Source organism: Pollachius pollachius, assembly GCF_949987615.1.
Source record: "Pollachius pollachius genome assembly, chromosome: 15".
Taxonomy (NCBI): Eukaryota; Metazoa; Chordata; class Actinopteri; order Gadiformes; family Gadidae; genus Pollachius; species Pollachius pollachius.
The window spans coordinates 14259709-14385077 of record NC_136948.1 but is presented as its reverse complement, the minus strand read 5'-3'; the positions used below and the strand labels follow the sequence as shown (position 1 = coordinate 14385077).

The 125369-nt window shown below is 45.3% G+C and overlaps 12 protein-coding genes across 14 annotated transcripts; 7 read left to right on the top strand and 5 right to left on the bottom strand.

Annotated features, from left to right (window-relative positions):
* Positions 1–6769: 6769 nt before the first annotated feature.
* On the bottom strand, positions 6770–24765 carry top2a (DNA topoisomerase II alpha). The gene is made up of 34 exons (XM_079752921.1): positions 24633–24765; positions 23955–24101; positions 23022–23112; positions 22811–22874; positions 22400–22545; positions 22182–22279; positions 21874–22086; positions 21465–21638; positions 21226–21327; positions 20827–20964; positions 19798–19936; positions 19536–19693; positions 19110–19235; positions 17728–17838; positions 17355–17460; positions 17116–17225; positions 16015–16107; positions 15794–15908; positions 15302–15423; positions 14991–15139; positions 14262–14493; positions 13680–13814; positions 12977–13177; positions 12278–12473; positions 12095–12183; positions 11621–11764; positions 11246–11329; positions 10493–10693; positions 9933–10032; positions 9617–9772; positions 8289–8459; positions 8001–8138; positions 7277–7518; positions 6770–7077 (listed from the first exon to the last, which is right to left on the bottom strand). Exons 1-34 carry the CDS (start codon positions 24654–24656, stop codon positions 6928–6930), a joined length of 4665 nt encoding a protein of 1554 aa, XP_079609047.1. The 5' UTR covers positions 24657–24765; the 3' UTR covers positions 6770–6927.
* A 2281-nt stretch (positions 24766–27046) lies between these two features.
* Positions 27047–52524, bottom strand: LOC307086548 (uncharacterized protein). Of its 2 annotated transcripts, none has more exons than XM_079751791.1 (8): positions 52290–52524; positions 43681–43997; positions 34228–34371; positions 33991–34034; positions 33737–33872; positions 33443–33553; positions 28427–33214; positions 27047–28245 (listed from the first exon to the last, which is right to left on the bottom strand). In XM_079751791.1, exons 1-7 carry the CDS (start codon positions 52304–52306, stop codon positions 28470–28472), a joined length of 5514 nt encoding a protein of 1837 aa, XP_079607917.1. In that variant the 5' UTR covers positions 52307–52524; the 3' UTR covers positions 27047–28245; positions 28427–28469. The 2 variants fall into 2 exon arrangements, with proteins under 2 accessions (XP_079607917.1, XP_079607918.1); XM_079751792.1 differs by lacking the exon at positions 52290–52524 and adding an exon at positions 48765–49770.
* Positions 52525–53342: 818 nt separating this feature from the next.
* sync (syncoilin, intermediate filament protein) lies at positions 53343–55334 on the top strand. The gene is made up of 5 exons (XM_079752004.1): positions 53343–53400; positions 53714–54219; positions 54506–54922; positions 54995–55119; positions 55200–55334. The coding sequence occupies exons 2-5, from the start codon at positions 53719–53721 to the stop codon at positions 55243–55245; spliced, it is 1089 nt and encodes a 362-aa protein (XP_079608130.1). The 5' UTR covers positions 53343–53400; positions 53714–53718; the 3' UTR covers positions 55246–55334.
* LOC307086701 (histone-binding protein RBBP4) lies at positions 55321–58778 on the bottom strand. The gene is made up of 11 exons (XM_079752002.1): positions 58666–58778; positions 58136–58283; positions 57902–58047; positions 57470–57643; positions 57247–57362; positions 56969–57129; positions 56728–56854; positions 56519–56596; positions 56203–56337; positions 55986–56096; positions 55321–55819 (listed from the first exon to the last, which is right to left on the bottom strand). Exons 1-11 carry the CDS (start codon positions 58679–58681, stop codon positions 55757–55759), a joined length of 1275 nt encoding a protein of 424 aa, XP_079608128.1. The 5' UTR covers positions 58682–58778; the 3' UTR covers positions 55321–55756.
* A 1090-nt stretch (positions 58779–59868) lies between these two features.
* Positions 59869–63128, top strand: zbtb8os (zinc finger and BTB domain containing 8 opposite strand). The gene is made up of 7 exons (XM_079752730.1): positions 59869–60060; positions 60261–60285; positions 60378–60499; positions 60624–60706; positions 61991–62043; positions 62217–62253; positions 62582–63128. The coding sequence occupies exons 1-7, from the start codon at positions 59979–59981 to the stop codon at positions 62666–62668; spliced, it is 489 nt and encodes a 162-aa protein (XP_079608856.1). The 5' UTR covers positions 59869–59978; the 3' UTR covers positions 62669–63128.
* An 883-nt stretch (positions 63129–64011) lies between these two features.
* On the top strand, positions 64012–70617 carry khdrbs1a (KH domain containing, RNA binding, signal transduction associated 1a). Its single transcript, XM_079752575.1, has 10 exons — positions 64012–64380; positions 65439–65566; positions 65667–65783; positions 65872–66018; positions 66347–66474; positions 67115–67388; positions 67521–67597; positions 67686–67747; positions 67913–69879; positions 70374–70617. Exons 1-9 carry the CDS (start codon positions 64221–64223, stop codon positions 68020–68022), a joined length of 1203 nt encoding a protein of 400 aa, XP_079608701.1. The 5' UTR covers positions 64012–64220; the 3' UTR covers positions 68023–69879; positions 70374–70617.
* Positions 70618–71302: 685 nt separating this feature from the next.
* On the top strand, positions 71303–76763 carry tmem39b (transmembrane protein 39B). Its single transcript, XM_079752950.1, has 9 exons — positions 71303–71462; positions 72032–72231; positions 73095–73314; positions 73530–73613; positions 73768–73922; positions 74171–74504; positions 74935–75122; positions 75787–75907; positions 76381–76763. The coding sequence occupies exons 2-9, from the start codon at positions 72101–72103 to the stop codon at positions 76612–76614; spliced, it is 1467 nt and encodes a 488-aa protein (XP_079609076.1). The 5' UTR covers positions 71303–71462; positions 72032–72100; the 3' UTR covers positions 76615–76763.
* A 398-nt stretch (positions 76764–77161) lies between these two features.
* Positions 77162–81429, top strand: ccdc28b (coiled-coil domain containing 28B). The gene is made up of 6 exons (XM_079752707.1): positions 77162–77286; positions 78026–78393; positions 78726–78895; positions 79355–79509; positions 79999–80021; positions 80172–81429. Exons 2-6 carry the CDS (start codon positions 78158–78160, stop codon positions 80224–80226), a joined length of 639 nt encoding a protein of 212 aa, XP_079608833.1. The 5' UTR covers positions 77162–77286; positions 78026–78157; the 3' UTR covers positions 80227–81429.
* Positions 81430–81609: 180 nt separating this feature from the next.
* Positions 81610–96603, bottom strand: togaram1 (TOG array regulator of axonemal microtubules 1). Of its 2 annotated transcripts, none has more exons than XM_079752705.1 (23): positions 96456–96603; positions 94594–95888; positions 92836–92902; positions 91289–91417; positions 90937–91200; positions 90558–90847; positions 89922–90154; positions 89625–89719; positions 89347–89517; positions 88983–89048; positions 88428–88600; positions 87904–88078; positions 87118–87348; positions 86358–86484; positions 86119–86224; positions 85524–85759; positions 84857–85015; positions 84637–84763; positions 84415–84551; positions 83889–84072; positions 83565–83784; positions 83380–83466; positions 81610–83205 (listed from the first exon to the last, which is right to left on the bottom strand). In XM_079752705.1, the coding sequence occupies exons 2-23, from the start codon at positions 95623–95625 to the stop codon at positions 82958–82960; spliced, it is 4557 nt and encodes a 1518-aa protein (XP_079608831.1). In that variant the 5' UTR covers positions 95626–95888; positions 96456–96603; the 3' UTR covers positions 81610–82957. The 2 variants fall into 2 exon arrangements, with proteins under 2 accessions (XP_079608831.1, XP_079608832.1); XM_079752706.1 differs by having other exon boundaries at positions 90558–90844.
* A 2715-nt stretch (positions 96604–99318) lies between these two features.
* On the top strand, positions 99319–104084 carry klhl28 (kelch like family member 28). Its single transcript, XM_079751992.1, has 6 exons — positions 99319–99421; positions 100277–100537; positions 100639–101276; positions 101647–102090; positions 103408–103616; positions 103846–104084. Exons 2-6 carry the CDS (start codon positions 100277–100279, stop codon positions 104007–104009), a joined length of 1716 nt encoding a protein of 571 aa, XP_079608118.1. The 5' UTR covers positions 99319–99421; the 3' UTR covers positions 104010–104084.
* Positions 104085–104177: 93 nt separating this feature from the next.
* dorip1 (dopamine receptor interacting protein 1) lies at positions 104178–110065 on the bottom strand. The gene is made up of 5 exons (XM_079752726.1): positions 109877–110065; positions 109057–109581; positions 108802–108891; positions 108587–108721; positions 104178–108241 (listed from the first exon to the last, which is right to left on the bottom strand). The coding sequence occupies exons 1-5, from the start codon at positions 109960–109962 to the stop codon at positions 108058–108060; spliced, it is 1020 nt and encodes a 339-aa protein (XP_079608852.1). The 5' UTR covers positions 109963–110065; the 3' UTR covers positions 104178–108057.
* Positions 110066–110583: 518 nt separating this feature from the next.
* On the top strand, positions 110584–124797 carry mthfd1b (methylenetetrahydrofolate dehydrogenase (NADP+ dependent) 1b). The gene is made up of 27 exons (XM_079752720.1): positions 110584–110714; positions 113222–113306; positions 113532–113591; positions 113792–113845; positions 113954–114090; positions 115263–115363; positions 115443–115579; positions 115783–115894; positions 116045–116172; positions 116669–116766; positions 116941–117114; positions 117461–117597; positions 117718–117764; positions 118146–118253; positions 118403–118477; positions 118609–118711; positions 118820–118896; positions 119286–119426; positions 119798–119866; positions 120128–120239; positions 121603–121742; positions 122681–122722; positions 122918–123018; positions 123112–123289; positions 123515–123622; positions 123779–123931; positions 124114–124797. The coding sequence occupies exons 1-27, from the start codon at positions 110677–110679 to the stop codon at positions 124201–124203; spliced, it is 2805 nt and encodes a 934-aa protein (XP_079608846.1). The 5' UTR covers positions 110584–110676; the 3' UTR covers positions 124204–124797.
* The last annotated feature ends 572 nt before the right edge of the window (positions 124798–125369 follow it).

The following is a 125369-nucleotide window of genomic DNA, read 5'->3' as shown; positions in this document are numbered from 1 at the left end:
TCTGTTTCTTTGCTGCTATTGCATAATATTGTTTATGCACAATTGGTCAATTGGTACATTGCATTTCTTCTGAGGTTTGTGCAGCGGTTGATTGGTTTCTAAGTTATACGAGTCTTCGTTATCCAATATGTGGATTATTTCAATTATGCATACACATAACGAAAGTCCTCAATAAACCAACATGAATACGGGTCTCGCTATTGGTTTGGTAAACAGTTCTATCCTACAGGGCAGCAGCGACAGACATAGCCTACTACAAATACTCCTAAAGAGTTGTATTTTATTCTGTATTTCTTTGCCGAGTAGTCCTACCTAGCCTACAGGGCAGGAGCGAAATAAATTAAAAATATCCTGCCTCAAGACATTTATATGATTAAACTACGTCAAGTTTCGAACTTTCCATCAACAAAATGTTGAACATATTCACATTCAAAGATGTAAACGAGAGTGGCTAACCAAATGGAAGCTAATAAAATACAACCAAACCATCTATCGGTGAACGGTGCGTGAGCGTATCGTTTCGCGCCACTAATTATCAGCACCTGTGATCGTTTGTCTGACGCACGCGCAAATCCACAGGGTCGTAGGAAATCACTCTTGCGATGAAAACAAAGTGGAATTTTTACATTTTATGGAGTGTATTTTCACTTTGTATAGGTAGCTATGTAGCAGGAAAATATGAGTCCCCGTCCACACGCCGTCCATCCAGACGGAAAACGATTTTCAAATCAAAAACGCAACCGACAGAGACCCCCGCACAGCCCGTACATGTGCTCACCACTCACAGCGAGACGGTCTCGTCGGGCACCGAGCTAGAGCTTATATCTAGATCGCAGGGTGCTGGGGGCCACGAGCCAAGGAGTCAACCTCACTTCGCGTACCTACCAGATGTTTCTGTGACCTGTTCTAATTCGGATTTCGTCGTGCGGGTCAAAAATGCATTTTACGGACATGGCGCAAACGCCGAGGAGCTGAGGTTGGGGAGAACGTGCAAGAGCAATGGCGCCCTCGGACCTTACGGCGTCCTTCTCTTCACCTACCGGATAACGGAGTGCGACGTCCAACGTGAGGTAATGTAGTAGCTTTTTTATTTTGCTTATTTAAGTTATCTTATTCAGTCTCAATATCAAGACTCATTATCCTTCCAACAGATGTCCCTGGAGTATATCGTGTATAAATACGTGCTCCGCTACATACCGTCTCCAAAGAGGCGCAAAGGCAGCACGCATTCATTCGCTGGGAACATCGAGTGTCGTTATCCAAGGTGAGACGGATTGGGGTTTTAACACTTTGCATGAGACGATTGGCTATTATTACGAGGGGTCAGGACAGCCAATTTTATGGTGATTAATACGCATAGTGAAGTTGTGTTGGAGCGTCCACTAGCCAACCTTTACCACAAGGTGACTGTTTAATTCGTTATTCCCTCGAAGTTCTACAGGTTGGTTAGTTGCAGTTTACTATCTATAAATTGTTTTCTTCGATTTCCCCCCCATTTTTCCACCTTACAAGGTTTTTGTGGACTTAGGTTATTATTATTAAAGTTTTTGTGGAATAGGTTATTAATTGAAATAGTAATTGAAATAATGGCATCATCACATATCTATCAGCTAATTCCGGCACTTAAAAAAAGCATAGAAAGAATGAATGTTAGCCTAAAGACAAATCACTTACCACGACATTCAAAACCTGCATTCTAATAAAATGGCACAATACAATTGGTGAATAAAAATAATATATACAAGTGTGTTGTATGACAAGAAATAAATAATTGCACTTGGAGTACATTGATAGCATGAGACGATGCTACGACAGACGATTGTCTATCAAATAATGTTTAAAAGCTTCTTTTTTTTTAAAATCAATAGGCCTTTAATGACCAACCTTGGGGTCGGAACCCTGCTTTGAGTTTCCTGTGTTGCATTGGGGTCACAGGAGAGTGCTGACACAGTCTATAGAATAGTATGACGTGTATGAGTTGGATTAAACATTTTTGTTAACCTTTAAAAATTAAATGTTTAAGGTCTTATAGATGGCCTGTTTATACAAACTGACTTCCTAATGATTCATAGCCACCAGCTAACTTCTACTAATCACTTCTGAAAGACTCAAATGAGGAACCTCCACAAGTGGGTCTTCAATGAGCAAGAGCATCGTGGTATTGGCAGTAATGACCCCTCATGATTACATTAACATAAATGTATCATAATAATTGTATATTATTTTACTAATTCTTGCCCAGGTACCACCACGTCTATCAGTTGGCTGTGCGCCCTACCTGGCAAACTGCTATTAGTCTTAAAAAGCTAAGGGGGCGCCTTGCCGAATTCCAAATCCAGTTAATGGACGGTATGCAGACGTGTATTGAATAACATTTGAATGAAGGGCTAACCGTTTTTTATGTTTGTGGGGAATTGGATTGGTATGCTACAATTGCTCTTTCATCCATTTCAGATACATGGAACATGCCAGCCAAGTCCAAGATCTACCTTCTTGGGCAGACGGTAAATCTCCAGGTGTCTGCTTCCCAGCTGCCAGCAGGCGGAAAGGTGTACATCAGCAGCTGCTTTGCCACGCCATACAGCTCTGCGTCTCCCCTCAGATACACTCTCATTGATAACTTTGGGTATGTATTTGGGAGGGACGTTGTTCTTCACAATGTTAGCACCTTTACCATGGACTCACGTATGTAGGGGGGGTCCCCGGGTTGGGCATCCTCAGGTGTATGTCGGGGAGCCAGAAAGACCCAGGGAGCTCTCAGTTTGTCTCCTCCCAGGACGACCAGACAGTTCGGTTCTCCTTCAGTGCCTTTCAGTTCACGGCTGACCCCAAAACTCAGGTAGGACCATCTGTTCTCAAAAGCCAAGAACGTTTCAATATCAGCTGTCTACAAAAGCCGACATCCTTTTACAAGTTGCATATCCTTGTTTCTTTGCTTTCTGTGGTGTTGTTTTTTTTAGATGGTTCCATTAACGTATGATTCATGGTGGCTAATGTTATATAGTTACATGGGATCTAAATTTATTATACTGTTGCTTTAATCCGCAATTCTATATCACTTTATTGTGACGCCAATAACCTTAGTCGTATTTTAACATGGGATTTTGCATTCAAACGAAGACATGAGACATTATGTTCACAATCCACCATGAACAACATCATGTTAATGACTTGTATATTGGCATGGTTATTGTTTCTCCATCCGACCTGGCACTAAGAACATGGATTTCTTCACTTTTAGGTGCAGATCCAGTGTGTATTACATGTGTCATCAGAAGGCTCAAGTGCTGTATACAAAGCTTGCACTTACGAAGACAACAGGTGTTTTTCTTTATATAGAAAAATACTCTACCAGTCTACCAGTGAGTAATGTTAATTTCAGCTTTTGCAAATGTGATGAGCACAAGTCTGTCTTAATAGGTGGAAAGCCCTCTCTGGTGATGACTACATATGTGATTGTTGTGAATCACAATGTCTGACATCTAAATCTAAACGGGCCATGTTGGAAGGTAAGCAATTTCTTATTGTCTTGTACTGCGGATTAATAATTTTCTCAATTATTTTTTTTTATTTTGAAAATAATTGACATTCATTTACAAGTAGTCCCCTTCTCGCATTGTGTTGCATATCTTTTTGTTTTATAATGTAATCAGTCATCTATGATCAGGCTTCTGGAACGAAACCAACAACAGTCAATCGTAAAGTCATTGAACACAGCTAGTCCTTGTGGTCTGATTGAAGTGCTTCCTTTCCCTTCTCACAATGAGCTTCACATTTGTAGTTGGAAGGTGTGGATGATATTGAGGCCAATAGCGTTGACATCCCTGCTGATCTAACCAATTTTCTTTAGGCTCCGCCAACAGTGGACCAATACGGGTCTCAACTCAGTCGCCCCGCTCAGAGGACCATTTTCCATCAGCCATTCCCCCTCTGATTAGACCTACTGCGGAGGGGGAGCTGGAAGACATGTTGGCCTTTGAGACCAAAATGAATCAACCAGTCAATGAGCAGGGGAATCCCCAAAATCTGCTCAATACCAGGGTTTCGTCTGAAACCAGTGGCAAAGAAGACCCGCGAAGCCCGGAGGATTATGAGTCAGACGACGAGCATGAGGGAGACGGTAGCGTGTGGGTTGACGGTGCCAAAGCCATCGGTCGGTTGAACCAACTGGGCGTTGGCTGGGGACTGATCACAAAGGATTGGGGTGGGGAAACGTCTGGCCTCTGGGATTTGGACGAGTTTGGGGAAGATGGAGTCCTGCCGTACGTTGACGAAGACCTACTAGAGACGGAGGCGAGCGACGAGTCGGGATCCATGGGTTGGTCAGTGATGAAGGAGGAAGATAAGGCAAACGAGTTCTCTGGTGATAGGCTGGGGCTCGGTCTGCTGAAGAAGAAGACGGTGGTGGACCCACATGTCACTGTGGCTCCGAGGGAGACGCCCTCTTCAGCGGAGAAGGGCACCACACCCTGGGCTGATGATGGACGTGAGGAGGAGGGGACGAGAGAGAGGCATGGAGAGAGACGTGAAGAGGTTGAAGGGTCCGGGTCAGACCTTGAACGGGGAAATGACAAAGCTGCACAGGGTGATGGATTGGTAGAGGTGGACGTTGGTAGGGATAAGGAAATTACTTGGTATTTCACATGGAAGTAGCGTTGGTAAATAATACTTCACTGTTATTTCGCTTCTACCAATCTATTTCAATAAAAGAATAAAACGCAAATGCAGTCATTTAACTTGTTTATGGCGTCACTTGAATGTCGGGCTTACAATCATATAAATCAAATAGGATAACCAGTAGCGGTGCCGAGATGATGCCTCATGAAACGTCGAAGCCTAGCAGCCAGGTGAACCACCAAAGTGGTTCGTGCTCGAAGCTTCAAATGAGTACGCTAGGGACATCTAGTGGTGAATGAAATTATGACAACCCAACCCAAAATGATTTGTTTCGTGTGCCGAAACATTAAATCTTGAGAATTGAAGTAATTTCAGTGATGTGTGCAATTCATAAATATCTCCAGAGCTCATGCTAGAAAATAAAACATTTGGCGAAAGAGTGTCTTATCAGCTACAGTACTAATAATACTCGAAGTGATTGATAGATCGAAGTTCTATCACACTGCATGATGACTGACAATGAGTGATTAATTCAATAGCCATTAAAGTGTTCTTGGAACTGGGTACTGTCTTTTTGTAAATTATGTGTTTAGGCAACAGGACAGTGAAAGTGCTTTGATGGTGTGCATTCAGCACACCATCTGCAATAAAGTGGCAGGTGACTACAAGGTAGGCCTCCATATTCATGGATGTCCACATATCAGATGTAAGACTGACTGCAGCAGCCTGCTGAACAAGGGCCTTGGCTGCCCTTTTGCCTTGGTGGTAGCGTTCCTTCACCATGGCCTTTAAAGCCTGAGAAAACAAGAACACTTTTTAGCATGACTTTTAAAGAGATATATAATGTAGGTTAATGAATGATAACATAATATATACCTGTCTGGTGGGCAGAACATATGAAGGGTCAAGTCATTTCACCAGCCCCCTGAATCCCTGGTCGTCGACCACAGTAAAAGGCTGGCAATCCTTCACCACCATGTCCACTAAGGCCTCGTCCAGTACCTTTTTCCTGGAAGCTGGGCGAAAGAGACAAAACAAGTGAACAAGCAGTAACCTAATGGTATAGCCCTCTTATAATGCATCATGCATAAAAAAGAAGCGACACCAAAACGCACCTTGCAAGTCCCAGCAGGTGCTGGGGTGCCTCCTCTTTCTCATGAAGGGCACGGTAATGCCTCAACATGGAAGATGTATTGTTATTATAACGAAGAAGATTGTTGCAGATTAGGCATTTCACCTATACAAACAAAAACAACCAATACAAAAGACAACATTAAAAAACATTACGCTACTACTTGCCAAACCATGCTTTAAAATGGATAGCAGCATCAAAATGCTCCCAAACAGGGGAAAACCTTTTTTTTTAGCAAACTCCATGATGACTAATGAACGTGATATGTTGCTTGATACTTCCGCAAATGCAATGATCAAACTGTCTCCAACTACTGACAATATCCCGCAAGTTTGTATTCTTGTACGGGACATCTTTATAGTCGAAATGTCCCGCCAATACTGAACCCATATTTCGAAGCAGCAGCCCGAGGCAAAGCCTCGAACGTCACACGCTACGTCATTTCGCCAATGTGAATCCTACTCGAAGCGGAGCTTCGCTGGGGGGGAGGAGCCGACATACTCGACACACGCCCCGATGCAAACCGTAACATCACTAATAACCAGTGCATTGGTTAAGGGAAGCTGTGATTAAAGTCTGCCCTTTAGTATTTAAATTTAACTTGTATCATAGTTATTTATTGAAGCCTTTCAATGCATGGCAAAGATAAGTGTTAAGATAAGGTAATGGTTGATTTGTTTTATAAGGGATACGTCCTGTTTTTCCTACCCAATAGTGTGGGGGAGCTTCACAAGGAGTGGACTGAGGCTGGAGTTACTGCATCAAGAGCCACCACACACAGGCCGATCCGGGACATAGGCTTGTCATATTCCTCTTGTCAAGCTGCTCTTGAACAACAAACAACGTCAGAACGGTCTTACCTAGGCTAAAGAAAAAAGGGACTAGTCTGTTGCTCAGTTGTCCAATGTCGTCTTTTCTAATGAGAGCAAATTTTGCAGGTCATTTGGAAACCAAGGTCCCACAGTCTGGAGGAAGAATGGAGAGGCACACACAATCCAAGATGCTTGAAGTCCAGTCCTAACCGTATAAATGAATTTATTGTGTAAAAAACAGACAACCACTGAAATATTTACAAGATCTAAACGGAAAACAATTAAGCCTTAAACTATATATGTAAGCGGGTCAAAACATTCACTCTGATTGCAGGCCATTTAACTTTTAAAAACTTGTATAAGAATTCAGAATCCCAATTCATCTGAGTCGGAGTCCAACTTGTATGAGAAGGGCTTCTTGGTGCGCGAAGGCTTGTCTCTCGCTGCCACGGCAACCGAAGCGGCATCCTCCTGGTCAGATACCATGAAGCTGTCATCATCCCACACCTTGGCTTTCTACAACAAAACCGGACATGCACGTTAGAGCAAAAGATTAGGCCTCCTAGTTCAGATTTGTTAGAGGAATATTTCTAAAAGCTTGGTAAAAAATAAAAATAAATTCTAAATGAACATATATTTGAGTGATGTACGATATCAATAACATCTCAACCAACCAGACGACAGCCTGGTACCAGTACTCTCTTCAAACGCTCACCTTAGTGGCTGCGGCGGTGGTGGTGGTCTTGCCGCGGATGCGCGCCATGAGGTTATCGGACTCGCTGTCCGAGTCGCTGTCTTTGATCTGCTTGCGTTTTGCCGGGGGCTTCACCTTGGTTACCAGGGCCTTGGGTGGGGCCTCATCGTCGCTGCAGTCGGACGACAGCTTAGCTTTGGCTGCGGTCTTGGAGGCCGTTTTGGGCTTGGTCAGGACGTCCAGGATAGAGGGCTGTTTTGCGTCTGTTGGGGAAAGAGATTCACAATGGACCCACAATTAATGATGAAGTTACACATTGTTAAACTCTTTATAAAGGATTATTCAGGTAATTTCACTCAAATTTCAAACATTTAAATTTTTTGTTTACTCAAAAACTGTTCCTGAACCTAGCTCATTGACAACCAAAAGGGCAACGGTGCACTAACCATCTGAGAATACCGCCTCAAATCCCAGTAGACTTAATATTTCACTTAAATTAACCAAACCCCCCCCCAACAGTGTTCATGTCAAATATCCATTCTGTTGAAGCTTTGCAGACTACAATATTGACCAGACGATAAAGTCTTCAGATAACGTTGACAAACATCGACATTGGCCTCTGAAGAACCGTTAACACTGGTAATGGTTTCCTCTGAGAACACTGCCTGAAAGTCAAGCGGGCTGAATAATTAAGAAATCTCCTTAAAACCCAGAGCAACAGCCAGTGAGGTATAGCAGGCGGTACCTGCAGTCTTCTTTCTGGACCCCGGGGCCTTCTTGGTGGCGGGGGCCTTCTTGGTGGCGGGGGCCTTCCTGGGAGCTGCCATCTTGGCCCTGGGCTTGGCTGGAGGCTTTGAGCTCACGGCGTCGATGTCAGACTGGGCTGGAAGGAGCATTCAATGAAAAGACTGATTAAAGGGGGTGTGAGCCAGCTGACTTTACCCTACATAGGGCAACCATAGCCGTTATGGTTACCTGCAGAGTAAGCAGTGGAACCATGTTTAAAACGTGTGCAGAAGAGTTTATCACTTACAGCTCGACTTGCCCGTGGCTTCCTTGACTGTCGTGGATTCGCTCAACGCCTTGCTGGGCTCGGGCAGGTAAGAGTCGTCGTCGCTCTCGAACACCCTAGGGTTGGGGGCGCTGGCCTTCTTCCAGTTGTCAAACTCGTCGTCACTGTCCGACCGGCTGTATTTGACGGCCGCTGGGGTCGAGCCACGTCGTGGGACAAACGGATCGTATTAATGACGTCTGCGTACAGGGATATCGTAAGACCACGCCAGACTGAGGCCTGCCCACATAAGGAATATAGTGTTTCCCCTAGGATGGAGATGCAGCAGCGGAGGTGAAACTTTTTTTTTTTTCGCCCGCAATGTTTTTGCGAGCGGAAAAAAAAACAAGAGATATATTTTTCAAAATTAAAGGTTGTATTAGGAACATAAAGGGGCCATACCTCTATGGAACAAGTTTTGGGGCTCTAGAGTCAATAATGGCGACGCTGTTGAAATCTTACCATTGTGGTCGTTTTCAGTTTTGCACTTTGCAGACGGTCTCTAAGCTCGTGGCTGAAAGCCAACAGCTCATAGAAGCCAAGGCAATTCACCGTTCGCTAAAGACCGCTCGTTTGGATGAAAACAATGTTGTAGCTGGTTCTCTAGGTTACTACACTCAATTTTGTCGCAACGATATTTCACTGATGATCTATTGAACCGCAAACTCAGAATCTGCCAATTTATTTCCAACTTTACGGAAGTTCCTCTCCGTTTATATGCTTTACTCACAGGTGTGTGAATTGACCTGGATATGAAGCGTCCGTAGCGCAAAATAATATAACATTCGTTCTTTAAAGAGATAAGAAGGAGCTCTCCTCTCGGTTTATATGCTTTACTCACAAGTGTGTGAATTGACCTGGATATGAAGCGCATATCCAGAGTCCGTAGCGCACGGAATGTTATATTATTTTACGTAGCGCAAAATAATATAACATTCGTTCTTTAAAGAGATAAGCTGAAGCTCTCCTCTCCTCGTTAAAAAAAAAGAAATTCAGCAGCGACGGTCATATTTCAGGTGATTGCTAGGTGCATATTTAACACTGGGATGGTCGTATTGGATATTCAGCGGATTGGACATACAGTGGCACAAAAAACCTGACCCACTGGACCACAACATACATAGTACAATATTTGACGGGAAAAAATTGAAACATGGGAGGCAAGTAGGGGTGCACCGATCAGGATAATCTGGGGCTGTTAGCCATCATGTATGTTTTTGGGGTGTGGGATCGAGAGATTATCATCTGTTGACCATAATAATAATTATTTTAAAAAAACATTAAAAACCAAAAAGGTTAGGGGGCCTCACCTTTGGTTTTCCGCTCAATCTTTTCCCTTGGGGCCACAAGCTCGTCCGTCTCTGCATACACCTCCATCTCGCTGCCGGACTCAGACGGCTCCTCACTGGATGAGGAGCCCTTCTTGGTGGTGGGGGCCTTGGTCTGCTTGCCAGTCTTGGACGCAGCTGAAGAGGGCAGATTGTGTTATTTAAATGTTATATCATTCAGAAGAGCAGGGCAGTGGTGGGATACATGGAGGCTTTTCTAAATGTAAATATATACAATAATGCTTGACCTTCTTAAATGAATAAAATGCATCCGGAGTAACACGGCAGTAATCCTCACCCTTCTCCTTGGCACTGGCCCGGACTCTTTTAGCCAGCGGAACAGACTCTAGTGTGTTCTCCTCCTCCCCGTCAAACTCTATCTTCATCGCCACTTCAGTCTGGAAACCAGAGCAAAGAAGAGACCAAGACAACACGTTTTACTCCATTGACTTGAATGCCAAATAAGAAAGAGAAAACTCCTGGACTAAAGAAGATGAGGTTGTATATATCATCATAATCAAATAACGTCCAAGCAGATTGCCTAGATGAGATGAAGGATGTGACGTTCCTCCACTCTCTAACCAACCAGTTAACTGAATGGATAGCAAATCAACAGCAAGGAAATCAACACCATCAATAGGCGCTACGTTTATTCAAGTCAAATATTCAGACCGCTTCAGGGGGCAGCTTCCAAGCCACAAGATACATAAAGACACGCTAGAAGCCAGACCACTACGTTCAATCTGAAATCAGTTTTGGTGAAGCGCTGAGGTCGCCCCAGACCCCGATGTGACCTTAGTACAGAGGTCTCCGGTCAGAGGAAGGACGGGGCGGGCCTGGGGGAGGACCAGTGCTTACTTTGACCTTGCGACCGCGCTTGGCTTCGCCGGCCTTGCGGCTGGCGTCAGCCCTGACGGCGGTGGTGATGCGCGGGATGACGCGGCGGCCCTGCGGCGTGGGCAACGTCTCCTGCTTCACCTTCAGCGGCTTGGCCCGGCCCATCTTGCCCTTCACCACCGGCACCGAGGCGCTCTCCTCCTTCTCCCGCTGCTCCACACGCTGGGAGAGGAGGTACACGCAGGTCGTCCAGTGGACCCCACACAAAAGGACATTCAGAGTGCTAGACATAGGCAATGATCCCATTGGATGAAAGGCCTTCAAAGGATGGGCCCGGCCTAAAGACCATCATTGAGATTCATTAGTAATTGATCTTCATCACTTGTAAAATGCCTTCACAAAAAAATGGTGCTATATAATTTTTATGTATTAAAACCTTAACCTGAATTCTACCAACTGGCCCAAACAGAACATGTTCCCTTTCCATACGGCAACAAGTTTCCTCGTTATTACAAGATACGATTAGTATCACATATTACCGTGAACGCTCTCATTATTAAGCGATTAACTCTACATTGTTCTTCACTTCCGTACCAATGCACACTACCAAACGTCCTGAGCCCCGATTTTAAAAGTATAAATAGTAGAATATTTAGCAGGCAGATAACAGGGATGTGCCAGTCACTTAAGCAAAAGGCCTTGTTCGAGATGATTTAAAGTCTGGGTTAACGATTCTTCTAGGAGGGTGGGTGGGTTCTTGGGACGGTTGGGTACCTCAAGTTCCTCCATGAAGGCAGCAAGGTCTTCTCTCCACAGATCAGTGGCAGTCTTCTTCTTGAGCGTGTTCAGCTCAGTCATCTGTAGGATACAACATTGAGGAGGTCAGAGACGCACCAGAGATGATGAAGCAAGAAAGCAATGGATCCAACCTTATTGGTGAAGAACAATTCTGATTGTTCTTATTATTCTGTTTCATTCATTTATGAAGTAAAAAGTAACAAACAATTGCTTCGTTTAGCTTGAAAAATTAGCTTGAAAACTTTCCAGTGTTTCAGATCATTTATCAATAATTTATTCACTTAAATGTAGGACCCTTAGCTCCACTCAAAAGGGCAGCAGCTCAACATCAGAGCCCTGAAGGACACAGACCTTGGCGTCTCTCTGCCTGCACAGCTCCTCCTTCTTCTCCTTGGTGAGGAACCACATGGGCATGCTCAGCAGGTAGTTGAAGTCCGGCCCAGTGGTGTCCTCCTTCTCCTCATCAACGGCTTCGCCCTCTATCTCTTGCTCAGACTGCCCACACAAGCACGGAATTAGCAAAACGATATGGCTCCATTCCAATTGTCACCTTGGAGGTATGGTGAAAGGCAGGAGGCTGCAGCACGACATGGTTTTGGAACGCACCCCATGATTCACGGGTGCCAAGCGTTTAGTGATTTAGGGAGTGAAAGACTATAGAATGGCCAGTGGACTTCAAACGATAGAGGCTCAATAACATTAAAAAAAAAAAAAAGTCATCATTTGTAACACACGCACACTTTCTATGCTGTGTGGACATTCTAACTTCTGGCTTGGGGTGTTTGATTTCTATCCCAGGGTGAGGGACAGTGGGAGGAGTCCTACCTTCTGAGCGCCCTTCCAGACCTTGACCGGGTCTGAGTCGTAGCCCATCTGCTCCAGCATGGAGATCAGCTCCTTCTTGGGCTTGTTCTCTGAAGGGCAAAACACAACCGAGTTCAAGAACAGCACCACCATAGCATGGTTCATAGGTATAGAAATGTGGACTGGGGGGCTAGGGCGACGCACCGATGACCAGGGTGCCCTGGATCTTCTCCAGGATGAAGCGGGCCTGGTTGCTGAGCTTGGAGCTCTCGGCGCCCAGCATGCCCAGCAGCCACTCCTTCCTCAGGCCGTAGTACTTCATCCTGAGCTTGAAGAACTCCTTCAGGATGTCCATCACCGATTCATACTTTTGCAAGCTGCCCGCGTAGTCAAACAGCACCTGGGAGCGCAGACATGGGTTGGGTTGGTTGAGAGAAGTACGTGAAGATGTGAGTCCAGGAAAGCTTCTCCAGAGAGGAGTTGACCGTGACACACTAGGGCCTACGCGAGCGTGTAGCCTTCTCTGAGTCCAGGACATTGGACAGTGAAGACACTGCAAGATTTGAATGATCTAGGCATCAAACGGGAAACCCCACAAGCCTGATCCCTTCCAGCAGAGTTGTAATCATCGGTTGAGGCCGTCCCAAAAAGCTCTCCCTTTACTCTCCTGTAGTTCCCAGCCATGACCTTTGAAAGGACAGCATCGCTGTAGTCTGTCTTGTGGCCGTCCACTACAAGTAATTTTACATTTGTGGACTAATTTAAGTCTACTTTAATACTCCTGTTGTAGGCCATGGCCTGAATAGTAGCATGAATAAAAGGCCAGATTCATAAGGGTCCTGGAAATACATTACAATGTTTGAGATGAGCTTCAGGGGGAGAGGGCGTGTGTGTCCTCCTCACCATGGAGTGGCAGGTGAGGGTGTTCTGGAGCTTGAACACCTTGTGGAGGCCGGCCGCCTCGGCCTCCAGCAGCTTCTCCTCCGCCATCTTGACCACGAAGCGCACGGTGGTGTCCGTGTGGTACTCCTTGTAGTCCGTGATCAGAGCGGGAATCTTTTCCGTGCCCATCAGCATGGCCTCGAGAACGTTCTCCTTGTAGGTCTGGGGAAAGGGAGGAGTGTGGTGGTGAGATACGCTCTGATCAAAAGGGACCCCTGAGTCATCGAGCCCGCATCCAAAGTGTCTTTGTGTTTTCTTCAATATCATTTTAATTATAAAAAAGGCGGAGGCTTGGCATTATGCTCAAGGATGCCTTCAGGTTGGCTGCAGACGTTGAGGTTTGACCACAGAACCTTACTGGGAGTCAAACATCCCAAATTGCATCTTATATGTTCTATATCTATATACATTTTTCATTAAATATCTGGGATATTAAATGATATAATTGTTGCATATTGGGTCAGATGATTGTGGACATACTCCTTCAGATAATTGTTATAATAATAACAAATAGCCAGTGTTGCTCCGTGTTCAGGGATTATTCTGCCTCTACCACTCAAATAATCGAATTGATCCTGTTACACAACACAGTTGTTTTTAGAAACAACTAAAACTAAACTAGGGCAGAAGTGCTGGCAGCAGAATAAGCGCCAGAAGGACTAACCTGCGTCCAGGTTTTGACTGGCAGCTCGGAGATCTCGATGGTCGTGGAGTCGAGGATGGCCACCTCTCCACTGATCAGGTACTGGTTGGCCTCCAGTTGATCGACAGCACCGCAGAACCCTTTGAAGCTGGGAAGCTGCCAATGCAAAACAATTGTGGTTTAGAAACTTGTTCCTTAAACATTAACCTAGGGCTGTACGGTATGGACTAAAATGTGTATCACAGTATGATTTGAGGCATAGACAGTAACAGTATTATATCATGGCATGTTAATATTGTCTTCTAATTTCGATATAAATGCTTCTGAAGGGTTAAAATAGTGGTTAGGCCGCAAAACTGCATAGAAAAAAATGCAAGATACGATTATTGAAGATACAAGTGTGTCGATTTGTTAAACCTTTGAACAAAATTTAACGATAAAATATTGACCAAGTTACAAAGTCTGAGGTAGTGTCAGAGAATGGGTGGTATTCTCTGACATGGGAGGTCAGAGAGGTATTCCTTAGCTACATATTAAAACAGCAGGTTGACCGGTAGATGTTTCCCACCGGACGACGTTCCCACGGGACCCAGGTCCGCTCACCATGGGCAGGGGTTCCTGGCCATCCAGCATGCGGTTCAGGTTGCTGACGACCTCGTGGACGTCGTAGTTGGGGATCTTACTGGCCCAGCCGGTGCCGATGCCCTCCGCGCCGTTCAGCAGCACCATGGGCAGGATGGGGATGTACCACTCGGGCTCCACCCGCTGGTTGTCGTCGTAGTTGTACTTGAGCAGGTTGTCGTCCACGGGGGGGAAGATCAGCCGGGTCAGAGGACTGCCGGCAGAAGGGAGGGATAGACGATTAGAAACAGGGTTTTATCCTGATGATGACCATGAAAATAAGTTTTAGAATAATATACAAATGTAATTCTAAGTTTATTTAAAAACACTCTTATACGACTTGACATGACGTTTTCACCCATAATAAATATAGATGCATGTTTAAAACAAAAAAATATTTCATTGATTGTTCATTTATCAAAGAGTTGCTCATTTATTAATTTGTGTAATAACCAGATTGTCCAGAACCTCTACACCAGGCTCATTATAATTACTAAGATAAAATAATGGACCTAGACTGGTGCGTTACTTGACTAAAACCAAATGTACATATTTCCAGTTTGATTTATAGTCGTCCTATTTTCACAGCCACGTTGTATGCAATAGTATGTAAAACAATGTTGGAGCAACAAAGAGGGCCTGTGATCTGTAGGTGCAGCCTTTCCAACTCTACTCCTGTGTGCTTCGATCCCTGATCCAATCGCCGCTGACCTGAGCATGGTGAAGATGTATCGAGGGCTGGCAGAGTCCTTGCCGCCGTTGAGCCGAGTGCCGAACTGACCCATAGGCTGCAGCAGATTCAAGTTGTTGCTCCCCACAAAGTTCTGAGCCAGGTTGATGATGGTCATCATCAGAGAGACCTGAAACGCACAACACCAACGTCGGCAATGGTAGAAACCTCAATGGCACAACGCTCACAAAAACTACTTTAATGTCGAATGGCAATTCAGGCATGTCTTTTCAAACATATTGTTTGACCATAACCGAGAACGGTAACAGATCTGAGGTCTGCTGGTGCTGACCTCTCCATGGTGATAGGCAGACATCTCTGCCACCGAGCCAGCCAGCTGGGCTACCTTCACCTCCCGCTTGTCGTTCCTCTTGATGCAGCTGAACAGCACCTTCCTCTGGCCCGGCTTAAAACCTGCACGGAAGAAATGCATAATATACAGGGTGAGCCTTTTACACCTTTATAGCTAGGACCTCTGGCTGCTGCAGAATCCATCGGCTACTAGAATAGCAGTAGAGGATAAACTCACCTCTTCTAGAGAGAACATCTCGCTACCATGTTGTTTTAGCTAGTCTTGGGAGATTACTTGGATGCACTATCTATTGGTAAAACCTTACTACCCCTAATTCTAGAGTAAAAAATAAATATAATAAGACTGACCTTTCCGATTGCTTTAGCTACCCTGCCTAGTTGTTCTTTTATAACTTGCACACGCAGTACTTATTGGCACTGACTTCCGTTTCTACCATTGGAAGCCTTGAGTGCGGTGACCACAGTGACTCACCGTCCACCAGGCAGGCGAGGGACCGCTCGTTGTCCGAGTTGGAGAACTGCACCAGCTCCTTGTTGACAAAATCGTTGTAGGACAGGGACTTGGTGGCCTTGCCGTAGAGGTACTCCTGCATGAGGGAGGGCCCAGGTTACTCAGGCAGAGAGGGGGCGGTATGCTTTATAATACTGACACACACAGACAGATGAAAGAAAGGAGGTTGGCTTGGGGACTACCTCAGGCAGGTTGTGTTCCCTGCGCTGACGCCGGTTCGTCATGAAGTTGGTGAGCCACACCTTGCGCTCATCCACCTTCTTCCTGCTAAAGGCCTGGGGGGCAGGAAAGGGATACAACGGTCAGATCTTCCACTACAAATTGAACAAATACTTGATACTCTGGGACACTGGATTGTGTTATTATCCAGCACACAGATGATCCAGTCTTGATGGAAAAAGAAACTGGCATCGGTCTATATTATTGGTCAAGCATCGACCCTGTCTCTGTTCAGTAGGTATGGGCATAACGGTTCTTTTCCGGGAATCAGTTCTTTCAGTTCCATTCACTATCACGATTCGTTTGTTTGATTCATTCGTTAAGTCTGATGGTCTGTTACGTCATTTGGTACGGAATCAGAAATTATGGAATAAATGTTTACCAACATGCATGTAGCCTACTACTTTCTAATGTTCTGGTGAAATTATCCAGGTTTAGTGTAAAAATTAAGCATATATAAAAAGCATAAATATCATTAATACATAATGGGGCGCAGTTAGAATTAAATGGCATCTTCCAAGAAGCCCTAATAAGCAGTGAAGCACCATTGTGCGAATTCCCTACTAGACCAAACGAGACTCGTAATGGTAGGTAAAAACAATACTTTATTAAAGCATGCAATTGTGATGTAGAACAAAATAAAAAGAAAACATAAAGTGCTTGCATGATATTGAAGTCTACAGCGATCGTTAGTTAACTTGTGTGGTGGTGCCTTACCCTTTGTTTACCCATGGGCCATGGCAACGTGATTGCTAACTGCTGTAGTACTCTCATTGGCTGAATCGTTGAGAACGTTTTAGACTCAATCAATATAAGGTCGCGGGGAGACGAAACTGTTCGTTTGAATATTTTATTCAGGTGACTATATTTTTGTTATACGTTTAAAAAAAAGAAGAAGAAAAAAAAGAATCAGTTCCCTTGATTTGGTAATCAGTTCTCGTCGTTCACCTTCGGGATTCGTTCGTTCTGACCGAAACGTTGGCGACCGACCCATCACTACTGTTCAGTCGCCTGAACAACAGAACATGACCATAGTGCTGTGGTGGTGGACGTGTCCTGCTCACCAGGGTAATGGCTTCGTCGTCTTCGGGGCCGCTGTACTTGAAGGTAACGCGATGTCTCTGCATGTCCGAGAAGTACTCCTTGGCTTCCTGCGACGTGCTGGTACCCAAACCTGGATACCCGCAGAACTACGTTAGGCAAACCTTTTCACACGCACACGGCAACGCTCTTTGGAAAGGTTCCGAGTGACCGGAGGGCTTACTTGTTGGGTCTTACTACCACACAGGGGTCTGGAACAAACCTTTGTAGTATTTCACTTTCCAAGATTTGTAGTTGGCCTGGTTTTCCTTCCACTCGTCAAACTCTGGGATACTGTAGAAAGACAGCACTGTCTTCTTCAGAGTGGCCTAAGAGGATAAATAGAAGGACTTAATATAGAAAGTGCCTCAAGATACACAGTAAAAAGATCTTATAGTTTAGATGAGTGTCCTGCCGCAGCACAATATGAAGTCAGAATGTAGTCAGTTCATTGTTTTACCAGCAGAAGGCAGTTTTATTCACCTACCCCGTGTTGGCTACACATTTGAATAACAGATCAAAAGGTTATTCAAAGTAAGAGTACTCACTGGGGCTAGGGGCTGTTATCAACAGAAGGTACATTTGTTGATCAGTACCTTGATGATGGGTGTGATGAACTCCTCCAAGAAGGGATGGTGCAGCAAAGAGGGCCAGTTGTGGTGGATGAAGTTGATGAGGAGGCCCTTGATGTGGGAGCCATCTTGATCCTGTCAGCAGAAGATCACAAAACATCAATCACTATGAGCTTTACAATCAAGCATTGAAAATGGTTGAACTAGAACACAAAAGTAATACATTTATTAGGTTCCGTAGCTAAAACATTTTAAGCCCAGTTCATAGGCCTACAATGCGCTTTACAAAGGAGAAAGGCGAGAATATAGCCTAGACCCAACCCTTTACAAACAAATTCTCAAAGGGGATCAATAAAAATAAACCAAGTTTTTGCCCATAGAAATCTCTACAAAGATTGGCGTAGGCACCCTGTTTCTGCCACTGAAGTAGGCCTACCCAACTGCGGCTCCATATTCTCAGCTTTCTAACTCGCCGTCTTCTCCTTTTCATTAGGCCTTTTTACATTGCCAAGCCGGTTCGATCGCAGCTTGGCACGCCCGGCGATTTCACCGTCTTATCAAGTTTCCTGGAGAAGGCGGGTTGCGCACGGAGTCTAGACCTCTTTAGAATAATTTGCATACTCCCGAATGCAAGAATGAGTATAGGCTACAAATGCGGTTAACTATTTAGTGCAAAAACGCCAACATATTCTTTATTTAGCTGACCACTTTTTTTTTAACCCGACAAGCCTCCTAAGGACAGTGTCTGGGAGGGTAAATTGGGGTGCTCGCTCAAGCAACCTTATCGCAAACCTAAGTTAGGCTACTTTTTAGCCTGATCCTGATACTGATGCGGCTCTCAGCTGTGCCAGAGCGTTCACAGTTGCTAGGGAAACCACCTGACGTTGCCGCCCGGTGCAGCAGTGTGAACTGCCCAGTTTTTAGAACGTTGCAGCCCGTCTCGTCGCAAGGAATTGCGAGTTGCGAGGCGAATCTTCGGTCTGAACTGGGCTTTAGACAAGCATTAGGTAAAAGCTTTTCTTTGTCTCAATACAAAGAACGTCTATGTCTTTTCTGATGGAAGGATAAGACAGTAGCCGTGCCTCACCCTCTGAGAGCAGTAGGAAACAGTAATAATTGCCGGCAGCACTTTTGGCACATTATAGAAAAAAGAAAACAACCACTCTTTGGTATACAGTATCTCAGTGCTATCAAATAGCACCATATATAGTTTCCATAAAACAAACATCAATGGAGCTTAAAGCGCATTTAAAAAAATATATATATATATATATATATATAAAAAAAACTCGGCTTGAAGCACATTTTACTAAACAGCTAAAGTAAGGCTGCATTCCCATTAGTTTCCAGATGCATTAGGGTTCCCTTATGCGGACTACAGTAGGAGGAGGAGGCCGTGTTCACACCTGATCTGTCATGATCATGAGCTTTCCGTAGCGCAGGCTCTTCAGGGACTCTGGGTCACTGTAGTTCTTCCTGTACTGCAGACCCAGGATCTTGATGATGTTGTTGATTTCAGCGTTCTCCATAATCTGGAGAGGGGGAGGGGGAGCCAGGTCAACATAACATGGTCGGACACAAGTGGCAAAGCTTTATATTTTGAACAACAGAGCATAAATAGGACTACTTCTATCATTAAAACAGTTATGTAGAGGAACGTGAATACAAATGACTGAATGTTGAAATGACTTAAATGTTATTCCTAAGAGGCCACAGAGCAAAAATGGCCAGAGATGCCACCACATCACGGTCAGGCTCCACGGGACATGAAAGGATGGTCAGCCGCCTTATAGGGAGTACATCAAGATGGGAACCAGGGTGGCGCTCCTCACCTGTTTGTGAGAGGCCTCCCGTACGTTGAGCATTTTTCCCCGGAGAGGGAAGACCCCGTAGCGGTCCCGGCCAACCACTCCCAGCCCGGACACGGCCAGCGTCTTGGCCGAGTCCCCCTCGGTGAGGATCAGCGTGCAGCCGGACGAGTTCTTCCCACCTACAGAGGGCGATGTCGGACATTCAGCTTCCATCCGCGTAAAGCTTTTTATCATTTTATTCCAACACAAGTCGACACAACAATATTGGGCCGTTCCAAATTACCGGCGTCGTTGGCATCGTCCAGCTTGGGCACACCCTTGATCTTGGAGTGCTTGACAGCGGAGCACTTCTTGTTGAGCTGCGTCTGGGCTTTGAACTTCACCCAGTTCATGATGCTCTCAACCACCCCGCATGCTGTCGCCTGAGGAGGGCGAATGGGAGATAATCACAACTCTAAAACCAGTTCAATTATAATAGTAATATATATTTTTTGTTATATTTTATTAAATTAACTTCTGCAATGACATGTATATAATTGTACATTCCTATTTAGGGCTGTACGGTATGGACTTAAATGTATATCACGGTATGATTTGAGGCATAGACGGTAACGGTATTATATCACGGTATGTTAATTTTATTTTCTAATTTCGATATAAAGGCTTCTGAAGAGGTATAATACTGGTTAGGCAGCAAAACTGCATAAAAAATTAAGAATGCAAAATCTTTTCTCAAGTTTCTTCCATCACTGAAAAACACTAATGTTTAATAGTATGGATTTTTTCTCCACTTGCTCGCGGACCTTGCCGTATAGTTTTGGCATCTCAATTTGGCAGAAGTATGTACAGGCAGGTAACGCGTACCTGGGATCGAGTGTTTTGACAATCTCTTTATTGCCCTATCGACATTTTGAAAGGGAACCATGTCCTAACACAGGTATACAGTGACGGCGTTTGTTATCGTGTTCCACCGCTGGCTTTTTTTGTCGTAAGGAATTGAAAAAGGAACTACGTTTCGTTACCATATTTTCAGTAGTTGCGCGTAACTTTACTCTTTACAAGAAAAATTTATCACGTTACTGTATTAACGCGTTACTTACTTTGTAACGTGTTACACGCAAAACTGTCATACCGGTCTCATGGTAACGAAAAATCCATACCGTAGCGCAAATTCACACCGGTGTACTTTCTATACCGTACACCCCTACTTATTATACTTAATTGTTCCTGTCCCATCTAGTAAAATGTGATTCCTGCCTAAGAAGAAGCATTCTGCATGGCCCATGTGCTTGACGGGTGCGGTTCTCCGTACCTGCTTGATGAACTTGTCGCTGAGGGAGCAGGTGGAGCCGAAGCTCTTCTGCTGCAGGGTCATGTTCTCCTTGGTCTGAGAGTCGAAGGTGGGGTTCTCGATCAGACAGTTGACAAACAGCCACAGGTGGTTCTTCACCTGGACATCGGGCACGGGGAGAAGGGTCGTTAGGTTGGAAATGACTTACAAGCTCAACTGATTGCCTTTTGAGATAGCTGGTAGTATCCATCCAGTGGGTGGACAGGACACCATTAAGAAAGTAAAAATCTAAATAAAAATGCAATTATATGAATAATTTTAATGCTAAACGTTATTTTTCTCCCTCATACTGCGTGTTCGTGGTGGACTGAAAGTAGAGGGCAATATAACGTAGCCTTAAGAGGTGAAAGGAGTCCTCACCTGGAAGGGCTTCACCACCACCCCTGCCTTGTTCTTCTTCTTCACCACCTCGATGAGCTTGGAGACCACCTGGTCGGCCACATGGTCGGTATGTCTCCCGCCCTGCATGGTAGAGGAAGAGGGATCAGGGTTCAGACCTATCCCATCTGGTTACAAATCAGCCGACCTCAGGGCCTGGTGCTGCTACGGTTGTGATTCTTCACGTCCACATTCAGTGTGGACGCCAGCAGCCGGCTCACCTTGGTGGTCGCGATGCTGTTGACGAAGCTGACCTGCTGGAAGCCCTTCTCGCTCATGGCGAGGCACACCTCCCAGCGGTCGTTCACCACCTCATGGACCACGGTGAGCGGCTGGCCCGTCTCGTCCATCTTGTCCTTCAGGTACATGTTCACGTAGCTGCGGAACCCGGTCACCTGGGGAAAAGGTAGTGTGACGTGAGGGTGATGTCACATATCTGGAGGGTTTGGTTGTGCTACGTTAGGATATAGTATGCAGACCCTGGTTCTATTTAAAAAATAAAATGTGAGTGAAATTTTGGGTTTATATTTCAAATAATTTAGTCATTACTTGGCAAAGGCTGTAGATCATGAAAAAGTTGCCACTGAGAGCCTGAGAAGACAGAAGGGTCATGTTTGGTGGTAAACTCACGGGCAGTTTCTTGCCATTGAGGATAACGTGGATGCCCTTAGAGGCGCCGGCGATGTCGTAGGCTCGCCTCGTCATGAGGGCCACCGTGTCTTTGTCCAGCGTGCTCATCTTAAACTTGGCCAGGTCAGGCTGGAAGGTGATGCAGGTGAACTCTTCGCCCTCAAAGGCCTTGATCTTGGAATCACTGGTCCGGCCCATGTTGTCGTACCAGGACTGGGGAGCAAAAACATTAATGCAGAGTTAGCTTGGGGACAATGGGTGATCAATGCAAAGTGATGCTTTCAATAAAGCAAGGGAATGTTCCATACCTGCTTGAAACTCTTTTTGGACTGCTTGCACGCAGTCTCCACCGTGAACTTGGTGCTGAAGATGTTGCAGAGCTTAGCGCCGTAACCATTACGTCCACCTAGAACAGCGGATGTAAAGAAGATAATGTGTTGCTTTTCCTTCTAGCCACTTGTGGTCCATGTCCTGAAACAAACTATATTTAATTTGTTAGAGAGTCTTTGATTGTTATTGACCGTACCGGTTACTTTCTTCTGGTCGTCGTCGTAGTTACTGGAGGTGAGCAGCTGTCCGAAGATAAGGGCTGGAACGAAGACCTTCTCTACCTTGTGCTGCACCACAGGGATCCCCTTCCCGTTGTTCCACACACTGATCAGGTTGTTCTCACTGGGAGACCAAAGAACAACATCTTAATATGACTACAACAAACAATAGTGTCAAGTCTGGAGCCAGATCTGCAACACCTACTTGCTCAAACATGGAGAAAAAATATTCAATAAATATTCTCTGCAAGCCACTTGCATAAAACAGCCTGCTGAATGACTTGAATGGGGGAATCTTTAAACAGTATAATTTGTGTGGTTTGTTATGATTTCCATTTGGTAAATCTCCAGAGGTAGTGTAGTTTCAAAGTTTCAGATTTCATACGTACGGGTCAATATTGATCTTGATGCAGGACATGCCCTTGTCTCGCTGCTTGTTGTCCGCGGCGTTCACTGTAAACGTAGGAAGAGCAAACAAGTGACCGTTGGATAAAAGACTAATGATACAGCTCCTTTGACACTGCAAGATGCAAACTTGACTGCAAAGGAGAAAATTAAGATATAGCTATAATGTAATTTCCAAAAAGGTCCTTTGCTCACCAAGTATCTCGTCAAAGATCTTGTACAGCCCCGGTACGAAGCAGACATCACGAGAGTTCAGTCCCTCATCTTCATCATACACCCACATTTGCTGAGAAAGAACAGAAAACTGCTTGAAACCTCCACAATGCAACTCTGGTGAAACTAAAGAATAAAACCCATTGACCCATGCATGCTGTTCATTTGTATTATTGCTATACTTTTGTGGTTTCATTAACTAAATATTAATTCCAAAAGGGTGTTGGCACTGAAAGCTTTAAAGACTGTGTTGCAGGATTCATTTTGGTATTCATTAATTGATTGCACTTTATATTTCTGTCATATTTTACACTTTTTACACCTTTAAGAGTCAGTTCTCCATTTATTAACATACACTGTACATATTTTATATATATTTTGTGTATTTGTACACACCTTTGACTTGTGTGTACTGTCTGTCAGGTAGCAACGCTGTGTTTTTGTTTTGTTTTTATGTTTGGACCTAACCTTGTCCTTTGTAAATACTTCTGCTCTATGTGCCTTCAAATGCCCCCCTGGGGACAAATAGTTCAAGTTTTTTTTAATTTGAATAGTTCTAGTACTAGGCTGAGGCTACCTTCCACCACGTCTGCCAACGTGACGTCATCACCGATTGTCGTTAGAAAACACCCGTTACTGCCAAAAACTACAAAAACTGGACCTTAACACCATTTTGGAGACATTTTATAAATGATATAATTATTTTGAGTGCTTTATTGTACCCATTAATCTAAACTTCCGGTTAACCTGCAACACGTCCATTAATGGTAGGCCGACAAGTGTAATACGTTAGTCCCAAGCTAAAAAAGGTAATGTAGTTTCAGAGGGAATCACGGTTGCTTGTACCACTTAACGGTTCATATCTGTTATAGGAGGCGACAACGAGGGGGGTACCAGATATTTCGTATCTTATACCTGCGTAACGGGCTCCACAGAGCCGATGTAGGAGTCAGGTCGGAGCAGGATGTGCTCAAGCTGGGTCTTCTTCTGGTAGATCCTCTCCACCGAGAGCCTATTTTCGTTCTTCTTAGACTTCTCCTTCTGCTTGTTATCGAACAAGCTCTGTGGCAAGGCGTACGAAATATTTTCATTTGATTGAATATCAAGGATATCAATTTCAGAATATCAATTTCACTTTGACAATAAGTTTTAGATTTGGACTAAAGTACTTTATATGTACAGTCAAATATGTACGGTTAAAGTACGCTCTGATATGTAAACAGTTATAGCTCGGTTACTGTGACACAGATTACCACCATTAACACCTTAAAACGAAATCTTATTTTCATCTTAACGGCGGATAAGAATAAAAACGTCCATAACGAAGTGGTGGGCCCTCAGACCGCATTGATAGCGCCGTAGGTACGAACAGGTAGTTAGCCTACAGCCGTTAAGGTTAAGGATGCAAATGCAAACAAACTTTGATTCTGAATGATTGACTTTGACGCACACAGTTTATGTACACAGTATATGGGACAGACTGCAAAGTATGCTCAGTTTAAGATGGTAACGGTAGGTCGACGACAACGTTAGCTGCTACCTCATGCTTCACATCAACAACATCCACGGAAATAATGATGAATTGATACTTGCCTTCAGTGGCTCCACTTCAGCCATTGTTACTTTTTGATTTGTACCGGACTGAAAAAGACGACCTGGAATCAAAACGATAAACAAGAACTTCGTAGCCACGAAACCCCTAACCCGCTATCACCGCTACCCTTGTACTAAATTTTAAACTATGAAATCCCGTCCGCGCCAATGTTCAACGAACCAATAGACAAAAGGCTATTCTTTTTTTCTCCAATTGAAATCCCAGAAATCAGTAATCCCGCCCATTTGTACAGAATAACAAATCACTGACGTCGGTTATTAGGTCCGCCCATTTACACTTTGTCCAATAAACGTACACAAGTGCTCTAGTCTTTACGTCCCGCCCATTTCTTATTATCTTCAAAGATAGGCTACATTACGCTTACTGTACATGAAGAGCAATGTGTTTGACGTATTTTACTGGGATAACACGTGTATCAGCCGCCGCATCTGCCGTGTATTTTTAATTCATGTTGTGATTACACATTTCGATTTAGAAAGATACATAGACCGACCAAAAACTAATCCACAAACGTATCTCCTTCTCTTCAACCTCACTCGCATCTCTTATTCTTATTTTCCTTCTTTTATTATTTTCCTATTCCTTGAGAAAAGTAGCCTTAAAGGGATACTTCACCGGTGGAGATATGAAAGTTATATGAAGTAAATAATTATATGTATTATAAATGTGCAAAAAAAACTAATGAAATCGGTTCATCCTAGCCTGAGAAAAGGCAGAAAGTGTCTCTGGCTCAAAAGTAAGAAATCCTCAAACTACTACCACGCTGCACCGCCCGTTTGGAGGGGGAAGGACCCATGGTCCTAGCGCGAATGGTAGCGCGAGCAAACTTTCCAATAGTATCCGTCTGCGTCCGATTAGGGTCTGTCTGCGTCAGGGGCGTAGGAATGAGTTTAACATTGGGGGGGACACATATTGGAAACCTGACAGATCCGTTAATGGTTTGAACAGAAATATGTCATAAATTAACTACAGTGAAAAAATTCACAAATATATTTTATTCTACTAAAAAGATACATTTGTCAATGTAAAGGAAAACAAATTATGAATGGCAGTAATGAACTCATAAATATCAAATCAATTCTTTAATTGCACGCTCAATCATCCAGTTTTTTAGAATAAGAAGCAGTGACAAGACGCTGTGTTGCGCTTTCAAAATAAAATAAAATATTTTTCTCCCCCGGGTATAATTTTTTGGTGGGACAAATGTGCCTGTCTCCAATATTGGAGGGGACACGTCCCCTCCGTCCCCCCCGGTTCCTACGCCCTTGGTCTGCGTCATGCAAAACGGAGGTGTAACTTGTAGTAGGCGTAACTCGTAGTAGGAGGAGGCGTGTCTTGTACCTTTCTAAATCACGGTCCACGCGAGATCTTCCTCTTTTCACGGTAAAAAAATCTTGTAGATCTGTAAGTTCTTTTCTTAAATGCATCTGAATGGGATGTCAGTTTCATGTAAGCCAGTAAGGCTATGATTAAACTAATCAAGAGCATTATTTTTAAATGAGCGGGTTGGGTGCATTATTTTTATATAAGGCCTAATATTTGAGGTCCGATTTGCGGTCATTTATGTACCCGCACACCACTGCTACATACTGATCACTTCCGCGATTTAGAAAAGTACTAGACAGTACTTATTTGGAGACTGTCAATATGCTTAATATATTGAGTAATATTCATGTTATCTCTCACTTACTTCAGCGAACGAAGGGCAGCTAATTTTTGAAAAAGGGCACGGTATTATTATATTCGAATTTAGCGAAAAGTAAATAAACCACGGCACGGCTTTAACATGAATATTACTCAATATATTAAGCATATTGACAGTCTCACTTACTTCAATGGTTGATCTTTGGTTTCTGATAGCGGTGTGTAAAAAAAGTTTTAAAAAATCACTTCCGTCGCACCAGAGTATTTCCGTAGCGCCTGGGTTGTTTTTGTCACGCCAGGGTGTTGTTCTCCGGGGCTGCAGCTGGACTCTACTCCTTCTAGCAGGCATGTAAAGTTCTCCCGAGATGACGCATCATTTGACGTCATCTCAGGAGAAAATTAGATCAGGAAAGCTGGGCCAAGGGAACACTGGGTTAGACTGAGGGAAAAACAACTTATTTTTTATGTTACAATAGCGATTTTATAATGATAGAACGCCGGTTCTGAATGGGTGATGTATCCCTTTAACTCAGTGATTACAAACCGGAGTCGATGACGTGGGCTACCTAAGGTTTAAACATGATAAAGTATAAACCAAGTAGCTTGTGTGATTTGGTGCACAAGAATACTTGTTTGTTAGAAATGTATTTGTATTGCTTTTTATATGGCATAGGCTTTGTATTACAGAACAACAAATTTACCCATTTATTTCCTTTTAATTGGTTTATTTGTCAATCATGTCACGGCTCTTACTATCAAATATAATAGACAAACCTCTGTTTCTAAGTTGGATACTGTTAGCTTTTGGTTTGGGTACCGTAATTTTGAATGCAGTGAATAAAAGCATTGAGAACGAAGAGGTTAGATTTCATTTGGACAGGACCCCCTGTTCCTCTCCCATGCCAGAGTTCTGGATCGGACCCCTGCGCTCCCCGCGTAAGAAGGTCCCCTTGCTGAGGTGATGTTCAGGTTATGGTCTGCAATCTATAGGATGTTATCATTAGAAGTGACCTAAAAATCACCCATTTTAAAGAAAAGGCAGTACAGGGATCAACTTAAACACCTAAATCATGGAAGATGAGTAATATCAGTCTGCAAGGTGGATTTGTATTAGCAGAAAGCAAAACAACTTAAAATCAACAGTAGTGTATTTCTATGTTTGATTAATTCTGTGCTGGCAACAGGCCGCATGAAATTGTACAAGGTAGGCTATTAAACTCTTTTATAATAATGACACATTTTCCAGGAAGAGAGGAAAAATAACTTATTTCAAACAATATATTTTGTAACACATACATGGGCACTTTCAACAATTTTGAAAATAGGCCAACATTTCAGGAGGAATATTATTTTCATAGTGCATATCAAAAAGGAATGGATATATTAAATAAAGACAATTCTGTAATATCACAGCAGAGCACCCCAGTTTCCCTATTGTAAGATGTAGTAACTAGAAGCATCCATCGATTTTCAATAAGTAGTGGTACATGTACATGTATTGTCTTTTATCGCCACTAGAGGGCAGCATATCCCCAGCTATAATTGCCATAACGTGCAAGCATTAGCAATGTATAATTGAGAAGCCCAACTGGCAAGTAAAATTAAACATTTCAGCATGTCATAAACTATAACATTTGATATGTTTTATTAATATTATACATAAAACAAATAGCTGAGAACAAGACCCATAGCACTAACATGAAATTAAAAATATCGCTCTCCTTTTTTCAAATTATCCATCAACAGAACTAAATCTTAAAATAACTCCCATCATCTCACGTCTCTTCTCTTGAATTACTTAAATTGTTGCATCTTTACAATGTGATTGTGTGTGTTGGTTGTTCGTCCTTCCAAAATCCAAGTATTTTCTATATTGTTTTTCTTTTGATTAGAGTTTGCCGTCCCCCATAAACATAGACTGTCGTCCTGTTGGTTTTTCTCGGGGACCTTTGGCAAAAGAACAGGGGAAATATTTAGTACTACTGAACAAAAAGAAGACCTAGACATACATCGATTCATTTATACAGTTTCCTCATACACAGTGATAAAATATGTGTATCAATCTTTCTTTATCACATTACCATGCATTACGTACTTAAAATGTAAACAATAGGAGATGACATCTCACCTCAGGTGCTCACTGGTAGTGCTTCCTGTCCTGCAGTAAGCATTTACTCTGTCCCCACATTGGTCCCCGTGTCTTTGGCCTGGGCTTTAGGTTTCCTAGCCACAGGCGGTGGCACCTTCACACCATGCTTCTTCTCCTCTAGATCATCTTCTTTGACTGGCTTTGATACAGCAGCAGGCTCAGCAGCTCTGTTCTTTTGCATTCTCAGCTGGGCCTCGGGCAAAGGTGCAGTCCCCATAATTCGGGTGTTTTTGGAGAAGATAAAGCTGGCCACGCTGGAGGGAGACTTGTGCATGTCTCCCCCATAAGGAGACTTTGGGCCACGTGGTGAGGTGGGGCTCTTTGCTCGGGCTGCGGTCCTCAGGCGAATAGCCTCCTGCATGTTCATGGAAGGGGCACTGTTCGTCGCGGGAGGAGACTTCTTCGTAGGGGAGGGGGGCAAGGCGGCAGAGATGTGCGTGACCTCGGCAGACGGGGATTTGGGGATGGTTTTCTGTGAGTCGACTACGACGGGAGGAGCTATGGTTGGAAGAGAGCTCATGATCAGTGACCTTCTGATTGGTTTTTGAGGAGCCTCCCCACTGGATGAGTGAGTTTGAATGTGGTTTTCAGGCTTCCGGGTCCTCATGGTAACCACTGGCTGTTCTTGTGTGCCCTGGTCGTTGGTAGCTTCGGGACTGCCATCCGTGGACTCCTGCTTGACTGGTTCTACAAGGGAGGGTGTGTCCGAAGAAGTGGTTCCCACTTCTTGAGCCGGTGGAGAGGTTGAATCCACGGTTTTGCCCTCTGTGGTTCCTGGTTGTGTAGCACTGGCAGGAACCTGTGGGGCTGGAGCTGACAGTGAGGGAACGTTCACGGGGTGTGAGGGAGCTTGTTCTGAGGCCACTGCCTCAGGTACATCTTGAGTAATGGGCTGCTGGGGCTCAATCACCACTTCTGGCTGTAGCAGGTCCTGGGCTTGGTCGATGTTCACAGGCTGGGGGGGAGTTTGCTGGGACTCCAGTACAACCTGACTTATGGGCTGCTGGGTCTCAACGACCAAATCCTGCAGAACCTGTTCTTGGGCCTTGCTAGGTGCAGGGCTGTTACTGACATCCACAGTAGCCTTCTGCTCTTTGCTTTGTTCCTCTGGTGTCTCTTTAGCCTGCTGGTGAGAAATATCTGTAGGGGTCTGGAGAGCAGGAGGTGAAGTTAAAGGCTGTGCATCGATGACCACTTCAGTCTGAACCAGTTCCGGTTCAGATTTGCTGATCATCATCAGCTGTGGAGGAGCTGGCTTGAGGACCATCGTCTGTGACTCAAGTGCACCCTGACTCAGGGGCTGCTGTTCCTCAGTGACCACCTCGGGCTGTACCAGGTCCAGGGCTCTGTTAGGTCCAGGGCTTTTATTGACAGACGGCACATTAACTGATGGCTGATCGTCAGTGGTGAATACGGACATTGAGACTCCTGCAACTGCGGCATTCTGCTCTTTGCTTTGGTTCTCCTTGGTCTCTTTGCAGGGCTGCTGTGAGCCATCAGTAGTCGCTTGGGAAGGAGACGATGAAGGTAAAGAGAGGGTAACCTTATGCTCTGGAGCAGGCTCCGTGGCCTTCGGTGGGGCCTCCTGGGGCTTTGGACCCAGGGTTACAATGTGAGTAAGATTAATAGGTGGTGATGGTAAAGAGGGTGTAACCTTATGCTCTGGAGCAGGCTCCGTGGCCTTCGGTGGGTCTTCCTGGGGCTTTGGAACCAGGGTTACAGTGGGAGTAGGATTAATAGGAGGTGATGGTAAAGAGGGGAGAACCTCAGGCTCCGGAGCAGGCTCAGTGGCCTTCAGTGGGGCTTTCTGGGGCTTTGGAACCAGGGTTACAATTGGAGTAGATGAAAGTAAAGAGGTGGTAACCTTAGGCTGCAGAGCAGTCTCCGTGGCCATAGGTGGGGCTTGCTGGGGCTTTGTAATCAGTGTAAGAACGCTAGTAGGAATAATAGGAGGTGAAGGTAAAGAGTGGGTAACCTCAGGTTCAGCAGCAGGCTTTGTGGCCACAGGTGGGGCTTCCAGTGGCTTTGTAATAGGGTTCAGAACAGGAGTAGGAGTAGGGAGTACCGGAGCTGCATGATGGCTTGTATCTATACAAAGGGCTGCCTTTTCAGGGGTTGGTAGAATCTTTTGGAGGGACGGTGGTGGTTGGGGGACACTCTCTGATGCAGACACAGTAGCCTTAGGCTGCGCAGGAGGCGGAATGCTTTTAGGTGGAGTAAGCCTTAGAGCTGAAGGAAGGAGGGTCGTCTGTGGGGGTTCGTGGGGTGGGCCGCCTAGCTGCTCCGTTGAAGTACTATCCGCTTCCACAAGCGTTGGAAGGTACCCTTCTGTGAGCAGTGGGTTCGCAGGCAGATTGACAGGCAGGGTTGGGGCTGAAAAGGGTGGTGGTGGAGGGATACTCTGAGGTGGAGGAGGGTATCCTTGGGGCGTGGGTAGTATTAATTTAATCTTCTGTGGACTTGGTTTGGGAGCAGTGGACCCTGGTTTATTGGTCTTCAGCGGTGGAGTCTCCGGTGTCTTCTTTGGGCTCACCAATGATGTGTGAACCGATGTGGCGTTCAGTGACCCTTGCACAATGGCTACATGGGGAACAGAAGTATCCAGCCGCACCTCAACTTGTGGCACATTGTCCAGTACTACAAGCCCCTCCTCACTCATCAATGGTGGCGGTGGGAGGGGGAAATCAGTCCCGTCTTGTCTGATGAGGAGGGTCTCAGCGGCTGGGTCGATTGGTGGTGGTGGTGGGGGCCAGAGAGATTCCAGCGGTGGGGATACAGCAGGTCGAGTTGTAGGGGGGTGGAATAGTAGGGATTGCGTCTCAACTGAAGTGTTCCCCGGCGTCATCGATGTTGGTTTGTGTGTTGCCGTATTTCTATCCCCTTGTGTTGCCGCAAGTCTCTCGTGAACCTTCTCTGTGACTTCCGCAGACCTTCCATTAACTAACACACTTCCACATGACAACTCTGCTTTTTCTGTCACATTGCTCTTGCCTTTCACTTTTTCACAATTCTCCACATACGTCAGTCTTTCCTTGTTTTCTTTCTGACACTGCTCACTTTCTTGCACTTTCTTCAATACCATTGAGGAGAGGACTCCATTGATCAACTCTGCGGAGATAAGGCCGCTCTTCTTCCCCCCCTCTGTGGATGCACTCTTGACAGATACGGAAGGTGACGGCCTCTGCTGTCTCCTGTCCTTGGGGTTCCTCTTAACAGCAGCATATGAGTCATCGGGGGCAGGGGGTCCCAGCAGTAACTCAAACGTACGCTTGTTGTGGGCCCACACCTCTGGTGGAGGAGGAGGAGGCGCATGGACCTTGGGTGGGGGGGGAATGTTGAACAGCTCTCTCAGGACCCTGACTGAGGGGCTTGCGCTGCCCGTTTCCCCCTTGGAGTCTGGCTGTGGATCAGAAGGCTTTGTGGGGTTCTTAGGTGGAGAGGACCCTGGAAATAAGCCCTGAAGCTTGGAAAGAAATCCTCTTTTGGGCTTGGGGGATGTGGCGAGAGGATGTTTAGAAAGGTGTGTAGGTGTGCCAGCCTGGCTTGAGTAGCCACTGGAAGGGGAGGCGGTTTTCTTCAACACGTTCTCCTGTTGTGGCTGCAGCTCGGATGTAGTGACTTTAGCAGGTGACTCCCCTTTCTTCACAGTGCCAACTTCCCCGGGTGCCTGGAGCTGGGATTTAATAGGGCTGACTGACGCAGAGCCATTGGAGTCGTCCAGAGAGCTGGTGTCCGCAGTGTACCCGGGGCTATCTAACACACCGGGGGACACTGGAGGGACTGCAGCCTCCTTTTTCTCACCAGACTTGCTCCTCACACTATTCTTCCCAGAGCACACTGAATTCTGGGGGGAAGTTTCCTTTGACGATGCCATTGGCTCCGTTAGGTCACGTGACTTCCGTTTCATCCTATTGTGAAGCGAATAGGACCGACTGGGCGGCAGGGGAGCCCTCTTGGACTTCATGATGGAGAGACTGCGTGCCATCGCTTCTGTCTTCCCGTTGGAGACCCTGCTGGCGGAGGAGTGAAGGCTGACTTTGTCCGCCGGGGGGGAGCCGTGGCGTGCCGCACGCCTTTCGTCCGCCGAGCTATGCTGCTGGGGAGTGGTGCTGCTGGAGATGGTGGAGGAATCTGACACCAGCGTCTCCGACGACTCGGACCGGCTCCACCCGGAGCTGTCGGACGTGTAGTTGGCTCTCTGTTGAGAGGCAGAGGACCGGCTCGACGCTCTGGAGGAGAAAGCTCGGGAGGGGGGCCCTCGACACGACGAAGCCCGCGAGGAGGCCCGCGAGCCGGTCGGGCTGGCCACCAGCAGGCTGCTCTTGCTGACTGTTTTCTGACTGTTACGGCTCCGTCCGCGCTGGATTTCCAGCACTTCGACGGAGGGAGGCATCACGGCGTTGGGAATTATTTTGGACATGTAGGCGGCGTGGGGGTTCATGGACATCACAGGGCTGGGGGGGCCGTGCGGGCCGTTGTGGGCGGTGGTCAGCCACGGGACTGCCAGGGAGCGCGGCCTGTGCGCCGACTCGTTGCTCAGGCGGTGAAGCAAGGCCAGGTCGTCCCTGTGGGAGGCATGAGCGCTGCTGGTGTGCAGGGTCTGAGACTTGGCCAGGGCCCTGTTGACCTGGGCGTTATGGAGGCTGACGCTGGGCTCAGTCAGCTGTGAGGGCCTGTCGACGGCGTCGCATGCTGCCTCACTGTTCATGTTCTCATCCAGCTCCTCATTCAGCACTGGGTTACTTTTCCACTCCATTCTATCCAGTCCTGTTGGAAAGAGGGAGGTAAAGGGAGGTTATATTCACGGGAATCATATTAGTAATCAATCATGTCCATGATCTCGCTAATCTATTACAGTGTTATGTCATAATCGGTCAATGCACTGGACTTCTGTCAAATTGAGGCAACTTTAGATTAAAAAGCTTTAAAAGCAACGCATCCATGTGATGTGTTTACTTCCATCGGGTATGAGGAAAACATGGGAAGGTAACAAACCGAGTTCCCTCTGGACATGCTGGGGAATTCCCATAACCGTCCTCCTGCTTCGTCTTCTGTGCTTCGCCTTCTCTGGTTTCTTGCCGGAGTTCAAGGGTCTGAAGGAGGATCCTGCACAGAGAAACACAAAATCCACCTTTAGCGTTGACACGATAAAATGTCCAAACTTTAAGAGCTCAGTGCCAGTACACTGCGATAAGAGAGTATAGATGGCAACTTGAGGTGGGAATAAGGTTACTAAGATATGAATAAAGTATCAATAAAGCAGCATTTAAACAGGCTCAGTTGAGTCACCTTGTCTGGTGATTCCTGAGCGAGAGGACATTGAAGAGACAGTGGACTGTGTAGAAACAATGGAGGAAGTGTCGGCCATCGTGCTGTCAGACAGAAAGCCCTGGCCATCATCCTCTGGCTGGGTGGTAACAGTTGACTGTGGAAATCCAAACATTTTAGGGTCTTTGCCTTGTTAATGCAAATACTGAGCTCAGATATATAGAAGGGGACATTGAAGAAAAAGAAGAAGAAGAAGTGACAAGAACAAGACTTACAATGCTGCTTAAATCATCACGGAATTCCACACCATTGCTCGTCTCTGTGAACAAAGAAACACATTGAAGCTTTATTCTTGTGATCATTTTATTGAATACATTTACCTTGGACGACATGACCATTAAACCTTTTCAATTAAATACATAGAAAGTGTGTTGTTACCGAGTCATTGCCTTAATCAGAACGATGTCAGCACACAATGAAAGGGTGTGTTGACTGGGTGGGAGGGGAAGTACCTTCCTGCTGGAACAGCTTCAGTCCCTCCTGGGCCTCGTTGTGGAGGTCCTCAATGTACTTGGGCCTGCTGGACTCGATGAAGACGTTCTCCTGGATCAGCGGAGGCGCTGGGGTCCTGTCCTCCTCCCCCTGTCTTGCAACAGCTAGTGAGAGAACAGAAAGGGGTTCGATGAGGCTCTATAGTCTTAGCTCTGCTCTGCATCGATCCAACGCCTGAGGGGGCCGGCCAATGAAATCGAGTCGTTAAAGGGATACTTCACCCATTCAGAACCGGCGTTCTATCATTATAAAATCGCTATTGTATTATAAAAAAAAAAAAAGAATTCCCTCAGTCTAACCAAGTCTTCCCTTGGCCCAGCTTTGCTGATCTAATTTTCTCCTGAGATGACGTCAAATGACGCGTTTGACGTCATTTGACGTTATCTCAGGAGAAAATTAGAGCTTGCCTGCTTGCCTGCTAGCAACTTTGCTTGCCTGCTAGAAGGGCCGAGGACTACAAATCACTGGTTCCGCTAATTTGTGAGCCCTCCAATAAGGAATGAGGGGGGGCGGGAGCTCGCATACGAGTTGTTAACACAATGTCCGCCATGATTCTTCACCGCTTAGCTAGAGAACAAATTTGCAATGTGAAACAGCCAAAGTGGATTTTGAAAATCTATTGTTGGATTCGGACATTCAGGGCTATTTGTACGAGCCAGAATACAGCCAGGAAGAATTGACACAAATAGAGGAGGAGGCTGCTGCGGCTGCAGCTGAACAAGCCATGCCTGTTGCCGAGGACGAGGAGCCGGAGCGCGCCGGTTTGGTCTGTTCGCCTCTAGACACATTATAGTGAGTGTCTATAGACAGAGTCCCTGTGCTGCAGCGAATTTCAGCGATGCCAGTTTCTTCTAGAATATATGGCTGAATCGGGTGAGGGTGGGGCCAAGTGTGAAACCTCTCACCCAGGCTTTACGCCTCAGCTGAACAGTTGGGTACTGGATACATATTTCCAGACCCAGAAAGTGAACTGGAAACGCCAGCCAAAGCCTGCCGCCAGGAGAAACAGACGTCTGAGCATAGAGTAAGTGTTTTTTTTACTAACAAACTACATACTACTTGGCTACAATAGTTATGAGTCCCGGAGAACGTGAAAATGTAGTTATCCGAAAGTAGCCGATCTTATTGGCAGAGCATAGGCTACGTTACATTAGCTTGAAGTGTTGTTCTATTTCTTTCTTAGATAGTGTCGGCTTCCTGTGTTGTCAAGGCCATCAGACCTAATTACCAAGCACAAGATGGGCAGTACCGTGGCTACCTGGGGACAGTAGATGCTCAAGATGAGTTGTGACTATTATGACTCTAGCAAACGCACCCTACACTTTTAATTTTTGTAAATAGTTCATATTTACATTTTTTTGTTTTTCAAACTTTCTGCCATTTCTCAGGCCAGGAGGAACCGATTTCAATTTTTTTTTTAAATTTATAATAAAGAGAATTACTTACTTCATATAACCTTCATATTTCCACCGGTGAAGTATCCCTTTAAGGTCTTAAAAACACATTTACTGAGCAACACCTTAAAGATTTACCAAAGAAGAAGCAAGTCCAAGGATGAGCACCCATGTTTAATGCCATTTTGACAGATAATTTTGTTATTAATATGGCCCCGCTGGCTCTTACTAGGGTGTTTATGAGAGGATTACATCTACATATGATCAAGTATCTAGGTCAGTTTACATCACACGAGTCAATAACAAAGAGGATCTGAATAGAATGGGAAAAATTCTGGATACAGAATACATCATTTGATTAATGTTCAATAAATATCCCTGTTATTAAAAACCTGACAGCTGTTTGAAGAATTGTTGTTGCAAGTTTGCAAGTATATATATCAGAAATATACGTAATAAACAATGTATAAAACAATGACATATACAAATGTCAAACAACCATTATGATACCCCTATTAGGGACTATATAAACATTATACCATAGAAAGTATAATTGTGTTAAGTACAATTGAATCTTATATCTTATTATCTTAGATATTATCACACACACACACACACACACACACACACACACACACACACACACACACACACACACACACAGACACAGACACAGACACACACACACCAGCCAACTATCAACCTGCTAATGCACTTGTATGTAATGTTGGGTATAGCAATTCCAGCAACCCATAATCTGAAGTTATCTACAGGGATAATTCCCTGATCATTTAGCCGTTAAATATCAGCATGTGTGGTATAGATTCACTAGAACAGAAAAAAACCTTGCATTACTATAGGCAAGTTATTCCTTTCATAAATAAATACTCACAGGAATTACTTAAATTATTCCCAGCAAATATTTGCAGTATTACCAGGGACCAAGTATATTAATCACCAATAACCTACAATTATAATCAAATAATAGAAAGACCCGAACATAAACCAAACATTCCTACTCACCATTCCTTTTGAAAATGACTGGGAAGCAGTTAACATTATCTACATTGTTATTCGTCACAAGCAGCACCATGGCTTGTGTTTTAAATCATAAACTACCTGGGAAAAAAAAACTAGTAAAAATATATGTCCAACTGACATAAAGGAAAGTGGAAATACACAAAGAAGCACAGACCGACGGTGGTCCAGTGTGGAGTATGTCACATCCCCTAAACACAAACAAAAGATCAACACGGATAATGTTCCGAATCCTTTCTGTGGCCGTTTGTTTTCGTCCGTTACCACTCAACGTGGAAGTGAGAAGGTTCCGGGCCACAAAGAAACAACAAGAGCTCGGACACTTATCCTTCGGAGAATAATTTCTGTCATCCTATTGGTCCATCACCAACCCCCCACCCCACAGACGTCAGATTTGTCAGTGAGTGTTTATGACCTCTATTGTGCAGGGTTGATGCATGTAAACACTAGTAGGACGAGGAAATGTGTTTGTTTGGGTCTTAATTGAGCGTGTTTGCCCAACTCTAAGTCCCTCCCCATGTCCTCATCCAGGAATGTGCATTACAACAACATAAAATCAAATGCTGTATGTTTCACTGTCAGAGATTGATGGATAAAGCCCTTTCATAAACCTTTGGAAAGAAAACACAGTTCTATGATAATTTCATCCACAAGGGGGAGTAACGTGATGCCACAAGATTAAAATCATGTTCAGGAAAATAAGTTGCGTTGCTGTGTGGTAAAGTTTGTGTAAAACCAAAACGTTTCTATTATTTTCAAACAAAGGGATCTCAGGAATCATCCAGTTACATAGGCATGCAGCAAACATAAAGATGTTTATTTCCTCGCAGATTTCTTCCTCTGAGATTATTTATCAAAAACAAAAAACACATGGTTTTGATCTTGGAAAACAATAGAACTCCTTTTTTTTCCCCCCCCCCTTTCGTTGAGAGAGAGAGCTCAGAACCTCTGTGGTACACGAGTTCTGTGCGCTTCCTGGTGTGCTGAGCAGACATGACATGGAATGTATGACATCTGAACAAATAGAAAGCGTTCCCATAATCATGAACTCACTGCCTGACTCAGACCAAAATCATACTACAGAGCGCAAATGAAACACACGTGTGGACAACGGGAGCCATAGACGCTGCCTAGCTTCGAACGGGACGCTGTGTCTGTTAGTCATTTTACCGATTGACAAACTCTCACTCGAGGGCACTTCATCACTTCCACAACGTCAGTACGCTGACGTCATGGCAGACACCTGAGTGAACAGGAGCACGTTAGCATATGGCTGGGGGCAGCCACATAGCCTGAGATAGCACATCCCAGCACATAGAGGAAGTGCGGCCCACTGCCTGAACACAGGCCTACGGTTCTGGGGCGTAGGGCTACAACGAAAGTAATTGATGTACAAAAAGGAAATATTTGCTACCTAATATTTGGTACATGGTTCGTTATAAAATGAATACTTTCATTTTCCTACACTGTTGAAAAATAAACAAGCACATTTAAGACATCACTTTGCACATCACTGTTACTTGTGATGGGCATTTGCCATTATTCAAGATATTTTATAGACTCAATTTTGCAAAAGTTTGAATAATCAACTACCGTTTGTTGATTTGTCGTTTACTAAGAAGTGCGTAAAGTGTAACTACTGACCCATTTTTGGCGGGACGTATCATTGAGCACACATCCGTCAGCCGTTTTTGCCGACTTGAAATCTGGATTATCACCTCCTCATACAGAGTGAGCGGCCTCCCACTCCCAGTACCGTTCAGTCCTAGGCTAGCCACGTCAACATCTGTTAGCAAACTGGAACAGGTCGGACAGGCTTCAAAGAGTTTGCTTCTGACACAAATCCTCTCTAGGGGTCAGCCGTGCCGAGGGTTCAGGAAGTTGGAGGTAGTACATGAGTACTTCATAAGAACAACCCAAGTGCACCAACCAATCGCACGCACACAGCTTAACTACTAATTAATTACTAATGAGACCTCCACCCAGGCCCCACACCATCACCTTCCCCTGCGCACATCATGGGTTCCTGCCCCGTCTCTCTCTCTCTCTCTCTCTCTCTCTCTCTCTCTCTCTCTCTCTCTCTCTCTCTCTCTCTCTCTCTCTCTCTCTCTCTCTCTCTCTCTCTCTCTCTCTCTCTCTCTCTCTCTCTCTCTCTCTCTCTCTCTCTCTCTCTCTCTCTCTCTCTCTCTCTCTCTGAGGGTGCAGTCAGGTGCCAGGTGCTTAAGCCCTTCAAAGCAGCAACAGCTAGAGAGATGACAGCGATGGGCAGACAGACAGACGTGCAGACAGACAGACAGCCGCCTGTCTGTCTGTCTGTCTGTCTGTCTGTCTGTCTGTCTGTCTGTCTGTCTGTCTGTCTGTCTGTCTGTCTGTCTGTCTGTCTGTCTGTCTGTCTGTCTGTCTGTCTGTCTGTCTGTCTGTCTGTCTGTCTGTCTGTCTGTCTGTCTGTCTGTCTGTCTGTCTGTCTGTCTGTCTGTCTGTCTGTCTGTCTGTCTGTCTGTCTGTCTGTCTGTCTGTCGGAGCGTGTTATGCATTAGTGCGCTTGTCCGGCTTGTGTGGCCGTTTGGGTTTCTCACACAGCTCCTGGTCATTAATGATTGGAACCTCAGTAAGGGAGGAAGGGAGGGAGGAAGGAAGGAAGCAAGGGGGTGGTGTGAGAATGAGGGGTTACCTGATGAAGCCTTGCCAAGCTGCTCTCGCATATAACAATGAAACGGTGCCCCGATGCCAGAAACACACACACACATGCACGCACACCAGTGAGCAGCAAACCCTTGAAAAGTTTGACCAACACAATGCTACACACAGTTTGTCGAGTGTGTATGTTTGTGTGAGGGCAACATGTGTGTAGCATTATTTCTGTTCTCCACAAGGAGAAGACACACACACACACACACACACACACACACACCTTAATTAGCAACAAGTCACACTTTAAGCCAGGCTAATTACGCTGATGAGGAGAGTTTTAAACCTGCCCATTGGGAGGTTCGGCTGACTCAATGTGAGAGGGAGAGAGCTGAACACTACTCCAACTCCAGCACCACTCTCTCTGGTAACAAACCATGCCTGCCTCTTGATAGGCACAGAGAAATCAGCCGCATTTAAAACCCAATTGGAAAGACATGTCATGCAATCAGCAGGCTAAGGCTTGCTCACACATGATAGATATTATTACATTTGAACTGATGCACCTGCAGTTCCACAGATCGAACTGGTGGTGGGGCAAAGACTACTCCAGTCAAGGAATAAAAGCAGCGCAAGATGTGAGATCAGAGGGTGTCTGATAAGAGGAACACGCCTTAGTACTGTAATTATAATAACACAAAAAACAGTGCTTTTAAATACTGTATGTTCTTCTATGAGACGCAGTCAGTTAAAACAATGACAAACCACCATTGCACGACACGGTAAAAAAGTGCGCGTGTCAAATGGGAAAATCCCATTTCATACAAGTACACACTTATCAAAACCATAGTCCTTGGATAAACACAGGTCACTGAGAACAGGGAAGTCTGTGGAAACTACAGGTCAGCTGGCTATGTTTGAATAGCCAGCTCAAATACAGCCCATGTTGGTGAGGTAGACCTTCATCTCCCTTCACAAAAAGCTTCTTCCCTGCCATGCGTGTTCTATATCCATTGAGAAAGTTTACAACTTTTAAGGCCCAGGTATCAACAACAAAAACTACTGTAACATATCTCCGTGTGCCGACTATAGACTGATGATTCATAAATAATAACCGCGGCCTGTGGCAGTCTTAGAGCAGCCCAGGCAGTGTTGTAATATGAAAGAAAGACAGTTGCAGTTTGTATGTAATTTAACCCGCACTATATTCTACATGCCAAGAGTCTCCACCCCACGACAAACAGAACACCATCCTCAAAGTGCTTTCAAGAGACTTTTTCACTCACAAGATTACAAATGCACAAATCAACCAAGTGCTTATCAATCTGGTACAGATTAATGTATTTTATATAATATATTTCAGAAATTAACCCCCCCCTTTCCCCGCTCTATCACGATACTAGTCTGCAAACTGACTGAAACATGACAAAGTATTGTTTGTGCTCACAGGCCCTACCATTTGCCTTGCGCTGACGGTTTGTTTGGCATCTTAAGGTGAGACAATATGTATAGAGTAAAAGCCTGTTGTCTTGCAATTATAAAAAATGCAATAATATAACAATGACAATGGGTATATTATCAATACATATTATACAGTCTGCTGCCTCACACAACTGTCAACCCCCACCTGGATTCTCAGCCCTTTGAGGACCACAACATGGACGACCATGCCCACTTCAGCCATTAAAGCCAGCGTTCCAGGAGACTCCTTGTTTCAAGTCGTCCTAAATCTAGCCGCTAGGAACTTCCGCTATGCAGTGACTGAGAGTAATTGTCATGATTGCTTCAGCAGGACAAACAAAACTTTATCAATGACCATGCCAAACCTGTTCCCCCTACCAATCATTTGATCATTCCTTCAAAGGTCAGTCGTCTATCTATTCGAAAAACCCTTCCTACACAAATACACACAACAATGTGAGAACCACTAGATTGTTTGCGGATTCAAAATATCAGAAACTGTACATTTGAAAATAATATGGATAGGTTAATTGTCCCAAACTATTCCATAAACTATCTCTCACACACACACACACACACACACACACACACACACACACACTTCCCGTCCCTTGCTTCCTCTTGTCTTCATGAAAGGAATGCGGGGAATCCACGTGGCGCAGACTAGGTGAAGGCTCAGGTAGAGCGGGCTGTGAGCAGAACACCAGCCAGTCTCCTTGACTTGTGTCACCTCACAGATCAGGAGCCCAACAGGGGCTAGGTCTACGCCTATGTCTAGGCGATATGTGTCGAAACAGTGCTGGGGGGCCCGGGAGGGTTTCACTCCACTGTAAAGGGCTGGAGGGGTTTATCTCCGAGACTAGCTACTGGGAACTTTGCTACTGCTCCACTTTTCAGGGGCAGAGATCGGAGCATGGGCTTGCTTGACGCATTCCCACTTGCATGAAAAGAACCATTGTCACGCTTCCCTGATATGGAAACACAAACACATGAGTAGATTATGCTTTTTTTTTTTATTCCAGTGTGTTGATAGCAACCGCAATGCTTTTTGTTGGGTATTTGACCAAGACACTAGATTGTATGCAAAGCTTGGGCGCTTGCACAACACACACACACACACACACACACACACACACACACACACACACGCACACACACGCACAGGGTTTGATCTGTGCCGAGTCACAGCTCTCATTTCTTTGAGGGGAGGTGCAGTTCGGACGGTATAGGGTCATAAATAAACAGAAATCCCTTGTTCCTCCTTAATAGACGGGCCCTGGCCAGGTCTGGCTGAGGGCCAGGCGCCCCTTCCAGGCCTGCCAGAGAGCCTCATGGCTGTTAACGCTCATCACATGAACGCCTGTCACTTAAAGGTCTGGAGGGGCAGTTAACATATAAATCACATTAACATAACGAGATGGGAATCTTACGCCAGATTATTCAATCTTAACCCCAAGGCATATGACATATTTCTTTTGGTTTTGTGCCTTGACAAAAAGGAGCTGGTTTTGATTCCTTTTCTGTTTGCACTCAGAGAAACCCTGAATCTTTTGCAGTGCGTGCGTGCGTGCGTGTGTGCGTGTGTGCGTGCGTGTATCTTATATCCTTAAACGACCCCTTACCCTAAAGATAAATTGCAGTGTGCGACAGACACACATGATTGCGTTATTTCGCATTACATTAGCGGTGAGAGGCAAACACAGAGGTAAGCACTGAAAATCCCCTGGAGGGAGGAAACATCAGTTGTACTGGAAGTACCAGGACTCAAACTTAATTTGGAGAAGAAAAAGGCAGGGCCTGATTGTCCATGCACAGAGAAATTACCCAGGCCAGCACAGTTACAGGCGTGGCAAATGGGGTCTCAAACTATGAAGGCTCCAGTATTTTAGCACCATTCTTCTCTGTAAACTACAAACAAACGTGTGATGTTTGTTTGGGACATGATGATGAAGAGGACCGATTGGGGCATGCTTTGTTTGACCAATAATAAGAATGTGCAGGATAAGCATGTTGTATAATCCTGACACCACAAAGGAAAGCATTTGGCATTTAAAAGTAGTTTATTTTGTTCTTACAATAGCCTTAGTCCAAAGCACACACCATCCCATCTGCGAAAAAAACAAGCCAAAGCATTTGCCTGCTAATGTGCAACATTCCGAGGTGTAAATGGGCATGTGCAAGATCTAACTTGAGCTACAAGGACCAAGATGGCGGGAAGTCTGAAATCGTAGTCTGCACCATTTTTCCAAGCTCAAGAATCTTAAGTTATTCATGTCGATTTAAACAAATGTATCATATTTCAGGATGTCAAGTATGACATAGAGAATGGCCCCAGATTTTATTTTAGCAAATGGCTGCTCAGAGGTCACATCAGTTCAAAGACCGCTGCAGTCAGCAAACATGTGCATGACGTTGACTACGTTCCCATTACTTCTGCTTCTTGTGGCAACCCCACAGGATGACTCATAAAACCAAGACTTCTCCAGAATTAATTTCGTGAATTATGACTCACTTCATATTCCATCAATTGTGAGATCCTTAACCATTTTGCTGTCCCCTGAACCACAGTGCAGCAACAACAAACAAACAACAAACAACAACACAAGCCGAAATTAACAAACCTACTCCAACCCTCTCCCATCATATGGGACCCTCTCCCATCATATGGGAAAGTACGTTTGTTAATTCTTAACATCCCAAAAGCGAGAGGAACATGTCCTTAATAAGCAGTGAGCAGGGGTTCAGCCACTTTTTCAAGGATGCCTCCAGGTAGACGGTGAACCTTTGGCTGTGATCCAAACCCCCAACCCCTAGAATACCCAGTGCACTCCGTGCTATAGCGCTGTGTTTCCTGTCACCTGCGGAGGGGGGTGAGGGGGGGAGGACTCTTACCACGGCTGCTGCCCGGAGAGTGGCCCGGCTTGCCGGTCTTCTGGCCCGTCGGAGGACCAGCAGGAGGTCCTTCTAGCGCCAGGTCCAGCCCTGGCCCCAGGCCCGGGCTCTGCCCGTTGGCATCGGCGTCTTTCCGCTTCTTGCCTTTGAACCAGTCGATGGCACGGCCCAGGGATTTACTGCGCTTCTTGCGCCGCCCTCCTTTAGACATCCTCTCCTGGGCAAAGACCTCGGCCACGTCCTGGGGGATCAGGTCCCCGAACCCCAGGGAGTCCCGGTTCGACATGCTGGCAGACACTGGAGCAACGTTCTGAAACCTGGGGGGAAATACAATGCTGTTTAGGTGAGGGCCTGTAGGGAGGCTTAGCTGTAATGTACGGTCTGAACTGTAAACAGAGAACATTGTGACATCGAACTTAAATAAAGAGTATTTATTGAGTGTTGCCAACTGTTATGTAAAGAGGGGGAGCTCTCTGTGTGTGTGTGTGTGTGTGTGTGTGTGTGTGTGTGTGTGTGTGTGTGTGTGTGTGTGTGTGTGTGTGTGTGTTCGTGTTATTTACAGAGCATATGTGCGTGTGGTCGTGTTCCTTCCTGCATGCACGGATAATAAGCTCAGCTCACTCACCTCCCCCAGCACCACCAGCACCACCTCTTCTCTGCCCTCCCTCCTCCTCCTCCTCCTCCTCCTCCACCACCACCACCACCACCACCACCACCACCACCACCACCACCACCACCACCTCTCCCCAGCCAGGCTGCTCTGCTCTCTAAAGAACTGGCACCGCTCCCTTCATTCCACAACATGGAGTCATAATTCAAAGCCCCACCCGTAGTCTCACACTCACACACAGACCTAGGCACAGGCACAAACACACAGGGCTAAGAGGCTAGCGGCGCATTAGGAGCTGCCTAAGGAGAACGCAAAACTCGACTCTGAACCATCTTTACCTGACATTTCAAACACACTGGGACCTCGTAAACAGTGCATTAATGCATATGTTACATACAATTACACATATCAGTGTACTTCATACATTTAAGTACGTTGATATGCGTTATATATTATGCAAATAACATTGACATACATTATCAAGAGAACATAAAGCAGACTTATACTAAAGTTTATTTATCCTTCTTATCCAACCTTTTCGGCACTTTGTTATTATGTTTTTCGGTGGGGTTTTGTTTTTAGGTTAGAGGAAGTTCAGAGCAGGGCACCTCCTGCTCCGCCTCCTCCACCTGGGCTAATACCTCCGCCCTGGGGCCGTTGTTCCGAAGCATAGCCGCAGGGGCTCTGAGGCGTCCCCCCAGCGCCTGGGCCTTTTCCAACTCGCAGACTTATCATTACACATCCGTCACATCTCAATAAAATGCTGCGTGCTGACGGAGGTTTGCAAATATGCGGATGAGAAGGGGAGCGCGGGGAAGACAGACATCGATTGAGGAGGAAGGAGGAGTGGGAGGACTCCTCCCCCAACATCTTGATAAGGAGTGTGATGTTTGCTTAAGGATGAAGGGATAGGAGAATTCCCATGGGGGTTTCACTCTTTTCGGACAGTACGATAGACGCATCCCGACTCTTGACAGAAGAATAAGACAGTTTTTAGTGCTGCCCAGGCACATTGCCAATTGATTAATGGTTGCCATCACACAGACCCTACAAACAGTTCCCTTGGCGGCTGGGCCGATCACATGCGACCACACAAACCCAACACGGGACCAACTCAGAAAACCCCAAATGAGTCGTCTTTCCCGGTTTCCCCGGCCTCAAAGCGCTACACTATTCCAGGCGGGGTGGGAGTTTGGGGTTGTGGATCCATCGGTTCTTTACAGGCAGATGTGTTGCAACTGGAGCCAGGCGCCTCCTTACCAAACATCATAAATTAACTTTCTTCTCCATTCCAGTCTTGGTTCGATAATGTCAGCGTTTCACCGCTGGAATTCGCTCCTCTTTGAGGGCATGTGTTCACGAAGCCTTCCTGAAGGTTGGGGTCAGAGGGAGCTTAGCATCACCGCTCACACAGTGACACAACCAAGGACAAAATTACTTCAGCTTCTGAAGCAAGGGCGGATATACTAGTATCCTATGAGGGAAGACATTGATGCTGACAAAACAGGGATGACACTTACAAAGTACCTAACCTAGCTGAGTGTGAGATAATAAAAATAATTGATTGCCTATTTATAGCGCTTTTCAAGGTTCCCAAAGTGCTTTACCTTTGTGTGTATGTGGATTTGACACCTCATCTACTACCAGTATGTTGAGATGCGAGTTTCCTCTGAAAATCAAAACTGGTTAAACTTCCAGCACATGTCATGGGGTGAGGTCACACGGACGGGGCAGGTGTAGCTAACCGCAGCTAAGCTAAAGAGTGAAAGGCCAGTCTTTAGGACCGGGGCAGCAATCCGCCCGGTAGGAAAAGTGAGGCAGCCCCCCTCATCTCCCAGCACCCTGATCTGTGTTTCTCCTGCAAATTACAGTCATTCAGGGAATGACTCAGCCGCATGCTTTCGCGACGGCCAGGGGCCGACAATACACAGACGCCCGTGTCTCCAGTGGAGGAATTCATGGCTTGTTTCATTTAGGTGGGAGCCAGTAAACTCCTGACAACCCCCTCCGTCTCCCAACCCCCACCCACGACTCAACTCCCCTCAAATCTTCTTGTGATCGCCCAAAGATGACTGCAGCCTCAGGCACCCGTGGGAGACAGTGGAGGACCACCCACTTGGCTGTTGTTGTCATGTCCAGTCAACGTGAGGTGACTCAGATCGTTGCCATAGTAGCCAAGAGACAACCTGTAATTTTGGGATTCGGAGATTGTTGACACAAATTCAACATCTGACGTAAACAAGACAGGGTAGCCCTTGGAAATGGCAGAGCCTGTAGAAGGGAGCATAACACAGTTCACTCCATACTCAAAAGGGTTGGTTTGTCCAAAGTAAGCTTTTCTTTTTCCAAAGAGATTAACTGAAGTCACTTCGGCCATTTTGGATATTATGATCGTAAACTATTAATGCCCCTGAGAAATGGTATTGGAAGCTTTTCACAAGTACCTTTCTCAGGAGGTAAATTACAGAGTTGCCATGTTTGCACACTACAGTAATTACTTTACTCCCTCACCACTCCTCTGAAATGTTGATTGTTGAGACTCAAACAATTCGCACACACACTTTGCAGAAACGCATCTTGCAGTCTGTCTCCTGGCGATCTCTCTAGGTAAGAACACACAGCGCTAGCAGGCACAACGCTGCCATGTATCAAAATGTGTGATTGTGTGTTTTCACAGCGCACACACACACACACACACACACACACAGACACACACACACACACACACACACACACACACACACACACACACACACACACACACACACACACACACACACACACACACACACACACACACAATTTCCCAGCCCAGCCCTGATCCTGCTGGAGCAGGCCTGTGTTCCAACAGGCTGTTTACTTACGCCTTACAAAAGAGGTGAGACTTTGACATTGGGTGGGAGGCACCAGTCTCCAGGGCAAACCTCAAGTCGCCGAGCGTCAACATATGCACCGCACACTAGCACCAGCTGAGGCCACTAGCTGGGACTGTATTCTAGTGTAGACCATATCCTTGAGCACAAAATGCATCCCACTCTCTCTAGATGACGGGGCAGGCTCTCTTTGGGTGTGTGGAGGCCGGGGCAGCTGGGCTCCACGGGGGCGAGGCTGGGAGCATATATTTTTTGAGGGAATCTCGACTAAATGCAGAGAGGCCTGCAGAGGTGCTGACAGGCTGGAGCAGGGACACCTGCCTGGCCTGCAGCGAGATGTGGGAGCTTACTGTATGAGTACAGTTAGGCCAAGGTTCAGAACCCGACTGAAACATACCGGAGAATCCCAGGTTATGCAACTTAGCTGTCTTTTTTTTTTTTACTTACAAGCTTCTGCCCATAACAGTAACAGGTTGAAGTGAATGGGATTTCTCACAACCTAACTTCAGCTGGCTAGAAGGAACTGAGGAATATGTTTGTGTTAAATCTGCTCCATAGTGGCCTTAGAGGATAAGACCTTATGACATAATCTCCCACAAATTACATCATTTTGTTAAATCTTTTCCATGTGTTTTGAGTGTGATAAAATAAAAAAATAAGAAAAAAGTACAAAAACTTTTTGACCACAGTCGTAGAAAGTTAACTAAGGCCCAGCTTGCCAAACACCTACCACAGTAACCTCTACGCAAAGTACAACTCAACACTCGTTCCCAACCAGCACCAGAGGAAACTCACACAATACACTTTTCCACACAAAGGTGCAATCACTTCCTTATCTACTTGGACAACTGAACAATGTGTATTTGCAGGTTGGTGGAGGGTTCACGGCCCAGGGCCATGAGTCACAGCACGCAGCCGACAGAGAGAACTCCAGTATTTATTCTAGTTTAGCCATGACTTCTCCCACCAGCCTGTAAAGATTATAGGGGCCAGGCTCAGCCGTTAGTAAGGAAGTAACGCTATGTATCGGTATGTGTACTACTGTGTACTAATTGTGAATCTCTGTCAAGGTTGAACAGCTTAAGAAATACAGTTAGTAACAGTTATATTTCCAACACAGAAGACCCTTGTAATATTACAGGATAGCCTCACAGTGAATACAGATAAAGGTAAATCAGGAGCCGTGAGGGAAGGCGGCTTTTTCAAAGATGGCGACAGGCAGGAAGTGGAGAACAGAGCACCTTTCCACTAGGAATCAGACACCCTTTATACACCCTATATGGCTCCAAGTCTTACAGTTGGTTAAAAATGCAGTCACCGTAGGCTTTTAAGTAAAAAAAGACGTCGATCTTGCTAACAGCCCACCTAACCCACTATTGCGTCTCTATATTGGCTTCCTGTATATTTCAGAACACACTACAGGATCCTGTAGTGTTTTTGTTTTTGGTTAAAGTTTGGTCTGTTTATCATTGAGCTATATTTTAGATTGTCATTTATAATTCTGTGCGTGTTTGCGTAGCACTTTGTAACTGTGCGTTTCAAAAAGTACTGTATAGATAAAGCTTTACTTAACTTACTTATAACCCTACGTTATTACTTACCATCAAGCCCTTGCGGTAGTTCTGGAATCTAAAGGTGAGCCGTCTGCTGTGCATGGATAAAGGGTCAGTCAGTATTGGTTATAAAGCTGGTTTGCTGCAAAGCACCTGTAGGCATCGGTATAGGGCGTTGCCGCTGTTCTCTTGGCATTGGCAAACAAAGGAGAGGACTGCTACTCAAGAGCGTACTTGGGAAACCATGTCTGGGCTAAACATTACTGTGAGATCTGTAATGGCCCTTTTTACCTCCAGGTGAGATCAGCAAGAGAAGGAACTTGAAAGATTTTGCTCAGCATTTGTTGAGGAGGATTGCCCAAGTCTCTCACCTCAACGCACCTGACGTCCAATCTTGAAGTTTCAAGATTATTTATAATCTGAATATATATTTCCCTCCTTTCTTCAAACAAGATTTTGAAGAAATGTTACAAGTCATTACCAATAACAGTTCACCGACTGCAACCAAAAGGCAACTTCATGTGCCACTGCCATCATGAATGGCTCATGAAGTTGTGCAAAGCGTTTCGGTTGAAAGACAATCTTTTGCTGACATTGTATTGAGCCCTTGCTTGTTATAGAAAGGATATGGTTTCAAGAAAGGTCTGAGAAGATAATGACACTTTAGAAAGTATTAAATGCCACATAAACCCCACGATACAATGCAAAACAACCATGTCCTAAATAAAAGCTAAATATTAGGTAATTCCGCAGTTTATTTATGTGTACAGAGGAAAAACTAATGGATGTGTTCATGTTTGCGTGTGTGTGTCCGTCCATGCATGTCTGTGTAAGTGAGTCTGTGTGTGAAATTGTGTGTGTGTGTCCATGTGTTTGTGTGTGGGTCCATATTTGTTTGCGTTTGTTAGGTCTGCCGTGTAGCTGTGGACAGCTCACTGCTAGTTTGCATGTCGCTGGGCCACTGTGGCCATGCAGCAGCTTGTCTAATAGGAGAAAAGCCTGCATTCCTGAGAGATTGATAATTACTGAGGAACTCTTCTCTCCAAATCTCCTTCTATCCCCTTTCCCCTGCTCTTGTTCTCCCTCCCTTAGACTTCCCTATGCCCCCCTCACTGTCACAGATTAATGAGCCTTTAAAAAAATTAGAATAAACATAATGGAAGGCACAAGACAGCCATTACCAGACTTCATTTTACTATGAAGTATTACATACTGCTCAGGTCTATTTCCAATTGTGTTTTCGTGTTTGGGTTCTATCTTCATTTTATTTTACCCATAATAGGTTATTCTCTTGCCCTCCTCCAGGATTAACTCTAACTGTGCTTCTAAAAAAAAAAGGTACAATTATCTTGTTTTCGAAGCTCTCCCTTCCAGGGAGAGTTTACGAGCCCGGCTACGGCCGGGCTGGTGAAAGAGATTCCTGCCTCGTTTGCGGGGCTTCCCAGAGGTTGCTAGGGGTCTATGCTTGAGTTTTCCCGTTTCTATGGCACTTAAGACTCGGCTCGCACCAAAGCCGTCTGTCAGAGCACACTGAGAAACCGTTAAGGCAAACACAGCTGGACAGGGGCTTTCTTCATGTTTTAAATACAACCTGGCATCTCAGAGCCTTGTGTTCAATCCCAATAGTCAAAACAAAACCTTGGCGCCCGGGGAAACGATGCGTCGAACCTGCATTCCCTGTCAGCATGAGTTCAAACCCCGAGAGCAGAGCAGGCAGGGGAAGCCAAGGGCTGGTAGACGGTTCTCAGTGGCGTGTTTGACTTTCTGATAAGGCTGCGAAGACAAGACCAACAACGACAAAAACTATTTGTCAAAGATTAACAAGAGGGCCGAATATTCCTCTTGATGTTTGAATAGTACACACACACACACCTCCTTTATTCAATAATGTCCCATTTCTTGTATCTATGATCAATATTTCCCCCTATATCAGCTCACTGATGAGTAACCAATCACTCCCCTGATTGAAAGCCCATTGTTTTCCAATCAATGGACAGCCATTGATTGACTGGCCATTGACAAACTGGCACACATTGATCACCAACTTCGATACCGTCCACCAAGTCTCATTAATCTGCTTTCAACACACAGTCCCCCCCTTGCAACCCAACTAACAACGAAGGCCTCCTTCATACATTACATTTCAACCGTTCATTTGACCACAGCGAACAACAAACATCTTTCCTACAGGCCCTCTTTAGTATAACAGGTGCCCCTCGGGATTGAGTCAGTAACCAGCTGCACCAACTGATGGGTGAGCCAATGTTACGTATAAAGACATCACACAAATAATAAAAGGAATAATTACAGCCCACCTGTGTTACTAAGCAGAACAACACAGACACACCATGTCATGTCTGTGTGAAACGGTTTCCACAAACCCTTATCATGATTCATATCCCTTATCTCTCTCTCTCTCTCTCTCTCTCTCTCTCTCTCTCTCTCTCTCTCTCTCTCTCTCTCTCTCTCTCTCTCTCTCTCTCTCTCTCTTCTCAACCTATGACTGTCTCCTTCTTCCTGTTCCTGTGCGGAAAAAGTCTCCATCTGTGTTGTGCGGTGTTTAGAGAACACACCTTTAATCTCCATGGGTACAAGCCCTGGCATGGTGGAGTTTAGCAGAAGCAGAGGAGGAGCAAGGAAGAACAGAATGCGACACACCCTTCCTAAACAAACACCAGCTTTCTTTTTCTTTCTACCTGAACTACCGGGGTGAGAGAAGCCAACCCTGTGGCAGGGAGTAAACAATAGCTGTGCAGACCAACATCCAAGTCCAAGTCATGGCTTGGACTTGGATTTCTACGACCGTCAAACCCTCTGACCCATCAGTTGAGCTCGGGGCTGAAGTGATTCCAGTGTGGATCGATGATATTTCTGCAATGTTTTTCCAAGTAGGGATTTAGCCCTGGTGCTGGTCCAGAGTCCACTGAAATATGGCAGAATAAACATACATCTCCCCCCGAAAACAGAGTTCTGCAACTAGAAGGTTATCTTCTGTATCGTGAATCAACAATCCATTAGACAGAAGCTCTGTTTAAAGTATGGTCAATGAACTGCAGAGTGTCTGCCTGTGTCATAGATGGCACCAAATGTCAGAAAGACTGCTAAGGAGTCCCACTTGCTAGGTCAATGGTGCAACAAAACACAAAAGCCTTCATTGTGAAAGGCTCCTAAATTGAGAAAGCAATACGTTGGTTTTGAATTACTTTTGCTTATGATCCCTCAAGGCCACGCAAAGCAAGACACCCACACCTATTTTTTTCCCAAGTGCATGCCACCGCACAAACTGGATCTCTTGAATTAGCATTACGACATAATTGTGGGAACGACAGCTTGTGATCATAATTTATTCCAGCTCTAGGGGTTCCAATAGAGCCATACAAATGGTTTCGGTCACTTTAAACACTTAACACAACCTAAAGAAAAACACTCGAATTAATTTACCCAACCCCAATTGATTCAATAAATGTTTGGGTTGAGCTTCAGTTTTTAAACAGGGGAACATCGTCCACAAACACAACAAAACACTCCGAAATGTCGGATACCAATAACAACTTAACCAACCCGTCTTCATACCTTGACTTTTTTCGCATGCGGCTCTTTATCCTCAGCCGCTGTCCATCAGAAACAAATCAGCGCATCTGTTTCTCCAAACTTCATGTTCACTGTCCAGAGTTAAACTTCAGGTGAACCATTTCCGCGCGGAACACTTCAGGAAGCACCAGAAGTGTTTCTGTTCAACGCGCCTCGGTAACTTATCCGTTTTGGCGCAGGCCGAGTTCCTCTCTCTCCGCGCGTATGTTGCGGAGGCTCTGACGGTTCACTGGAAATGATCTTTAAGCGAGCTGTCCGTGTCATACCTGTACCTCCGCGCGCCCAGGTGATGAGAGAAGCGACCATCCGCCGGCTGCGTTAAAGGTTGTGTCGCCACCTAGTGGTAGAAGAGGAGAATAACCGCTACACAAAGTAAGTGGATGTTAATGTTATCAATCTAACCATTCATGGGCTGTAAACGTGTGGTAATAAATGATTGAGTCAAATGTAAGAAGTCCTTAATGGTGGCTTTAATTCAATAATTTCTCCGTACATGTATGTCCAAATGCCGATGAGGATCTTTCTGTCCTGCAGCATTATTTAAGGTTTATAAAATGTAAATGGGGTCTACAAATAATGAGTTAGATGATTAACCATCGACACACAAACCTTGTAGCATACGTGGTTTGTATAAAAAAGTCCCATGCACAAACACAACGATTTCCAGTGGTTTGCTTGTTACCATCAGAACACACTCCAGTGAATGGTGTGTGTTCTGATGGTACTGGTGACCCACACATTCAAGATTTGACCCAAAACATAGGCCTACAGGCAAAATCGCTTCTTAAGAGACAAACAAAATATGTTTGTGTGTGTGTGTGTGTGTGTGTGTGTGTGTGTGTGTGTGTGTGTGTGTGTGTGTGTGTGTGTGTGTGTGTGTGTGTGTGTGTGTGTGTGTCGCTCAGAGCCAGGAGATAGTGTTTCGTGCCGCTGCCTGCCTCAGTGCCCTGATATTAATAAACACCGAACTCTCTGCTGCCCTGGATACAACACACACACACAAACGCACACGGGAACTGTTCTGTGATCCACCGTTTACCCTGCTGTTCTACCCGTTTGGGCAGAAGGCTTGGGCGTAATCTACAAAAAAAGCGTAAGTTTAAATTGTTGTGTTCGCTGTGATGTGATCTCATGATGTATGGGTGTTGGCCATAATTGATTAGGGGCTTCTTTGCAAGATAAAGGAGGCCTTGTTGATTTGTTTAACTTGCGTTTTATAAAACTTTTCTCACTTTGACATGAATGCAAACATTACATACGTTTGATATCCTATTTGATCAATTTACAAAGTCGAAAGAATGGGGAGTTTAAAGTACATTAGTATTAGTTGTTATTTTTTATCAATCAAGCTCGGCTCTCCTACTTCTTTCCCGAGGGCTCACTGGTTTTAGTTTGTCTCTTGGCAGGTGCAATGGAAACTCGTAGACTTGTCGAAGATTTCCCGCAAAGCATTGCATCAGATGACTCACACTCTGAAGATAGATTCGAGGGGTATGTCAATAGTCTCCAGAGACGCCCCATTGACTCGGAGACAACACACTCTGAACTCCTTAGCAGCGACCCAAGGCATCCAATGACTCAAGTTGGCCCACGTCCGCTCGACATGGACCACTTGGGTAGGCTTTTTGACCAATGCATCCAGGAGGTGCGTGGCCTCGAGGCGCAGAGGGACGAGCTCATACGGGAACTTCTCCGTTTGCACGCTCCCATGCTGCAAGCGGTGGCGCACTTGAGAAGAAAGGTTGAGGAGGCGCGCAAAACGCTCACCCTAGTGCAGCTGGATCATATTGGTGTTTGCGAGGACGTGCAACAGGTTAAGAAGAGGCTGTTAAGGGCGGCCAGAAGCTGCATCCAGAGCCAGGTCACACTAGCAGCACAGAAGTACGATGTGGCTCAGTCCTCAGTCACGCAAGTACGGTGATAACTCAACGGTCGACTTTTGAAGCGAGGCATTATCGTCTTCTTAGCCGAGAACTACAACACAAATGGTTTTCACATTACTAACTGGTGTGACACGGCTGTGTTCTTTGTTATAGCCTTTTTTTCTTGTTTGTCTTGTGTGACACACACACACACACACACACACACACACACACACACACACACACACACACCCACACACACACACACACACACCTCTCCTGTGTGTGTTTGGTTTCTTTCTCGCATGTTTTGGTCATTTACTTCTCCGCCAATAGGATGAACTCAAGGCCCAGATCCCACAGCTGACCCAGGAGCTGTCAGAGCTTCAGGAGGCTCACCGGCACAAGCTGAGCTGGCTGCGGGATGAGGCCAGAAAGCCTTCCCGTGGTCTGGCGCGGTCCCTCAGTGACGTCAGCCACTGCCGCCGGGCGTCTCTCAGCCTGCAGCGGCGGCTGAGCGGCAGCATGAGGTCGCTGGAGGGCTGGTACGAGCCTCGGCTCATGGCCTTGCTCCGTAGGAGGCAGGCTGGAGAGGACGCCCTGAGGAAGAGCAAAGAGCTGGGGCAGGATCTGAGGGTCCGGCTGGGGCCCCTGGAGCAGGCCATCCAGAGGCTGGAGCTGCAGAGAGCTTGTTTGGAGGACAGGATGGTCCTGATGGAGAGGGACAAGCGGGACTGCAAGGCTCAGTACGAGGTAAGCAGAAGAAAGGGTACCTTTCGTAAATGGTTCTAACATCCATCACTAATCGACCACAATAAACAACAGGAGACAGTGGACATGTTGGAGGAGACCCTGAGAGACCTGAAGGTCGAATTTGAGATTCAGAGAAAGTCGACCACACACCTACAGAATCTTAAGGACGGGCTTTTCAGAGAGCTGGCCGGCTTCAGGTATAACTTCAGCATGTCAACCAGTTTAAAAGTGCAGTAGCAACATTGTGTGACTCATTCTCTTCTTGTCATTATTATAGAGGCTGCAATGATGCCAGAGAATCGACGACAGAAGATGATGCATGAATGATTCCCTCCACTTACGGATTTGTGCTGAGAGACGGAGAGAATATTTGAAATATATTTTTATTATGAGAACACTTGGAAAGTTCATGATAGGACAAGACACTACATAGACAAAATGTGTAAAGCGAGCACTAACACTACACAAACAAGAAAAATATGAAAATGTATGTACACTTTTTTTTTTAGATAGAAAAGGTAAGGTGTCTGACATAAAACAGAAAGAATGTATATATTAAAAACCCTCGCATATCAAATCTTGGAACGTCTGTGTTGGCAAGCACACCAAACAATTCGGAGGAGTAAGACAATGTTTACAAGAGCAATATTGTAGACTTTGTAAAAATGCTAAAGAAAACGATTGACTTCATAAATATGCAATGCCATTATCCACAATACAAGACAATGGCAAAACAACCTTTAAAAATGACATGAAGTAGTCCCAATGTATCATTAACCAAATATCGATAGTCGACCAAAGTAGAAAGGGTTAGGGCGGGCAGAGGGGTTCCGCTCAGGGCTGGGGGTCCACGTCTGCCGCTCCTTCGGGGTCCTCGTCGTTGTAGATGTTCTCGGCCTGAGGAGCATACACATTGAAGATTATGCCGATCGCAATATCCATTCAGATCTATAGCGATGGTTGCAGTTACGACGGAAATTACAATAAAAGATTTGCTTATGTGCACATGTCTATGAAATTGTATGTGCATTTAAATAAATACAGTCGTAAAATAATGTCTTACCATCTGCCAGACTTGCATGATGTTGTCTTCTGAGACCGAGCAGATGACCCAGGGCTCGTTGGGGTTCCAGGAGAAGTCGGAGATCTTCGCCGTGTGTCCTCCGTGGATGAACTGGGGGTCAGAATGGAAAGGGAAGGGGGGGGGGGTTAGAATGAGCCTTTGTAGGACCAGGCTTTTTTCAGGTGACTAAACTAACAGTTACTCTTTGACAACTCACCAGAAGCTCTGGAGGACCGTCCTCGGCGTCTTCTGGCGACTGCTCTTCTCCGATCTTACTCAGGTCCCAGACGTTGAGGCGGCGGTCTGTGCCACTGGAGGCCAGGATGGTCTCGTTGTGGGGAGACCACTGGACCTGTACGGGGAAGAAGGAACCGGAACCACAGGGGACAAACTTTTATTTATAGTCCAAGCACTAAAGTACTTCACCGGTCAAAATATGGAAAGCAATATTAACTTGAATTACCAACATGAGATGAACAACAAAGTAGTCAAGTTAATGACCAAAGAAAATAAACAATCAATTGGCTTCTCACCTGGAAGATCTCGTCCTTGTGCGACTCAAACGAGTGCAGCTTCAGCTTGAGATTCCGAAGGTCCCAGAGAGCCACGGTCTGACAGGAAACTCACAAAATAAGACCACTGCGTACGCGCGAGGAAACAGATACAGCTACAGAGAAGAAGGGGGACAACCTTTCAGAACAGTAGTGCTGCGTTAAGCGCTGCGGGGACGGGGGATCCCTACCTTGTCTGCCGAGCCCGTGGCCAGGATGAACTCGCTGTAGGGGTTGAAGGACAGGCAGTTCACCTCGGCGGTGTGGGCGTCCACCGCGTGGCTGGGCTTGGACGTGTTGTTGGACCGCGTGTCCCAGCTGGAGACACACAAACACAGAGGCACCGTGGTCAACGGGGGACACAAGAGAGTTTAGTGGTGTGGAGGTTATTTTGTTTGGGGCAGGGGGGGTGGTGGAGCAGGAGCCGCCTACATCATGAGTTTCTGGTCGTCAGCCACGGAGCCGAAGAGGGACTCGTGCAGGAGGTGCCAGGACACGTCCTCCACCACCGCCGTGTGGCCTGTGAAGATGGTCTTGGCGTCCACAATCTTGCCCTCCTTGGGCACTGTGCTGATGTCCCATAGGCAGATTGTCTAGACAGAAAGGATGTGGACAGGGAACATGAGCAAAGGAGACTGGAAGGGAAGCGAGGGTACTGTAAAAATGACTGGCAAGAGTGGGTCTGAGGTGTGTGTTGGGGGGGGGCTCACATGGTCGTCTGACGCGCTGAGCAGACAACCACTCAGGTTGGGGTTCCACGAGAGGCCGTAGCCCTCCTTCTGGTGGCCCCTCAAACGCAGGTCAGGAGTGCACTCTCCAGAGGGGTCTGGAATCAAAACACAACAATGTTGAGCAGTGGGACGGCAGCTCAGAGTAGAACCACTGTTTACGTTATTTTCTTTAATGTCCACATCACGTTGGCTGTAATCTCACCTGGTTTAGAGGGGTGTTTCGTGTAATCGAACACCAGCACGTCGCTGGTGGGGGTCTTGGTGGCGATGATGCAGGGATTCTGGGGCATATAGCGGGCTCGGTTCACTTCTCCCTCGTGGTTGATCTTGATTTCAATCTCGATTTTACCACTGACTGAGCCGAATCCTCCAAACTCTGAAGCACAACGGATATTATGGTTATGGACGGTGTTCATATCAATGGCGTCCATTCTAGCATTGTGCTATTCCGATTAAAACCGCTGTCCCTTTTTTACCAAACTTATAATACACTTCAGTATGATTGTCTATTTACGATCTGAACAATCCCTTAAAAAACGATTTGATATGAGAAGAGATATGACTTAAATATGTAATAGGGTGTTAAGTAAACAAAATAAAAAGAGTAAAGACCAATGACCACATTAGCCCTCACCTCCTTTTTCACTGTCATAATGCGAAGCATCAAACTGGGCATCGTCATTTGGAAGTTGGACACTTGCTATCACAAGGTGATTCTGCTCGTCCGAAGTGTGTGTCCCAAGGACCAGCCGGTGCACACTGTAGTCCTTCCCCTCGGGTCTGCGAACAGGAGAAGAGAGTTTACCCCATGAGCAGCCAGGTGACAGGTATTTTACATAACCGAGGACTCTTTAACCCCGTGGCTAACCTGGTGACATCAGGTAACCACTGGGCGGTGAGACTGGGCCACTCCAGCGCATGGGTCATAACCAGGTCATAGAGAAAGGGGGTGTTCTTTTTCCAGATCTTGTACTCCTCATTGATCACCCTTTCCTCCACGGCATCGTCGAACGCGGCTGTACAAATAAAGAGTTATAATAATAGATGTTCAGTCATTCATTGTAATCACATAAAGCGCCATCTCGCAGCGTTTTCATTTAGGTCAGACTGGACATTGATGTGTCCACAGAGCAGTTTTTTGCTTGCTTGTTTGTTAAGCAGGAGCTTCGCGAGTCAAATGCGTTCAATCATCCATCTAAAGATGTTCTAAAACACATTGAAATGCAATTCTGCACATTAAAACGAGCTAGTTGGCGTTAGATTGCCGGTAAAATTGGATACTTTCTAACAATAAAGGTAGATGCATACTGGCGCGTAATCAACCGTAATCGTCTTAATGATCTTAGGTGACTAAATGTATACAAATGTTGATCTCAAATACGTATCATTGTTCCATACCTTCTTTATCAGCCATGATGTAGAAAAAAAGTGTATTATTGTAAGTAAGATAAATGTAGTACAGACTTCACATAGAAGACTGAAGCAACCTTACAATGGCGCCAACAGTCTAGGATGTGACCAGCCAATGAACAGCCAGCGTGGGCGTGGTTACGTCTTACGAGTCAAGATCCGGAAGTGTTATCGGACTTCGATCTTAGATTTTTTGGTAAAATTTAACGAATCCTGTCTTCAGGCCGAGCTCCAAGCTTGCCTCGGTTAAGATGAATATGTTTCCATGTTCACGCAATAATTCATGATGAGAGAGGATGGATATGGACATAAACTACTGATTAACACGATTTTACGTCTTATTTTTTTTTCGATTTTTTCAAAACATATATTTTGTAACTGATTCCCTCAAAACTCTAGCTGTCAAAAGGGATAGGGATAGCTGATTGCCTTCTATGTCTGCGAGATCACTGGGTTGCCTAGAAAACAGCCCAGACAATGATAGGAAACATATAACTGGTCAAATGTATGACAGATAAGGAGATGGATCAATCGATTACTGAGAAAGTATTCAGATGGTGTGCCAATGCCACAGATGTTGACCCTAATAGAAAAGGCAACAGGTTAGAAAAATGGGCAGAAAAGGGCTTCACAGCTCAATCCCTAATGATTTAGGACATATTTCTCAGGTCACAATTCAGACAAACTCCAAGTGAGGTCCTGACTGCAGACCTCCACTGTGAGGTCGCTTCCGGTGCAGGCTCCACTGTCAGTACAACTCCACTGTCAGGACAGGAAATGCACGGGATACATTTCAAAATAAAATCGCGAATGCACTTCCGGTTGAATCGCTTTCCTCACAAATGCATTAATAAGTAAACAAAATGACGTAAAATCTATCAATTCATTGTCTATAATATACATCGTTTTTATTTATATATATTATATTTTCTTTTGATTTAAATAAAACATTGACTAGCTGAATTCAATAGCGTCAAATAGTCCTACGGTTTTTATAATTTAATTTCTAAACATAGATACAATTTTGAATTCTCAAAGACTCAAGAGACTACAATGACAGAGCTACAAATATATGCTTCAGTTTGCCAGGGCGAAACTTAATCAAACGTAAGCCCAGAAGGAGGCGCTCACGAACACAGAGGTAGTTCATGTGCAAAACAAACGAACGAGAAAGAAGACTGTTGTTGGCAATGGCATGGTGGCTTCCTGTATTTCACGTTGTTCACTTCACGTTTAGTTTCACTCAGGTACAACATTTGAACTGCCGATAAGTTGGAACTTTTTTGAAGTATTACAACACCATGGGTGACCGAGAGCTGGATTTGACGGAGGCGCAGAAGGTCGTCAAGGCAAAATACCCACCGATTAACAAGAAGTACGAATGTGAGTCCAGTGTATGACGAACTCGCGTTTACTTTTTAACTCCAAAGTCCAATTAAATCCTCATGAATTAAGACAATAAAGAATGCTATTCTAATTGATTCCATTATATGATATGATATGATATACTACACTAATACTATTATATTATTACTATTCTTTGAATAGCTATCCTAATCACACTGGTGTACACTTTTTTCCAGATTTGGATCATACTGCAGATGTCCAGTGAGTATTTAGTAGTGTGTGTGCTATAGTCTTAGTCGGTTCTTTATCATTCCGTTATTATATTGTCATGGACATCTGCTTTTGAATTCAAGAATCCATTCATGGGGCAACACTCTGGAAGAAGCGTTTGAACAGTGCGCAATGGGCATGTTTGGCTACATGACGGACACAGAAACAGTGGAACCTACTGATACTGTCGACGTTGAGTCAGAGGGTGAGGCTCCATCTCCATTGAATGTGGTCCTACGTATTTGATCGTAAATCGGTTGCCCTTAACATGATCTATTTTCTAATAAATCATGCTGTGCCCTACTGTTTCCATCTTTGTTCCAAAAAAGGGCATGACATGGAATCTCTCCTTTTCCACTTTCTTGATGATTGGTTATTCAAGTTCAGTGCTGATCTTTTCTTTATCCCAAGGGTAAGTATTTCCTTCATGATCTAGCTTTGAGTTAATTATGGAATCAGTTTAATTTAATTCCACATTAAAGACAACTAGAAAATGCATTTCCTGCAGAAAATGCGGTGAGTGCTGCAGTGCAAAGTGAGGTCGAACATATCTTTTAATAAAGCTACATAGATTAAGACAAGAAACGTTAAATGGCTTAAATCAAGTGAAGGGATTTGAACAAAAGTCTAAATGGAGTAACCAATGAAAACATGCACACCATTTAAGAAAATGTAAATGGTTGGAAACAAATAAAGTTACCGCTGAACGAAAAGAGAAAAGCATTGCTAAAAATGCAGAAATGTAAAATTAATTGAACTGAAGAATCTTAAAGGTCAAATGTATTGCACTGCTGGTGTGTGTGTGTGTGTGTGTGTGTGTGTGTGTGTGTGTGTGTGTGTGTGTGTGTGTGTGTGTGTGTGTGTGTGTGTGTGTGTGTGTGTGTGTGTGTGTGTGTGTGTGTGTGTGTGTGTGGCGAGCGTGTGGCGAGCCGGTGCGTGATTAAAAGTAGCCCAATAGAGCAGGAAAACAGCCCAATCTGGCAACACTGCCTGAACGTCCTCCAAGAGTAGCCCAATCTGGCGGGCAAAACTGCCCAATCTAGCAACAATGCTGAACTTCCCTTACGCTCCAGCGTCAACGTAAATCAGTGAGACCAACTGAAAACGAAGCCGGAATAAAACTAAAACTGTGATTCTGTATAAAGTTTAAATGATATCGAAATTCCGTTTGGATATTATTGAAGATACAAGTGTAGATTTGTTAAATCGTTTGAACGAAGGTAAACGGTTGAGTTACGATGTCTTAAGAAGAAGGTGTGTCAGAATGGGCGTACATCTTCAATGACAACAGCTGAAAACACGCTCCGCCCTCCTCCCATACCCGTCCTCCCATACGGCTCCGCCGTCCTCCCATTGACTCCCATGTCTAAAAAAAGATCATATTTTAAAAGAAGAATATCTTAAAAAGTATAAAATATTTTAAAAATCTGAATAGAAGCGCGCGATTCCAAGCTATTCCAAGTCTCTAGGTGAAAAATTGAGGAAGGAGATAGGTCCCAAAGTTTGTAGAGAATAAGAAAGAAAGAATAAAACTTATGAAGAACAATAGTTGAGCGCTTCATGCAGCACTCACCTAATAACTTGTTGAGTCTCAAATTGCATTAACATACTGTATTGACTAACAAAAGATCATTTTGGGTGATTAAGTCGGTAATACAGAATTTCATTATTTCGCTGAACAATGTCTCCCTTGTAGGAAATCAAAGTTACGCACATTGATAGAATGCAATTCAAGATCCGATCAATTGGGTGAGTTTATCAAACACTGGCAGGTGAATTGTAAATGCCATCATTGATATGAGAGTAATGTGTTTTATTGTAAAGTAGGCCTACTCCCAGCATACATCCTATATCTATCCTAAATATAGGACATTGAGTACTGTGGTCACGTCTTAATACCTCTAATACCCTTTGTTTATTAGGTGGGGTGAGGAGTTCTGCCTAGACAAGCATCCACAGGTAGGTCATGCATTTTTCTTATAGCTGAAACAACAAAAACTTGTCCCAAATTGAATTTAAAATCAATTCATGCACAACAGCAATAGATGTGTGTAACAAGTAACACAACACAATGTGTACCAGATATTGGTACAATAATCAGAATCACAGAGATTATAGTGAAGAATCAAACAAATTAAATTGGACATTATCTGTTGGTAAACTATTTATTGTCCCTGTGATGCTACACTGAGCGAATACCTTTTTTTTCCCCCTATGAATTAAGAATGATTAAAGTATTTCATAGCAGCACAATAATTGAACTACAATGCTGTGTTGGTATCTCTAGGGAACTGAGGTGAAGGCCATCACATACTCTGCAATGCAAATCCATGATAAAGAGAAATCGGAGATTTTTGCCATTGTGGACATCTGAGGTGGACCCCAGGGGACCACCCCATGCTACATACCTACAGACAAGGACCACCTCAGACCTGTGGAAGGTCATCCGTCTTTTATATGCACTGAAAAGGAGCATTGAAGGTTGCTCGGAAAGCAAACTAATATTTATTGTGATTCTAAACTATGGCCTTTCAGAAGTCAGTTGGAAAGTCTTTCAACACATTTGGCCTTTAAGAGTCCCACTGATATACCGCTATCATACTAGTCTATTTTCAAATTATTATACTCCTTTCTAAACTATTATTTTACTCTAGCATTAAATTGTTAGTCATATTCTTAAACACAGTAATGGTAAGCAAGTACAGAAAGTGGAAGCTATTTTTAGAATAATTTAGTTACCATCAAGTAACTTTAATCATTTAATAATTTGGTTTATTGTTTACATTTTTTTTATTAAAAGGTAGTGATTGCCTATGATGCACACTTTTATTCAAATCTTGGTGTAATAAATAAAATGTTTAATAAATATTTATTTTTATTATATACCTTTTTAATATAATTTTATTATATATATTATGTGTACCGTTTAAAGCCTGCATCATTCAGATATTTTGTATGAAATATTGTCAGTAGTGCTGTGCATAGTTCTCTGAAGAGATTGGGTCGGAGCGACATTAGTGACCATAGGCTAAATTCCCATACAAATTACAATGCCACTCTGGGGGAGATGGCACTTAGAGCCTGGACCCGAAACCATCCGAAAGAGTGGCGATACGTCATGTATCTTGTTAGGTTAGTTATTATTGAGGTTATTAATCCAAAAAAAAAAATTCGGATATGTGAGACTTGAGTTTACCTATTATGCGCAAGACATTGATACAACTGACTTTTGTATTCAAACATTTGGTTCAATAGAAATGAACAATAATGTAGTAGCCTATATAAGCATAATGGGAAATATTTTACCATTAAAAACCGTGTTATGGTAGGAGAGGCTATGTCGCTTGCTCCAGACACTTCTCATGCTCACCGCAGTTGTGATCCATTCAAAGTTTATATAGATTCGTTATAAAGGATTCAAAATGTTGGTTATTAAAAAAAAATCGATTCTGCACTATTAATTCCAAAAATTGAGGCTTTTTCATGTACTCATTGTTTCGGCCTACTATTCAACATTACGGTTGGTTTTTATGCATAACGTATGTATATTCCACATATTAAGCTTCATTTACTAAATTATGAGGGCAACAAAGGCCGAAAATCATCAATGATCCTGTACATAATAGCTGCTCGTGTGTAGGATACAGAGCAGCGTTTGAACGTCCTCTCGATTCGGATTGGCCATGACGTCATCGCCGACTCCGGTATATACTCACTTTTGACCACTCAAACCATTATCGCAACCTCCAACGCTGCAACTGCGCCATTCATTTTTATTTTGAAAACACAACGGCCTACAAGTAAAAGGATACGAAACAAAGATTACCTATTCACCATATAAAAACACTCTTTTACAGCCGACGGATTATTTTTGCGAAGGAGACGACGCAGCTAACGGATACGCGTCCATTGTCTGAACGAGCAAGATGAGCACCAATGCTAAGATCAAAACGGATTCTGCCATGGCGTCGGGCCCAGCACAAAAGAAAGCCAAGATGGACGACAGCAAATATCTTCCAGAGCTACTAGCAGAAAAAGACAGTCTGGATTCGTCGTTCACACACGCTATGAAGCTGATATCCGCAGGTAGCGTATGAGCATGCTAATTTCTATGCTAACTCAGGCAGACGTGTGGCGGTAGTAGTATGGGGAGGCCCTGGTTCCGCTCCTCCAAGGGGCCGCCGCCACAGGCCTAACAATGGGCGCTATGGGAGTCTTGGGCTCGTACACACGTGGTGCTTCTTGGAAGTTGGGTCTGATTATATTCAAATTATGGGCCATTATGTCTCATATGATCAGGTTATCGCATGAATGTACTAGATGTAAATCTTGTCTGCTTGTTTGTGCATTTAGATAATGGTCGTCACTGCGAGATTTCGTGCAATGTGGTCCTTGTTCCTAAAAATATAATCTTCATATGAACAATGCGTTCTACGTTTTTCTCTTTTCCCTTTTATAAGTTATGATGAAAAACGTTTTAGATACTTTATTGTTGAATGTACTTTTTAACTCATCGATATTTTAATGGAGATTTACAACTGGGAAGCCACCAAAAGTGGGTATACTAGGTCGCACACCAACCATTGCATCAACGTTATCTATACAGAGTTATTTGCATCGCTCGAAACCGTTGATTAAACCTGACTTATTAATGTGATTAGAATTGCTTTCTTTGCGTCGGGTCGAAAGAACGAAATGTATTTCTCAAAAGCTGGCAACTGACTAAACACATTTGTTTACAATAACTTCATTACATACTGACCTGGCAAAACGTAAAGCCTCTTAAGGCTAAAAATAACTCATTAGTTGACCCAGCAGCACTCATTCAAACATTTCCACTACTTCCAACCAAGCAGCGTGCATTTAGCCAACTGAAGCATCCGGTCTCACAACAGCAGTTATAGGAGTAGCACAAGCAGTGATAATATGCATGAGACGATACTAAGTAGCCTGTGGTCAAGGCTTTGGGAATAAGTGAGTCGGGAAACATCGCACACAACTTTTTTTAAATAAATACATTTACTCGTCCCTGTAAAACGCATCCAAAGCCCAATTTGTACTGGAATTCTATTTACTTTTAGATCACATGGCAATTTTCTCATTGTTAACGACATAATAATGCAATATAACTATTCTGTCTGCAGAGATTGAAAGGGTTCAGAAAGGTGAGCCGCTGAAAGACTCAGAAAAGGAGACTTACCTGGACCTGTTTGCCACAAGAAATCTGAAACTCAAGGAGAGAGTATTAATCCCCACAAAGCTATATCCAAGGGTATGTATTCTTTAATGTATTTGTAGCCTGGGCACAGATGGTCTGAACACTGAACAAGCTGGGCCAGGTCATTTATCCCCCCCATGTGCTTTTGCATTAGGTCAACTTTGTCGGTAAGATTTTGGGCCCTCAAGGGAACACAATCAAGAGACTCCAGGAGGAGACCGGAGCGAAGATCTCCGTCCTAGGGAAGGGCTCCATGAGGGACAAGAATAAGGTGCAGTAACTCCCATGTTATAAAAAATGTGCTGGTTGAATCTGGTGTATTATGTATTGCTCACCGTTACCTGTGATGTGTCCTCCAGGAGGAAGAGCTAAGGAAGGGTGGTGAGGCTAAATATGCACACCTGTCCATGGAGCTGCACGTTTTCATCGAGGTGACCGCTCCCATTCCAGAGGCTTACCTGCGCATGGCTCACGCCATGGACGAAGTCAAGAAGTTCCTTATCCCAGTAAGTCCCCTGCATCTTATCTGAGTGAACTCACTCAGACTCACCAGAGAGCGCCGCTGGGCAATATTTGTTAACTTTTTTGAGAGTATCGTATTGTGGTGATTAACTAATCAAAATACCTAGTTTGGGGGTCTGATGCTATCTTGCATTTTCCATGTACTTTAATGTTTTTTTTATTCACATCTTTTATCGTATATTATAAGCCTGTGTGCTCATGCCAGTCAATGTGCATTGCATTCCCAAGTCATCGTCACAATGCAAGATGGTCTCTACCTCGTTCTCTGCTTGGTAGTCTGCGATTTATTAAACTCAGGGTGTTCTTCCACAGGAGCCCGGGGAGCAGGAGCAGTACATGGACCCCCACTACCTCAACGGAGCACAGGACGGCTCAGGTCGGGGCCGAGGGGGTCACCCAGGCCGGGGCCGGGGCGGACCACCCAATGCTTCAGGACCAAGGTTAGCACGTGTGATGTTGTTTATTTTGGAGCTGGCCTGTTTCCAGGATCCCCTTTTTGAATTTGGTTGTTTTTAAATGGGTAGAAGCAGTCAGGGTAGCCAATACTTTCAAGTGCACTATTAAGTAGGGCTGGGTATTGCCAGGTACCTCACAATTCTGATTTTTTTTAGGTCACGATTCGATCAATTTCGATATTGCTTTGATATTGGTTCAATAATACGTGCAGATGTATTGGTTTAGAACAGTGACCCCAAAATGAGATATTGTGCTTTATTCAGCAAAAAGGGAATGCAACATTGTTATTGGAATAAAACGTTGTATAGTATTGTTCTTGAGCTAAACTTGCTCATAATGTGCTTACTTTTAAAGTAGTGCAATTATAATTAGGTTTAGAAAGTGGCATCGTTTTTGGCAACCAAATAATTCACATTGGACTGCTGGCCATAATGAACGACCAGTAAAAATTATATACTAGCATTTAAATAAAATAACGGAAATAATCAATTAAAAAAAAAAAAAATCTGAATCGAGAACAAATAAATTGCAGTGCATTGATGAATCTATTTTTCACCCCGACCTACTATTAAGAACGATGCGTTCACTGCGGCGCGGTCCATTGCTCATGAGTGTGTCTCACAGGGGTCGAGGCATGCCCCGCGGGGCGCCCCGTGGCGGCACGCCGCGAGGCGGAGCTCACCGTGGCTCCCTGGGCAGGGGCGGCGCACCCAGGGGGGCGCCGGCCGGCAGGGGCGGCCCCCCCGCCCCGCCCAACCGAGGAGGCTCGGCTCCGCGCTCGCGGCCCCCTACGTCTGGGGCCCCCAGGATGCTCCCCGCCGCAGCCCTCTCGCACCAGCAGCACCAGCTCCCTCCCCAGCAAACGACGCAGCCTAAGTCGGAGTCCTACGAGGAATACGTGAGTCGGTTTTCCTTTGTACGCGTCCCCGCCCAAACCCCCGTCGCCCCTGACCTGTCCTACCTCAGCGCGGCTGAATTCGTCACCGGCCGATCGGTTCATTGAATTTTTCTTCCGTCTTTCCTTCTGCAGCAATCCTATGAGGAATCCTACACGGAACCCGCCTACGAGTCCTACGAAAACTATTACAACCAACAACCTGCACCGGCGTTAGTGAAACCTTGCATTGCATTGACATAGCGCTTCATTCTGGGGCTGGATTCAGAAGGGTGCTCACCTTTCTCTTCTCGTCCTCAGAGATACCGAGTACTATGACTACGGCCACGGAGAGCCCCAGGAGCCCACATACGATGCCTACAGTAAGCTGTCCATTGCCCTGTTTTGCGCGTGTGTGGTTTTGGAGTGACGTAATGACCCCGGAGCAAAATGTTGACGCTTATTTGGAATTAACACTATTCCCGATTGCATATTAAGTAATTCATGGCCAGTCATTATTTCTCCTGTGTCTTGTTGTGTCTCCACAGCTCAAGATGATTGGGAGGGGTCATGGCCCAATTCTGGATCCGGTGGGAAAGTCCCTCCCGCCAGGCAGTCAAAGGGAGGCTACAGGGAGCATCCCTATGGAAGATACTGAATGGCTGCTGGTAGAAAGTTGCTCCAGCAACGGTCTACAATTGTAACTCACTTTTAACTTTTCAAAAAGTAATTTCCTTCTTGTTGGTTCCCTTTTTTAAATGTTTATTTTACACCGACTTTATTTTTACTTCTACTAAACTGTAGGACTTGTGTTGGGTGCATTGCAGCGTGCCACATAAATCTTCAAATGCAGGACGTTTTGTTGTTTATGGCGTTTCATGAAATGTTTTAGTGTGGCTGGAGGTTTAGGTCTAGGATCCTGGTTACATTTAATATAATCAGATAAAGTCATGTTTAGGCATTTTGTTTAATGGTTATCATTTCACTTACTCCCAATAATATGTGTTTGTGGCGATTTAAGCAGTCTTATTAAGGCTGCATTTCAAATGTCGTCAATGAACCGACAAAAAAGGAATATTGCGAGTGTCCCAATGTAACTTAGTTAAATAGACTAGTTTAAGATGCAAATCCTAACGCAGTCTTTTTTGAGCTGTTATAATTAATCAAAACGTGTAGAGGTATGCTGTCCTGCATTTTTTTGTATATATAATTTTTATCTAAATCATTTGAATTCGGATCGACTCGTGAAATCGTATTCAAAACAATTACTTTTTACTCCATAAACATTAATTTGGCAACACTAGGAATTTGTGTTCTTTAACAATTTATTTTCAAAAATTGATCCGCAATCTATTTTTTGTTCTAAATTCAGTGAAGACTAAAAGGACCTGTTAATGGTTTAATAATCTGCTGCCAGTTCAATATTATGTGCATAATCCCAGGACATATGTTTATGTTCTTAAGTCGCATAGTTTCCAAAAGTATTGTGTGCTCTATGCTAAATAGGATACTAAATATATCAAACATTTGTGTTGCTGCATTGCGTTGTATCAATAAAGCCTAGTACATTCTTCTCATTCTAAAAATCGTATTTTGCATTTGTTGTATCAAAATATTATTATATATATTTTAGTTAAGCACTTTTTTTTTATGCTTTTGAACAAAAAAACGTCATTTTGTTTAACAAAGACCAAAAAGCAGCCCGTGCAAACCCTTTCAGTCCTGGGATTCTCCTCTACAGTGTTGTCATTACTATCCTCCAAAAATAAAAGGTTATTATTGTGGTATTGACAAAAAGCTGTTTGCCATTTGATAATATAGTGCTCTAACATGTATATTGTCGTCAACCTTTAGCTAGCATACCTCTTGGAGCTCCCAGAGAGCCACGTATCTTCAACCATTTGAAATGACTGAGTTTCATCAGTATTTCAAATCAAGCTTACAGGGATCTTACTTGACTGATGCAAAGTCATGCTGGATGTTTTTGTTATAAAAGAAAAAAATCGCAGAGGGGAGGATTCTAAAAGCCAAAAGATCGCCACAAGAAGGTAAAACCTAACCCCAACACTCATCTGTTAGATTTATGTTCTGTTTTCTGTTTTAAAATTCAAGTCATGCAAGTCACCCAAAACTGTTACCCTAAAAAAAAAAACGCTTAATTAAAAGCTGCTATTAGTAATGTATTCCGAGCAAAATTAGCTGTACAAAACAACCAGAAATGGTTGTAATGCAAGTCTTGCTCAAATAACAATGGTCCATTCATTTCACTGCAAAAAAAAAACTTGATTTCCTTTTTTATAGTGAAGAATACACTCAAATCGTGTGAACTCCTATTGGTCAAAAAAATCTTTCAGCTCAAGTTGCATGATCCTGTCATAGAATGTCGCTGTTGCATGCGTCAGGTCCAGTGTGGGGCTTGCATGGCCTAGGCTCATTTGGTTTTTCTCTTCCTAGGTGGTCGATTCGTACGGTGGACGTGGAATACTGTGTGCTTTACCTCAGTGAAAGAATCATGGTAATTGAAGAGTCACACTCATCACTTAATCATTGGTAAAAAGTCATGGGCAATAAATGCTCTTGTTGGGAAATTTGTGTCAGTCTAGGGTGGTTGTGTTGAAATGTGGACATTTCTGGAGTGCATTTTGATTCAAATGTCATTTTTTTATAACTCACTTCACTGTTATAACGTGTGTCTGAGGGAGACCTTAAGAGGCAAAAATATTAACTTTCTAAGTTCATACTTATGGGTGATCTTTCACGTGTGTCCAAATGCAAACCTAATGCATGCATAGAAATTGTATGCAAAGCTGGTGTGTGTACGATTTTCTTTTTTTGAGGTGATTGTTACTATTGATCATCTTTTACATAATGGATTAAGCACATTGCTGCTCTTAAGTATGCTTATTGGGGAGGATGGAATAATTTGTGATGGCATGTTTTTTTTGGAAGGAAATGGATCGATGAGCTTTGATTGGTCCCAATTGATTACATCATTTCCTCTGTCCTCAGGTCTTGAAAGGGCACAGGAGGTGCAAATGCAACTGTATTTCCGACAGTCACAGACTCGGCTATTTTCAGTTGCTCATTTGCTAATGACCTTTTTAACTTTAAACATTTTTATAACGTTTTTTTACTTATTACAATTGAGTACATCATTTTACTACTTTTTACATTTTTGCTACAAAAACAGGTTTAAATGTTTGTCTAAAGTTTGCTGCTCATTACAACTTGACATAAACTTTATCTTTCTGAATTTCTGTCTTGTTTCTAATTCTTACAAAACATGCTGAAACATTGAGATGTATTTTCGCATGAGTCTGAAAGGAGACAAGAGTGCCTCTAGAAATGGATTGAAGCCAATTGTTCGGAATGAAACTTAAGTGTGCACATTTATCTGCCCGGTCACGGCATAATATACCAGTATTTACCTCTTGGACTATACAAAGAGTTAACTGATAAGTGGATTTATTTAATTTTCTTTTAAAAGTTAAAATTGTTATATGTATATTTCGATGGCATTGAGGTCATTTAATTCTAATGTTATCAGTTAACATTACCGTTTAGTATAAACTAAATAGGAATACATGCACAACTCGCATGTTTTTCTTGTATTTAAACACTAGTCTATAAATAAACCTCGTCATACTTGTTATTTTGACCGCCGCCACGTGCCGTAGTGTCTCACAAACGCTCAACGGGGGAAAATAAATACAGTAGGGGAACGGAGGCGTGGACAACCCCAGTGTCTGCACGTCTGTCTGCTTTCACACGGATTCCTTGACTGTTGAGGTATTCCAGGGATCACTATTTCACTCAAGTTTGCGTTAAGGCTTAACACGAAGTTGAGTGAAGGGCTGGACCCTTGCTGTTTCTTCTCTGTGTTATTGTCTCTTTAAAACACTCCCCTCCCACGTGACCAAACCAATCCGCGCCCCCCCTCCAACACTGATAGCTTTTTCACATCAACAATGAGTATCCTCGTTAATTATAATGACATTCTCGCAGTTATTTCCACGTGGAACCGTAGAAATCCTTGTTTTTAATCCCGAACGCCTCACCGTATCGGAGCTCCTAACATAGACCACTACTTGGCACTGGGTAAGAATGATCTACTTGTGGTTTCCTCTGCTTTTGGTTTGGGGTTAGGCTAGCTAGCTAGCTAGCAAGGCCTCAGTCTTTTGTATTTTGTCGAGCATGCATGATCCCATCTTGGCGGAAAGATAGCAGTTGGTGGATTATTGTAGGAACACGTTTTGCATGCAGCCCCCCGCGGGGTTATACATCTCTCCACGTTTCCGAGGACCCAGGTTAGTCTGCAAATGATGCAACGAGCCACAGAGCTAGCAAAGTCAGCTTCCGCAAACTTAACCTTAATAAAAACAACATGAGGATGCTAATCTAAGTTTGGCAATGCTGATTATTAAATAATAATGGGGTTCAAGCAGGTGAGGTAATATTGCAATGGGTATGTTTTACTTTAGCTAGGGTTCAGTAAAAGCAAAATAAAGATGCAATTTAAAGAATGTTTAGGGTAATGGATTCCAAAATACACCACTGCATCTTGACTATCTCAAAGTATATATCAGTAATTGGATGGCAATGTTACAAAGGTTGTTGGGAGACATGGAAGAGGGTTCATGGGGTGTGCGGTATCTCTTCTTACCTAGGTATCAGCGCCTTCAAGTGAAGAAAACAACCAACCACAACAATAGACATTGAAGCGAGGGCTGTCTGCTATGGCTGGTGGAAGGAGAGGAGCAAACCGCACCGCTTACTGTAGGTCACCACTGAACAGTGAGCCAGGCTCCGTGAGCAATGGCAATCATTCCACGAGTTCCCCTGTAACGGGGGTCCGTTCACGAACAAGGTGAGAGGACTCGTGAATCCTGTGCGATCGAGGGGCTCAGCATTTGGAGCCAGCACACTAGGGGGTTTGGTCATAAGGAAGGATAATGTAATACGTGACCTCATGAAGTCCTTTATTTAGCAGTTGAGCAGAGACAAACACATTATATAATAGTATACACATGCTTAAAACCATAGTTGTGTATATAGCTTATAAGTATGTATCTTAGGGAATATATAGTATAACTCAAGTTTCTAGTAACACTGACATTGAGACCACCCTTAATGCCACAGGTCTTTTCTTACAGGCCAGGCCTTTAGACCCTTTTCACAGAGGTCTCATCACAGGACTAGTCTCGCTATAACAGACAACGGATATCTCCACCTACTGTGGTCAGGGGGTTTCTAAATGCAATTTACTGGTTTGAATGGTGGGGAGAACGGTCGCTTACAGACCACCAATTACATGTGACAGGAAATTACCCCTTCCATTGAAATCAGGCTCTCCCTCCTTCTCCTCCATACGGAGAAAACTGGAGATATAGCACAGAGCGCATTTTAAAATAGAAAATGGCAGTCTTTAGAGACTTAGAGTTATGATTCGTAATCGTAGGATAAACAAAGGAGTCACTAATTACACCAATGTGTTGTGTATGTGTTGTCTTCACTCGTTTAGTTTGCTACCCATGCTCTGCTACATCAAAGTAGCAGACCCCTAGTTAGCGTTATAAGCAAAACCTGTGTTTGTCCTACGATGAAAAAGGGTCTCTGGTCAGCAGGCCAATGCTGCCTCAAAACAGAATGACCTCTAGTCAGGCCCCGTCTGGGAAGTAGTCCTCCTGTATTCAGACAAGCTCTCGCCCCCCCCCCCCCCCCCCCCCCCAGGAACGGCTCCGGAGCGGGCATGTCCAGCCCCCCCCTGGCGACCCAGACCGTGGTGCCGCTGAAGCACTGCAAGATCCCCGAGCTGTCGCTGGACCGCAATGTGCTCTTCGAGCTCCACCTGTTCTTCTGCCACCTGGTCGCCCTGTTTGTCCACTACGTCAACATCTACAAGACGGTGTGGTGGTATCCTCCCTCGCACCCCCCCTCCCACACCTCGCTGGTGAGTTTCTCCGCCAGGTCGAGTCCAGCCGGCTGGTTCCGGTTCTTGGCCCCGTCTGGTTTGGGTGGGTGCTTGGGTGCAGTTGCTTTTGACATGGTCTGTCTTGATTTGCAGTAGTTGCTATTGCACCGTTATTGGTCTTGGCTTTTTCTGATGACTTTGAAAGGATGCAGTTGATTGCATGCTGAACGATTTTCTTCTTCTTTTACATGCAGAACTTTCACCTTATTGACTATAATATGCTGGTGTTCACAATCATAATACTGGCACGGAGGTTAATTGCAGCGATTGTGAAAGAGGTAAGTGTTTTACTTTGATTCATGCAGGTCACATATTTGTAAATGAATACCACGCTCAACCACATTAAAACAGCATTTTCACCAAAGTGGTTCTCCCAGTGTACTGTGCTTCCCCGTCACTCCGTCTCTGACCTCCTTCTGTCTTCTTCAAAAGGCGTCACAGAGTGGGAAGCTCTCCTTCCCTCACTCCATTTTTTTGGTGATGGCACGCTTCGCCGTGCTCACTCTGACGGGCTGGAGCCTGTGTCGGTCCCTCATATACCTCTTCAGGACCTACTCGGTCCTCAGCCTGCTCTTCCTCTGCTACCCGTAAGTCCCCGACAGCACTCAGATGGGTCAAATGTAAAACCCACTGCCATACTCAGATACATGGTGATGGCACCTCATTGAATAGAACAAGAAAGATTCACAAAGGTCCACATATCCGTGTTGCTGTGGTGTCCTGCAGATTAGCCCCACATGTCCTTTATGCAGAGTTGAGTGCTTGAAGTGCTTCTAAAGAATGCAGGATGCACAACTCTGTAAATTCTCTTCCCCCCTTCCTGCCCCTCTCTCAGTTTTGGGATGTACATTCCTTTTTTCCGGCTGACCTGCGACTTCCGGCGCGGGGGACCTCTCTCGCCCATAGCCAGCATCGGCTCCAAGGAGGTGGGCAGCGTGGGCAAGGGCAGGGACTACCTTACGGTGCTCAAGGAGACATGGAAGCAGCACACCAGCCAGCTGTACGGTGTCCAGGCCATGCCCACCCACGCCTGCTGCCTCTCGCCGGACCTCATCCGCAAGGAGGTGGAGTACCTGAAGATGGACTTTAACTGGCGCATGAAGGAGGTGCTGGTCAGCTCCATGCTCAGTGCCTACTACGTGGCCTTCGTGCCTGTCTGGTTTGTCAAGGTGAGCGGTCCAGAAGGGCGGGTTTTGGCAGGGTTGTTGACGTTCTGTTTGTTTGTGTCACGCCTGAAGTATTAGGGTGATATTGGCGCTCCCAGAGCTTTGGGCTTAAGGATTTAGTGGAGCGTGTTGATAAGCGTAGCATTTTAGAGTTATGTTATGCATGCAGTATTTCAGATTTTGTTTATGAATCGATCGTCTTCACCCTCCATAACTTTGATCTGGCTTAAGTATTATGGGGGGAGAGAGATGAGGGACTGGGACGAAGTGGGTTATGGATGTGGTGACAGGAAATCTCTGATTTTCAGGAAACAATTCTATTCTTTTATTATTTTTTTAAATAGCGACTTCAGGGTTTTTATTTTGTGTAAAACGTCGCCAATTGTATCCTGGAGTTTTGTTATAAAGTCTTGTCGTTGTGTGTCCCCGGCAGAGCACCCAGTACGTAGACAAGCGCTGGTCCTGTGAGCTCTTCATCCTGGTGTCCGTCAGCACGTCCGTCATCCTCATGAGACACCTGCTGCCGCCGCGCTACTGCGACCTTCTCCACAAAGCTGCCGCCCACCTGGGCTGCTGGCAGAAAGTAGACCCCTCGCTCTGCTCCAACGTCCTGCAGCACATGTACGTATACATGACGCACAAACCACGGGGAGGGTTCTTCTATGTGGCGGACGCTGGGATGAGCCCTGCTGGAATTAGAGTGTAATCCACTCCCAGTTTAAACCTTTTCGTTTGGACCGTTTGAGTGGCATAAGGATACAATCATCCATCCACCGTACAACACACCTTGGGAAGTGTGTTGTTGTAGAGAGGGAGTCTAGTAAAGGTAAGGGTGGATTGTCATCCAACTTGTTAGACTTCATGGAACGGTGTTGCTTCTATTATATCATTAAACACAAATCTACTATATAATTATTAATCTTAATTATAATTAAGATCAGGAGTGAAATGCAAACCGGTTCCGGTTGAGCAGGTTTAGCTCTTCAGCAGCGCAGGAGTTTATTCAGCCCCACCCTATCAAATGAACCCGTTCCACCAGATCTCTTCCAATGCCTTCCGGCTGCGGTTAAAACACAGATGGATGCTGATGTTTGTGTAGTCTTGGTGTCTGCTTATCAAGTCATTTGATCCTACTGGAGTTCCGCTCTCAGAAACATTTTCCACATACTTCAAAGCGATGCAAATGTCCCAAACAACAACATTTATGTTGTGCTTTCAATTGAACCATCGAAACGACTCCAACCGATTCTGGACTAACTGGTACTTTGTGCTCTGCGGGAACCAGATGGACAGTGGAGTACATGTGGCCTCAGGGCGTGTTGGTGAAACACAATAAGAACGTCTACAAGGCCATGGGTCACTACAACGTGGCGGTGCCCTCCGACGTGTCCCACTACCGCTTCTATGTGAGTATCACCAGACAACCCCCCCCAACACAACGGCAGACGCTTCAAGTGACTGCTGCGGCGGTATCTCAGGGGGAAAAGCGGGTTGACTTGTAACCGGAAGGTTGCTAGTTCGAGTGTCGAGTTGTCCCGGGGCAAGACACCTAACCCTAACTGCTCCAGACAGGCTGGCTGTCGCCCTGCATGGGTGACTGTCACCCTGCGTGGGTGACTGTCGCCCTGCGTGGGTGACTGTCGCCCTGCGTGGGTGACTGTCGTCTATGTGGGAATTTGTGTATGAATGGTTGCGAGTTGCTTTGGACAAAAGCCTCTGCCAAATTCCCTAAATCTAAATACAACAACAGACTCTGCTCTTTTTTGTCTGAAAAATCCATTAGTTGTATTAAAATCCTCCCCTAAAGCAGAGGGCTACACCGAGGAGACTGTTGGTGTTGTTAGATCGTTGACCTTTGATTCCTTCTTTTGGTTCGCAGTTCTTCTTCAACAAGCCACTGAGGATACTGAACATGCTCATCATACTGGAGGGTGCCATGATATTCTACCAACTGTACTCATTAATATGCTCAGAAAAGTGGCATCAGACGATATCACTGGCCCTGATTCTCTTCAGCAACTACTACGCCTTCTTCAAACTGCTCAGAGACAGAATAGTGCTCGGCAAAGCGTACTCGTACTCAAACAGTTCTTCTGACCAGAAGGTCAGTTAGAAGCAGTTAAATTATTGTGTTGCACATTTTACCATTGGTGTAAGAGAAACATACATGAGAGCTTTGTATCTTTTCTACAACTGCATTTTGTGTCACTGTTCGGGTTATGTTCTGATCTGCCATAATAAAAAGAAAATATTTTTGTATTACTTTAATGATGCTGTTTTTCTTTTTGGTTTGCCTATGTGTTTTTGCCAGCATTCTCCCTTGTCCAGAGTATTAACAAATGTCTATCCGGTCACAGAGTATTGGATTAAAGTATTTTGATTTATATTGGATGTAAAGTCATGGCAATGGATAGATTCGGGTCAGAGTGTTCTCAAAACAAGATCTATTTTGAGAACTAAATAGCTCTGCTCAGAACATCATCGATTGCAGTCGTCCAATGGGCCCCTGTAGATTGGCCGCTGAATAATTATTACATTTCCCCGCCCATATTCTGTGTGAAAACAAAGTACTGGCCCTTTAAGAGGGGGATCTAAACTGGCTCGGCTCTAGCAAGGGTATTGATGCGCGGCTCTATTTTATTTATTGTAAATAAAGGGTACAAATTGTTATTGTAAAAAAATCCATCACCGCTAATGCACAGCACTAACGATCGTTTACGTGTAAATGAATCAGAATTCGTGATCCAGTGTCCAGATGGTTTGGTCTTTCTCCGTAATTGACTCGGTAAGCCTAATTCTACTTTATTTGCGATCGTTTTTATGTATCTAAAGAGGTTTCCAGAGTTTTAACGTTATGGTATACTTATACATAACGATATTCCCTAACACAAATACACACTTGACCGTATAGTTATGCTATCGTGATGGTGTAATGTTTTTCGCATTGTGTAGTAGCCATCTTTGCACAGCGAACATCTGATTGTAGGCTACTTCTGCGGGCTGATGAGAGACGCTGGTCCTCATTGGACGAAGAGACAATTGAAGACCGCATCTCGGATTGCATAGCCACTGTGTCCTAGAATAGACAAAGAGGGATATTGGATGTGATAAGGTTGTCTCATTCAATAGATTCGTCCTTATGGTATTCTTCCCACAGATCCAGTTCAGATACCTGAGGCACTAAAGCACTTGGTTAAAGTTACTTGGAGCGTTGCTTCCTTGCGTTGGCTTGCTCAGTTAAAACATGATTAAAACGACGCCCATTTGTTTTACCTGGGACGCACCGTTTCCCACTATTGCAATACGTTTTAATAGGCTTTAATAGGCCTACATGATCTGTATAGACCTATCCCTAATAACTATTATAATATTAGCCCTACATACTCGTCTATATCTTTCCATTGTTTTTTTTTTTTTAAATATCCCTATTATTCATTTCGTAACTTCAATTGTACCCTTTAATAAGTATACGATGACGTCATTGTTGTTTCACAGATTACATAATTATTACTTTTTTTTTGCAGTCATCCATCCAGGCTCCTGATCAAGAAGTTTTTCAGGTGTTAGGTGTTCCGGCCTTCTTCAACATCCTGCCCGCCGTTCAATCCACGATTCCGCAAACAAACCAATAACCAGCCAGAACAAATCAGACCAGAATGGAGGACAAACGCAAGCGGAGGAGCCCCCAGGTGTCCCTCCCCCAGCCCCCGCCGCCTCCCATAAACCCCCGCAAGCTCCCCCCGCTGCCGGCCAGCAAAAGTGCCACCTTCTCTCTGGGTCTGCCTCAGCCGCCCTCCCCCAAGAACCGAGGGAAGTACAAGAGGTCCATCGGCGCGCCGGGACAGCCCAGAGAGGTTCTGGCCACGGTCGCAGCGCCCCCCAAAGTCACCCGGTGAGTCATGACAGCGGTTTGTGGTAAAGAGGAGTGCTGTAGCAGGAGGCCGTGTGTGGGCCAAAACGTCATCTCATCCCAGTATGGCCATGGGCCAACATCCATAAGCATGTCACACATCATCTGGAAATATAAATGTCTGGTTGCATCAATATTATTTTCTTAATGACCAACAGTTCTCCCCTTTAACCTGTATTCAGCATTTTTAAGAAGGGTTTTCTATATTCAGTTTTAGTACACATTTTTAGTGTCAATCAATCAATCAATCAATATTTTTATCTTGATACAACCGATTGTTTGAAAACTGATCCACCACTCCCTGTGTCCACCAGGCCCCCAAAGGAGAAGTCCCGGGCCCCCCAGCCGGCAGGGCCCAGCAAGGTGGTCCAGTCGTCCCCCCTGCAGCACTCGTTCCTCACAGACGTGTCGGACGTGCGGGAGATGGAGGGCGGGCTCCTGAACCTCCTCAACGACTTCCACTCAGGCAAACTGCAGGCCTTCGGTAAGCCCACCCCCCACCAGCCTGGCCACCAGGGGGCTATCCAGTTACTGGTCTGGTCTCAAGCCATGAAAGGAGAAACCAGTTCCAATAGGCTTGTGGTCACAACAATGAACTGCTGTCCACGGGATCAGCCCCAGATACCCTCATAATACACTTCATGCAATATGTATGGATGAGGATATTTGACAGGCCAATAAAGGGCAGACAAAGATGCATATATTCATTATTATAGAGTAGTCTAAATACTGTCAGAATTCTGCGTGGTAACACATTGATAGTAAGAAAAGACAACATTAACGCTTTATTAAAATACAACATTAATCAAAATACGAGACGATACAAACTCTCATATTGCGATTGAACGGCATTACACACTGCCTCTCTCTTTTATATTGGTTTAAAGTTTTTGCTCCCCTTCCTCAAGCCTCCTCCTCCCCTCTCTCTGCCCCCCGTGTCCAGGCAAGGTGTGCTCCTTTGAGCAGCTGGAGCACGTGCGTGAGATGCAGGAGAAGCTGGCGCGGCTGCACTTCAGCCTGGACAGCCACGTGGAGGAGCTGTCCGAGGACCAGAGGAAGAACGCCTCCGACAACAACCTGGAGCACCTGCTCTGCAACGTAAGCCCCCCCCCGCCGCTCAGAGAGAGGGGCAGGGACTGCCCGCAGTAGGATCCAAATCAATGCATTTGTAAAATCATTTATAATATTGATATTAATGCTTGAATTATTAATATATGTATAAATCATGTATTTCCTTATCTTTTTCGAATAAAGGTTTATAAAATACATTTGATATACTATATCTATAATATGTAATGATAGTATGAGATTATTGATATTATATTTATGTTATGTATATTTATATATATATATATTTTTTTGACTCTGGGAATGAACATAGGTCTTAAATTTATATTTAAGTCCTCCTTAAAAGCTATCCTTACCCTAACCCTAACCGCATAGCCACCATGGTTTGGGATATCCTCTGCTGTAAAACCACTGCTAGGGGGCAGTATACTAGCTAATATACAGAGTTACACATACAGCTGTTTGAACAAGGAACCCATTCAGGGGCGCTAATGGCACACCCCTCATTTGTTCCCACAGCTGGAAGAACTCAGCACATCAATGTATCCTTTTGTTGGGTCCGACCCACATAACGCCTCCACACAGGGCTGACCTGGAGCTCCAGGTGCTAAAAAATGAAACCACAATTGCTGTGTTTATTCTCTGGATGTCCTGTTTGTTTGTGTGAGAGCCCTTAACGGTTGTGTGTCCAGACAAAAGCTTCACCTGGCTGAGAACCAAGACCTGCCCAAGTCGTCTGGCCCCTGACCAACTCGGCGTTGACGATGTGCGACCCAGCACCCCTGTTCCTGCTGATGCGGTCAAACATCAAACCGGTGCTCCGTTGCTATGACGTTTGATGCCTCAGCAAACAAAGCAAAGCGCCGAAAAGCTAAAGGAAGCAGTATCTTCTATTGAACGGTAGATGATGAAAAAGGTATTGCATGTAGCAAAGCGTTAGAGGAAGTGTAAACCAAAAGCCTATATTCCATTTACAGCACAAAACCATTTTCATTTATTTCACTGGTGTGTAAGAAACTTATATTTAAAAAAGATGTATTTCTTTTATTTATTTGGTTATAATTTCTTCATATTATAACACCTATCAATGGACCCTTTTCTACAGTATCAGACCCATAGTTAGTGTTGTGAGCGTACAAGCTCTGTGTAAAGGGTTTAGTGGGTCATTGTAGTGAGGTAATTTTCGGGTAAAGCATTATTGGAAACACAATTCAATCATAGCAACTGAAAGTAGCAAAACGGTGTTCGTGTTGTTACAAAACAATAAAGGACATATCAGGATTTTTAAGGAATTTGGCCACTACTCTACCCTCCCCAATGAGGTTTTTTAAATATCTTGCTATAAATGTAACTGGTAGAGACCACACACGTTGACAAAAAGTTTGTTTGATTTTGAGAGGGATGTGCGAAACAGACATTAATATTGATGTATATTCAATGTGCATTGTTGCGACGGTATTTTTATTAGTTGGTTTTGATATGAATTACTGGAAAATTGTTTGTAGGCGATCTGTGAAACGCTTCAGGCTTCGCTAGAGCTTTGGTGGCAGAACCCCTTAAAGCACAAGCTATTCCACAACCTGTTACCGCAATGCTGCAAACCAACTACTGTTAACAGCCTTCACCAATGGGTTACTCACAGGGTGATTCTCCCTGATCCACATCTCCATCCAGACGCTGCCACTGTACACCGCAAGCGGGCATTCATCTGTCATTTTCAGTGTGGCAGCTATCTTGGGAAGTTTCTGTTTGAAATATATTCCACCTTTGTTCTTGGAAAAAGTAATGCACCATATAAGAGTAATAGGCATTCAAGAAAGACATTGAGTTGATAATGTTTGAACAGAACTGCAAGCAAAATCTTTCTGGCTATTTACACATCTCATATTATGGTGGTTTAGACCGCCTGCTAAGCCTACCTCTTCTTGCAGAGACCTGAGCCTGTGTACATGGTGACAGAAAAATAGATTTTGGATGGAATAAGCCTTTGATGATGCATTTTGCACCTGTGCACACAAAAATAAAAGGGAATAAAGCTCAAAATGTTTAATCGTATAACTTTTTTCCATGTTTTGGTATCTTTTACAAACTTTATTTGTAAAAGTATTGACCAAGTAGCTATAGCAGAAAAGGCCATGGAGTGAAGATTTTGATTGTTTAAATTTTGACAGAATTATTTTTCAATTAACAAGTACAAATGCACAGCCTAGTCAAAATACGCTGCTAGATACATTTTGATTCACCAATTTAGTCAGCATTCCATAATCAAACAAGTGGATTAATTGAATGGTAAGCTCAAACAGCAGAGATTTGAGTGCAAACATGACATCTCGAGCAAAGAGCGATTCTGCATTGGCTCTCTTTGTGAACTGCTACCCTGTATAGACACAAATTAAGAAACTCAGTGTTTTTTTTTTACAGAAATAAACACTATTTGTAGATCTATAAGGTTGTAGGTACCCCTTTGTTTGTTCACGGACAAGTTAAATATCAATTTACAACAGACTAGTGTAACGGTTACTTAAAGACTGGCACTACACTGAAACAGAATCACTAACTTGGGTTTTACTCTGTGTAAATAATGTTTTCTCCCAAACACATACACCCAGTAAAATAAGTTTAACTTTGAATCAGGCATCAGTGTACATATATATATATATCTATATCTATATATCCTTTAAACAAAAATATAAACATTGATTTGGATTTGACGACATGCAGAATAAGAACACAACCAACTCTGCATATCATAAACATATTTCATACCATAGGACTTTGAAAACCAAAACTATACAAGATAAATAATATATACTGCATTATCCTACCACATATGGTTAACAGATTAGGCTAATACTGTGCAATGACACGTTGGAACTGTACCAAAAAAGTTATTTTTCCCTGTATCCCAATCCATCTCTATCTTGTAAGACACATTGAAAAAATCTCCATAATTCACTTACAACAAATGGAACCACAACAAAATATAGACGTCCCTCGCTTATTATCATTTTCTGTGCATTTCCGCCTTACATTCTGCAACGGTGCGTTTTGATTGGTCTACAGTACATTACGTTAGATGTATGCTTTTCATTGATGAAACAAAAAAAACGAAATAGCAACAACGATCCAAGGATCGCATCCTTAAAATCCTGTCTTTGATAACGACGACAAGCTACCTGTTAAAGTGCAAAGAGAGCAGGTTGTGGAGGATTCGCGGGACCTGATGAAAACCAGCATGATGCAGGGCCGCCTTGTGCGGTCCGTGGCCCGGAGGACGTCTCGCTGAGATATAATGGGTCCAGAGTCGAGGAGCTCATGAGAAGTAAGACACTTTCTCTTTAACAGTATACAAAAAGTGCAGGCACTGATAGAAATGCAGAACATCTCTTTTTTTTTCAAGTAAAAGTCGTCGCGTAGCGTCCTCGTTCCCGTCTTTTCGGCGTTTGGTTGTGTTTGGAATTGTTTGAATGATTCGATTTCAGGACATGGTTCTGAGCAGCTCGTTGAGGTCCTTGTGGACGTTGGGGGGCTGGGAGCCAGCGCTCTCGACCAGGCCGGGACCCATCTGATCGTGGAGGGCTTGGCACAGGCTGGTGGTCGCCCGGCGCACGCTGCCGCCCCGGCCCTGCACGCTGCCGCTGGACGGGCCCAGCAGGTACCACAGCAGGGGCAGCGCCTTCTGCTCCACCAGCTGGGGCCGGCGGGGGTACAGCTCCGTCACCAGCTCTGGAGGGGGGGGGGGGGGGGGGAGATAGAGGAAGAGAAGGAGGAGGAAAGAGGAGGAGGAGGCGGTAAAGCAGAGTGTATCAGATGCCTCTTCATTGGCCACACAATAGTATACGTATGTTTGTTGCTGATCACTAACAAAAGAAAAAGGCAACATTTGATCCACTAACATACCTGCAACCTTCTGGATCAGATCGACCTTTGCTTGGCCGCTGAGAAACAGGGCCTTGGTGCAGAAGGGCTGCAGGAGGAGGCTGCTGTCTGGAGAGGGGGGAAGGAAAGAACGCATGAGGAACGACAAGGACAACGCCGCGGTCAGGCCGGACCGTGTTCCGGACAGCTCCCCACCGGGCCCTCACCGAGGTTCAGCACCAGCTCGCAGAGGGCCCCCGTGGCGGCCGAGTACACGGCGCGGTTCTTGGAGTTGAGGTGGTTGTCCACGATGGCGGGCACCAGGAGGTTGACCACCCCGGACAGGTCGTCCTTCAGCAGGCGCACCATCTTCTGCAGGGCCTCCAGGGCGTACAGGTTCACCTTACTGTTGGACTCCTGCAGGCGGGCTTTGAAGGCGTCAAACACCTGGGGGAGCGGGGAGACACGGGGAACAAGTCACCAAATGAACAGGAAGGGGGTAAGGGTGTGAAGGGGTGGGCGTCTACGAGCGGTGGGGGTGTTTTACGGACCGGGAACAGGCTGTGGATGACCATGCTGGGGTTGTCCTGGCAGTCGGCCACCAGCTGGTCGATGCCTTTGATGCGCTCCCTGAAGTCCCTGGACTCCAGCAGGGCGGTGAGCTGCTTGATGTACTCCGTCTTGTCTGCGATGCTGTGGCCCTGAGCTCTGGAGCTGGGCTGGCTGTTGGGCTCCCTGTAGGGCGTCACAAAATGGAATGGCGGGAAATTGCATACATACTTACTACACATATATACACAGTATATATGTTCTTGGAAATAAAATAAAATAATAAAAATATATAGTTTGTGCCGTTTGAGTTTACAAAGTTTTGGAAAATATTTTTAAAGTTTGCATGAGTTTTGAAAACGAACAAATGCATAAACAAATAAATATGGGAGAGACCTTCTAAACAAAACCCATCATGTGGGTTCGACAACGAAACCCCAAGAGAGGAGCTGACCTAATGTCACAAGTGAGTTTACTTTTACCAACATATTCCAGAGGTGGCTGTCACGTGTCTGGGAGGAGTCTCACCTGGGGGGGATGGTGGTGGCGGGGGTGGTCTGTTTGAGGGGCTCCCTGCTGAGCGATGAGGCCCTGATGGTGCCACTGCCGGGAAGCGAGCGTCTGCCCCGAGCGGAGGGCGGGTCCTGGGGCACCTCGCCCAGACCCTGACACCACAACAACAACAACAACAACGTTCACAAGACGCGTGGCCCAGCGGTAGGTTGGGGCGAGGGGGGGGGCGTTCCGCACCTTGATCTTGAGGACGCTGACTGAGTCGCGGACGGCGGCCAGGTCTTTGGCGGGGATGTACTTCTCCAGGATGGCGTCAAAGTCCCGGTGGGAGGACAGGAGGAGCAGCATCCGGCGGCCGTAGTACCTGAAGGGGGAGGAGGGAGAGCAGCACGTCAGCAAGCCGTTGGACAAGACGCCTTCGCCCAACACGGGGGGGGCCATCGGGGGCTCTACGTGCCTGGGCTCCTGGGAGGAGTCCTGGGCCAGCTTGACCACGGCCGGGAGGAGTCTGTCCGTCACGTCCTTCCCTCCGGACAGCAGGCGGGCCACGCCCACCCTCTCCAGCAGGTCGGCCAGGTGCTGGGCGCCGCACTTCCTCACCGCGGCGTTCAGGTGGCTGCAGACAACACACACACACACACACACACACACACAGGCTCAACATGAAGGACACACACAGAGATACACCAACGACAGAAATACACAACAGGAACAACAGGATAAGGAAACGTAGGCTAAACCTCTGGAGTATCCTACCCACCAGTCCAAAGCGGATTCAGGATTCTTTGAAACATTTTCTTCAACACTCATGGATGGAGAAGCTGTTCTTGTCTTATTACTCAAGGCGAAGATTTTAAAATGCAACCTGTACCTTTAAAGAATGTTTGAACTATCAATGCCCATACAAAGCGTTAGAAATGAGCTTTGGCTACACACATTCAAAACACATCGGACACTGCTTTTACAACTGCCGCTGATTCTTTGACTTAACAAATGTATTGTACAAAAATATGTTACCCAAGCAGATGCGCACTGGTGGTAGAAAAACCAGCAAACATAACAAGGCGGAATAGCGTGTGCGTGTCTACTTTGCGTGTGTGCGTGCGTGCGTGCAGCGCCCTGACCTCAAGCCCCCGACCAGGAGAGCGTTGATGCAGCGTGCCGGCGTGCAGTGGCGCGCCATGTGGCCCAGCGCCGCGTCCACGTCCTGCCGGATGAAGGCGTTGCTCTCGGCCGCCTTGTGCAGCAGCGCCCGGGCCGTGGCCTCAACCTCCTGGTCCATGGCCCGCTGCAGGTGGCAGTACAGGTCGCCCAGCGTGCACACCGCCACGCGGGACACGCCCGAACGCAGGTTCTTCACCTGAGAACCGCGCACAGACACGGGCACGGTTGAGGGTATTGAAAGGCGCTATATGGATGCAATGCATGCGTTACGTTATAGTGCGCTTCACACTCCTTTCAGGGCTGATTTTTGACACACTGGGTAATGTCGATTCAACCACTTGTTCTATGATGGAGAATTGTTTGGGATGGTTTTAAACACAGCATGGTGTATAGACTAGGCTGTAGACTGGATTGAGTTTGTTTTTACACTTGCAGAGACAGACTGGACACGCCCACGCCCAACCTCAATGACAGATCCTTGGCTCCAGGTTAAGCGGTAGAGAGAGAGAGCGAGAGAGAGCGCCATTGAGCAGGCCCACAGAGGGGGGGGGCTACCTCTTGAACGAGGGCGAGGCAGACATCGTGGAGCCTGGTCTGCAGCGTGTCCATGTGGTTCTGGGCCAGACTGCGCAGCACCATCAGCCCTTCGATCTTCTTCTCCCTGCGTTCAACCACAGCAGGTCAGTCCAACGAAACACAAGCTCAGACTGCTTGGGCAAATTCAGTGTGTGTGTGAGGATGACAGTGTGTGTCTGTGTGTGTGGACACATTCTGTGTGTGAGTGTGTGTCGCACCAGTCATCTGAGCTGATGAGTCTGAAGCTCTGTGTCATCGCCAGCTCAGGTTTGGAAAAGGGGCGGAGCTCGGGGGGCTCTGTGAGGTCTCGCTTGTGGCTGCTGAGGGTGCCCTGGGCCGGCTCATCTGCGCGCACGCACACGCGCACGCACACACACACACACACACACTCTCATGTTACACCTCTTGTCAACATGGAGACGGGCAGCGTGTGTTTAGGTGGCGGCAGGGCTGTCAAAACAGAGCTGGCAGGTGTGTGCTCAGCCATGCAGTGCGGCAGGCCCTGGTCTAATCAGGCCTAAGTGGCGCCCTGCGATGGAACACAGCACTGCTTCAGCCATCCATAATGCAGAGGGATTGTCGATGGACTGAGAGTGGACAAAGCACAAACACGCACGATGGGGAAAAACAGGGAACAGATTTGCCAAGCAGAAAGATCGCTCGGCTCCAGGATAAAATGATTCTTTATCGTTCCCTGCAGTGCGAAGCCCTTTGAGGTATTTCACTCTAGAAACATCACCTCCATTCCCGAGTACCGTTAGTGTTTCAACATCCCGTTGTACCATATATCATGAGGACGTTCTGGCTAGGTTTCTACTTTCACAACCCCGTAGCTCTGCGCTCTCGTTTGAGTATCCCAGTCAGCATAAATCAGCATTTCAAGACACAAAGCTTCAATATGTCCGGCCCCGGTTGACCCCCCTGTTCCCGCCCCTCATTGACCCTGCACTGCCCCTCCTGGCCGCTCTCGGTACTGACCTGAGCTGTGGGAGGGCGGGGGCCGGGTCCTGGTCAGGCTGGGGGCCCTCCTGACGCGGGCCGAGGTTTTAGGGTTGCTGGGGGGCACCGTCGGGGGGCTGGGCTGGTGAGGGGGGGTGAAGCACTTGAGGGGGCTCTGGGACCCCAGGGGACTGGCGGGGCTGAACCGGGCCCCTTTGGCGAGGGACCCGGCCGGGGTGGAGGCCAAGGTGTCGCCGGTCAGCTGTAGGTCTGACCCAGAGAGAAGAGGGAACGCCATGAGCACGTCTCAGGACAATGAGGGAGCGTCAAATTACCAGCATGAGAAGTTGAACGGCAAATCCATTCTTTCACCGTTAAAAGTTTAAAAAGTTAAAAAAGGGTTCTGATATTTAAGACGTTTAATATATTTAAACGTCTTATTAATGGGGAAAAAAAAACCAAATATGAACGGCTCCTTTTTTGGAAACAAAAAGTATTTTCTTCTAAATAGTAGTCAATAGTTTACACACCCAGAATGCATCAGTTGTGTGTGTTCTGCCGTGGATGGAACACCGTCAGACGGTATGTACCAGTGAGCAACAGACTAGGCTGAACCCACCAATAATGTAAACAAAACTGTCTCTTCCACTAACATCACATAACAGATGGGTTACGTCGAGTAACAAAGTCATCCCTGTCTGCATAACTTCATGATAAGTCATGACTATGTGTTACCACTAAATGTTTATGCAGGCTCAAACATTTAAAAAGAGAACATTACGTTACATTGAATTTATTTATTGGTGTAAGAGATGCCGTTCTTACCTCTGCTATCGAACAGCATCTCCTCCAGCTTGGGCTCATCGCCTAGGCTCTGGTTGGGGACGTGACGGCCCCCATTCTGCTGTCGCTTCCCAGAGAGCCCGGCCTCTTCCCCTGCCTGGTGGGGGGGCTGGCCCCGGAGCTTCTCCCGGTGGACCCTGCCGTTCCTCAGACGCTCCTGCGCAGGGGTTGATGAGACGTGGGGTACCGTGTTAATATCGAGGGAAATTATTAAGAGTCACGGGCGCTCGGCGCAAGATATAGGAATAAGAATTTAAATACAAAAGCAAGAAACATTAAAACACTTTAACACTAAACACTAAAACTATTGAGGCAATAGAACATAAAAATACGAAATATAGAAAAATATGCATAGATAAATATTTGTTGCCAAATTGATCGATCACCGATGCAACAACCAACTCAGATAATGGGACCAATGTACCAGTCTACAACCAATAGCAAAAGCGCCCGCCCAGTACGGTTCATCACGTTTTGGAGATTACGGTTATGTTTGCAGGACGAACCGTGCTGTCCACCGCAGTGTCCCTGGGGTCAGAGTTCGGTGTGCCGGTCAGGGATTGGCCCATGATGCCCTGCGCTGGGAGGTCCCCATTGGGCCTGGTCAGATAGTCCCCCAGCTCGGACGGGGACGTGGCCCCGATGGGGCGACCGGAGATCACACCCGAGCCAAACACACCTGAAAGGGGTGAGGAAGGGTAAGTCATGGGGGGGGGGGGGTATGTTTGTGTAGAAAAGCAGCAGGGAGTAGAAAGCTAATTACTAGCTGCTGTTATTCCTTCATTCCTGTAGCGGAATCCCAATATGTAATTTGTGGATTTCTTCACAGCATTAAAGGCTGTTTGCACAACACAAAGCGCATTATCAGTGGAACCAACCATGGGCTTACATTTCTCCTCCGCCTTTTCCCCACTCTATTTATAGCAGCGGGCCTGATTAAGTGCCTCTGTCAGTGTGTTGTCATAACAGCACACTGAGGAGGGCCCCGGGCCCCGCAGTGAGGCAGGGCTAATGGGGGCCTCTGGGCTGAGTGTGCGTGGGGACAGGGTGGGCGGACTGACCTCTCCCCACCACGCCTTCAGGGACGTCAGAGGCCAGAGAGCTCCTGTTGCCGTGGCTCTGAGAGCCTGGGATAAAACAAAGGAATTCAGGGATCTTTGATTGGTTCAAGCAATTGGGTATGCTGCTCAGGGTGATGGTGAACACTGTAATATGAGTCATAACATCATTTCCAACAGGAAATTGAATATAGCGGCGCAGGATGTATTCACAATAGATAATGGATGCTATTCGGTGGATACTTTTAAACATGCATCATAGATAATAAATATAGGATGCGGTTTGATGGATCCTTTTAAACGTGTACCGTAGGAATCAATTAACGACAAAAAATGTGTCTGTTTATTTCGGAAATCCTTGGCTGACCTTTTGCAGGCCTCATTGCTCTGATTGGTTCACGAAAGCTCGTTCTGACCAACGGTGGAGATGCCTCTATTGTGCGGTCGCCATCTTCAAACTCCATTGGTCCGTTAGAGAAGCTGAGCCTCTGGCCGATCACGCCCACTTCAGGGGAGGTTTTGTCTCTCTGGGACACGCCTGGAAAGGAAAGAAAGATCATTTTTTTAAAAAGGAAAGGAAGTGAGATGCACCACAGGGCACGGCGGCGGCGGCGGCGGCAGCACCATTATCCCCTCTGGCTGTACCTTGAAGACAGCTGAAATCCATAGACACCGAAGACCTCAGCCTGGGCGAGGCCACCCTGGCAGCGCGGGGGTGGGAAGGGCCAGAGTTCCTGGGGCTGTTGAGAAGCATGACAAGTGAGAGGAGGGTTGGGGGAAGACCTCTCTCGACCTCACATGCGCTAGGATAGGGTAACCCAGACTGCTTCTATATCTCTCACACACACACACACACACTCCTCATAATTCATAATCCTTTCATTAAAACCCAGACTGCGAGGGTGGGGTCCTCCAGCTCCCTGGGGGTCGTGGGGTCTGTACCTCACGTGGGCGCCGTTGTGCCCCATGGAGTTGGGTGGCGAGCACAGACTGGAGAGGCCGCTCTCGCTGGCCGGGCTGGTGACCGTGGGGGAGCCGCGGGACGGCGAGTCCAGGCCCAGCTCCAGCCTCACGGCCGAATCCGGGCTGTCCAGGTCCTGCTCCGAGCCGCTGAGGCTAACCTTGGCCCGCTTCTTGGCGGCGCTGTTGCGCAACGAGCGCAGGGAGTTCAGCATCTGCGGACGGAAGAGACACAGGGGGGGCGGGCGGGATGAGTGTCTGTGTCATGGGACGGAGAACAGCTGCTCCACAATCGGTCACAGCTCTGTTGGGGCGTGGATTATTTTTGGCCAACATAACGAGGCTCAAGGAATGTGGATCTTCTCACGTTTTGAAAATCAATAAATGATAACAAATGGATAATAAACGGAAAAAGGTTTTTGGGTTTGGGTTTTTTGGTCCAATAGAAAGCCTACAAATCTGCTTTTTCCAATTGCAACCGTGTCAAATAACAGACATACATTGGTATGGTTGCAATCAACCAGGCATGCATGCGAGAGGACCGTGTTCCCTTCACAGCAACACAATCACAGTCCTCCAATATGGAGTCCTGTGCTCTTCCAAGGGGAAGCGTCTGACCTCCTCCATGTCCAGGGACTCGTCATCCTGCGGCCCCCGCGCCGTGCCCAGACCCCCCAGCTCCAGATCCAGGTCCCTCTCTGCCGGCCGGCCCCGCGGGCTCCCTGGGGCCTGGGACCTCTGGCCGTTATAGGATTGCGAGCGCTCCATCCCAGGGAGGACCGCCTTCACGCCGCCCAGCGCCCGTCGGTAGGAGGCGGCGGCGGTGGCGGCGTGCAAGGACGATGCAGAGGAGCTGACCGGGCAGGCCCGCAGAGGCCTGGGGGAGCCCCTGCTGGATGTCTGGTCTGCTGGAGAGGGTGGGGAGGACACAGGGGGGGGTCAAGTGAGAACAGCTTACGGTCAGTGGGCCGGGTGGGGGATGGGGATCCACACTCACCCTTCCCCTTGCCTGCGGCGTCTCTCCGGGGGCCCGGCTCCGGATGCAGGGGGCTGCCCTCCCTCTTGTTGGGCCAGGTGTTGGACATGGAGAGGGAGGGGTCCGCCCGCCGCCGGGCCAGCGTGGGGGTGAGCAGGCCGCCGGGAAGCGCCGCCAGCGGGTAGGAGGGCAGCAGGAAGGAGCCGGGCGTGTTGGGGTTGGCGGGGAGGGAGAAGGTGCGCTCCACGCCGGGGTTCCCCGAGAAGACGCACGTCTTGGGCGCGACTGTCGGCGACAACACACAGGTCAGTCCGTCACCGTCGCTCTGGTTCATCGCGGCTATCGGTTTGCCGAACACTGAGGGATTCCTCACCACTGTGCGTCTCGCTGAAGCTGATGGACTTGAAGATCTCGGGGTCTAAGTCCAGGCTCCCGCTCCGACGGAGGCGAGCAGGGGACTCCCTCCTGCGGCCCGAATGCCGCTTATCCGCTATCTCTGAAGCTACATGGGAAGCACACTACGGGAGTTAGTGTATGTAGCCGGGCTTAGGGTACCAAAGCCATGCGTGCAGATTGCACTGAGGTGTGACCTGTATGACGAGCACACGGTCATGTAGAACCCATGACGCCTTTGAAATGTGTCCGAAATGGATGGAAGCTGTCGACTATTTACATGAAGGCCTTAGGTCATGGTGGAAGGATGGACACGGGGCAGATAGTCAATTTTCTATGTAAAAGATAAGACACATTCTTCAGGCTCTGTGACCAAAACTAGCCAAATCCATACTTGTTTGTTGGCTTCAGTGAACATTGTACACTTGAGGGTCGTCTAGCTTGGCAATTGCGGTTTTGCAAGACTAGCAGGTGCAATAAGAAAAACTCCATCCACTAAAATCCTCCACTGGTTTTAAAGTGATTATTAACTATTAAATAACTAACAACACAAAAATGGTATATGGTGCAGTTGATGTACTCTTTATCTATTTTTAAGGATTACCACCTTAACTTTTAGAAGTGACATGAGATGGATTGTAGCAGAAGACCAATTTTGGCAAAACTCATAGCCGTTAGGGCTGTGAAGCCCTATGAACCCGCGCAAGCTTTTGCCTCCATCAAACAGCAATGATTTTATGTACGATAACAACAAAGTGAAAAAAACGACAACATGATTCATAAGACAACTTCAAGGTGGCCACCACCATGAAGATTGGTCTAGGATTCCACTATCCACCATAATTCCACCGTTCTAGTCTCTACTTTTAGGAGGCTTAGATCCTAGTCTCTGCCCGTAGGAAACTGCATTTTTGGATAGCGGAACATAACAACAGGGTTGGATCCTTCAGTCAGCTCATTTCTGATTAAGAAATGCTGATTTGTCGACACGGAATTGAAAACAAGAGATGGAACAAGTGGATTAGCTTGAAAGGCGGCGTGCAGAGGCGGCCGCTGTAGAAGTAGAAAGTGAATAGTTCAACAACAGCACACCTTCCATACCTTCTTTTGGCTCAACAGACCCGGGTTGACAGCACACTTTGGTGCAGGTGCATGTTTAAGCACTAATCCATTCCCTTCTATCCACTATCAACCAGTAGGCAAGAGGTGTGTCACCACTGCACCGCGACCTAGCAACACGCTAATGTCAGAGCTTTTTGTGACGCGCAAAGCAGAGGCTTCTTTGATCAGCACGGTAATCCAACTCAAAGCTGCTCTAATTTGGAGTTGGGCTTGACTTTGAACGCAACTCTAGTCAACTCATGAGAATCTCGGGACAAGAGCAGATACAAGGTGTGTGTGTGTGTGTGTGTGTGTGTGTGTGTGTGTGTGTGTGTGTGTGTGTGTGTGTGTGTGTGTGTGTGTGTGTGTGTGTGTGTGTGTGTGTGGGGGGGGGGGGGGGGGGGGGGGTTGGAGAGAGATACTTACCAAAACTAGGGACGTAGGTTTCTTGACTTAACCTCCTGGAGATGGACAGGTATTCTTCACTGGCAATCTAACATGGCGTACAATGTAACACAGGGAAAATCATTGCAGTAATTCATATGGTGAAATTGCAATTGTCTAGCTGTACTGAGTTTATCAAATTAACATAGATGTAATTAACGCAGTTGGTATTGGTAAAGACGCCCTGAGGCTATTTCCATCCACAACACAAAAAGAGCAAAGGAGGGAATTCAGATCAGCGCAAAGCAAGAAACACAAGAGGCCTTCAGTTGGACCCCATCTAATATAAAGACATTGATATTATTACCATGCACATGCCACTGGTGAGGATGGAGTCAGGGCAACCTGACTCCATCCTCACACACACACACAATCACACACCCTTGGAATAGAGTTTAGGAGCTATGTTTTCACAGCCCCAGTGCTGCGATATCACCAATTATGTTTCCCGTCCCCCTCTGACAAGTGTGCTGGAGTCTAAAAGTGTTGCTTGGAGACACGCATAATGCAGTTAACACCGGGTTTTGCAGCAGAAGACGCTAAAGTTGTTTACGGTCCACAGGGTAATAGGTATTTTTGATTAAAGTGAACGCAACATAATTGGCAGAGGGAAAACAATAGGCTTTGAACTGTATGGGGTTAACAATGATCCTGGCTAGTTCAATTTTAAAACAGTTCAAAGTGTTTATGCAACCTGTCAGTTATTTTTATTTCTAAATTACGAAACTCTCCTTGGGTACAATAACGAATAGTACCGTTATCCCTCTGGTTAGATTTGTGTTATTGTTCACCTCAGAGGTTAACTGCACTTCAATGAGAAAGGGACATACAATCTAGGTAGATTCCCATCATATGCATCATGTAAATGGGCATCTTATTGTGAAGGGAACGAGGGAGGAACTAAATGATGACTGAATCCCAGTGATTGCTCTGACACAACAGAGCTATATTAAGAAGAAATCAACACCAACCCCATCTCCCCATTGGCCTGCCGCTCTCTGTAGATTCACCTCAATGAGAGGTGTAACACGAACCAATCTAAATCTGGGAAAACATCCTTTCAACGCCATCTCAAGTTCTTTCTAGGCCGTCTAGATTCATACGTATTGTAATTTGTCTTTAGTAAATAATCAGCACAAACACTGCTAGTTTCGGCGGAAAATTGTCAATAGGAATTGATTGAATAATACAAAATTGGACCAAAAACATCATAATCGTCGAATTGATTGAAATTGACGTGATTACAGCTGCGATATGCTGGACTCAAAAGCACGAGGACACGTTTCTCAAATAAAGATAAATCATGTCCCTCTGTTCCTAAGCAATAACCACTCTTGCAGCTCTGAGTGATTGCAGAAGGAGACCCACCAATCAGTCCAATCACAGGGCACTTGAGAGGCTAGAGGATGTTAAGGTGCCTTTGTTGCTCCAAAAACCAAGAAGCCAATGAATTCACTGTTGCACTGTTGTTTCGTGCTGGTTCACCCACCACTTTCATATGCAATACTCGGAAACAGCCAAGAATGTAAAGCCTTCTAGACACAATGTGCATGTCGTATTATTGTAGTGTTACACAGGGGATTCTGTCTAAGGAAGCATTGTTACATAGCTAAACTGCAACGGTACCGTTCTGACCTTGCACTGAAAGCAGCAGCGCAACACAAAATCTGCCTAGATGCTTCAATTGACACGGTGCTAAACCAGAGAGCCTTAGTGGAGAGCGTGAGTGTTTGCCCACACCTTCTCAGAGGACTTTCCATTGGGGAGACTGTGCGGCTGGTCGTTCTCACAGGATGACAGGCTGGACATCTCCCACGGCAGCTTGCTCTTGCCTTTGCCTGCACTGGCGATCCTCCTCTGGAGGGGCAGGTCGTCGGTGAGGGAGCCCAGGCTGCCGTAGCCAAACAGCCGGTCCGAGTCGGGCTCGCTCCTGTAGCTCCTGGCGCTGCCCACCCGTCCTCCGTGGAGGACCCACTCCAGGTCGGCTGCCAGGCTCAACTGCGGGGAGCAGCGTTGCCCCGGCTTGGGCACGACCAGGGCGTACTCCACCATCCACTCAGAGGAGAGGCGGGGGAGGATGTGCCTCGCTCGTCTGGCCTGCACAGCTGCCATCAGCCCCTCAACGTCCTCGTTGAGCTCCACCGTGTCTACAGCTTTGGTCAGGGGCTGCTTCTTGCCCGTCTCCAGGCAATGGTCAAACACTGCAAACAGCTCGAGGGTCGCTTGGCGGACCTTCCGCTTGCCGTCGGCCAGACACGGCGCGACTTCGGAACAGAGCTGAGGGATGTTGAACTCCCTCCTGGGATGGGTGAGCATGGCTGCAGTGATGATGTTGAGCACATCTTCTCGCACCCTGGAGTTCTTATGGCTGAGGCTTCCAACTAGGACGTCGAGCACTCTCTGGGGTCCTGCAGTCCCTATCAACTGGCGGAACAAGTTCATGTACTCGGTTCTGGTGACGGTGCGCGTGTCCCCTAGAGCCTTCACAGCCACGAGAGCTATCTGTCTGAAATATTGGTCCACATTGGAATCTAACTTATGAATGAGCACATTAATGACTTGTAAGGTGCCATACAAAACTTTAAAATTACTGTCGTCCAGAAGACGACAAAGGAATCGTATGAACTCCTCAATACTGTCCGATTGAACCGTCCTCAAATCAAGCTCTGTAAGAATGTGCTTAAGTTCTTCCACTCCATTGGTTCGGTTTTGGTAGTTGGTTAGATCCAGAAGCTGCTCGTGTAACTCCTGGGAGATCAATCCAAGTATCATAATTGATGATCTTATAGATGTGGTTAGATTTAAGAATTTAACTCGGCTGAAACCCCATCAGCAGAACAACATTCCTCTTGTTGTGTTTCCATTGCGTGTAACTCCTGGGAGATCCATCCAAGTATCATAATTGATGATCTTGTAGATTTGGTTAGATTTAAGATTTTAACTCTGCTGAAACCCCATCAGCAGAACAACATTCCTCTTGTTGTGTTTCCATTGCGTGTTCTCAAAGTGTTCGATGACAACGACAGATGGTTGTGCTGTAAATACAAAATACAGGCCATTAGGATGACACACGAGAACGAACAGACTAGAGTTATGTCGCAAGTATTTGACGACAATAACATTTCATTTGATTTCAGGTTTCTGGAGTAAATAAAAATCCTCATCCCAGAGGCAAAGTGAGATACACGCCTAGGATCCGGATCACACAACCACTTGTGGCTGTCCGCATCACTCTTATCTGTGTAACCGTTACGTGTTTCACATTTCAAGGGGCGTTCAGCTTCGCCTCAGAATAGGATCGATGTTGACATAGCCTGGCTTTAAAGTGCAGAGTTGTTGACTCAAAACCTAAGCCCACCAAACGGATATATTAGTGCAAGTTACCGTTACATCCTTCAACAGGACGATGGTCCGATAGTTTAGATCATGCATTATCATCGTACACGGCAAAAACATTGTGAGGCATTGTGCTTGGCCATCGCAAAGCTATCCAATGTGGGTGGTGCGTTTAAGGTGGTATCGTTACTAGTTGATAAGGCTACGCTAGCAAAGTTTAAAAAACAACACCATATTAGACCCCGTTTTCCCTACTAAGTACTCACTCGGCGACGTTCACAGGCAGAAAACCACGCGGTCCGATTGTCCTCGCCCTGGCCAGACCTTTAAATGTATCAAATCCATTTATTTACATCCGTATGTTCTTGGGTTATTGGGTTGGAAGCTCCCGAGGCGTTCAAACAAGCCCACACATCCAGGGAGCAAAATGGCGAATACAAGTCGCAAACCTAGCGCTTCCATGGTGACAAGAGCTCGGCTCCGGAGCGGCGAGAAGACCCGAGCGCAGTCACGTGTGCACGGCGTCTAAAAAAAACAAAAAACCGCTTCAAATCACTTCACAAGAACGTATAACGAACACACCGACCAATCGAGACAATAATAATAAAGAAAAATACAATATCATAGAAATCATTTGCCTTTCTATTTAAAAGTGTTGTGATTTACAGTGTACACGCCCAACAGGGACTTCACGACGACTCCGAATGGGTCTACTTTGCAGGGCCTTGCTGTGTGCCGCTCCTCACAGGCTTCCGTCGCAGCTGCACCAGGCGCGGCGCGGGGACTTCTGCAACTTGAGAAGGTGGATTGATGAATCAACATAGGCCTACCCAACGTAGCACTAATACAATACATATTTTACTTTTATTTGTATCATATATTCTATATCAACATATTTTTCAAAATGTAGAGCTAATTTCCTCTAAAGCTCCTACAAAACTCTCTAACTTTCCATTAATCTAAGGGAAGTTAAGGTTCGCTGTGGTAAGCGATCAAGTTCCTTGGCAGCAGTCATCGACCACTTGACTTTCGCGGGTGCTGGTAAACGTTTCCATGGTAACAGCAAGTTCCACCAATCAAAGACGTCGTGTTACACTTTAGGACTATGGGTAGTGTAGTTATTTCAATGAAATTGCAAATAAAAAATGTTTTTCTAAAAACTAGAAGTTCATGGCTTCTACAGGAGCATATACCATTGTTTCACAATATAACGGCGCGTGGAAAGAATACTTTGGATGATTACGACATTATGGCTTTTAATCAAAACCTCTATGGAGAAAATGAATGGGATTTTCACTTCCAGAACAACACTGTTGAGCTCTATACACGTTGTGTTGAAAGTGATAGACAGCAAAAAGAGAAAGGACAAAGGAGAAATAATTAAACGGATATACCCTGGATGGTAACACTTTATAATAAGGTGCCATAATAAATAGCAAACTAGTCATTAGCTAACCTTTTGTTAATATTTGTTAATTGTTACTAAAATATCTATTTGGCACAAGTTAATCGTTTTTTCATCATTAATTCAATATTAGTTGTTTGCATAACCCTAACCCAACCCTAACACACGACCCTAACCCTAACACACGGCCCTAACCTTAACCCTAACCAGCGACACTGTGGTCAGTGAAAAAAAACTATTAACTTGTGCCAAATAGATATTTTAGTAACAATTAACAAATATTGACAAAGGGTTAGGCAATTACTAGTTTGCTATTTATTATGGCACCTTATTATAAAGCGTTACCCACTGGAGGAGAGAATGCAGCAAAATGTTAGAAAATAACAGATAGATTCAGATTCAGATCATCGAGTAAAGACGCGGCAGGTGAAATGCTTGGAGTTAAAGAAGGGGAGCTTGGAATTTAGAATTAGTTGCCAATATGTGTAAAGTGTAATGATAACATCACATTTCAAATAAAAGCTTTCCCCAGTATGTATGTTATCAGCTGGCCAGCTTGGTCCGAGCGATAGATATATCTCTCTCTATGGCTCTGGCTTGGCCATCGCGCTTTAACAAATAAATGGAAGTAGGCAATGAAGAAGATGAAAATGGGCAGATTGAGAAAAAGTATCTAGCTAACTATCAGTTCAGTATGATTCATCAGTACAAATGTTGTATGGTCGTAGCATGTATTTAGCCACAGAATATATATTTTTGCAGCTAAAGAACTGAGTCAGCCCGGTGATGCTGATGAGACAGGGCTAGGAGGGAGCAGAGAACACGGGTGTGCACACTGCTGAATGTTATGAGTGCAGCAACGGATAGGTTGCAGTTTCTAGTTGCAAGTTGTAATAATGCAGGAAATTACACGATCAATTTATAACAATATATGGAGAAATACAGGAAAAGATATGCTATAATATGTAGGCCTCATAGTCCACTTGTGATTTAAAGTTATTTTTCCAAAAACTAGAATGGGTTCTCAAGCACCCCCACCTGCTCCCCCCAATTGGGGTGGGCCTGAAAGTGAGACCCACTCCGGCCCTGGTGGACATCATTGACTGTAATCGATTGAACAAGTGCTCAGGGGTAGGTAGAATAACTATTGGTCAAACAAGTGTTTATGTCTGGTGTATGAATATAATCAGGTATTTTTGAATGTGGTAAATGAATGAAGTAACTTTCTCTTTCTCTATAATTCACATTATAGAGAAAGTAGTGTTGAATATAAATAAGCATGCATAATCAAATACTTAAATGGATTAATTAACTAACATAATTGAACATAATTATACATACGACTACACATTTAAAATATTAACTAAAATGTCACATTTCCTTTGTTATATTTATTATATATATAGTATATAGGCTATGAAAAAAAATATATAGTTCATTCATTAACAGTGAGCTAGATTGATGTGTATTACATGTAACTACCATTTCCAATTTCATTGATAATATATCTATATATATAGTTCATTCATAAACAGCTAGCAAGACATTTTCTCGTAGACATGATAACACATCCATCCTCAAAATCTGAAAACAGCCACGTTCTCTACATGTGCTTTTACTTCGAAGGCGCGGCGAGTGGATCCGCCGCTCTCAGTTCTCGGGAAGCTCCGCGCTCCGTTATAAAACCCCTGTGGTCGCCGCGCGCAGACGACGCTACGCTCGCCTACGTTGTTTTCCTCATCGCCGGGGTTCCACAGATTGCCGCTGAACTACGCTACTGCGAAGTCGGTATTGACAGCGGCACAACAGACGCGGAATAAGTTACAGGTTTGTGTTTTTTATTGGGTGTCGTTTCGTGTGAATTTCGTCATAGGACTGGTTCACTGTTACACAGCCGTTTTGTATTTTTCAGCCTTGTTTCTGTAGGCTATATCAATCAATGATGCAGCTAGGCACAGCACCCGTGTTTATTTTTAGCTGCTAACCTGCGCTGACTGCAGTGCAACGAATGGTGGAAATCGGTATTGAGTTTTTGCTGGAATCGAGTATACCAGTATTACTAAGGGTATGCTATCGCGGAAATGTCGATTCTGCAAACATCAAGGCTGCTATTTACTATTTCTCTACATGGTATCTAAATAATGCATTGTGGAAGGAGACGTTTGAATAGCTCTGCAGCGTCTGATGTGCACTCTGTCAGAATCGGGGCAAGGCCCCTGTCAACAAGATGGCTAGCTTAGTGGATGCATCCAAACACGTCTCACAGCGACAGTACACTCTCGCTGGCTCAGTCGTTTAACATTGGGATAAGAGTATGACATGCAACGCCATTCCGATTTTGTTTTAACCAGTGCGTTTCACCTCCCCGCGTTAACGCTTGAATAAATACATTTAATGTTATGCTATTTAGCCAACATTAGCAACTGGCCTTGGGCTGAGGGGAAGCTACGTTCAGCCAGGAAAGCCAACGCGTCCGACTCGAGTAATCTATCGATGGTTCTCAGACAAATACAAGGCATCACATGCATACGTTTTATATATTTAAACTTTGGTTACAAAAATGTCAAGCTAATTTTGTTTTTGCAAACCCATCTCTGATTAAATGGCTTATTGTAATGCTCATCATAAATGTCATGGTTTTTGCGGTGTTGTCAACATTGTATTGATCTGTTCTGCTCTCAGATGGACCAGCAGGCCCAGTCCTATATGCTTGCCAGTTTAACACGGCCTCACTCGGAGCAGTTGCTGCAGGGCCTACAGCTTCTGCGGCAGGATCATGAACTGTGTGACATTGTACTGCGTGTGGGTGATGCTAAGATCCATGCCCATAAAGTAGTGCTGGCCAGCATCAGCCCCTACTTCAAGGCCATGTTCACTGGGAACCTGTCCGAAAAGGAAACGTCGGAAGTGGAATTCCAGTGTATCGACGAGGCTGCGCTTCAGGTAGGTTTGCAGAAAAAGATTTGCTGATGTTCTGCACAAATGTGTTGTGTAGGCCAGTATTTATTTAGTCACGTTAACTTCTCATCCTCTTTGTCTCACAGGCCATCGTGGAGTATGCTTACACGGGCACAGTATTCATCTCCCAGGAGACGGTGGAGTCGCTCCTGCCTGCCGCCAACCTGCTCCAGGTGAAACTTGTGCTCAAGGAGTGCTGCTCCTTCCTTGAGAGCCAGCTGGACGCCGGGAACTGCATCGGCATCTCCCGCTTTGCCGAGACGTACGGCTGCCACGACCTGTGTTTGGCCGCCACCAAATTCATCTGTCAGAACTTTGAGGAAGTGTGCAAAACGGAAGAGTTTTTCGAGCTGACGCGGGCCGAGCTGGACGAGATCGTGTCCAACGACTGTCTGAAGGTGGTCACGGAGGAGTCAGTGTTCTTCGCGCTGGAGTCCTGGATCAAGTACGACGTGGCCGAGAGGCAGCAGCATCTGGCCCAGCTGCTGCACTGCGTGCGCTTGCCTCTCCTCAGTGTCAAATTCCTCACGCGCCTTTACGAAGCCAACCACCTTATACGTGACGACCACGCATGCAAGCACTTACTCAACGAGGCCCTTAAATATCACTTCATGCCAGAGCACCGGCTCTCCTACCAGACGGTGCTGTCCACCAGACCCCGATGTGCCCCCAAGGTGCTGCTCGCGGTTGGGGGCAAGGCGGGTCTTTTTGCCACGCTAGAAAGGTACATCTCACGTCTCTCACTTCTTCTTTCACTTCGATCGGAAAAATTCAAGTCATTAAGAGCATCTCTTTCTATAAATATATTCTATTGCTGAATAAATAAATAAATGTATTCTATTGAAAAGTATGAGTCTGGATTTTTAAGTTATGGTTAATGTCAGACTCCTGTCATTGAACGCATTTTATATGCGTGCATGAAAATAATGTACACCCACATCTTACCGCACAACTAACAAATTGGTCATGCAGTGTTTGAGTTTGATCATTTATTTTTCGGTACTTCCAATTTCGACTGATTTTGAATGCTTTAATTGTTCAGAGCCTCACTTTGTTATGGAAATAGGAACCTAAACCTCATCTCCCTTCTCCAGCATGGAGATGTACTTCCCACAGACGGACTCGTGGATAGGGCTGGCCCCACTCAGCGTGCCTCGATACGAGTTTGGCGTGGCGGTGCTGGACCAGAAGGTGTACGTGGTGGGGGGGATCGCCACGCACATGAGGCAAGGCATCAGCTACCGGAGACTAGAGAGCACCGTGGAGTGCTGGGACCCCGACAGCAACACCTGGTCCTCGGTGGAGCGCATGGCCGAGTGCCGCAGCACCCTCGGGGTGGTGGTCTTGGCCGGGGAGCTCTACGCACTGGGCGGCTACGACGGCCAGTACTACCTCCAGTCGGTGGAGAAATACGTCCCCAAATTGAAGGAGTGGCAACCCGTGGCACCCATGAGCAAGTCCCGTAGCTGCTTTGCCACTGCCGTGCTGGATGGCATGGTGTATGCCATCGGGGGCTACGGCCCGGCGCATATGAACAGGTACTTCTTCTGCTTTTTACCATAAACCTGTTTCACAAGTCTTGATACACATTGTGCTTCATATGAATAACAAATGAAATGCCATTTTGGATTTCGAGGATAGTGGCTGGCTTTATTAGACTCTTAACTTATTTGATAATAGTCTTACAGTCAAATCCTCCTGAATCTTCATTGGTGTACATGGGCCATACAACTTTTGTTAATGTTAGCTTCAATGCACGGAAATGTTTCCAGCTGCCTTCTGTAATGTATATGCTCCTAAGGGCCAGGCTCCGCACGCTATAGTCCTACACAGGCACACGCAGCCCCCTACCCTGGCGGTTATCTTGGACACATGACAGACCAGCGAGAGATGTTAAGTGTTTCCAAGAAAACGGCCCGTAGCTCCCTAATGGCCACAGTGGAAAAAGATAGAAAAGATAGAAATAGTGAAAGCCTCTATCGGATATGTTTGGAACGTGGCCCGTATGTTTCCTGCTCCAGGTTGGCTCTCTCAGGCTGATGGGGCTCCAGAGTGTAGAGTCTGTTGCTACGTCTCCTTGACTCCTCAAAGCCCTCAGGAAAATGTGTTTTGGATTGAACTAATTCTTTAGGGACTCCTTCTTCTCCCCAGCTGCCCTTCTGTCCTTTTAGATATAGTGAGACATTAAAGAGTTTCATCACCTTGGCAGTGCTAAGCTAATAAAGGGGCCTCATGTATTTTTCTGCCTTATGCAATCAGTATGTGTGTCCCTTTTGTGTCTTCGCAACAGTAAATCAGTTAATGCTACTAGAGGAAGGAACTCTTTGAACAAATTTTATTGATTGATTGATTGTTTATTGAAGTCAATATTTGTTGAATACGCATTGCATTTAAATACCGGTCACTCGCGGTAAGATTTGAATGTTGGATGCAGTTGCTAAATGGTAATAGTGTATTTATATGCATTAACATTTAGGGCATTAAGCAGACACTTTTATCAAAAGCAACTTACAATAAGTATATTTGTCAGAAGAAAGACAACAATATATTGCTGTCGGTACAGTAAGGATGTTCATAGAAACAAGCACATACAACGCTAGGTTAACCCATTCCCTGTATACAACAAAGATAGTTAGGATAAGATGCGGCCAACGCAACACAATGCTACCTGCTGCGCCAGGACGTACAACATACAACAGGTGTGTAATGTAAATGCATATTCTATTTTGCCAAAACAATGGCAGGAGGTAATGGGCTAGCGTATTCTTCTGAGGTGTTAACCAGAGGCTGCCTCAGGTTGCACACTAATACCTGGCGTGTTATTAACCCTTTAACCTGTGTCTGGCGCTGCGCAGTGTGGAGCGTTACGACCCCAGTAAGGATGCCTGGGAAATGGTAGCCCCCATGGCAGACAAGAGGATCAACTTTGGGGTCGGAGTCATGTTGGGATTCATCTTTGTGGTGGGCGGACACAACGGTGTGTCCCACCTCTCCAGCATCGAGCGCTACGACCCGCACCAAAACCAATGGACCGCCTGTCGACCAATGAATGAACCGCGAACTGGTGGGTCATTGTTTTTTTCCTTCATTCTCATGAAAATCAGTCACAGACCAAAACAATGTTTTAAATGAGTGAATTGTAAGTGTACTCTATCTCTATCTACCTATTCTATCTGTCTGCCTAAATTCACTACTCCACCCAAACTACAAATGCATATCGTAATGTTAATCTAGTTTTGGTGTGTTATTTTTATTTTTGTTATTTACTCACTATGTTATTATTGACATTGTAGGTGTCGGCTCCGCCATCGTGGACAACTACCTCTATGTGGTGGGGGGCCACTCCGGGTCGTCCTACCTGAACACTGTCCAGCGCTATGACCCCATTTCAGACAGCTGGCTGGACTCCAGTGGCATGATGTACTGCCGCTGTAACTTTGGCCTGACTGCCCTTTGACCCATGGCCCAGCTGGCCAGGACTCCGTAAGAGAAGACTCGGGACGAAAAGGCTGTTCTTTTTGTTTCTCTTTCCTCTTCCTCCCCACCTCCCCCCCCCCCCCCCCCCCCCCCCCCCCCCCCCCCCCCCCCCCCCCCCCCCCCCCCCCCCCCCCCTCCCCCGCGCTCAGCCTCCAGGGCCCGTACGAGGCACCTCGCCGACGTGATTCCCCAGAGGAGGGAGCCTGCAGGGTGGGTACATGCTCCAGGGCTAGCTAGCTCGCTCGCTAGCTAGCTGATGCAGAGGAGCACCAAGATGGCGGCACAATATGAAGAGGTGCTCCTCTATTCGGGAGGAAATGAATGAGGACGGGTAGTTGTCACCAAGGCGATGAAGAGACGGCCGCTGCTGTACTCTGCAGCTGAGCCCTTTAACACGGGAAACAAGAAACAAGAAATCTGTAACTTTTTTTATTTTGTGTGTGTGTGTGTGTGTGTGTGTGTGTGTGTGTGTGTGTGTGTGTGTGTGTGTGTGTGTGTGTGTGTGTGTGTGTGTGTGTGTGTGTGTGTGTGTGTGGCTTCATTAAAAAATTAATGTAAATCTTTAATTACTTTAAGAAGGGCTGCCTTTTTTCTCTCCTGTAAATAGTCAAAATGGTTTCTGTACTGATTCAGTGGTCAATGGAGAAATGACCCACCCTCACAGGCACAGGCCAACACACAGGTGGCTGTGCTTTCAACATACCCCCCCCCCCCCCCCCCCATGTCTGTTTCTGCCTAACCCTGGGAGCCAATGAGAAATGCCTGTTACACCTCTGTGCGTTGGTGTGTTATTTCTCTGGAAAAGCAACCTGGATCCTATCCTCCTCACCCCTGGATTAATAACCAATACTAACTGGTGCTATATGTAGGATTCAGGAGCCCTTTCTGTTTGTTGCCTAACATAAATTATTAATATAAATTATTTTGGTTTTTTTCTTGACCGTTTTTAGTTTACCTTCTATTCAGCTGTAATGTTAGTCTGCTTTGAAATGCCCCTGAATCTTACACCTCCTGACCTGCCCATGCAATAAAACAAAATCCCCGTCCCAATTAAAGCAATGCTTTTGGCTTAAAAACCTATACATTCCTGTCCACATATTGCGTAAGGTTGGTATAATTGGACATTGGTATGATCTTCAAATAGTCATCTGGGTTCGCTCGTTAAGGGGCCTCAGAGAAGGCAGTTGATCTCACCCCCACCACCCCTCTCCTCGCAGCACATGAAATGCTTAATCTTTCTTTTAATTTACAGGGATGATGTAATACCTAGTCTGCCACTTATTTTCGTTTCTTAAAACCTGAGCCTTGTGTTAGAGGTTCCACGGCAACCTCGGATTAAGTGAGCTAATCCTTATTCTGCAAGAAGTGCCAAAACATGCCTGTTTTTTGTGTTTTCCTCCCATGTCGTGACATTACTTTCCTCACCAGTAATGCTCAAACAATAGCCTGTTGGCGCTTAGTTCCCTGAATGCATATGTCTTGTGTCCTCTTATGCGGTCATGAAGGAGGATGATTAGAAAGCAGTCAATTAGGCCATGTTGTTCCTGTATGACCCATCCTGGGGCAATTTGAAGGAAATGTTTTCCTGCGTCCCGGCTGAGGGAAGGCATTGCTTCCTTCATGGGCAGGGCCGGGCAAAGCATTGAGAGGGAGCAAAAGAAAAGGAAAAAAAAAACGTAACGTGGCGCATCCATTTAAGTGTCTGTTCATGTCGGCGTCAAGTTTGAGCTGCATTGTATACACTGATGTTTGCACAGAAGTGGAGACTTGCATTGCACTTACCAAACTATTTGATACATATTTTAATTTGTACATATGTTTTATTTAGACTGATGGCATTTAGATGATGCAATAAGACTTATTTCTCTGTGGATCAATACCTTTTGTTTTTCTGTTCCTTTAGTCATTTTTAACAAGCCAAGGTTTCTCATATTGCTGTAACGGAATAGCGCGTGGCATGTATGTTGAGTAGTGAGAAATGCTTGTCTGACAAGCCATCGAAATGTGCTCTTTGTGTGGCATCATTTTTAGGTTGTGTGCATGCAGGTTCAAAGGGATTGCTCAACAGTTGATTCGTTGTTGGCTTCACATAAGTTGCACTGTAGCCTGTGCTATAAGCCACACATAAATATTTGACTTAACCATTGAACACTAGGCAATGATGTGGGCTTCTCTAGTAGCCCCTGCAGGCAACATTTTACGGTTTTACTAGATGTTTTGTTTTTCCTTCCCAAACTGGCCTGTCCCACAAATTTGCCTTGTGGTGATAACTTATGAGACATTACTTCTTCAAGCAGACATTAATGACAAACATTAGACTGCAAACCTGGATTTTATTTTAGAAAAACAGCGATGGAATGATTTTTTTTATTATTGCATATGTTCTGTAACAATACTCACTGATTTGTTTTTGTTTTTTATGTAACGCTCGTCACTTAAAATCAAAGTCTATTAGCAGGAGCACAAATTATGCAGGCATAATTATGTGCGTTTCTCATTGTTTATTAAGTGTATGTTTTGTCGTACTGTGTGGGCGTGTGTATTTCAGGAATTTTGCGTAAGTGGTTCATACATATTCTTGAATCGTTAGAGGAAGCCTGATTAAAATCTGCAAACGTGAAATCTGCAAAGAAAATACGAAAAAAATGATTTTCAAGTAAATGCTAATTTTATTTTATTGATGGCCTAACCCTATGTGTCGTTTTGCCACCACTTTCACCAAAGTGCTTGTTATAACTAAAAATGCAGCTTCGGGAGGACCAACAACATCAGTTCTGGAACCTGCCAAGCTACAGTTTAGAATCTACAGACGGAATCCTTTGAAGCTGATGTCAATGTTTAGCCAAATTACCACTCTGCTTCTACTGCATTTCCATTATGTGTGTCTGAAGTAAGGTGATAATCTTGAATCTTTTATATCCTGTGGACTCTTACTGGATGCACAAGATGACCTTAGATATAGACTGTAGCTCTTTGGTTCACCACATGTTAACATATTTTACTTAAAGACATTTTCCATACATTTTAGTTTGTTTGTTGGTGCAGTTGTACCCAGTTAAAATAAATGCCTGCCTTATAAAGGTACTCCTTATCATTGTCTTATTTTGTGTGTTGTGTTCATGTATCATGTAAAAATCATATTTTTAATTAAACATAATTTCAATAGATTTACATTGGCTGCATAGAAAGTGGTCATTTAATGCCTTTAAGACGGAAAAATCATTTGAAACAGACAATACGGAGTGGGCTTTGTTAATCTAAATACAAATTCAAGTTCTACAATTAGACTAGTATGTGTTAATACGGAGTATGAAATAATCATGATTTGGACAGCATTGATATATTTACCATATCTTCTGCAAAACGAGTCCAAATATGTAATTGAAACTAAAGCATTTAATTTTTTTTCACAATAACGTCTGCATTTTTGGCATCTTAGATATCAAATGACCACGAAGTGACAAATGGCAAAGGAAGCAAACAGTCTATTTACACAAAGCCTAGTGTAAAGAAAGAGCACCCTTTTAATTGAGGCAGAGGCCGATATGCATAAAGGTTCAATATTTTTACCGGGTCCTCAATGCATTTTCACCATTTGCAGCTCTCGCTACAACACTGTTAAATATAAATTGCATTCTCCATAGGCATTCAAACACACGTGTTTGTATAGAAATGGCAATGTGAGGTGTATGGATATTTATATTGTGAGCCTGACGTGAATATGACATGCAAATACCCCCTCGCCCCATTTGTGCATAACAGCGAGAACTATTATAGTCCATTATATTCTTGGATGCCAAGCAGTGAGCCTCCTATAGTCTTCAGGTTGAAGAACAGCTCATAAGACTTGTAACAGTTTCCTCAAAACTAGAGGGGGGGGGGGAAGCAACCAGAAACTCTATACATGGAATAAAAAGAAGCATGGGTGGTAGAAATGAATCATATTCTGTCACATCTCTGCCTTGCCCGTCTTGTGAGCTTGTGGTCCCCATTCAGACAGAATGTTGGTGATGGTGGGGAGGGGGGCTTCACTTCTCAGACGCCCGGGTGTAGACGAGAGAGGAGAGCAGCAGCAGCTCGGGGGGCTTGTGCAACAGGATGAGGTTGTCGCTCCTCAGCCCGTCATAGTGCATCCAGTAGCCGTCGATCTGGAAGGCGGCTGAGTAGTGGTGCTCCTCCTTGTTGAAGAGTGTGGCGCCCTCCAGTGAGTACCTGCAGAAATGCACAGTGGGCTTAGTGTGATTCAGCACATGTAGCAGTAGCAGTAGCCCGTCCCCCTTTGGAAACCGAACACAATCATATCAGTATTTATTGTGTAACTCCTGGGCGGTCCAAGTTAAATATAAAATTCGTCCCACCTAGTTGTCTCAGTGGGGGCGGTGCAGGTAGAAGAAAATATAACGGGCAATGTGTGATGAGAACACCTCCCGTCGATGAGGACCTTCTGCTGGGGTACTGGACTGAGCAGCCTTAACCACACCTACTGCTCCTTCCGTCCGTTTCTATTCCCCAGTGCTCACGGCAATGCAGACAGGCTGTAGAAAAGCAAGAAGGTACCTGTGCTGGGAAAGAGCCAAGTGGTAGGGAACGTAGGAGAGCTCCTCCGCCTTCCACTGCTGCATGTTCAGGATGACGAAGGGCGGCGCCCCGTGGCAGAAGACCCGGTGAGAGAACTCTCGCAGCCCGTCACACCTGGTCGGGGGACATGGGGAACACTTGTGTGTTAAGTAGCTATGACAACGTACAGCATGATGAGTGGATGAGGGGCTCACCCGAGTTCGGTGCAGAGGAGGATCTTGGGGCAGAAGAACTCATCGACGGCGGACTGAATGGGATCCCTGGGAGGCAGTTCATGAGGAGGGCTGGGGGACAGAACCACAAAAACAACTGAAATCGTAAGAAGCACTAAATGGGAAGATACTGCAATCAACCCAACAAAGCAACCTTAACCTCTTTTTTTTTTTTATTAATATGGCAACATTTTATAAAATCTAGACGTTTCTGCACTGAAGGAAATGTGCTCCTACTTGATGATGACCGTCCTCTTGAGGAGTTCCTGGAAGCGGGTCCGACAGCTCCAGCTCGTGCATAGGCTCTCCTGCATTGTGGACATCAGGTTTTCAAGGTTTTCGGTAAAGTTATCATGCTCATTGCCAAACAAGTCAATCTCCAGAGCTGCCTGGCAAACTGCAGATCGATACTGTTTCTTAGACATCCTATACCAGATCCACAACATCTTAACCGTGGTGTAGTCACACGAGTCCATCAGTGTGAGAAAATGCTCCACAAACTGCTTGCCCAGGAAGACACCTAGCTCCCTGGGGAATCCCTGATTGTCCCGCAGAATGACATAAAGTATCATGAGGAATCCGTCGATGGTGCAGGTGTTCTTTAAGTATATCTTGACATACAGTGGGGTACAGGATATAGCCTTCCGTCCTGCCCGGATGGTGTAGACGCCACCCCAAGGAAGCACTGGCCTCCAGAAGGAGCGGTCCTCTTCATCGTTATTATTGATGGACGCCCGAATCTCCTCAAACAACGTCTTAGACCTGAGAAAATGATGATGCAGTCAAACAATAGATAACTGTTCAAAAGAGACTGATGAGAACACAATTCAAGGTGGAGTTATGGACCGAGTCTGTCACTCCCTTGAATCGCTTTATTTGGGACAACGAGCCTCTTACCAACCACATATTTGCAGGATATGCAATGCATTATATTGTCATATGTAAACCCGTTTAGACTGGAAACTAAACAATGCGTTAATAAATTGGATAGAGTGCCAGGCCTTAGACCAAAACATCTGTGAAGCTAGCTAGCATCTGTAACGTTAGCCGAACGTACCTTTCAAATTGTAGCCTATTTTCAGTGTTTGTAATTAACGTTTGCAGGTCTTCGGGGTCGTTTAAAACACAGAATTTACTCTCCATCGTTCTCTATGCTTCTTCATGTCTCAATACAGGCTTATAGCCTAAGCGACTACTGATACTACCTAGTGTGTTCGCGTATTTTCAGGATCATACGCTGGCACCTTTGCAAGATTCAAAACATACTCGAGTAAACGTCAAGTTACGCCCATAAACATTGCGTTGCAAAGTCCTTGTAGGTGCAATGGCGCCCCCTGCTGTCGAGGTGGGGGGCCACCTCACCCTGTGGATTATTACTCCACTTTACAATCATAATACTAGTAGTAAGTTATAATAATTGTTATAATAGTAGTAATAATAATAATAATATTAATAAAATAATCATATCTGAATATACTTTCTAAAATAGAATATTAACAAATATTAGTAAACATTGAAAAATATATACAATTTCTTCGGCAGGAAGAGAGGTGGGGAGAGCTGGACGTCCAGACAAGAGTTAAGTGAAGCGTTTGATTAATGGTTAGCTTCACTGTAATAGAGAGCCAATCCGACCACCTCTATCCACTCCTACGTGAGAATGGACGAGCTAGTAACGTCTATTCTCTAAAAGTGATTACGGAAACTTTGTTGCGCAGCGTCGGCGTAGAAAGAGGCGTTCTCTAGCTTGTGAAACTCGGTATTTTGAACTACAGACTTTTCACTGAACACAATCTGCTCGGGAGAAAGGGTAGCGCGTCCACTACATCTGTCCATCTACTACTGTCCAGCCGAACCATGCCAGCCCAAATCATCAGCGGCAAAGAGGTTTCCGCGTAAGTTTATCATGCCAGTTTGACCATAAGGTCCATTGGAAACCCACGCGTTGATAATGTGTACCAGCTAACTAGCCGGCTAGCTTAAAAGTTTTGTATTGCCTTATTTTGTGTAATGGCTAGATTAGTTTAAGATTGTGACTGTTTAATAGCCTACAGGGACTTTTTCTATTATGGTAATAGAGTGAAGTTTAATGCATGGGATAATATTATGCACGTCTTGACCACGTGCATCAGGTGTTCATGTGCAACATTGTGTACCTTATTTAGATTACTTTGTTATTGAATTAAAATTACCGTTTTTTTCTGTTCTTCAATAGTTTTTAGACCAATCTTCAAATCCTGAACATAAACTCTAGGCTTAGTCATTTAAAATTGTAGGATTATGAAAAAGGCAACAGATTAGTAGAATAGTTATGATCGTAATATTTCACATTGATATAGGATAAATCAAAACTAAACTACAAATGGCATTATTTGTAAAAATCGAAATATATTTTCAAACTAAATTGTTATAACCTATGTCAGGATTCGATCATATATTGGAAGACCAATGGCAAGCCTTGAACCAGTGTGCCTTACCACACTGACTGTTTTATGTGGTTTCCACATAACCATTTCCAATGATTATCCAGAAACGACATAAAAAATGTATATAAAATACATTTTTATACTATCTTCTATTTAGCGTGTAATAATTACACCACAAGGCCCCCGAGGGACTGAAACCTTCCGGATGTGCCTTTTTATGTTAAGCGTATTGACAGAAGTAGACTTTGCCGTTAAATAGTTGCTGGATCGATTGCTGTTATGTAAGATTTTGCAAAAAGTGTCAAACTCCATGCAGTGAACCCTCACTCTCAATGCATTTATACAATGCTTAAATGGCTTGTTGTAGTGTAAACATGTATGTGATGTCTTTGGAACAGAAATAAATTGACCATCTCGTGTTTATTGTCAATATTGGTTTGAGACGTATGTTTGTCACAAGACATGTATTCCATCCAACCCTCATTTACAGTTGGCCTTCTGGTTAGTTGATAAAATTATAAATTATTGATAAATCTGTGGTCCATTCAGTCGACATTTAGGTCATGTAGGTTCATGCTCAGTTGGAGTTTGATGCATTGCTCAAGTATTGGGGGTGATCTACAATACTTACCTGTTTCAGTGATAAGGAAGCATGCTTTATGGGCAAGGTGCTGTTGAACATTGTTACAAATCAAATCTGTAATTATTGACACTGTGTTTAGAGATGGATAACTTATTTCTGAAAATAGACATGTGATGTGTAGTGTTTAGTCTTCTATATATATTATTTATATATATATTTTTTAAAGGCAAATCAGTTCATTTTGCCATTCAATTGGTCACTAATCTGTCATTACAAATGTCTGTCTAAAAGTAAAATGTATTTCTGATTATTTCCGGGGGAAATACTAGGACAACAACTAACGTGGGGCCCTAGGCTTGAAGATATAGGCCCAACTCTCACTGCTGCCACTTATTTGTGTCATGCCCATGCAATTATTGGCATCATGTGAGGTATTCTGCTTTAATTTGGAGCCACGTGAGGCCTGATTTGTAAGTGAACTCCTACAACATATTGGATCACATCCAGTTTGAATAAGCACAATAAAGAACATGGTCTGTGGACAACCATATGTGTTTATACCCATTTAGCCATTGTCGGACCAATTCAAAATTATAGTTCAATACTATTTAATTGTGTTGCATTAGGGTAAACGGAACATTTCCTTATCTGTCTGGTTGAGTGACAGCTCTGTTCTTTGATCACTATCATTTTATTATTTTATTAATTTGTACATGTTTACATAGCAATTGGTTTTACCTTGTAGACTCTTAACATTAAGTTATACACTATCCATCCTCTGTTATCTCATGAGATAACATGCTATCTTTTATTTGATTAATCAAGATCAAAAGGGCAGTAATAGGACTGTAAATAGTTCAAGCAGCTTGCAGCTCTAGAACTGATTTATGCCGGTTGCAGGTTTGTACCGTCAGCAGCTCAACATTGTAGTTACATAATCTCATTGTTGTTAACTTAACCTATCAAGGCCAATGGAATGGTATTGCTGAAAATTAAACTTGCTGTGGTTTGCTGGCTGTCAGAATATCAGGCTGCGTTATGCGACTGATACGCATGACGCAGCCTTCGTTATCCTGGCTGCGCTATGCAGCCAGCATAACTCGATCTATGTTGGGCTGTACAAATGTGGTGGGCCATTGCATTGCCACTTCTACTGGAACTGCTCTGAAGTCTGGACCCCTTGCTAAAAGAGACCTAAGACAAAATAGGCCCCTGAACTTGGCGCTGGTGTGTGTTTTACCGCAGGAACCCGCATTCTTCAAAGGTGGTGTCATTTCTTCAGACCTCTGCTGCAAGACTATCTGGTGCAGATTCTAGTTCTATTCCGGGTCTCGATCTGTGTGTTGTGGGAACTTAAATTAATAACACGATTGTTTTCTGTTGATATTTTCAGGCAGGTGCGGGCGCGCCTCAAGAAAGAAGTGGAAGAGATGAAGGCTCAGGACCCCAACTTCAGCCCCGGTCTGGTCGTCTTACAGGTCAGTCAAAGGAGGAGAAACCAAGGTCATCAGTGTATCATTACTGATACACTGATGTACCTCCACTTCAGATGCTGGCGCTGTTTGTGTCCTCAATCCCAAGTCAGTCTTTTCTTCTTGCAAGGCAGCACAGTTGGATGTCCCTGAATGCATCCTGGATGTGTCCACCTTGTGTGGCTGACATTAAGCTGTGTCCAGAAACATCTGTGTTGGTTGACTTCACAGGTGGGCGACAGAGACGATTCAAATCTCTACATCAGCATGAAGATCAAGGCAGCAGCCGAGGTATGTTCTTAACACATGGACCTCATCAGATCGGATCAACATATAAAAAAAAACCCTTTTTTTAAAAATAATTATTATAAAAAAATGGTTTAATAAAATAATTAGAATAATAGATATTGAATAATTTATTTGATAATATAATTTTATGTCATGTAAAGACATTTTTTAAAACCTTTTTCTATTGTCTCCTCTATGGCTAGATTGGGATAAACGCCACACACATGAGACTCCCCAAGACAGCGACAGAGAATGAGGTAAGCACCAATAAGCGGACCATTGGAAGCCGATGCCAACATACTGTTTTCACATGGAGCCCCGTCTTCCTCTGCGTGAGGTACATAACTGTCACACGGCGCGTGTAGGTTCTCGAGCGTATCCGAGAGGTGAACGAGAACTCCTCCATCCATGGCCTCATCGTCCAGCTGCCTCTTGACTCAGTCAACAAGATGGACACCGAGAAGGTGACCAACGCCGTGGCCCCGGAGAAGGACGTAGACGGGTAAGCGTCAGCAGCAGCTGACGTCAACAGCAGACGTCTCGAGAACCGAAAATGTCTTCCTTTGGAAGCAGTGGCAGCTGGTGATCGAAAATGTTGGTGGGGCGCAGTAATAGACGGGGGGTCTTGGGGTCCCCCCCAGAAAAATTTGAATTGGTAGATTTGATTTCCTGTATTCTGGTGCATTTTGGGGATGGCCACTACCTATTACCTATTACCTACTATTCATTCAGATTCATAGCCTACATCCTGACTTGCAGGGCCTGGACAAGCTTACACTGCATATACAGACCTACTTTATGGCCATTCCACCAGCCATGGCTATTTGACCCATTGTTGTTATTCTGATATTGAGACGAATCATGATCACTTTCCTATAGCGTCCATTTTTTTGAGTCTCAATGTCTATTTCAAATGCAGTTAGAAATATGGGACAGTTGCTTCATTTTGTTTATAGGCTACAGGCCGAAAGTCTAAATTAATATGTAACTTACTCGCTCCTTTTACGTATAACACACCTTGGGGTGTCCAATTCCTCCAATGAAAAGGGTGGAAAGTACTTACAACTCTCTTCCAGTTAGCGATCTATCCCTTCTCTACATGTATTTGTGTTGCGCGAATGATGCTGAGGGAGCTAGCCTATTTGATTGATTCGCTGAATTGTCCAATCATGTGGTGATGACAAAAAAGAAAAGCGATACCATTGGCATTGGGGCACACACTGGTGCGACCCAAGGTCAAATTTATTGCGCCAATAAAAAGCTGTCTCTGCTTGATAGACAGCAAAAAGTTTGCGAGCTTACATTGACTTCAACGTGGCCGGCGCCCCTGACTTGGAGGAGGGCTTTATTTCGAATGACCAATAACTAGCCTAGCCCAAATCATTGAGGTTCAGACGCATTTAAATGGTTGCTGGCAGTGGCAAGTACGGTCTATTAAACAATTTAACGAGGATAAACGCTTTGTATTTTGGTTGATTTATTTCGTATTTATAATAGTTGATTCATAGTTGGCAGATATATTCAAGTGAATATTTCACAGAGGGGCGACGCCCTGGCGCCCTCTGTTGACCCACCGCCGCTGTTTGGAAGAATCTTTTTTCAAATGGTCTCAATAATTCCTCACGAACACAGAGAATTGCGAAGTTATTCTGTGTGTTTTTGTGTTCTTCTCAGGCTGACGAGTATCAACGCCGGGAAGCTTGCTCGAGGAGACCTGGGTGACTGCTTCCTGCCCTGCACCCCAAACGGCTGCATGGAGCTCATCAAACAGACCGGTAGCTGTCGGATCTTGCTGCCTTATGACAGTTTGGAGGAAACAAATGTTTGAGTCCTGATCCAATGGCTTGTGTGCAGGCATATCCATCGCAGGCAAGAAGGCCGTTGTTGTTGGCCGTAGCAAGATCGTGGGAGCGCCCATGCGCGACCTGCTGCTGTGGAGCCACGCCACGGTCACCACCTGTCACTCAAGGACAGCCAATCTGTCAGAGGAGGTAAAATGGACGGCACTCATTAGCGCATTGGCCACGGACATTGGTCTCGCCAATTTAGGTCTTCCATGCGATCGTTCAGATGATGATCTCTGTCTGTAATAAAATGTGGGCACGGATCGTGTTCCTTTCTTGAATCATTCAAATTGTTTACAGAGTCGTCACAATGTATTTTTTCTATGGATCTTTGTCCTTTCTGTGTGCAGGTCAGCAATGCAGACATCCTGGTGGTGGGCATTGGAAAAGCAGAGATGGTGAAGGGAGATTGGATAAAGAAGGGTGCTGTGGTCATTGACTGCGGCATCAATCATGTTCCAGGTTGGTAACCCTTAGACAGTACACTCAGTAGTTTGTTATAGAAAATTGCATGATACTTCTTTCGAAAAATATCATCACATCCAGTTGGCAAACAAGGTCCTTTTGATCCCAAAGCAAGTCCATTTGTCGATGCTTCTGTCCCTCTGCCAGATGAGAGCAAGCCTAGTGGAAAGCGAGTGGTGGGGGACGTCGACTGCACAGCAGCCAAAGAACAGGCAGGCTTCATCACCCCAGTGCCTGGGGGCGTCGGGCCGATGACGGTGGCTATGCTCATGGCGGTAAGACTTTGTTTACAATGCTTCAGGCTGTAGTCTTACTGGTTCTCTTTATGGTGGAATAATTATTAAAACTTTTGAATTAAGATCCTTCCACCCTCTTTTCTGCATCTTTTCGGTGCCAGACAGAACTTGCACCAAATACTATGGGGGAAAAAAAACATAATTCATGTTGTATGAGATTATAACATGGATGTTTTCCATCGTCATCGAGTAATAAGTATCAATGGAATGCTCCATGCAAATTTACTTTTCATTATTTTGTTCATTTAAGAACCAAGGGGTACAGTCTAATGGGCAATATTAGCAAGCCTTGTTTACAACAGTAATACGATTGATTATAACAAACTAAATACATATATTATACAAAAAATTATTGTTTAGATTATTTTCACCTTTTCCTTGTTCAACGCAATACGTGCATATTTGTTCCTAATCCATTGCATTTGCCTGGGGATAAAGGCAATTTAATGACGTTAAGAAAATTTGGTGTGTGTAGAATACCGTGCTGGGTGCCAAGCGTTTCCTGGACAGCCATCAACCCGGCAAGTGGAACATCTCCTACACCGAGCTCAACCTCCAGAAGCCCGTTCCCAGGTGGGTGTCTGGTGGTTCTCCTACCTTCTCATGAACCCTGCTCTGGCATCCTAAATATTTGCCCCCGAAAGTCATCCATCGAAACTTGAGTTAATCTTCCCCAGAAAAGGTATTCTTCGACTCTCTTAACCAACCCATAAATAACATTATGTCTATGCACTTGCCCTACGACAGCGACATTGTGATTTCCCGATCGTGCGTGCCGAAGCCCATCGACTGCATGGCCCGGGAGGTGGGCCTGCTCTCGGACGAGGTGGAGCTCTACGGCAAGACCAAGGCCAAGGTCCAGCTGAGCATCATGAAGCGCCTGCAGGCGCAGCCCGACGGGAAATACGTGGTGGTCACTGGGTAACGCAACCGCTCTCAGCGTCTCGTCTGTCTGTCTGGCTCCTCTTGTTCACGGTGCCTTGTCTAGAAGGTGTTCTCCCCGCTGACGTTTGAACTCAGGTCCTCTCTTCCAAGGTGTGTGTTTGTCTTGTTTATCTTCTCATGTTGACGGAGCTTGAGATCACATCTATGTTTACCTTCTACTAGCGCTTGTATTATGAATCAAGCGACATAAACCTGACGTGACAAATCGTTTCTTTCACTAGTTATGTATTATTTCTTATCCGTGTTTAGATATGGTTGAAGCCCTCTCTGATGCTGATAATGTATTTTTTCTTTGAACTATTCTTACTTGTCCTCCCTCCAGCATCACCCCCACCCCCCTGGGGGAGGGAAAGAGCACCACCACCATCGGCCTGGTCCAGGCCCTCGGCGCCCACCTGAAGCTCAACGTCTTCGCCTGCGTCCGCCAGCCGTCCCAGGGGCCCACCTTCGGCATTAAAGGTCAGCACGCGCGATACGGTGGCCTGCGCAGCCTTTCAGCGGAGTAGTCGAACGGGCTGTAGAAGGTTGATGAGTGTGATGGATCTGTGTTGACCGGGCGCCGTTGGTCTCTGTTGCTAGGTGGCGCCGCAGGTGGGGGCTACTCCCAGGTCATTCCCATGGAGGAGGTAATGCCTTGCTTTCCCACCCCTGCTTTTGTACCAAACTTGCACTGGTGGTGTATTCAAGTCACAATGAACCACTTTTTGTTAAAGGTACAACATGTTCGGTTTGAGGTTAATTTCAGACTTCGAGCTAGCTCTAGTCTAAACGGCTCCTGGCCCTCCCTCTACCTACTCTCTGCAACCCAACTCACCACCCAATTACCTTTTCTCTATTTTTATAATCCCACTGAATAGAAGTATGAAGGGCATAAGTCTGTACATGCACACACTGGTTTAGCGGAGGCATCTTTCCTAAGGGCTCTGGTAGTCTGCATTATTCAGAAATGTCAGCAACACTTGTGTAATACATGTATTGCATTTCAATGGTTGCACCGATGCCCGCAGTTCAACCTCCATCTCACCGGGGACATCCACGCCATCACCGCCGCCAACAACCTGGTGGCCGCAGCCATCGACGCCCGCATCTTCCACGAGAACACGCAGACGGACAAGGTGAGTGAGCCATCCCGAAGTCCTCTCTCTCGTTGGCGTGCTGGAAACCTGTTCTTGTGTTAACATGTCATCCTGTTCTCTCTCTCTCTCTCTGTCTCTGTCTCTGTCCCTGTCTTTGTCTCTGTCTCTGTGTGTGTGTTTGACCTCAGGCTCTGTACAACCGCTTGGTTCCAATCAGCGGAGGCCAGAGACAGTTCTCCCCCATCCAGATCAACAGATTAAAGGTAAACAGGGCATGACTGAAGGGCAAATCTCAAACACGAAAAATCACAAAACAAACAAAGCAATGGCGTCCATGTTCTTTACACAGTCAAAGAGAAGAAAGCATTTTATGAATATCTTTGTATGGTCGTAGAAACTGGGGATCGAGAAGACGGACCCCAACACCCTGACGGATGAGGAGGTCACTCGCTTCGCCCGCCTGGACATGAACCCGGAGGCTGTGACCTGGCAGAGAGGTGTGAACGTTGGGGCCGCTGTTCCTCCACGTCATGGATTTATAATGCCTACCGCGCCTTTTGTGCATCACCTTGTGAATCTGCGTGTGTCCTGTGTTGTTCTTGCAGTTCTGGACACCAACGACCGGTTCCTGAGGAAGATCACGATTGGCCAGTCACCCACTGAGAAGGGATTCACCAGAGAGGTAGCGAGAGGCAGAGCTCATGTCTTGTCTGCGAGTCACTCTCAACATTTCCTGAAGCCATTTTCCTCTATAATCGATGAATGGTCAATTATAATACTAGTGATTGTGTTTAACTATAACTATAAACATTGCCCCCCCTATTAACAACACTGCCCAGTACACAGCAAGGACTAGAAAATAAAAAAATTCTAAGGAAAAATCTGGTGTTCTCCCAAAATGTTTATCTTAAGGAAACCTAATTCCCGTTATGAATTAAATGTCTATGTCAAATGTTCATCGACATCTGACATTTCCCCCCGTCACTCACTTTCCGACCATTCATCACGGCTGTAAAGATTCTCTATGTCACAGTGCATGACTGTTTGGTTCCTTATCATCCCCTCCACCAGGCCCAGTTTGACATCACCGTGGCCAGTGAGATCATGGCGGTGCTAGCCCTGACCAGCAGTCTGGCGGACATGCGCCAACGCCTGGCCAACATGGTGGTGGCCACCAGCAAAAGCGGGCAGCCAATCACCACCGAGGACCTGGTCAGTTCCAATTAGCCCCCCGCCCTCTCTCTCCTAAGGTCTATTAAGTACCCACAGCCTCATCCACTGTCACCATAGCAACGCAGGTGGAGGTTGTATTTACCGCTGCTGATCTGTGAGCTCAGGGAAATATAGCAAGTAGCAAGTCGATACTGTAATGATTGTTGAGGGATAGAGATCTATATTATACACATATATACAAACAATACAATTCTACGGGTTTCAACCGCTCTCCTATTGGTTCAGCTTCCGTTATCAATAATTATCAAAAATGATTGTGTTGCTTGATGATTTTATACCGGTAGTATTCATTTTAAAGCGGTTTCAGCAGCAGGTTTGAGACGCGTTCCACGTTCTCCTCTCCTCCGCAGGGCGTGAGCGGTGCCCTGGCCGTTCTCATGAGAGATGCCATCAAGCCCAACCTAATGCAGACACTGGAGGTGGGTTCTTCCCCCGCCACTACACAGAACCAACACGAACCAGCCCGTCTGGAGACGTTCATAGACGTGTCTAGGACACGGTCGTATGTTCAATTACAAACACTCTGCAGCAGGTGGGTCCAAAGACAGCCATGAACCCCGGGTGACCCAGTGGAGTGGAGTGGGGTTGGTTGTGTTGGCCTTGCCAGTTGCCCTCATGGTTAACTTTGCCCGGGGTCAGGGGTTCAGTCGCTCGTGTCACAGAGTCCTCTCCCTTCACAGGGGACTCCTGTCTTCGTCCATGCCGGCCCCTTTGCCAACATCGCCCATGGCAACTCCTCCATCCTGGCTGACAAGATAGCGCTGAAGCTGGTTGGGCCGGAGGGATTCGTAGGTGAGTCAAGCTCCCACAATGCATCGTGTAGTCTTATGCATCTGCTGCATTCATTCAAGTGATGCCTACATGACAGGATATCTAACTTGGTTCACTAAAATAGGAGTTCGGTTGCATTGTGGCACCCATTGTACCCCAACCCGTACCAAGCCCGCTGTGCTTCTTAAAGGGGGCCCTTGGTTCAAAAACGTACCATGCCTCTAGAAGAACAAAGGGGTTTGACTCTTGGCATATAATTGTTCTAAAGCTAAATGCTATGTTCATTAAGATCTAGTTTATTTCCGCTGTGTATTGGCCATCCACTGTTACTTTCATATTATTTACACATGCACAATGGATGGATGCGATGGGCCTCCCTTCGCATCAGCTCCCTCTGGCAGCCGGGGTAATCCTCCTGATCATTTCAGCTTTATTTAAATAGACTTTCAATAGAATTTGAATAAACCCACGTATTAAGCATGTAAGATACATGCTTTCTCGGCATACAAGTTATCAGATGATTTGAACAGAAGTTCTAAATAAGTGAACGAAACTGGTTCATAATGCATTATGATGTACATTATGGGTATAATATGACTATGATGTATCTATCTATATGATATGTATAATATGTACACTATATATGCAGGAGTAAATGGTGAAAATGTGACAAAATTGTCTTTTACTCCTAAATGGTTCAAGTTTTTTGGTATATAATGCCGTAAAAAAGGGGTGTTCTTATCCACTGGCCGAATATGAGCATGATGGCACAATCCAAAAGGGATGACCTTGTCTAACATTGATTTTATGTGAAATCCTCATTGACTATCATTTCACTCTCCACTGTCGACACTCAACGGAGCCCCCTAGTGTTCGCTCTACACATGCAGCCGAGTGGTTCGTTGGTTCTTCTCTTTGCAGCCGGCAAGAGTAACAATCTTATTTTAGTTTCATCAACAGCCAATCTAGTCTCTCCATGAACGTCACCCCCCATTTTTATGTGAATATTTTTAACACGTGTTCACGTTCACCACGCCAGTGTGTTTTCACGACCGCAGCACTTGCTCTCTGTGGCAGCTCATCAAGGCCTGGAGCCAAACCATCATAAGTAACATCAGGCACTGCTAGTTGGCAGCTGAAACAGAAAGGCACGCCAAAGGTTCTGGCACAGTGCGTCAGTGGAGTAATGCAATTCAAAATCCCTTGGGGTCTGAATGGCCTAGGGGCCTAACCGTGGATCCATAGAGCAGCGCTAGAACCCCCCCCACCGCAGCCCGCCAACCTACAGGAGGTCCGCTGTGCTTTGCATGTCGTATACACGAACCCGCTCCTGACCTGGAGCTCACGACGCTCCCTGACCCGTGCACCATGCCCCGCTCCGCAGTGACCGAGGCCGGGTTCGGCGCCGACATCGGCATGGAGAAGTTCTTCAACATCAAGTGCCGCTACTCGGGCCTGCGGCCCCACGTGGTGGTGCTGGTCGCCACCGTCCGGGCGCTGAAGATGCACGGCGGGGGTCCTAAGGTCAGTCCCCCCCGGGGGGGTCCCTCCGTGGCGCGCCGGCACGGAGCCGCGCGTCGTTCGGTGCGCTGTAGTACTCGGCGAGGGGTCGGGGGTGCCGCTGTCAGACTTTCGAGACAAGAATTTGTATTTATGTTAATTTTGTGTCAAAGCTGTTTTTGCAATACTATTAGACAGAAGTTATGGGCCTCATGTAATTCTTCCTTAGTTTCTTTATTTAGAAAACAGATGACAGATGAAAATGTAAGATATACATGACATTGCAATGCCTATTTACTGTAGGCATAATAATGTCACTGAAACGGCATGGGAAATTGCGTACATGACAAGCCTTTGTTCAAAAGAATGTTCAAGTTAACAGTGTTCTGCTCATTGTCTCCTAATCTCCCTCTGAGTGCCCTGGTGGGAATGTAATTACATTCCCTGCTGGTTGCAGAGGTCCCTAAGGGAAAAAAACTGATTCATATTCCATTTTAGCTCCTGCCACAAGTGCATCTTACAGGAGAATGTAGTGGAGGGAGAATGAGGGTGTGGAACACAAATAGCTGGATATAATTGTATGATGCATTCATTGATGCAATCATTTGCAGCAAAGTATTGCAACCACGGAAATGTCCTTCGATTATATCCCAGCTACCACTTGCAGGTGAAAAGCCTATATCAAATGCTTAACCTGTGATTCATTTGTCTTAAAAAGTATTGGTCAAGATCCCTAGTTACTGTTCATCTATACATGCATTACTATGCATGCATTACCTACACCAGCGTGAATCTGGTTTCTCCAAATCAGTCATGAGAAAGTAATTGAAACTATTGTCTACCAATCACACAACCTTAATATTAATCAAATACATATTGGCTTACTTTGTGCTATTGTCTGGTAATCTGTGTCATTGTAACATTTATTTTGAATTGAACAAATTTCCCTTCTATCTACCCAGGTCACTGCTGGCATGCCTTTGCCCAAGGAATACGTGGAAGAGGTAAATGATGCCCTTGTAACAAGTAGCCTTAAAGGGGTGTGTGTGTGTGAGTGTGTAGTCTCAGAGGGGACCAAATAAAATAGAATGATCACATGTTGACGATTACCACGTTCACTCACTTTGAAGGACTTTGTTATGTTTTCACACGTGAGTGGAGCATGTCATTCTGTTATTGGTGTGTGTGTGTGTGTGTAGAACCTGGAGCTGCTGGAGACGGGCTGTGGTAACATGAAGAAACAGATTGAGAACGCCAGACTCTTTGGGGTTCCCGTGGTGGTCGCCGTCAACGCTTTCAAGTAAGCACCCACCGGTGGCCAACGCTCTCCTATCGAGGCAAAGAGAACCACCGACTGGAACACATGAGCCTCTGCTCTGACCCCCTCCTGCAGGACGGACACCCAGGCGGAGCTGGAGCTGATCTGCAGCGTGGCCAAGGCGGCGGGCGCCTTCGACGCCGTCCGCTGCTCCCACTGGGCGGAGGGCGGGGCCGGTGCCGTGGCCCTTGGGCAGGCCGTCCAGAAAGCCTCGGAGTCTCCCAGTGACTTCAAGTTCCTCTACGATGTCGAGGTATGGCCCTGATGCGCCTGAGGGGGGAGCACAGTACATAAACGGGAATGGGAATGGCTAAATGCATTGATAGGTAGGTAAACCTATTAATCCCCCGGAGGGGAAATACCTTTTGTTACAGCAAAGCAGCAGTGGAAATAATGCAAAAAAATAAATATACAACTGCACCTCTCGGTCTACCTTCGGTCTTGGATAAACATTTCCTTCATTCCTCGTCTCTGTCAGCTCCCCATCGCCGACAAGATCCGAATCATTGCCCAGAAGATCTACGGCGCGGACGACATCGAGCTCCTGCCTGAGGCCCAACGCAAGGTGGAGCTCTACACCAAGCAGGTAAGTCCTCCCCTCGACCCGGTCGACGAGCACGCTGGGAGGCCTAACTGAGGATCGCAACACCGCTTGTGTGCTGATCCCTAGTATTTACCAGATGTTGTTAAACGCCCTGCCTTCACCTCACCTGACTGAACTCGCCTACTTTGTTTTTTTCAGGGCTTTGGCAACCTGCCAATCTGCATGGCAAAGACCCACCTCTCCCTGTCTCACGATGCGGACAAGAAGGGCGTGCCCACGGGCTTTGTGGTTCCAGTGCGGGACATCAAGGCTAGTGTTGGCGCCGGCTTCCTCTTCCCATTGGTCGGAACGGTACGAACGGCCCACACCCCCTTTTCTGTCTTCTTCGGCCTTCGGCTTTCCCAACAGTCTTTACAAAATAATGTATTTTAAACGGTTTGTTATTAGGGTGCCAATTACTTGAAGGTTTGTTAAGGATGGGCAGTTGGCAATAACAAACATTGTTTCTTTCATTACCTGTCCTTTAACCCTAGATGCCCACGATCCCTGGCTTGCCTACCAGGCCATGCTTCTACGACATAGATCTGGACCCTGAGACCGAGCAGGTGAACGGGCTCTTCTGAGGCGGACCCCTGCGACTGGTCTACTGGTTGAAAGCGCAGTGTATGACCCCCGTGGTTTGAATTGCTGCCGGTGAAGATGGACGTCATGACATTTCAGTGTGACGGTTATTAGGATCTGTTTATGATTTTCTTTTTCTCTCTCTCGTCTCCCTCGTTACGGATTTGTCTCCACTGCTGAGCCCTAATAATATGTGATGGGTCGCAAGTGAAAGTGCTGTGATGTTTTTCTCAAGTCAAGTTCAGCCTCTCTTAATATGGCATCCGAAATGAATGATTTAGTTCCACTGCAAAGTCATGCAGGGTAGGCTTAATGAAACCACTTAATCAGGCAGAACTGGCTGTCACCTTGACAAAGCTGCGGGTAGAAAGTTGGTATTGTCCTGTTTACATTCCTTTTTTATCTTTTTAAATGGCTTTTGCTTCACCCAAATGGCTCAGTTTCAAAAGCCCATTTCATGTTTACTTCCAATCATAAAAACCGTCAAATATTTGATTACGCTGAAGTGGCAATGGCGGGGAGCCTTTCATTTTGTGCTGTGGTCATTATACTGCACTCTCTTTGTCCTTCTTCGACTCATTTTGTTACTTCAAATAATAAAATAAATAAATAATGAATTAAAGCCTAAAATGAGAAGAAATGCTATATTCTCGTTTTGTTTTCTGCAGACAATGACAACATTCATTTCTAATCAATGACCAAAACGACTTAACTACATAACATGTCAATCATTCTGTTACCATGGCATCCCATGTGCAATGATGCCGCTGTCTTCAGCCCCTGACCACAGTGCTCCGTTAATCATTCAGAGGCAAGTACCAGACAAGCAGAAGGAAGATAACGACAGGTAAGAATCTTTCATCCATTTCCTTTTAAATATGCATATTGTATTTATTCATAATGCATAACTTGCATATTATGAAAACAAATGTTAAATGAGCCCCTTTGTGTCCATTGTAAGGACTGCTTTTTTTGCATATTATGTGTTGTTTTTCTTTCCTTTTCCTTTTTCTAATATTTACAATGCTAATGGATAAGCATTGCCATAACTGTATGATTCTAATACATATTTTACCAATTCCTTGGGACATTTTGACAGTTGATCAGCAACCATTAGGAGCGCTCAATTTCTATATTTGATCATAGGAAAATATAATCTTTTGCTAAT

Bases quoted from the DNA above. Each gene is read 5' to 3' on its own strand.
- ccdc28b (XM_079752707.1), top strand. From the start codon at position 78,158: ATGGAGGACAAACGCAAGCGGAGGAGCCCCCAGGTGTCCCTCCCCCAG. The intron at 78,394-78,725 runs GTGAGTCATGAC...TGTGTCCACCAG, and splicing joins GCGCCCCCCAAAGTCACCCG to GCCCCCAAAGGAGAAGTCCC. The intron at 80,022-80,171 runs GTATCCTTTTGT...TTGTGTGTCCAG, and splicing joins GAAGAACTCAGCACATCAAT to ACAAAAGCTTCACCTGGCTG.
- LOC307086701 (XM_079752002.1), bottom strand. The intron at 57,363-57,469 runs GTGAGATTACAG...TTTTGATTCCAG, and splicing joins GAAACACCCCTCTAAACCAG to ACCCCTCTGGAGAGTGCACT. The intron at 55,820-55,985 runs GTAAGACATTAT...TATGCTCCTCAG, and splicing joins TCATGCAAGTCTGGCAGATG to GCCGAGAACATCTACAACGA.
- khdrbs1a (XM_079752575.1), top strand. From the start codon at position 64,221: ATGAGCACCAATGCTAAGATCAAAACGGATTCTGCCATGGCGTCGGGC. The intron at 64,381-65,438 runs GTAGCGTATGAG...TTCTGTCTGCAG, and splicing joins TATGAAGCTGATATCCGCAG to AGATTGAAAGGGTTCAGAAA. The intron at 65,784-65,871 runs GTGCAGTAACTC...TGTGTCCTCCAG, and splicing joins CCATGAGGGACAAGAATAAG to GAGGAAGAGCTAAGGAAGGG.
- mthfd1b (XM_079752720.1), top strand. From the start codon at position 110,677: ATGCCAGCCCAAATCATCAGCGGCAAAGAGGTTTCCGC. The intron at 115,364-115,442 runs GTAGCTGTCGGA...GCTTGTGTGCAG, and splicing joins GGAGCTCATCAAACAGACCG to GCATATCCATCGCAGGCAAG. The intron at 116,173-116,668 runs GTAAGACTTTGT...TGGTGTGTGTAG, and splicing joins CGGTGGCTATGCTCATGGCG to AATACCGTGCTGGGTGCCAA.
- sync (XM_079752004.1), top strand. From the start codon at position 53,719: ATGGAAACTCGTAGACTTGTCGAAGATTTCCCGCAAAGCATTGCATCA. The intron at 54,923-54,994 runs GTAAGCAGAAGA...AATAAACAACAG, and splicing joins ACTGCAAGGCTCAGTACGAG to GAGACAGTGGACATGTTGGA. The intron at 55,120-55,199 runs GTATAACTTCAG...TCATTATTATAG, and splicing joins AGAGAGCTGGCCGGCTTCAG to AGGCTGCAATGATGCCAGAG.
- top2a (XM_079752921.1), bottom strand. From the start codon at position 24,656: ATGGCTGAAGTGGAGCCACTGAAG. The intron at 22,087-22,181 runs GTATGGAACATT...TTTGCTCCCCAG, and splicing joins CCAAAAAGAGTTTCAAGCAG to TCCTGGTACGACAACATGGG. The intron at 17,461-17,727 runs GTACTGATCAAC...TTATCCTCTTAG, and splicing joins TCATCACACCCATCATCAAG to GCCACTCTGAAGAAGACAGT.
- zbtb8os (XM_079752730.1), top strand. From the start codon at position 59,979: ATGGGTGACCGAGAGCTGGATTTGACGGAGGCGCAGAAGGTCGTCAAG. The intron at 60,061-60,260 runs GTGAGTCCAGTG...ACTTTTTTCCAG, and splicing joins GATTAACAAGAAGTACGAAT to ATTTGGATCATACTGCAGAT. The intron at 60,707-61,990 runs GTAAGTATTTCC...TCTCCCTTGTAG, and splicing joins ATCTTTTCTTTATCCCAAGG to GAAATCAAAGTTACGCACAT.
- LOC307086548 (XM_079751791.1), bottom strand. The intron at 34,035-34,227 runs GTACTTCCCCTC...CTTTGTTCACAG, and splicing joins GAAGCTGTTCCAGCAGGAAG to AGACGAGCAATGGTGTGGAA. The intron at 33,554-33,736 runs GTGACTCAACTG...TTCTCTGTGCAG, and splicing joins CTCAGGAATCACCAGACAAG to GATCCTCCTTCAGACCCTTG.
- tmem39b (XM_079752950.1), top strand. From the start codon at position 72,101: ATGGCTGGTGGAAGGAGAGGAGCAAACCGCACCGCTTACTGTAGGTCA. The intron at 72,232-73,094 runs GTGAGAGGACTC...CCCCCCCCCCAG, and splicing joins GGGGTCCGTTCACGAACAAG to GAACGGCTCCGGAGCGGGCA. The intron at 73,315-73,529 runs GTGAGTTTCTCC...TTTTACATGCAG, and splicing joins CCCCCTCCCACACCTCGCTG to AACTTTCACCTTATTGACTA.
- dorip1 (XM_079752726.1), bottom strand. From the start codon at position 109,962: ATGGAGAGTAAATTCTGTGTTTTAAACGACCCCGAAGACCTGCAAACG. The intron at 108,892-109,056 runs GTAGGAGCACAT...TCTGTCCCCCAG, and splicing joins AAGAGGACGGTCATCATCAA to CCCTCCTCATGAACTGCCTC. The intron at 108,242-108,586 runs GTACCTTCTTGC...GCATTTCTGCAG, and splicing joins TTGGCTCTTTCCCAGCACAG to GTACTCACTGGAGGGCGCCA.
- togaram1 (XM_079752705.1), bottom strand. From the start codon at position 95,625: ATGATACTTGGATTGATCTCCCAGGAGTTACACGAGCAGCTTCTGGAT. The intron at 90,155-90,557 runs GTCAGACGCTTC...TTCCGTCCGCAG, and splicing joins AGTCCCTGGACATGGAGGAG to ATGCTGAACTCCCTGCGCTC. The intron at 84,552-84,636 runs GTGCGGAACGCC...TTGTGGTGTCAG, and splicing joins TCAGCGTCCTCAAGATCAAG to GGTCTGGGCGAGGTGCCCCA.
- klhl28 (XM_079751992.1), top strand. From the start codon at position 100,277: ATGGACCAGCAGGCCCAGTCCTATATGCTTGCCAGTTTAACACGGCCT. The intron at 100,538-100,638 runs GTAGGTTTGCAG...TTTGTCTCACAG, and splicing joins TCGACGAGGCTGCGCTTCAG to GCCATCGTGGAGTATGCTTA. The intron at 103,617-103,845 runs GTGGGTCATTGT...TTGACATTGTAG, and splicing joins AATGAATGAACCGCGAACTG to GTGTCGGCTCCGCCATCGTG.